Here is a 144,179-nt window from a genome sequence, read left to right on the forward strand (position 1 = left end):
AGGAGGAGTAATGGGGTGGGAAAAATTGTGGATGGAATGTAAAATGACATTAAAAATAAATTAAAATTACAGAAAAGAATTATTCTGAACTTTATTTTTGAATGAGATGTGAAGTATAACATGTATTTTTGTATACTGAATCACCTATTCATTCTTAGTACTTGCCTAGGCTCCAGGACCACATGTTAGATTGTTAATGTATTACTTGTTCAGTAACATGTACATTCCCAAATGTACTTTTATTGAATTCTAAGCTAAAGATCTAAAAGAAATACAGTGCTCCAGTACCTTTAAATCATTCTCTATTTCACAGGGCAATTTGAAAGCATTGAAGCATTTTGTAAGAGCTTCAGAATGTTCAGTGTTTAGGGATTATAAAGAGTTATTTAACTTTATTGCAATATTTTAGATTTATTAGTATCATTTTGAAAGAGGAGGATTTTAATGCTGTATAAATCTATCAACTAAACTGGAGAAAAATGTATTTAATCAATGAAAGTGCTGTATGTAGACATACCCTGAGTCAGAGAGAATAAAGAAGTAGAGAGCAAACATCATAGACAAATCTGAGATCAGAATTTCATGGGCAATAATGTCAATTAGAAATCATAAACATACTGTCCTCTCAAGATCTGTGAAGAATTTTGATGGGACCTTGATGGGGATTGCATTGAATCTATAGATTGCCTTTGGTAGAATTGCCATTTTTACTATGTTGATCCTCCCAATCCAAGAGCAAGGGAGATCCTTCCATTTTCTGGTATCCTCTTCAATTTCTTTCTTCAAAGACTTAAAGTTCTTGTCAAATAGATCTTTCACTTCCTTGGTTAGAGTTGCCCCAAGATATTTTATGCTATTTGTGGCTATAGTGAAAGGTGATACTTCCCTGATTCCCCTCTCTGCTTCTTTATCCCACCAAGGCCAGCTGGACTGGGACTGAAAAAGCACGGGACAAAACCAGACTCCCTGAACATGGCGGACAATGGGGGCTGCTGAGAAGCCAAGGACAATGGCACTGGATTTGGATCCTATTACACATACTGGCTTTGGGGGGGCCTAGCCTGTTTGGATGCTCACCTTCCTAGACCTGGATGGAGGGGGGAGGAACTTGGACTTCCCACATGGCAGGGAACCCTTACTGCTCTTCGGACAGGAGAGGGAGGGGGAGTGGAGGGGGGAGGGGGAAGTAAATGGGAGGCGGGGAGGAGGCAGAAATTTTTAATAAAAAAAGAAATCATAAACATACTATTCCATATATATATATATATATATATATATATATATATATATATATGGGCATATAAGTTAAAATAAATACCCAAGTCAATATTCCTTGAAATCTAGTAAAATAATTATTATTGTATTTAGAAAAACTTAATGTTAAATGCTAGTTGAAGATACAAGAGACTTGTAGTTCTGGAACTTATTATTTACACTAGACTAGCCTTGATATCCATAATAATATGTAGAAATTTATGCTATAGAATTATTTATCACTTCTTGTAACTAATGCTCACATGTAGAAAATAAAATAAAATTTAATAGGATAACTAGATATCAGTAGTGTTAACTATTGAAAACACATACAAAGCAAATAAAAAACTATTTCTTCTTCCTCATTCTTTATGATTCTTCAAACTTGTTCAAAAAGAATATTCTTTGAAGCAAGGACTTGCTATTTCTTTTCATTTTTAACATTTGACGTTATATGCAATAAAATGTAAATGACCTACCATTGTTCATTTCCTTTGCTCTTGATAATTTTGTATTTATTTTTTTTTCATGATACACTCAGTCTATAGTAATTAGAGTCTTTTGGAGGCTCTGAGGGAAGATTTTATTTTATTTTTTTTTTTTGCTGTACAAATTCAGAGTTCCACAAGTATCTGACAGTCTCTCTCTGTCTCTCTCTGTCTCTGTGTCTCTGTCTCTGTGTCTCTGTCTCTCTGTGTGTGTGTCTCTCTCTCTCTCTCTCTCTCTCTCTCTCTCTCTCTCTCTCACACACACACACACACACACACACACACACACACACTCACAGACAAACCCTGAAGTGATGAACAGCCTTTGCTGAAACAGTTTTAGAAATATTTACCCTCATTTCTCTCACATTTTCCTAGTTGAAGTAAATTAAACTCCCATATTGATGAGACATTGGAAAGGAGAATTTCAAAAGCTCCTGTGGGCCAAGCTATATTTTTGTATCCATCTACTATAAATATGACTTTTCCTATAAAACTTTTTTATTCTACCAATTTGCATTCCCTTACTTATAATGTGAAAACTTTCTTCCCATCACATCACAGAAAATTGTATTTGTTATGCTGTAAGTATGAATTCCAACTGTTTTTTTCTAAATTACAGACTAGAGTCTGGATATCCTATACTATAAGTTTTTTAAATCATTCAAAAGACTTTGGAACCGAAAGGATCAGTTCCTGTTCTCCACCCCTACTGCTGTAATGTGTAAATATTATGAGATATCCATGACAAATACCATTGCTATAATGTGGCAAAAGGGAAGTCACAATAGTGAGAGGCCAGTAAGGATCTGAAATCTAGCTAGCCTTAGGATTTTTGTTTTCATTGTATTTTATTGAGGTTTATGTTTTCCTTATGAATAGCAATGTTTCATAAGGAACTTTTGTGCCATCGTGTATGTGATATTTTTCATGATTGAAGTGGCCTTTTTGACTCTTAAATATTTTTATCATACTGCTGGCCTGCCGCAATAGTTTGAGGTTAAAAAGAAGTCCTACTTTTTCTTGTTCTTTTGAAGACCAAACTATAAATTCTTCTATGAAGAAAAAGGTAAAGAATTTATTTTAGAGGAATGGACAAATAACCTACTTAACACCGGGAGTGGGAGTGAGGGAAGTGGTCCTTCCAAAGGAAGAGTTCACCAAGTGCTTGTTTGGTGCCAAATAGTCAGCCCTGAAAATATAGAAACAAGTAACATATATGGGCTCAATAGGATACATTTAGAAAAGTATTAATATAGACATATACATGTATGTATTCAATAAAAAATAATTTAAAAAGAGACCAGGAATTTATTTATTTATTCATTTATTTATTTATTTTGGTTTTTCGAGACAGGGTTTCTCTGCAGCTTTAGAGCCTGTCCTGGAGCTAGCTCTTGTAGACCAGGCTGGTCTCGAACTCACAGAGATCCGCCTGCCTCTGCCTCCCGAGTGCTGGGATTAAAGGAGTGCGCCACCGCCGCCCGGCGAGACCAGGAATTTAAAGGAAAGTGATGATGGGTATAGGTGAAGGATTAGAGGAAGGAAAAAAAAGGGAGAATTGTTTTAATAAAATTACAATAAAAATTGAAAAAATGTATATTAAGGCATAGCATTACATATTATTACATATTACATATATATTGTAATACATAGAATTACAATACTATTTCATCAGCGATGAAAAGAGTTCTTCCCTATTTGTTTTAAAACTTGTGTTCATCCTCATTAACTAAAGGAAATGATGTCGAAGGTATGTGATTAAGGGCTCTGAAGAACTCATCCATTTAGTAATGTCTGAGTCACTTGTTTCAGTCTTTCTCAGAGTCTTTAACTAAGGACTTTATACCCGCACTCTGGCTATGATCTATCATTTGCAGTTCTTTCTTATTTTAAGATTCTTTGTTGCCTAAAAGCTTACTGAGCCTTCTTCATGCCCCCAAAATTCCACTTATCAATCAGAAGGCTGACTCATTCCTCAGTATCTCTCATTGCATCTGTTTTGTCGGTAAATTCATCTGGATAGTATTCTCAACATTTCCCAGTAATTCTCTTTTCTAAGATTCTCACGCTCTTGAACACATTATTCCCTCCATGTCAGCAAATGTAATAGTTTAGTGACATTTTGCCACACAATGTGGGTCTCCTTTCTATTATATTCTAACAGCATTTCTTATTCTCCTTTATTCTGTTAGTGACAATAGCCTCAAAGCTCTGTTACACCCACTGCTGCTCTAATCAGAGTCCTCCCTGCTTCTAATAGCGATCTTCTCAAGATCCTAACAAATTTGGGAACATTTGGTCCCAAAGCCACATAATGTTCATTATTAGTGGGGACATGCAAAAAAGTACTCTCTATATTATTGATTTAGAATGAGATGCAGTTTCTGCCAATGGGACAAAACTGGAAACATATTTCTGACTTTCTTCTTGAATTTTATTTTCTACTTAATTAAAGGGAAAAGGTAATTCATCAGATTAATTATATCGTCAATATGTTATTTCAAAAAATGAGCCAAAAACATCTTACTGCATGTTGAAAGACTATTGCATAAAAGGGAAGGAATCAGCTAATGTATGTGGCTTAGATAAGCTGATAAGCCCTGTGGCAAGCTTAATTTCTCATATTCTACACATTTCTGGATATATTCCGATCTCTTTTTTGTGTCTGTCAAGAAAATAATGTTTCCACACAAATGAGTTCTTTAAGTGTAATAAACAAGTGAATTTTATTAAAAAGTACTAGAAATGTTATTTGCTAAAATGAGGTTTGTTCTCTTATTTCCTCTTCTCAAAAGAAGATATATTGTAATTAAAGGTTAAAAGTACTTTGACCTATACATATAATTCTGATTTATGTTTCTATAGAATATTCTTGACTTTATGATTTATTTATATTTATTTAACAGTATCATTAATTATTAAAATGCTTTTTTGCATCATGCTATGTATCTTTCAATGGATTTAGAGTAATCTTAGGTTTACATTCATAAAATAATGTTGGAGCTAATGTTTGTAAAATCTCAAGGACTAGAGACTTTGACCATTTATCGAATTGAACCAAAAAGCTTCTGGGAAAAAATTAAAAAATATCAAATAACAAGATAGTTTCACAATAGGTCTCTTAATGTTATCTTGCTTCCTTTGTTTTCTAAAGAAGGAGAAAGGGCATCGAGTTTGTGATTGGGAAAGTGGGGGATCTGGTAGGAGACGAGGGAGGGTACACTTTGATCTGAAAATATTGTATCAACCCAAAATGTATTTCAAATAAAATGTGGGAGAAAAGGAGGTGAAGAACACAATAAAATTGGAATTAACTCAGTGTTGGTCATTGTTTATGCTTTGGAAAATATATATTAATTGGATTGACATTGAATTGTCATATTGTCTTCTGCTATTTCCTTTTATATCTTCTGTGGTGCTACTCACCTCACCTCACCATTTTCTTTCTCTAAAATTTTGTCTTTCTAAAACATGTATCAAATTACAATTTGAAGTTATCTTTTCAGTCCTTTCATGGTGCTTCTTGTGAATTTAAGATTTTCTCCACATCTTTTTTTTTTTTTTTTGGTTTGAAAAAGCACTTCTTAAAACATCTAAATAGGATTTCACCCTATGAATGCAACACAATTTGTTTCTACATTCATTTTTTTGAAGAACATCTTGCTTGCTTACACATTTAAATAATTTTGAATATAGCTGTTCTAAAAATCTGTGTTCATGTTTTCTTGGAAAAATACTACTCTTTTGAGTGCATCTGTCTGCTTTTAATTTTCTTCCAGATATCCATTTATCCATCAACCTCCATACTAGCTGTTTATTTCAAACGTGTACCTTCTTTTGTGAGTTCCTTTTCTAAAACAGCTGCCATCACCAAGGAAGCGTTTTTGTTTGTTTGTTTGTTTGTTTTTCTTTTCTTTTTAAACAGACTCTGGAATATGGACTTTATCAACAAATTCACGGGTCATGTTATTATTTGGTGGTGTATCGGGACAACATAATGCTGATATATTTCCTTATGACAGATCAACATGAGTTCCAGGATGAAAGACAATTAGAGAAAAAAGCATAGTATTTTCTAGACCACAGTGGCTATGAATTGGAAAGAGATTTGTGTGGAACATAAAGTTTTGGTTAGGTGTGAATGAACAGAACAGCATATTGCTAAATATACTAGAGATTTAATTGTCAATTATTAGCATGCTTTGAAAATAATATACTCCTATAGCATCATATAAAAATACATATATCACTTACAGACTCAGAACAGACATTCTTAACAATCAAGTTCCAGGTGAAGTTTTGAGATCACATTACTATAAATTGTTGTATGAACAATGTTAGCATGTCTCCTGTTTTCAATTAGAAACTTAATTGACCTACAGTGGATCCCTATGAAAATGGCACATTGGGTGCCTACACTGAGGCACTAAACCTTCAAAACATCTCTGAGATGTCTAGACCTAAAAAATGTCTTTCAGTCTTTTGCACTTTCACATCAAATATAATTTTTACATCACTTTTACATCGAATATCATTCTGATTGCAATTTCCAGCAAAATAAAAAGTAAATTTTTCTCATCTTTGATTAACTATTTACCTGTATCAAAGCTTGCGTAAACCTTAAGGATGGCCACTGTGAAACAAGCTGAGGACTAAAACAAACCAGATGAGAAACGTGAGGGATTTCACATCCTGTGAACAGCTTTTTACCAATGGCAGAAGGGATGCAATGAGGAAACTGGTTATATCTTTCTGGATTTCCTTCTGCATTCTTCCTCCCTTGGAAATAAAATATAATAAATTATTTTCTTCTTTCCCTTTTCCATCATTGCCCAAACATATTCCATATTCTCCCTCACCCCTCTCTCTGTCTCTCTCTCTCTGTCTCTCTCTGTCTCTGTCTCTCTCTCTCTCTCTCTCTCTCTCTCTCTCTCTCTCTCTCTTTTCTTTGCTTTTCCCTTAAAATATAATAATTGTAGTTTTCAGAATACTTCAGATGAGCACTGTATCTTCACCAATCCTGCTTCTTAATCATGCAGATGGAATAGAAAGTTTGGCACCTTCTTGCTAACACTCTGAAACTGAGTGTGGCCAACAGCGGGGGCTGACTGAGAAGCAAAGGACAATGGCTCTGGGCTCTGATTGTTCTTCATGGACGGGCGCTGTGGGAGCCTTCTCAGCTTGGTCGATCACCTTCCTGGACCTGGGGGGAGTTGGGAGGACCTTGGTCTTAGCATGGAGTGGGGAACCCTGATGGCTCCTTTGCCTTGAGAGGGAGGGAGGGGAGGTATGGGTGGAGGGGAGGGGAGGGAAGGGGGAGAAGGAGGGGAGAGAAGGGGGAGAAGGAGGGGAGGGAGGGGGAGGAGGAGGGAAGGAGATGGAAATTTTTAAATTAAAAAAAAATAAAAAAATAAAAAAAAATAAAATAAAATACCCACAAAAAAAAAAAAAAAAAAAAAAAGAAATTTTTAAAACCAAAAAATTTTTGTAGAAGATACACTAATTTTTAGTTTCTGAAATGGAAGTGAACCTATAACATAAAATACAAAACATATTTAATATTTATTGCATTCTATCACTAAAAATGTATTTACTTTCAAATTTAAAAATATTGAATTTTATTCAACAAATTTGAAACATGAAGTTTGGATATGCCAAATTCAAACAAATTTTCCAGTTTCTAGGTTAGTGAGTATTTTATCACCTAAATACTTCTATTCCTGTTTGCTCAGTTTTCAGTGTTTAGAAGCTGGTCCAAAGGAAAGTACTCAAAAATTTATTAATGTATGTTATAAATTGTTGTCCAAATTACAAGCATTTTTTCTATAGTAAAATACAATTTTAGTGTAGAAGTTATATATTTACATTATTCAGTAGAGATTAGTAATTATTATTACTAATTATTAGTAATTATAGTTTAAAAATGGAAAACAATTATTTTAGGAATTATGCATTATGTACACATTTCTATGAGGACAGATAATAAGGCATACTTTGTATAATTATTCAATTCATTTTTAAGTTGTTTATAAGTCAAGTGACTTTATTGACTTTTATTGGTAAGTAAATAGTATATGTTTAATAATAAAAGTATTTTTATTTTGAACTAGTATTTAAAATATCAGATATTCAAATTAACATAATATGAAACTAGCAGAAGAATCATATAATGATCAGAAAGACTAGTGTTGTTAAGATATGTTATTAAAGCAAAGCAAATAATAAGTTTACAACATTTACAATTTTAAAATATTGTGTGAATATATTAAAATTTACACATTTTCTTACTAAGAAGATATACTTCCCAGATATAAAATACTGTATTGTTCATCGAGCTGAAAAGACAGATTTATGGCAGAATAATTCTAAGAGATCTTAATTTGACTTTATCTTTTCCTATACTACTTAATTACATAAAACTCATATTTGATAATTGCACATAAGGTGAATTATTTTGAAGATGAAACATACTGTTAAGGGGATGGCTCAACAGTGAAGAATACTTGGTACTCTTGAAGAAGACCTAAGTTTAGTTCCCTGACCCATGCCACACAACTTACAAACATCTGTATCTCAAGTTCCAGAGGATATGATGCTCTCTTCTAGCCTCTGTGGGCAACTGCATGCATTTGGTACAAACACAGACATTCAGGCACAAACACAAACACACAGGTAAAAAAAATCATTTAACATGTAGTGATAAGACAGAATAATATTTCCTTATTTTTGAATAGTAATTCAAATATAAAATATGTAAGATTAAAGAAGATTAAAACAAAAAATCTACTAACATTATTTTAAATTAATGAAATTCTGAAATATATTTTGAGTCATTTATATATCAAATTAGTGTTTTAAAACAAGAGCTAATTGAAATGTATAATGAAACTGGTAAGTATAACAAATCTCTACAGCTCTTTGGGTCTAAGAGAATGCTATCATTTACATAATGTGGGTTTTAGCCAATGGTAAGGATCATTTTAATCTCAGAGAATATGATAGGAAATAAGGTAGGGGACGGGAAAACAGAAAACCAGAAAAGAAAGGTTCTATAAAATAGATTTTGCATTGGTCATGGGAATTTCAATTACTGGAAAACTGTCTTGCATAATAGCATTGGAATCAATAAACCTGAATGCATAGTCTTGGGAGGAATATTGGGTGATTTTCAAGCACTATTTGTTATAAAACAGCACAACAATGTAACAGCAGGATTGGCTATTAAGAACCCCATTGAACAAAATATTTCACTGTCAAATTCCCACAATATAGCAATCTGTGGCATTTATGCTATTCTTGGCTTCTACAAAAGTGCACAGTATTTTCTTTTTATTATAAAGTAAGTAAGCTAGCACAGACTTCCTTGTATTCTCTTACCCATTTTTTTCCAGAATGGTCTTTCTATGTATGTATTATAAAAATAAATAGAACTCAGTATTAATTACTTCATTCAATATGGTAATAAAATTTTAAATATGCAGAATTCACCATACTGGTCACAATAACCACATATTCATAAGCATGACTTACTTGACTTAAATGAAGCTCAGATTATATATTCTACCTTTACATGCTCATAATAAAACATTACTAATTATGCAGCATTAAAGAAAGAATAGCACTATATTTCTTTCATCTAAGACTCCTATCAATAGTGGAGAGGGTGCCTGAACTGGCTTTCCCCTATAATCAGATTAGTGGATAACCTAAATGTCATCGTAGAACCTACATCTAATAACTGACAGAAGCAGAGGCAGTGATCCACAGCCAAGCACTGGGCTACAAGGAGGGCTAAGTAGCCAAGGACAATGGCACTGGGTTTTGATCCTACTGCAGGTCCTGACTTTGTGGGAGCCTAGTCTGTTTGGATGCTCACCTTACTAAACCTAGATGGAGGGGGGAGGACCTTGAACTTCCCACAGGGCAGGGAACCCTGACTGCTCTTTGGAGTGGAGAGGAGGCGGGGTGGGGGGAGGGGACGGAAATGGGAGGAGGGGAGGAAGTGGAAATTTTTAATTAAAAATAAATTTTAAAAAAGAAGAAAAAAGGGAAAAAAAAAGAAAAGAAAGGGAGAAGAGATCATATGAGAGCAATGCCAGTCAAGATCATGACTGCAAAAACCACAAAGACAACTGACCCACGCTAGTGGGAGCTCATGGACTCTGGACTGACAGCTAGGGATCCTGCATGGGACAGAACTCGCTCTCTCAATGTGGGTGACAGGTGACTTGATCTGTTGCAGGGGAGAGCTTGTCAGTGGAACCAGAACTTATCCTGGATGCATTAACAGGCTTTTTGGAGACCATGCCCTGTGATGGGATACCTTTCTCAGTCTTGATAAAGGGAGAAGGGGCTTGGTCCTGCCTCGATTTAGTATACCAGACTTTGTTGACTCCCCAAGGGAGGCCTTACCTCATCTGAGGAGTGGGTGAGGGGTGGGACAGAGGGAGGTTGGAGAACGGGAAAAGGGGAGGGAGGAAGAACTAGTAAAGGAATTTCAATTAAGAGACATTATAAAAATATAAATAACAAAATAGTAACATTTGACTTTTATAGGCAATTAAGATTCATGAATCCTTAACAATAAAATCCTTATTATTTTAATACAACTGAGTTTTTTATATTACTTAATATGATTTTGATTAGGTTGTTGCTATTGTGCAAAATAATATATTAGTATGTAGTTTTAATTTTGGCCTTGATAGGATAATAGTTTCAGCTCTTGTATTAAACTTCTGTTAAAAAATACTCCATTTATAATAACATAGCTGATTAGTTTTGTCTTCCATAAAATATTTTTCTTTGTTAGAAATTTAATAGCATAAAAGCTTCTTTACATATACCTTCAATATATTTAGTATTTTTTTAAATCATCAAATTTTGATGTCTGATTTTACTATGCCAAATTTGGGGCTCCTATGTGACATTCTTTTCTGTATATTTTCCATCTAATGGAGCCTTTTGGACCTGATGTTTTTGAGGAAAAATGCAAAATTGCTGAATGTAAATTAAATAAAAATATTTGGCGGAGAAATGTGCTTGCTACATGGTGGAATTTTCCCTATTACTAAGAATACTGTGATGAATCTGAAAGTCCTATTTCCAATGTTTTTAAAAATAAAACTAACAGTGAAGCCGACTGAGGGCAATAAACTATTCAGCTACGCAAGTCATTCACAAAATGTCGATCCTTCCTTACTGTTTACAAATCTCAACTTAGACGCTCAGCTTTACATTACTGGATAGTAGCATGAAAGACTGACATATGTTGTAATGTGGGTTGTTTTCTGAGGCTCTGACTTCAATAGAGATAGTGATTAAACAATAATAAAAGATTTGTTGCTGACTACTCAACACTTCCAACTTCCAGCTTGTTTTTTTTTTTTTATTACAAATACTTAGAGAGAATTGATATCTAGATGAAACATTTTTAAAGATACTACTTTTGAAAAATAAAAGTGTCCAACTTTCAAAGGTTAAATTTTATTATTTTTGGAATTTCAAAAGGTTACATTTTGCCTTGGTGAAAAGTCATCTCCCCAGCTGATCAATACTCACTCAATAAGAATTGTAGCTGAAGTAGAATTGAGGCAAACTCAGCTACTCTTTCCTAAGTGATTCCCAATGTTATCCATGGCCTGTTACGATAGCAAATAGTGACTGCTTGAACTGACATAAAATAATAATTAAAAAATGCCTGTTATTAACAGTAACATAGACTAACTCTTGCTTGATTTGGTCCTTCTATGGTTTGCAGATATCTCTCACTTTCCTTCCTATAATGTTTCTAAAAGCACACAGAATGCTTCTATAAACAAGGAAAAAAGAAATAAAAGTTAGCTACAGAGAACAATTTAATTATTGGACTAACATATTCACATAATTTTAAATATAATTTCAAGAAAAATTCAGCATACAGATTTTAAATAGATCCTTATGAATTATAAAGCAAGCATTATTTGTTATTTATGCCAACCATTAATCAACTATCTCAACAAATATGTCTTAGTGTGTTGAACAGGTATTACAACAATTGAAAAAAACATTTTTCAAACAAATTGAAACAGCTTTCGCCACCAAAAATACATGCTAAGCAGTATAATTCTGTGAGTACACAGTGATTTTAATACCCATTTTCTATTTTTGTCAGTAAAAGATAGGAAAGAGTGAATATTCATTTCAGGTTAAATATGTTTGACATATTTGAAATAGTAGCCTTCTAGAATACAAAGTGTCATAAATTGGATTGTGTGAGAGAAAATGCTCATCTTTCTCAATTTAAATCAGCTGTTCCTAATTGGTTCTGTTTCTCTGGATCTCCACAACATAAAGACCCATGTTTGCTAACCAGAGAACTACAGAAAAAATATCTAGAAATGTATATGCAATTAAAACAGTGCATGAGTGGAAGTCCATAACACTTAACGTAACCATATGAAGCTAAATAAAACAAAATACATACTATCTATGTTAATACATTCTTAATTTTCTATGAGAAATTATTAAAGCTACTAAATTTTTCCTCTATGATATTGTAGTAATATTTTGTTTGGAATCTAAGAAATAAAGTTTGCCTGAATATAGGAGTGTAAAACTAAAATACTAGTTAGCCATAAAGGCCAGGCAGTGATGGCACACACTTTTAATTCCAACACTTGGGTGACAGAAGGTCTCTGTGACTTCAAGGCCATCTTGTGTTACACAAGATTCATCCAGTCTAAAGGAGAATAAAAGTCAGAGGGTGATGGCTCACACCTTTAATAGCAGTAGTTGGCAGTCACACTCTAATCCCAGCACCAGGGAGGTGGAAACAGGAAGGGCAAAGAGAGGACTATAAACTGGGAAGAGACAGGAGCTCAACTGCTCTCTGAGGTAAGGTGGAGACAGATGCAGTCTCACAATTCTGTCTGTGGATTCAATCTGGGGATTGGATGAGATCATTTTGTCCCTTCAGTCTGAGGATTTGGTAGAGGTTAGAGGTCTGTCTAATGTTTGGCTGCACTGGCTCGCTGATCTCTCGGTTTTCACCCTCTAATGTCTGATTCCAAGTTCTTATTTAATAAGACCAGTTAGAATTCATGCTGCATGTTATGACATTGAGCATATCCACAGACGGTCACTGGAATCTAAAATATTATGATCTCCATGAATGGACATTCATTAGAATCCACATTGTGAGAATTTTACCATAGAGAAGTTCCACGATTTTAGAAAATACAGAAATCCCAGCAGATCTTTCCTCATTTATACAAGTTGCACTGGCATATGGAACCTCCCTTGCATCATTATTAATTTTCAATTATAGAAGAGGGTCATTTGTAGCACTCCAATATTCATTAGTTATGATTAGTCAACTACACCGTACTAGCTTTGTGAATTTTTAATTAGAATTATTTGAGAGAAAACTAAATCTCTGATTAGTCATACTCATATTGAGGGAAATATGAGAAAAATCAACAATGATATTCATAGCTAAGAACAACTTATTCTTTCATTCATAAAATTTATGTATTAAATCCAATTTTTAAGTTTTTGTTTAAAAATTTTAGACAAATATATATTTAGTTTAACTGATACAAACACACACACTATATTCATATGTATATATATATACATACATATATATATATAATAATAATTCCTATAAGTAGCAGACTAAAACCATCTTTTTCATTGATATTAGAAATCAAAGTATTTGGTATTGGCACATAATTAATACTTTACTTACTCCTGCCTTAGTAACCCTGTACTAGGGAGAAAACTATGTGGAGGGCCAAAAATATGGGCCAATTTTTACCTTGTTAGAGAGTTTGGAGGTTTTTTAAATGATTGACGTCCCAACTTAGGATGTGATTGCTAGGTTTTTTTTTTTTTAACATTAAAATAGCCATTTAAGTGGGTCCATGCCATCCCAGCAAGTGATCAAAACATGGAAATCTACTTTTGCTCTTTTAGGTTAAACTATGACATCACCTGGGGGACGACCTTCAAGATATGTGTTCTAGAGTAGTTTTGCTACCTAGACAAGACAATGCTAATGATTTGATGTCTCAGAGTGATAAAGCAACTGACTGTGTTTATGATCCTTTCTATCATGTTAATAAAAATTTTCCGTTACCTTCTCCCCTCTGTGCACCCTTTTTACACTGGGTATAAAAGCTCTGGAAAAATAAACGCAGGTGATTTCAGTAATCACTAAAATACCCTCCCGGTATTATTTTTATGGTTTCTGTCTTATTATCTTTATGTGTCTTCATATTCTTACTTATACTTCTAAAATTCCCATGCCCCTACCCTGGCAAGAGGTATTTTTGTCAAGAAAAAAATTATTATAATTGTATAAAGAACCACAAGCAAAAGTTATGTAGGCAAGTGTTTTCCAAATCTGACCAATACAAATGATAAGAATTAAAATTAAACTGCATTTTTGGCTTATGAGAATTACTTGTGTTATATTAAGCAGTGGGTATTGAGAAAAAATATTAAATCAAAACATAGCATGATAAACACACAAATCTATATTATAATCACCTCTAAATGCTGATTTGGATTCAGGAAATGAGCAACATTCATTCATTTCTGGCAAGCATGTCAGCCAGTGAGACCATTAGGCAACTTGTTATGTGCATGGCTCAAAAAAATAAGCACAGAAATACCATATAGGACCTGCCACTCCTCAGTATGCGCTGGAAGGTATGTCCATCATCACAACACAGAGGGACTTGCACATCCGTATGTGTGGATGAAAAGGTTTATCAACCAAATTATGCATACATCTTATATATCTGCCAATTACTGAATGTATGGAAAAATGTTATATGCAAAACAGAATTGGAGCTATGAAACAAAGATAGGAATTATGGCATTCATAGGGAAAGAAGTAGAATTGTAAGTCATTTAGTGACGGTAAACAATCCTGACTCAGAAAGACAAACATTCCACTTTTCTCATAGGTAGAACTTATATTTAAAGTTTATATATAAATTGAAGCAAATATCTGATGAGCTATGTAGAGCACAAAAGTATACACTGTACAGGGCAAGGAAGAGAGGAAGGAGAAGGGTAGCACGAACAATGAGTATATGTGCCCGGAAAACGGGTAAGGATGCTGTTGGAGGAATCAAAACAGTGACTGTGGGTGATGAGACTAAGATAATGGGGAAAATATCACAACGAGGGCAGAAAGGATACTGCGTGTGTATTATCCTGCTTCTGGGAAGAAAGAAACAGGTAATTTCCTAGGAATGGAGGACCAAAGAGCCTAAGCCAAACCTAGCAAGCCCCATACAATAAGAAACTCTACCTCAAAAACAGGGTTGTGGCTAGTTAGAAGTAATACCTAAAATTAAGTCTGTCATACACATGCTTGTTAAATTACATACATACATATATACGTATATTCATACATAATACATATACATACACATGCAATAACAGCCAAGAAATCTTTTTATATAACTGTAGGATTAGTAGAAAAGAAAAATAACACACACAAGGTACACAAAATACTGAAAATATCAAAACATAAAGCAAGTTTATAAAAATCTGAAATTATTGTTTGAAATTATAGGTTATAACAAAAAATAATCTAACAATATTTAGAATGATAGATAAAACAATAATTCAGGCATTTTATCTTTTAAAAAGAATTTTATAAACAATTTCTGTCAACCTTTCTGATAAAGCATTAAATTTTGAATTGTGGTAGAACCACAACAATGAAAAGAAAATATGCAAATATGTATATTATATACATAAAATTTTAAATTAATACTAGATTTTACAGGTATGTTTTCAAGTTCTATTTTTTAAACAATATTTTCTCATTTTACATACCAATTCCTGTTTCTTCCTTCTTTCCCCCCTCCTTTTACTTCCTCCCACCCTCTCCCCATCCTACCCCCCATCCACTCCTCTGAGAGGGTAAGTTTTCCCATGTGGAGGCAACAAAGTCAGGAAAATCACTTTGAGGCAAGAAAAAGGCCCTCCCTTCTATATTTTGGCTGAGCAATGTATTCCTTCATAAAGAATGGGCTCAATCCTGGTCCCACTGTCAGTGGCCCCACAGACTAATCCAGTCACACACTGTCATCCACATTCAGAGGCTCTAGTTTATGCAGGTTTACCCACTGTCAATCTCAAGTCAGTGAGCTCCCATTAGCTCAGGTAAACTATTTCTGTGGATATCCCAATCATGGTCTTGACTACTTTGTTCTTATTATCGCTTTTTCCTCTCTTTGATTGGACTCTGGGAGCTCGGCCCAGTGCTAGCTGTGGATCTCTACATCGGCTTCCATCAGTTGCTGGATGAAGATTCTATGGTGACAATTAAGGTAGTCATCAATCTGACTACAGGAAAAGGCCTGTCCATGTACCCTCTCCTCTGTTTTTACAATGTTGCATACTAATACATACAATGAGAAATTCACGAAAGCAGCAAATTAAATAATGTATTACAATATGATTGTATGACACATTTTTCTTTTGTGTCTCTGCTTCACCTTCTTAATGAAGTCATTATGTCAAATACAGAAGGCATCTGAAAATAACGAACAAAATAATCCATATTTAAAGTAAACTTTTTTTTTTCACCAAAATAGCTGACTATGGAAAACACTTCTTCCTTTCAAATGTGTGAGCCTTAAATATGTAAGACTAAAATCACCCGTAGAAGTCCTGCCTCATCATGGATTCACTAGCATGAGTATATATCTCATGCTAATAAAAGTGATTCTGAACCCCATCTTGAAAATTGCTACTAGAAACCAAGATCCACCTCCGTAATTCACCTTTTCGTTATTGTGATGGTGGAAGGAGTGTCTGACACTTTATAATCTGATATTGTTTGTGTTTTATTGTTTAAAAGTTAGTTACTATGATTTTCTTCCATACCCTTCTACTCTGCCAACATAATAGACATGTTAATATATATATTAGATATATATATTATATACATTACAAGAGTTATCATAGAACATATTTTAGAACTTGGGATTCTGGACAGACTCCTGTGGGTCTGGACTTTGGATGATGATGTTTTTCCAGATACTTAGAGCTCTTCCAAATCACTCCACTGTGGTAACTTTCCAATACCATTTTGGCTCTGCCAAGTTATTATGATCTGATTTAATTTCTAAATATGTAGGATGGGCATATTTTCTGGCTATATTATGATTTTCAGTAACCTATGACTAGCCAGATATTCAGGCTGTGATGATATTTCCAAATACTTATAGGCATGCCAACATGGCATACTCTGATTTAATTCTCAAATAGTTAAGAATATGCCAGATTGTGGGAATATAAATTGACTGCCAAAATAGTGAATTTCTTGGGAGGGAAATAGCTCCTAAGAGCAGATCACTTTCAAATCTATAGACTTGCATGATAATTTATACACTTCTCTTTTTTCTCCAAGGAACTGGGAATTATAATTATTCTGACAAGCATTTTATCAGTTTTAAAACTCAGGATTTCAATAATAGGAGGTCACAGTTGTATAGGGTAATTATTAAGAACAATGTGAGTTCAAACTTTCAAAATTAATTTATTGCTTCCCTACCCCTTACCAAATTAGCTACACTTTGTCAATCTGCTCTTTAAATGGAAGCAATAGAATGTTACTCATTCTTCAGTTGGAAATGTTATCAACTATTCTTCCTTGTTCTGTGTCTATGCTTAAAATTTGGCAAATTCTTACAGATTCTGTTGTAATGTTAAACATAGACTCAGTGCTTGTGTTTGGTTTCCTATGGCAGTCATAAATCAGATTTGCATAAACTGTTTGCAAGTTCATAATAGCTTTTTAAATGTTATATGGATATTGGACAGCCTGTCTAAGTCATTAAATCCTTTTACGGTTATGATCAAGATATAGACCACTCTTTGTTGCATTTCAAGCCATAGGCAGACCTACTATTATCATAAGCATTCTTAAAATAGATATGTAAGGGCCTGCAATGACGACTCAGTGGTTAAGAACTTGTACTAACTCTAAGAAGGACCTTTTGGATGCCAGTATGGACCATGAATACATTACAAATGCCTTTAACTCCAGGTTCAGGTACATTTTCTTCTGAACTCCATAGTCATCTGTGTATGTACAAGTACATACAGTCATTCAAATAATGCAGAAGTTAAAATTATAAATCTTTTAAAATACACACATACATACACATACATAAGTACATACATACATACATACATACATACAAAAAACATTTATCATAGAATTTACTCACAGAATAACAAATGAAGTTTCCAATGCCAGGGAAGAGAAATCTCATATTTTGGACTTATATAAGTCCAAATTTACATATTATGGACTTATTTACAGGTGATAATGTAAAAGTGAATTGAGTTAATTTTTACTGTTGTCTTTAAGTAAGCTACAATTGCAGTTTGGAATTTTAACTTGATTTACTAATTAAAGTAGAACTTATATGGAAATAATTTTTTAAAATGCATTTTCAAACAAAATTAGTTGATGACTTGATTAAATACATTTCATTGTAATTTATCTTTTTGAAATCCATAATAAACCAATTTCATTATTAGGGGATTTGACATGTTTAAGTTCTATTATATTTTATTTTTTATTGATTTTTATTGAGCTCTACATTTTTCTTTGCCTCTCTCCCTGCCTCTCCCCTCTCCTTCAACCCTCTCCCAAGGTCCCCATGCTCCCGATTTACTCAGATCTTATCTTTTTCCACTTCACATGTAGATTAGATCTATGTATGTCTCTCTTAGGGTCCTCATTGTTGTCTAGATTCTCTGGGATTGTAATTTGTTTGTTGGTTTTCTTCGTTTATGTTTAAAAACCACTTATGACTGAGTACATGTGATAATTATAATAAATTTTATTTTTTTATTTGGCATTTATCTCAGCAATTCAAAGCAATGAGTGTAAATATAATACTATTATAGTCTGTGTGTCTGTTTCTCTGAAATGCTAAAATCTTTAAAATGAAAGTGAAGACATCAGAGAAGATCTCATTCTGGTTTTCGGTATCCAGGGTAAAGACCTCATGATTGCAGTCATTTTATGTCTCTGTCTGATAAGAAGGAAGTTTGAATTTCATGACATTGAGAGTGGGGTTATTTTCCACACTGTAACATGACATGGATCTTTTGCTTTCAACTGGATTCAGTCTAGATTTCAGATATTATAAATGGAAGAGTTAATGATATTTTGTTACTATAGCTTAAACAGATTTAGAAAACTTCATAGTAAATACAATTTATCTTTTTAAGCATTTATTTCCTTTTCTTTTTAAAAGAGACTGTTATTTAGATATAAAATTCTGGAACAAATAAGTGCAAAGTTTTCTTATCTCAGCCTTTTGGAAGCTGATATAGGCCTTCATATCAGTTACTTTTAACCTGTATAGATACTTAAATTTAAACTTATGGATGTCATTATAAAAGGTTTCTTTCTTTCAGTTTTTGGTTGTGACTTTGGATTAAGCATTTTGATTGGCTTATTAAATCATTTAATGTTCCTATGTAAAATGTAGTATCTACCTAGTCAAGAAATAAAGGAATAATTGTCTTTCTGAATATACTTATTCCATTCAGTGTAACAGTTTTCAGTTGTAATTGCTTCCAAGCCAAAATACAAATCTAAAAATTGTATAATTAAATAAACTCAATTGTATATATATTGAATTTTTTATTTATCCACTCTGTTGATAGACAACTAAGCTGATTTCTTAAATGGCACCTGCTAATATTTTGCAGTGAGTGTAGATTTGCAAACCTCTCTGTAATATGTTGATATGTACATTTGGGTACATTCCCAAGAGAGAAAAATGTAGGCTATATGTGAGGTTTACTTTTAGTGTTTGAGGTTCCTTCACACTGATTTTAAAATAGTAAAAATACTCATAGTATGTAAATGGTTTTCTCTACCCTTACTATCATTTCTTATTTTTTAGTACTGTTATTTATTTTCTTGAAAGCAGTCACTATTAGTATGGATTAAAAATATTTTCTGAGATTATATTAATTATATCATGTTCCCCTCCCCCGTTTTTCTTATAAACCCTCCCATAAACTTTTTGTTACTTTCTTTCAAATTCATGGCTTCTTATTTCATTTTGTCTTTACAAATGTATGTGTTTGTGTATGTGTGTGTGTATACATTCCTAAATACATGTAAAATCAGAAGACCTTTGTATAATTGCAATTTACATTTGCCTGGTGGTTAATGACTTTTAATATTTATTGACTATTTGTGATTCAATTTTTTCCATCTTACCATTCATTTTAGTAGCCCATGCTCTGATTGGATGTTTATGTTTGTTGAGTTGATATGTTTTTGTTCCATGTCTATTTTAGAGGTTCATCTTCTGTCATATGCATAGCTCCAAAGATTTGTATCCTGTTCTGTAGACCATGTCTTAATTAATTGTTGCTTGTTTTCCGCAGAATTCTTAAAATCATATGCAGTCACATTCATAGTGATACACGCCACTTTTTTGTTGCTGTTCATCATAGGGAAATGCTATTGGTCAGTCCCCCACAGGAAGTAGGTCAGGTGCTCTCACTCTTTCTGTCATGGTCTTTTCAATTCAACCATATAGCCCACCTGTGCTACACAAGTGATAAGCTTTTATACTATCTGAAAACAGCAAGCATATTACTACTTTATCTAGTTAGTACACCATCAACGGATGGTTCCAATGTTGTTTGTTAGTTCTTTAGGAGTGTGTGTGTGTGTGTGTGTGTGTGTGTTTGTGTGTGTGTGTGTGTGTGTGTGTGTGTGTGTATCTGTGTGTCTGGGTTAGGGTTAGGGTCTCCCTGTATACATCACAATCAGCAGGGAACAGAAGCTCAAAGAGATAAGAAGGGAGATTTGTTTTGGTCACACTTAGACTGGTTTAAAATCCAGAGTCTGATGCCAGGAAGTATATTGTAAAATATTTAAACATGGTGGTATTTGGGGCAAAGTTTGCAGGCAACAATAATTCTAATTCCAGGTATATAGTAAATGTTAAAGAATGACTACACAAAAACCGCTTTGCAAGGAAGATGTGATAATGAAGACAGGTTCTATAGCTTAAGGGCCTAGGATCTCTTGTGGTCTGTGACCAAGATAGCATAGAAGTCAGCAGGCTGTAAAGTACATGCGACATCTCTCCTAAGCATGGGTTCTATTCAAGGGGAACTAAAGATCAAGGGCTAGGAAGGGAGAGTACAGGATAAACTGGAGGATTTGGTTAACGTCTAGTTTTCAAGTAGCAAAGATCACCAAGTCATTAACAACATTCACTATCAGCTTTCTGGGTAGAAAGCAGGTTATTATATTTCCTTCACTGAGGAGACACTGTTGAGATTTAATAGTGCTAATTTTCCTAATGATTATCTGTGAGTACAAGAACCTCATGACCTCATGGCCTCTATGCGCAAATTTGTATTTGTTTGTGTGTGTGCGTGTGTGTGTGTGTGTGTGTGTGTGTGTGTGTGTGCATGTATATATACATATGTGTGCTTGTGCTAGTGAACTTCAGAGACTGATTTTAGGTATCCTTTCTCAATCACTTTCCACCTTAATTTATGAGACAAGTTCTATCATTGAACCAGAAGCTCAACAGTTTAGTTACACTCACGTGCCTCCAAGACCCAGAGATGTTCTGTCTTTACCTCCCCAGTAATGGAACTACAAGTATATGCCAATATAGGAGGGTTTTATGTGGCCTAGAGTGTTTGAACATGTATCCTCATTTTAATTCACCATACATAGTAGCCAGGCAGGAAGTATAGGTGGGACAACAGACAGAAAGTAGAGGCGGGGCATGGAGAACAGGAGAATTCTGGGAAGAAGGAAGCTCTCTGCATTTCAGCCCAGATACTGAAGAAGCAGGTTGTGACTTGCCCTGCTGAAAAAGGTACTGAGCTATATGGCTAACATATACTAGAATAATGGGTTAATATAAGTTATAAGTTAACAAGAAACATTAGCTAATGGGCCAACCAGTTTATAGCTAATGTAGACTCTCTGTGTGATTTTCTCTGGGACTAAATGGCTGTGGAACTGGGCAGACAGAAACAGCAACAAGCGGGCCCTCACGCAACAATACATTATACTGACTGAATCATATTACTAGTACACATTCTGTATCTTTTAATTATTTATTGCTCACAATCAAGACTGTTTTAAAACTGCCATCACATATTTTTGTTTCTACCAATGAACAATTTTTTATATAAAAGTCACATTTTATCACATATTTAAAGTAATAAATAATAGATATATTCATTGCAGATGTTATTACTATATTTGGAAATATTTTCCCTCTGTACTTCTTGAGATGTTGGTTGGTTATATTGAATTAGAATCCAGTTGCATGCTAATGCTTACTGTACATGTATCTGAAATATGGGAAATGGAAAGGAAAGAAGATACTTGAATGTATTTTTAGATAAGTGGTGAGTTTTTCTTAAATAAATATCTGTGTATACATGTATAGATATATATAATTTTCAGATTTACTATGTAAATGACAACATGATATTTTAATTTTTAATGTGAAAATTAGATTGCTGGTTTGATTTATTCTGATACACTAAGAGAGTAAATACTAGATTGTGCTAATGACATAAGTATTCTTCTGAAATATGTTGAGTTTTATGTGTTTATAAGACATTCAATTTCTCAGTCTGGTATGTACCTGAGATCAGAGAAGTGAAAAGGAGACATATTTGTGGAGAAATTAGCATTGTCAATGAATCTGGAGTCTTAAACAGGAACAAGTATCAGAGAAATAGGATACATAAAAAAGCAGTGTATATATCAATGCTGAAGCCGGTAGTAAATAATGGTTATCGACAAAGTGTGGTTACTTTGAAACGTGAAAACAATGGTCCCCCAAACAGTAAACTTTAAAGAGACAAATATAGGTGATCTGTGCTAAATGCCTGGCAATATATCTTCAAGATAATCAAGGAGAGGTGTTTTATTAGGACACTTCCATTCATATTTCAAATTGATAATATTCTTTCTATTTTTGATGAATAATGAGGAAAATATTGGCTTTATAGGAAATTGGAGAATTGTGTTGATAACTAAAATAGAATGTAGAGTTATACTGTAGGCTATGTTTGGTTTCTTTTTAAGGATCATTGAAATAGATATGGGCCAACAAATAAATTATATATACATACATATATATATGTATATATATTTCATTGATTAATGATCTGGATAGTTTGGTTTACAGAATAATGGTGATGAGTTATTGGGACCTTAAAATGATACCTGCATTTTGATAATCCACAGAAAGAAAACATTAATGTGTCAACGACCTTGTTAGTTCCTATAAATGTATGTTGATATAAAACACTGAGCCTGGTCCAAACCTGGCCCTTCTTGTTATCCCATCTTATCTCTTGTTGGATCTCTACTGTGTTTGACCTCATGCTATGCCTTGCTACAAAAGAGATTTTCATCACCACTATCAGAAAGGTAAGCACTCCCTAAATGTAACAAATCTTAGGCGATTTTGTAATTCATTAAACTGCAGGGAAACTAGCTTGAGGTGATTTCATAAACTGCAAATACTGACACATGCACTATTCACAGTGAAGCCACTGATGAAGCAATATCTGAGTTCATTGTGATAAAGAAATATGGAGAAAATAAACCAAATATTGGGAGGTTGGTGTACTATTGATTGAAAATGAACAAATTAACATTTTCTATAATACTTAAGTATTGAAAAATCAAACATCCATCATCTTCCGCTAACTCAGTGTATTCAGTGATTCAAGCTATAATGATGGGGGTTATTTGTTTGCTGATTACTGGCTAGTAAGTATTTTTTGTCATTGTATTATATTGCACAGTCAAGGAATGTCAGGTAAAAAAATGAGAGAAATACTGTGTAGAAATAGTAGGAGCTTGTTGTGGGGATTGAAGAATCAGCAAAACTGTGTGCAAAAGTCATGTTTGAGTCTTGACCTAGATAAACTGAGGAAGTCAACCATGATGAAGTGCAGATAGGAATATTCCTGTCAGAAAAAATATAAATGTTATATAAATGTTAACAGAATATCTGTCTTGAAAAAGTACCACATGTGACACATAACAAAAAAAAAGGAAAAATCACTATAATAAAATGGAGGGCTATAACAATTAAATTCTGCAACATATGGGAAATAAGCAAATATCCGAGATGTATAAACCTCAGCCAGTGAAAACTGTACGTTTCTAATCCATCAACTAACACAGATGCTCCAATATGACTAGGAAGCTAAAGCAAACACAATAAAATGTGGGTTTTCTTTACATTTTGCACATTTAGAGACTCTATGTTTACTCTGAAAAATAGTGTTATTGCTAAAAAAGGAAGCTGTTTTCAATTTAAAACCAAAGTTAGTTTATGAATCACCATTATGTTTATGCTATGGATAGTTTCTTTTGTAAAAAAAATTTCACTCCAGTTATATATGGAAATAGAGTACTTATCTTCCTTTCAAAAATGAGATTCCTCCATTACCTTTTTCTTTTTCATTATGAATATTTCTACTGAAATCTACTAAACTGCTACACTGCCCTCTGTTATCGTCCGACTCTGAAGCATATTGAGACAATTATATCTGCAGTGATTGTTTTCAGCATACTAAATAGGCAGAAAACTATGTTAGGAAGGTAATTGAAAGCTAATAATTGTAAATCTTATAATCTCACTGATTTCTTATTCAAACTTGCAAAGTCATTAATTAATATTTAACTGATTATAATCAGAATAGGGTAATAATAAGTACTACAAGCAACAACAGATAGCATTCATAGAATTTAAATTGCAAAAAAATGCTATTTAAGGTAAACTAATGTAAATTTTACTTTAGTTATATATAGTAAATAATAAATGAGATGAATATAAAACATATCTTCTTATACAAAAAACTATAAAAAAATAGCATTTCTAATGAACTGGAAAGGTGACTCGCTATTTAGAACACTTCCAGACTTCTGGAAGTTTCTGTATTCAGTTCACAGCACCCATATCAGATGACTTCCAACCATGTGTAACTCAAGTTCCAGAAGATTAAAAGCTCTTAGTCTCTGTATTTATCCGCAATCATGCATTTAGCTGTGTGTGTGTGTTAACACATGATTAAAAATAATAAAATAAATATTTTCTTTTAAAAGACACTTTTAGGCATATGGAAACACTGTGTAAAATTTGAAAAAAGCAAGAAAGAATGGACACAAGATTCTGAAGGCTCATTGGGAAGGAAAACCATGATGATTTATAATGTTTGTTCATTTTATATACCATGCATTTTAATAAATGAATTCTTATCATCATAGGAATATTTGTTTTGATCATGTGTTGTGATAAAAAAAAATGACTTGCTGCTTCCTGTTTGTTAAGGTCAGGGAACCAATATTTTGAAAACTAAACTTGCTTTTTTATTTTTTTTATTAAAAATTTCCATCTCCTCCCCTCCTCCCACTAACCTCTCCTCCCCTCCACCCACACCCCCACTCCCTCTCTCTCCAGGCCAAAGATCAGTCAGGGTTCCTTACTCTATGAGAAGTCCAAGGTCCTCCCAACTTGCCCTGTAGGGCCCGGGTCTGCCCTTGTTCCTGGGGCTCATCTTGAGGACAGTTTCTGGTCAGATGACTAAGCATCCTGTTTGTTCCTGTGCTCCCTCTGCCCTGCCTGGTGATTTGTTTGTAGGGCATTGTTGACTCTATTGTTGGTATGGTGCTTTCCCACCTGCCTAGGTGGAAGTCCTTGTGCAGCAGTTAGATATGGTAATTTCCCACCTGCCTGGGTGGAATTCCTTGGGCAGGAGTGGGGTATATAAGATTTTCCCCAAGGCTAAATAAACGGCATTCGGCTGATCTCCTTTCAAATGACCCAGGTCTCTTTGTGTGTTCTTTCAATCTCCAGGCCCTTGTCCGACTCGCGTAAGGTACAGTGGCGTGCGAACTATACCGAGGGGGTAACACAGAATTGGGTTACAATTGGAGGCCTCGCCGGGATCATCAGCAACTGCAGTCGGAGACCCATCTGTGAGATCGGGAAGTAGGGATTTCTGAGAGATCGCCCTCGAAAGTCTGGCCAGCAGGTAAGAAATTGAGTGGTGAGGAGGGTGTATTGGTTATGGGTGCAAGTAATTCTGTTCCAGTGTTAAGGGGCCGGTTAACAGGCCAGTTGTTAAGTCTTTTGGAGAAACAAGGCACCGGTATTAAAGTTGAGACAGCACAAGAGATCGTTAAGACGGTTTTAGAGTTTAGTCCCTGGTTTCTACATGCAGGGGGTTTTAATATTACTGATTGGGAGCAGGTAAAGGCTGACCTTCAAAATGCTCTAAATGAGCGAGGGCCAGAAGAATTCCCCTTAGCAATATTTTTGCTATGGTGCTTAGTCAGAGATGCTCTTCTCAGTGATGATGTTAAAGTAAAAGAGCAATTAGAGAATTTGAACAAAACCCTTGAGGAGATTCAGGAAGTAGAGAATCTGTGAGTTCTATTAAGAGTTTTGAGGAACAGGAAGTTAAGAGTATTAGAAGGGATATAGAACAGGAAGAAGAAATTTTAGAAAAGGAGATCGCACTGATAAAAAGAAGTTAGAAAAAGAGGAAAGGAAGGAAGCAAATAGAGATGTCTCCATGAGACCTCCGCCGCAAAATACATTTCTTGACACTTCAAATCCTTATACCAGTGCTTCCGCCCCTATAGACTTAGAGGCAGAAATTCGAGAGATCCAAAACAGATTAAATAATCTAAGTAGAGAGAGGCAGATTTACCCTGTTGTGGAAATTATTGATCCGCAAGGACAGAGGGTCAAGCAGCATAACCCCCTGGCCTTTAAGGATATTAAGCAGTTAAAAGAAGCAGTTATGGACTATGGAGCTCATGCTCCTTTCACTATAGCTTTTTTGGAATCCTTTGCAGAACTCAACCTTATACCCAATGACTGGATGCAGCTTTGCAGGGCTTGTCTTTCAGGGGGAGATTATTTGTTATGGAAAGGTGAAATGCAGGAAAATTGCAAAAAGACAGCACGGAAAAATGCCAGGCGGGTTTTCCCCAGCATAACCTTGACAAGTTAACTGGTGAAGGACAGTATGCTGGTTTAGCAGCACAGATTGCATATGATCCTTGTCTTATGATTTTTGTCAAGAGGTTTTACACCCCCATAGAAATGGAAATTTAAATGTCTTTATCTGGTTATGCAGGGACATTTATGGCACTCAAGTGATGGGTAGGGTAATTGTTTCTGCCCTTAAGGAAGGTCAAGGTGAAGCCAGGTTAAGGAATTGTTATCAATATGGAAGGTCAGGACACAGCAAAAGGAACTGCCCTGCAGGCAAAGGGACGGTTAATCAGCCCAGGAAAAAAGCCCAGTGTAGTGGCACGCGCCTTTAATCCCAGCAACTAGACCCAGCTACTAGAGACAGAGACTGGTGGAACTCTATGAGTTTAAGACCAGCCTGGTCTACAGAGTGAGTTCCTAGAACAGCTAGAGGCAGGATGCATAGTGACATCCACTTCTCCCTGGAATACTCTTATCTTTGTTATTAAGAAAAAGTCTAGTAAATGGAGGTTGCTGTAAGATCTTAGAGCAAAAAATGATTATGGACATTCTGCAGGGAAATCCAGACCCAACCTCCTTTCGTGAGTTGACACCTCAGGCAAGGAAATGTATTACTTTAATTGAGAAAAAGCTTGCCTCTGCTCATACTTATTATATTGTCTATAGTCAGCTGTTGCTATTGATAATTTTTCCCTCTCAGCATAGCCCTACTGGAGTTTTTTGGCAGCAAGGACCCATCCTATGGGTACATGAACACGTGTCACCTGTAAAAATTGTTATCTCTTACCCATCAGCTGTGCTACGTGTTATTCAGAAAGGGTATAAACATAGTTTGCAAACCTTTGGAATGTTACCTGATAAGGTTATTACGCCTTATACCCAGGCAGAAATAACTTGGTTACAAAATTTTGCTGAAGATTTGACCTTGTTTTTATGCACTAATCCCTGCCAGTTTGATAATCATTATCCTTCTGATAAGTTGGTCACCTTTTTCAAAAATTATCCGGTATGTTTCCCTAAAGTTATTTCTTTGCAGCCTCTGGCAGGGGCTCGGAATGTGTTTACTGATGGATCTTCCACAGGGAGAGCTGTGGTAGCCTCCCCTCCTGATTTTGATATTCAGCCTGTTGATACTAAATCTGCTCAGGTGGCTGAATTGATCGCTGTACAAATGGCCTTAGAGAAATATGCTGATATTCCATTTAACCTTTTTACTGATAGTCAATATATAAGCAAAATTCTTGCACCTTTGGAAACTGCAGCTTATATTGCCTCTGTATCCCGAGTCCAGACGCAGTTATTGGCTATTCAAACCCTGCTTTGGGCCCGGTCTGTTCCCATTTATGTAGGGCATTTACAGGCTCATACTGAACTCCCTGGTCCCTTGAGCGAGGGGAATGCATTGGCTGATCAGCTTACCCACCAAATTTGTGCGGTTAGTCTAGAATCTTATGAAGCCGCGGAAAAAGCTCATAACTGTTTCCCATTTGGGAGTTAATCCTCGTGGGCTTGCTCCTAATCATTTATGGCAAATGGATGTTACCCATGTTCCTTCTTTTGGGCGTTTGCAATATGTTCACGTAACCGTGGATACATATTCTCATCTTAACGAGCGCATCGTAAACTCAAAGCCTATCTGCATAAAACAAAAAAGGGGGAATATGGTTTCACCCCCAGAGACCATTTGTCTTTTACTTTATACATTTTAAATTTTTTGACTGTTGATGCTCAATCTCATACTGCTGCTGACTGGCACTGGCGGCCAGATTCTTCCGGGATGCCTCATGTTAAATGGAAGAATCTAGCAGATGGCACCTGGTATAGTCCAGATCCTGTACTGGTGTGGGGAAGAGGGGCTGTTTGTGTTTTCCCACAGGATGCTGACAATCCAATATGGGTACCTGAGCGTCTGGTGCGTGCTGTGGATTTTCCCGTCCAGAAGCCTGAAGACAGGACAGAGCCAAGAGATCAAGTAGATACTGGCTTGTCAACTGAAGAGTTGCTGGGATCCTGAGGAGCTAGCTGTGGTGGTCCTAGTGCTAAGGACCTATCTACCCATCCCGTGATAATGCAGCCATTGCTGAGGCTGCCAGAGCAGCTAGAGCTGCTGGATTTTCCATTAGTCAGTCAGTTGCTTCTGCTTGCACAATGGATACCCTCTCAGGGCAGGTTGCAAATGCCTTGGCCATGCAAATTGAGCTAAATTTACATATGAATATTGCAGTTAATTTTGCTATTGGTTGTGGTTAAAGTCCACTGCTAGGTTAAAGGCTTATTGCTGTTTTTCATGGACCCTGGATTATACAATTTACTAATTGGCTCTTGAGATTATTCTAGTTTACTATACCAGGGTTCCTTTCACCAGTGCTGAGACCTTACTTAAAGGACTCCAATTTGGGCAGACTTATTAAGCAGGCACAGTCTCCTAAGGAATGCTTATATGCACTGGAGCATCATCTTCATGGTTTCATGGTGCCAGAGCTAAAGGCAAACTCAGGTCAATGTTGCCACGTGGCAAGTCCTCTTAGCAATTGCCCCAGAGAATCTTTCAGCACAAATCTGGCTGAACTCAGTGATGGGTGACTAGTGAGCCAATGACGGGAAAGGTTTTGGGGGGGCTACCCCAACCTAAGACAGGAAATGTGTTTTGACCTGGATGCTTTCCCATGACGGGTAAGGGGTATTGCCTGACGTCCAATGCCACCCAAGACAGGCCTAGTCATAATTTATATAAAAGGGGGACCTGTAGGGCCCGGGTCTGCCCTTGTTTCTGGGGCTCATCTTGAGGACAGTTTCTGGTCAGATGACTAAGCATCCTGTTTGTTCCTGTGCTCCCTCTGCCCCGCCTGGTGATTTGTTTGTAGGGCATTGTTGACTCTATTGTTGGTATGGTGATTTCCCACCTGCCTAGGTGGAAGTCCTTGCGCAGCAGTTAGATATGGTAATTTCCCACCTGCCTGGGTGGAATTCCTTGGGCAGGAGTGGGGTTTATAAGATTTTCCCCAAGGCTAAATAAACGGCATTCGGCTGATCTCCTTTCAAATGACCCAGGTCTCTTTGTGTGTTCTTTCAATCTCCAGGCCCTTGTCCGACTCGCGTAAGGTACAGTGGCGTGCGAACTATACCGAGGGGGTAACACAGAATCGGGTGTTACATTGCCCCAAGTCCAGGAAGGTGAGCATGCAAACTGACAAGGCTCCCACAGAGCCCGTCCATGGAGTAGAATCAAAGCCCAGCGCCATTGTCCTTGACTTCTCAGTCAGCCTCCACCGTCAGCCACATTCAAAGAGTCCGGTTTGAACACATGCTCCATCAGTCCCATTCCAACTGGCCTTGGTGATCTTCCATTAGATCAGCCCCACCGTCTCCATGGGTGAATGCATCCCTCGCGGTCTTGACTTTCTTACTCAAGTTCTCCCTCCTTCTGTTCCTCATTTGGACCTTGGGAGCTCAGTCCAGTGCTCCAATGTGGGTCTCTGTCTCTGTCTCCATCCATCACCAGATGAAGGTTCTATGGTAATATGCAAGATAATCATCAGTGTGGCTATAGGACGAGACCAGTTCAGGCACCCTTTCCTCTGCTGCCCAAGGAACAAGCTGGGGACATCTCCTTGGACACCTGGGAACCCCTCTAGAGTCAAGTCTCTTGCCAAACCTAAAATGGCTCCCTTAATTAAGATATCTACTACCCTGCTCCCATATCCAACCCTCCTCCATCCCATCCAACCCATTCCCTCAAGCTCTCCCTATCCTCTCCTTCTCTCATCTCCCCTTATCCCCACCTCACTCCCACCCCCATGCTCCCAAACCCTGCCCAGAAATCAAAAATACCAATTATAGCCTATGCTGAAGAGGATGTGGAGTAGGGAAAACACTCATCCGTTGTTGGTGGGAATGCAAACTTGTGCAACAACTTTGGAAATCAGTGTGGCAGTTTCTCAGGAAACTGGGAGTCAACCTACCTCAGGACCCAGCAATTCCACTCTTGGAAATATACCCAAGAGATGCCCAATCATACTACAAAAGCATTTGTTTAACTATGTTCATAGCAGCACTATTTGTAATAGCCAGAACCTGGAAACAATAGAAGAATGGATAAAGGTGTGGCACATATACACTTTAGAGTTCTACTCAGCAGTAAAAAACAATAACATCTTGAATTTTGCATGCAAATGGATGGAAATAGAAAACACTTTACTGAGTGATGTAACCCAGACCCAAAAAGAGGAATATGGTATGTACTCACTCATAAGTGGATTCTAGCCATAAATAAAGGACATAAAGACTATAATTAGTGATCCTAGAAAAGCTAAATAAGAAGCTGAACCCAAAGAAAAACATATTGTTATTTTCCTGGATATTGGAAATTGACTAAACTTGCTTTTTTTCCAGCTTTTTTCACTTCCCTTTCTGTCTCTCATTAGAAAAGAACAGGCTTCTAAAAAATAACAATCTAGTATGACAAAATAAAAATAATAAGATAAAACTTCTAGGGCTTACATTTTTATTATCATTTATGGGATCACGTGTGTTAGCATGTTAATATTTGGTTATCATGTATTCCAGAACATAACAATGTTAAATGCTTAAATTTACTATATTTAAACAATCAGTAGGGATATGAGTCTTACTTACGTTGGAGCTATAACGAATTTAGGAATACCTCACAGTGATTCAGTGTGGTGATGCATGCCTTTAATCCCAGCACTTGGCAGGCAAAGGCAAGAGGAGCTCTGTCCATTCAAGGCCAGTCAGATCTATATTGCTAGTTTCTGGACAATCAGAACTACTCAATAGAGAATTTCTGTCTCAAAAACAGGAAGGAAGGAAGGAAGGAAGGAAGGAAGGAAGGAAGGAAGGAAGGAAGGAAGGAAGGAGAAAGAGAAAGAAGGAGGAAAGAAAGGGAGAGGTATAGTAGCATTTCAACTGTATTATAATAAATAATGACTGCCTGAAGATATGAGACTATAACAGTCCCACTGCTCAGCCTTACGGAACAGATTATGGTAACACACACCTTTTATCTCAGTAGCCATAATGGCATGCACGTTTAATCCCAGTAGCCACACTAGTTACCATAGACAATGGGTGGTGCATGACTTTAATGACAGTAAAGCTTGCCTTTAATCCAAGAGTCTAAAGAGGATTATAAAATGGGAAGAAACAATTGTCAATGGACAATCTCATTCTGAGATTCCTGGCCATTGTGATCTGAGGTCGAGGTAAGAGCCAGTGGCTGGCTCTTTTATTTTCAGATATTCAGGTTGAACCTCAAGTTTTTTCTCTTAGTTTTTATTAATCATGCTTCAGAGATGGGGGAGGGGGGAAGGAAGTAGAAAGGAAGGGAGAGAGATAGAACTATCAATGAGTCTCTGCTAACACTAATCCTCAAAATTTATCAATGAGGATTAAATGACTTTACTTAAAAGGCTGTTTTACAGTTTATAAAATAATTTTAACTGTTAATCTCTGTAGAGCAAATAGGCAATCCAATTTTGACTGAATTCAGTTTTGGTTTTGAGTTATAGTATTTGCTGAAATGAGACTCTAAGTTGTGTTGTGCAGAAGTGATGAGCCCTCCTTTAAACTGAAACTGGAAAGTTTAGGGAGTTGTTTATGTTAATCTCTTAAAAGTCTTAGATTCTCTAATTCATTGGAATATTTATTTATTTATTTATTTATTTATTTTGGCTTTTCAGGCCAGGGTTTCACAACCTGTCCTGGAACTAACTCTTGTAGACCAGGCTGGCCTCAAACTCACAGAAATCAGCCTGCCTCTGCTTCCCAAGAGCTGGGATTAAAGGCGTGCTCCACGGCCACCTGGCTTAGGTTATTAAATATTTTCAAAAGTTACTTGTCATCGTTCTTTATCCAAAAAATATACTTTAATATTTTATCATTCCCATCTAATTTATTATCTAGCTACATGATTCCCAGAAAACCCCAACCAACCACTGATTTCATGAGGATCATGGAATTTACCATGCAAGGTATAGACTTCCTGATTCTATCTCCTATGAATCATACACATAAACATAACAATTATATGCTTCATGTCAATATTCCCCATGCTGAGGTGATTTACTGTTTTGCAGATCTATCAACTATGAAGCTCAGAGAAACCACCTACTGTAAAATAAAAGGTTCATATTTCATATACCTGTTTTGTTGATGATTTTTATAGATTAGAAATTTGGGCTATTTTCAGATGGATAGTATTTTTCTTTTCTTTTTGACTTTCAGATGACTGTAGTACATGTAGTCTCATTTATTACTCTCAGCTAACTCATATGGAAAATTCCAAGGTTATCCAGACAGGGAGTCAAAGCACAGGTAATACTGGAATCTCTTCATTTTGGCTATTTAACAAAGTCCAGTGCAAGTATTCTAGCCAACTTTACTAAAGGAAATGAGGTTAAATCTTTGAAGACAATATTTATAAACTGAGGTTTCACACACACATACACGCACATGTGTGCACATAAACACAGCTGAATGCACATGCATGCACAGACGCGCGCGCGCACACACACACACACACACACACACACGTGTGTGCCCTTGAAAATAAATGTGCTCGAATTTCAGACTAATTGTTACAGTACAACTAGGCAACCAGATAAACACTTACGGGGAATTTTATCCCCATAGTAGCAGCATCCTTTGCCCTTGCATTTATTTAAATTCAGGACATAAAGAACATATTTTTTACCCCATAATGGGAATGGATTACTCTTTATGTCTTTGAGAATAAAACAAAGGACAAAGCAAAATACAACACAATAAAACAAAATTCTTATTTTTCTTTGTTGCCTGTAGAGTTTTGAGTATTACGTAGTAATAAAAGCACCACATTTGCTAAAATGTACAAATTTTCAGCATTATACTTTAATTGTTCTTTATTTAGATAGCATCATAAGCTCAAATTTCCTGTCTTAGTGCATTTCAATTTCATGATCCACTATTATGTCAAGATTTCTTTCCATAAAAAGATTGGAGTAATAGACTTCAAGGTCAGATAGAGCTTGGTCTAAATCATAATGTAATAAATTGCAGTTGCTTATGATTTTGTATTGTAATGATTATTATCTGATTTCTTACCATTTTGTCTTCTAATTTTATTATGAGTGATTATTTTAATAGTAGGAATATTTTGAGGATTAACTAAAACTGAAAAGTACTAATTGTGTCCGTATAGTTGAATGATCCTAACAGTTCTCGATGGTAAATGGTTTAGATGATAAGACTGTAAATAATGACTTTGTGGTATAGGCACAGGCAATGTAGAGGTGCTGGTCTGAAGAGTCTATCCAGTTAGCTTTTTATGAGTAATAGAGTCATTGATCATATACACGGCTTTGCTCACCCCATGCTTTCCATCCTTAGGACTGATCCTACTCACAATTTCTGAGCGGACAACAGTAAGGTACAACAAGAACAGTACTCATAACACTGTTGTGTGTGATTTTTAAATGTATTCTATGCTTTATGAATTTTCCTTGTGAGAAAGTTTCAGGAGTCAGAAGGAGAATCCAAATGCAAAAAGAATGATTAACTTGAGCCCTTCTCGCTCACTCCTCTTTGCCTCTACTACTGATTCCTTGTTATTTCTATTTGGAACTGATATCAATACAGCATTGATCTTAACTCAGAATAATCATAAGTCAGCAGACATATGCTATTGAATTTAGTATACAGGATATGCATACAGGTGTTAATAAATAATGTGACAGTGCTCATGTCACTGAATTTTAAGCAATTGAAATCAATTCAAATACTTCTATAAAAAAGTCTTTTAAATTACAGATTTTTAAATGTACCTTCGAGATTCATGTCACATATATTAAAGCTACATTGAGAGTATCAAAAGGATTTTAATTTTTTTTAAATTTCTCAACTTAAGAGCTCAGTCACAGTTTCTTTAACTCTTACCACATAAATCAATATTTTATTTTACAGCACAATATTGTAAGATGCTAAAATACTGTACTAGCATACTCAAGACATAAAATTATAGTAGGATTTTCTTGTTTACGAGGCCCTAAAATCAAGTACTTTATTAATGAACTAAACTGTCACAGGCATCATGTGCATTTTAATGAAGATAATAAATTTCTCACCAAATGATTTGTAATTTAAATTATAGCAAAAGAACTCATGATTATTCTTCATATTATGGTGGCTTTACCATAATTCCTGAAAATAAAACTAGCAATTTCTACATGTACAATTACCAAAAAAGCATTTTTCCTTATATTGAAAATAAAATATTTTCTCACCTAATACATCAGGATTATGATTTTTTCATCTCTTTCCTCCTCCCAGTTCCTCTCCACATCCCCATTCATATGTATATTCTCCTTTTTTGTCTCTCATTAGAAAAGAAAAGGCTCCTAGGGAATATATATATATATATATATATATATATATATATATATATATATGAGTTAAAAACTGTCACACTGAGCCGGGTGGTGATGGCACATGCCTTTAATCCCAGCACTTGGGATTCAGAGGTAGGCGGATCTCTCTGAGTTCTAGGCCAGCCTGGTCTACAAGGCTAGCTAGTTCCAGGACAGGCTCCAAAGCCACAGAGAAACGCTGTCTCAAGTAACCAAACAAACAAAGAAACAAACAAACAAACAAACAAAAAAAACCAAAAAACCTGTTACACTGAAGTTGAGTAACATAAATTAATGAAAGGAAAAAAGCCCAAATGAAGAGATCCACTAATTCACACACTAAGGAATCTAATAAAATTAATAAACTGGAAGTAAATCCAAAAAAAAAAAAAACCCACTTAAACAAATGGCTCTATTATAAGTCCTGGAACAACTTTTGCATTGTGCTCCAGTCACTGGGCAGTTGTATAAGATTTGTTCATGTTAATGCAGAGGGTGTTGTTTTCCCCATTTCCTCCATTCCAATCCCCTGATCATTACACTCTTTTATGTATCCACTTCTGCAGGTCTATTTTCTCATAAAATCTTTTCCCATTCTTTTACCAGGAAGTCATATCTACCACTGATGTTAAGTTTTGTTTCTTGAATGAAACAGAAGGATGTATCCCATTTTTACATTCATTCTGTTGTTCTGTTTTTCCATTGGGTAACTGAAACTATCAATTTGAGAGCTATCAATGACCAACTAATGAAGACCCAGAATTTTGTAGTCACTGAGGTGGTTTTGGTGTATGTGTCCTGCATGTGTGTGTCCTGCATGTGTGTGTCTGCGTGTGTGTGTGTCTGTATGTGTGCACATGTGTGTTTCTACTTTTGAGCTTGCTTTTCTGAGATTAATTTTCCTCATTTATTTCTATGTAGTTAACATTTTTAGGTTAGAGGTTTTTTTTTTTTTTTCTAACACCAATAATAGGACTTGATTTGTACACAGATACTGTTTAAATTTGATTTTATCGTGAAATGATTTATGTCATCCATATGGTGATTGGAGCTTTGCTGATTTGGTAGTCTTGACTGGCATCTGTGGTCTCTTAGAGACTGCCTCACATATGCCCAGATTCCTTGATTTTTAGATCTCTAGTGAGAAGTCATGTGTAATTCTAACAGTTACTTGATTTTTTTTTCCCCTGGAAGCTCTTAATGTTCTTTCATTGGTGTTTACAGTTAATGTCATGATTATTGTGTACTAAGGGTAACTTATTTTTCCGGCTTAGTCTATTTGGTGGTCTGTAAGCTTTTTGTTTTTATAGGCATGCTCTTCTATAGGTTTTGGCATTTTTCTTCTTTGGTTAGGTAAAAGATATTTTTGAGCCCTTTACCTGGCTATTTTTTCATTCCTTTATTCCAATAATTACTAGATTTGGTCTTTTCCTAGTGTTCCAGACATCTTGGATGTTTTTGTTAAGTTTAAATCCATGGTTGCTGGGAATCTGTTGCCTCTGATGTAATAAACCAGTCAAACTGAATCAATAAACATAGGATTATTCTGTGCAAAGCAATCCTTAGTGGCCCCAACGGAAGCTGAGGAGACCATGAGGGGAACCCACCTGGTGGGGGCTTTTAATGCTCTCAGGGGTGGAGCCACTGATGGCGGGTTTTCTCACAGGGTGTATTCCAGACTGAGGCAACTCCAGGGGAGGGGGCTTGGGGTGGAACCCCCACTCAAACATTCCAGACTCTTTATGTATATCGAAGCAATTGGCTGGAATGAAACTTCCACCCTAACCTTCCAGACTCTTTGGATATAGTGGCACCAGTTCAAGTCTGGCTACTTCCTGCAAGCATGGGATGATGTGGGAAGGGAAAGAGTTGGGCATTGGTGGGCTCACATTTAGCAGGAGGTACGGGTGGAAAAGCATCCAGTTAGCTGCCATCCTGGAGGCTTCAGGCAGTTGTTTCTAGAGAGATGTGAGAAGTCAGGTTGCTAGGAGAAAAATAGATTGTTATCATCAGTCCTATGAATGGGGCTGGCCATGGGAAGGTCGACACCTGCCAGAATGAAAGGGTCAGGGAAGTGCCGTAAGGGTGATTGAGTGAGACATGAGAACAGATATGCCCTTTAAAACCATATCTCAGTTGTTGGGTAGATGCCCACTTGAGCTTGGAAAGGCAATACCAGTAGTGAAGTCCTAAGAGCTGGTGCAGGTTTGTAGTGGCACTTCAATTGTATTTTAGAAAAAAAAAAAAAAGACTGCCTGAAGATCTGAGAGTAAAACAATCCCATTATTTAGCCTTACAGACCAGGTTATGGTAACACACACAGCAGCCACAATGACTCTTACCTAATACCAGTTGCCACACTAGTTGCCATAGAAATCGGGTGGTGCATGTCTTTAATCCCAGTGGTGCACCCCTTTAACCCCAGCCCTAAAGAAGAATATAAAATGGGGTGAGACAGCTCTCAGACAGTCTCATTCTGAATTCTTGGAGGCAGGATCGCCATTTTGGACTGAGGCCCAGGTAAGAGCCAATGACTGACTTTTTTGCTTTTCAGACCTTTAGGTTGAACCCCAATTTCTGACCCTAAGTTTTTATTAATCGTGCTTCACAGGTGTTAGCATGATCTGGAGAACACTCTCTGGTTGTTCTTGTCATGAGTCTGGGGGAAGGGTGACCTGTGCAGGAACTTGCAGGTATCTGTAGAACTGGAATAGATTTATATCTTTGTGTCATAGCAAAAGACAATTAGAGGAAATTGAAAACTTTTGAACCTCTGAAGTTATATCTGAAACCTGTTAATTCTGGACTACGAAGCCTGTGCAAGAGGCACACTAGTCTGTCCTTTTAGCAGGAAACTTAATGAAGTAATGAGTTACCAGTACCTAGTCATCAAGCACTATCCCGACAGGTCTGAGTGGGATAAGTAAATGAGCAGAACCGAAGCAGCTTTTCCAGCTACCCAGGAGAACCCAGGCTCTCTGTGGTCTTTGGCGAACACCAGTCTTAGCAGCAGTACTTGCCTTTAGCTGCTAAACCCAGGAGGTCTGACAGATTTTCCTCTGGGGGTAGGGTTTGGCCTGCCTGTCCTTGCAGGATGAGACAATTGAGTCCCCTAGTGACCATTCTAGGTGAGGTGCAGGCAGCTGATGAGGTGAAAGGCAGCTTTTTATTTTGTGGCTGGATTTGCCACATCCAAAGTGAGTCTGCAGAAGGAAATTCTTTTGTGGCCATGAATCTTCTTGGAAGAGCTAAGAATGCACAAGAACTGGCATGTCTCTCTATCATAATTTCTTTTTAATTCCATACTATCAGATCTGTAAAGGTACGTGAGGATCAGGGTACCATTAGCTGTCAGGTATATCTTATATAGACATATAAGTTAAATTTGCACATATAGTTTCCAATCAGTTATAGCTTACCAATATTAGTAGAGGAAAGAAGATTAGAAGGGATACTTTAGTCTCTAGCTTTTAAATATAGTCATGTGTTCTAGAATATAATCCTATTCTGCAGAAAGCAGAACCAAGTTTTAACATTGGGAACCCTGATGGCTCCTTGGCCAGGAGAGGGAAGGAGGGGGGGTATGGGTGGAGGGGAGGGGAGGGAAGGGGGAGGAGAAGGGGAGGAGATGGAAATTTTTAAATAAAAAAACATGAAAAAAAGCTAGTAAAAAAACAATTTAATGTTTTAAATCAATATCAAGGGATTTATTCTTAAATTACAAAGTCTGGTATTTAGGAACATTTATTCCTGTACATGAATGTGAAGGTCCACTTTTATTATCTCAGTAAATCAGCACTGTATCAAATCTTATTTTTTTTAGGACAGGACAGAAATTATCATATAGAAACATATTGTAAGTCAAAGTATATTGGAGAGAGATGTCTTCTCGGTTGGGTCATAGCACTTGGGTGTCCTTAGTAAAGATGGCACTGAGGTTTTTGTTTTGACTCTAAACAAAAGGGTGGTTATCCACATGTTTCTATTTTTCCAGAGCTGTTATAATATATAGATTTTAATCAAGCATACATGCACACATAGGCATAAAACAAGCATACTGCAGCTACATTACTTGCAAATTTTCATCTATACATAAGGAACAGATAAGACTTTTAGCAAAAACAAAACTTTGAAAGGATAAACAAAACTCTTCCCTAAAACCGTGTGAGATGACCAGCTAAAAATTCTTAAATTAAGAAAGAAAACTAAGAACAAAATGCATTTTATGGAGTTAAAGCAGCTCTTACCAGATTGGGGCACCCCTCTGCCTGGAACATGGAGAAGGTGCTGTGGAAAGAAACTGAGCATGGATGAACAAACCAGTAATGGCAGAGGGGCAGGAGCCATGCAGAGGAGATAGCCTGTTGCAGCAGCCATGTGCTGGACCTGAATCCCAGTGTGGCTGGGAAACACAGGAGAAGTTACAATGAGGATCCAAGAAAGGAACAAGTTGGGTAACTGGACAGAAGCTTGAAGCAGAAACAGGCAGAAAAGAAAGCAGGTTGCCTGCAAGAAAAAGCCAGGAGCATAGAGGAAGGCTAGGAACAGCAGAAGGAGATGGGGCCGTGATGAAGTGCTCAGGAAGCTAAACAAATCAACTTAGTTCCAGTTGGGATAAATTTTAAAGGGCGAGCGAGGAGTGAACTTGGATCTGGAAGCATCCATTTACAAGCCCTTAGCCAGAGACCCTGAAAATAAAACAGAGCATCCTCTGAAAAAGCCTGTTGTCAAAAATGTAGGAGGTTTGAGGTACCCCTTTCAAGTTGCTCCCCATACAAGGAGCCCCAAAAGGTAGAGACTGTCTCTACCCCAGAACAGACCAGCCACCTGGCACTGTAGTATCGTATTTACAGGCGGGTCGGAAGGGACACAGGGTTCTGGACCCCTTCAGAGGCTGTGGCTTGAAATTGGGTAACTCAATAGCAAGTCTGACCTATGGTGGGGAGGATATAGTGTTTTCCATGGCTACCTGGAAGTGGGAAAACTCAACTTTACTTGGATTCCTCACCAAATGTTGTTTAAATCCCTGGTTAATGGGAATCTGCCATCACTGGTGTAATAAGCCAATGTATCCAAATCAATAAGTCTGGGTTTATTCTGAGCAAAGAATTCCTGGGTGGTCCCAGGGGAAGTTTAGGAGACCACGTGGGGAACCCTTCAGGTGTGAGATTTTAATGCCCTTGGGATGGATGGTGGGCTTTCTCAGGGGCACAATCCAGACTGAGTTAACTTCAGGAGAGGGGATTTGAGAGTGGAGCCCCTGTGGGGCAGGTCACCCAAAGGAAGTTCTTTACTTCCAACCATTATCACCTGGGACTCTGGCCATCCATGAATTTAAATAGAAGCTGGTGTCTCAGTAGTTTACCCTGAGACAATGCCAGGCTGCAGGAAGAACCACAATCTGAGATCACCTGACCCCCACCCATTCAAAGGAAATTCCTGGCATTCCAAGCACTGTAGATAGAAACACCTGCCAGAGCCCAGTCACCAGAAAACCCTAGACGAATGTCAGCCAATCAGGGGTCTTAAAACCTAAGAAACCCTTTACCCCCACCTTTACTACTATAAAACTCTATTCTACTTGAGCTTGGGGCTCTCTGGTTATTCCAATATGTTGGACATGTGGAGAGACCGAGTTTGCAACCTTGATTAAAATAAAGGCTCTTTCTTTTTATATACACAACTCTTGGTTTCCTTGTCGGCTTGCGGGGATTGCGCAGATTTGGGCATAACAGCCCCCAACCTATTTTATGTCAGGAGTTTTTTAGACTTAACAATGTCTTTGACTTAGATATTCATTTCTTCTACTTTTGTTTTCAGAGCCAAAGTTTTTCTCTTCCATCTCCTGTAAACTGTTCCTGAAGCTTGCCTTACTGTTTCCTGTTTCAGTTCCTTAAATGTTCAAAGCCAGATTTTCCTCAATTTGTATATATTTTTTTATGAATTTTGTTTATACTTTCAAGTCTTGGGCAATTTTTTTTCATTTCATTGTATTTTTTGCTTATGTTTTCATAGACTTTTTAAGGAATTAATTTGTTCTTTAGGGAACTCTAGTATACTCATAAAGAATATTTTACTGTCTTTTTCTTGTCAATCAGCTCCAATGGCATTTTTAGGTCCTGCTATGGTAGGGTAACTAGTCTCTAAATGTTTCACTGGGAGATACTTGAGAATGAACTTAGCCTTTTGTTGCTATAGGGAACTCCAGACCCAATTTTCCTTCACCTAGGGCAATTTTTCCCTATATTTACACTTAGACAGTTGACTTTCATAAGTTCAAAACAACCTGAATGAAGATTCTAAAAATACATATCCAAGTGTGAATACCTTGCTATAGGAATTCCTACAGCCAGTAGCCTTTAATTACCCACCCAATTAGACATGGGCTCTTATATTATGTATTCTGTAAAGCATGCATCTGGCTTCTCTTTCGGCTGTGGGATTCGGTTACTGTTCCCTGTTCAAAAAGAGGATTGTAATCTGTGAGTCTACCCCTAAATAAATAACCCTCTATTATACATAATTCTGAACTAATATGAGATTGATTTCTTTTCTTCTTTCTTTCTTTCTTTCTTTCTTTCTTTTCTTTCTTTCTTTCTTTCCTTTTCTCTTTCTTTCTTTTATTTTATTTTTATTGAGCTCTACATTTTTCTCTGCTCCCTTCCTACCACTCACCTCCCCTTCAACCCTTTCCCAAAGTGTCAGTCTTCAATACCTGATTCAGGAGTTTTCCTAGTTGCCCTCGAACCAAGCTTTGCATAGACTCTGTATTCATGGGAAACTCTCAGACAAGATTCACACAAAGTGACAAAAGGTATTTGTAACACAAAGAATGGATATTAGCTGGTTGCTAACTCAGAACTAGACCAAGTGAGGGTAAGATTTGGGGGTAGTCGCTAACTCTCTGGCACCAGGCCAGCATAAATTCTGCTATGGATTTTGTTTTTACACTGTTATCTAGGCATCTGGAATTAGGAAGATAATAATTTATAAGTACTGATATTTGGTTGTGTCTTTGTTGGGTGAGTGTTTTGTTTTTTTTTTTTTTGTTTCTGTTGCTATCTCATTTAATTAGGGAAGTGTGATAGATGTGTAATATATATATATATATTGCAGCCCTGGTAATTATTGACTGATAAGTGTATCTAGCAACTGGGACTTGACCCTGAGTAAATGAAAAAGGGTTTGGGGGACTGAGGGGCTTTACAGGAAGGAGAAAAAAACAGGGTGTTCCACAAGAACCTACTTAATCAGTGCCCTAGGATTGGGAGGCAGCGAGTGGGAGGAGACAATTGAAAGGTTTGCTACAGAGCTGTCAATTATTGTACTGGATTTGGAGGGATGGAGGGGAGGTAAAGATCTGCAGTTAGTATACTTGCTTCCCTAGTCATAATATGTTAGTATTAAGTAAGAATATGTGTAATTGCTGATCATAATCAACAATTAAGATTAAATTTTTATTTTTTACCATTTTTTAAAATATAGTGAACTAAGGAATAAAAATTTTATTATTAAATTAGTTCTACCTATCACTTCTGTGTAATTCATACTATAAAATATGAATGACTTCTCTTTTAAATTCAACTTATCTCACTTAGAAGTGTACTTCTTAGGGCTACCGGGTAATTCATAAAGAAGTCAAACATCTTTGTGATGTTACTTTAAACATTGTGGGAATATGAATATCCATTAATGAGAACAGCAATGTAGGCAGAACTTACAGATGTTCCCCATCTTGTTAAAATGTGCAGATGGTAGGCAATCCCATCTTGATTGTTGTGGATGTGCCTGTCTTAATCGTGTTCTCTTGCTGTGAAGAGACACCAAGACCAAGTCAACCCTTTTAAAAGAAAGTATTTAATTAAGGGCTTGCTTACAGTGTCAGCGGCTTAGTCCATTATCATCTTGGATAACACAGTGGTATAAATGTCAGAATGTTGCTGGAGAAGTAGCCTAGAGCTACATATTGATCCACTATCCAAAAGAGAAACTTGGCATGGACTTTTGCAACCTCAAACTCACTCCTAATTACACACTTCCTAATTACTCACTCCTAATTACACACACCATAGTACCTATGGTGGGCCATTCTTGTTCAAACTACCACAGGCCTTTTATTCTGACTGTTTTGTGCTCCTTCATTTAGATTATACCATAGGACTGATGTTAGGGGAGAAAACCCAACAGTCATTATATATTGTACATGACAAGCTAGAGAGAAGTTTTCTTGTCCTTGGAGAAACTGCCATGAGGTTGAAAGAACCATATGGCAGGGAATGCTTAGATTTACTAATTGTGGAGAGCAGCCACAAACCGCCATGCAACAGGAAATGAAAACAGGTGTTCCAGTTTAGCAGAAACAAGGGACAAGTTTCAGCATTCCCATATCTGAGATCAGGTTTCTGTATCTCAGTTGTGATTGCCGCTCTGGAGGTTGTTGATTCCAGGCTAATTACACTTGAGCTGAGCAATCGTTAGCTGGGCACCCAAAGATAATGTGAGATGAAAAAACTGCCTTCTACATTGTTAAGTTTGTGATAATTTGGTATACAAGTGCAACTGAAAAAAAATATTAAACTTATTTCTTTCCTCATCTATATAATATGGAAACAATGTACAGAAGCTATTAAGAAAACCTAAAATTTATTTATCAAAATAATGTTTGGACTCAAAAATTAATTTTATTTGAATACACATTCATAACTTTATTCAATCTCTCATTTATTTACTTAAAAATATATTTTATTTCCACTGGATTCAGTTTGAATTCACCTTGAAAATGAATAATGAACACATTTCCCAGGTTTTGAAAAGTAGTCAAGCAAAGATTTGATAAAGTATTCCAGAATTAAGGAGAAATTCAAAACAATGTTCTATTAGTAATGGGCTAAACTTGTGTTTGCCTTTATCATCATGAGCTAACATTGATCATAATAGTTTAAACTATACCAAAATATTTATATTAAAGACAATTTCTAGCTATAAGTTATATATAGTCTTAATCAGTGCCTGTGGAATTTCAAAGTGCATAGGGATCATCTAGGGATCTCATTAAAATTTGGTATGTGATGCATTAAGCCAAAAGCAGGCCCAGGGTTCCACCTTTCTAACAAGCTCCTAAGCTGTGTTGATGCCATTGGTCATAGATCAGGCTATCAAGAGTAAGGCCATTCATGACCTCTAAAGGTTTATTCAAAGAGATATGAGGTACATGTGTATAATTTGTATCACAGTTTTATATCAGTGTTTCTGTTTTCACATAATGTTTATAGTCAAATCTTGCATTCAAATAAATATACATAGTAGCACCAAGCAATTAATTGAGTAACTTATTGTTATTCTTTAAAAATTAAAAACTTTGCATGTTTTACTGTGACCTATTGTGCATTCACAGAGATATTCTATCTTCACAGGGAGGAAGAAATGGTGACTGGATAAATTAAAGAACACAAATTTTACACACACACATATAGTACTTTATAGCAAAATATCAGTTGATACGATTTTCATCTATAACTAATGCATTTTGAAATAATTCAGAAGAATTGATAGATAAATAACAGCTTCATAAAAGGAAGAAAATGATACAAAACATTCAATTAGCACTTTTCTGCATGAGAAATCTAATACTTGCCTAGGTTTTGCCTGGGTTCTCTGAATAAAATGATACAACAAACACTGCATTAAATTTGACTGTTTCCAGTAAGAAACATAGTATGGTATCCAGTGCAGACTGTCGTTTAGTTTCTGCGATGGACAGTCTTGACTGTTCACTTAAGGGGATTTTGAGTCACCATTTGAAAAATCCCCTGGAATATCCAGAAAGGAGGATTACTTTAATGTGTTTACTTGAAAAGAGAAAGCAAACCTTAAGGGTGGCTGGCACCTCTTCTTAAATTGGAGTCCTTGATTGGATGAATTGGAGAATGCAAGCTGAGCTCTAGGAAGCTCCTCTAGGCTTCCTGACTATGGACACAATATTACTAGCTACCTCAATCTCCTGTTGTTCCATCTTCTTGTGCTGTGGGGCTGTATTTGCTGGAACTGTTAAGTCCACAACAGGCCCTTCCTGCTTTAGATTGCAATGAGAGGCATTTTATCTTTGTAAGGAGTGAATAAACATGTAAAGAAAATTCTACAGTTGATGCCGTGAAAAGCCTTATGAGAGGGACGTGAAGGAGTTTGAGGGTGCAGCTAGAAAAGACTTGCATATTCTAAACAGAGCATAAGGGATATTCAGACAGAGTCGTCGGAGACTGAGAGGAATGTGAACACTGCAGATCTGGTTCCTAAGGATTCAGAGGAGGACCGGCATTCTATCAGGAACTAAATTATGTATTTATGTGGTATGCTGGCAAAGAATCTAGTTGCATTCTGTCTGTCTCCTGAGAACTTGAGTGATGCGGAGAGTAAAACAGGTGAACTAAGTTCTTTGTCAGAGGAAATGTAAGCAAAGGATAGCATTATGATGCTTCCATCATTGCTGCTCAATGCCCTTTTCAAGGTCTCCTGTGGGAGAGGGCAAAATGTGGAAAAGAAAGATAATAAAAAATTAAAATGTGGTGAAGAAAGGTATGTGGATATATTTAATGTTTCAGACAAGGAGAGTACAGGAGAAAGTCATCTGTAATTGTTAAAGAGATTAGCATCATTAAATAGAATGTGGTGCGAAGCTCTGGGGCTACATGAAAGTTGTTCAAGGGCAAGCAAGACCCTAAGCTTTGAAACTGCTATCCTAGGAAGATAAAATTTTATTTTCAAGAGAGCCAAAACTGAGGATTTCATTTGTGATGGTCTCTTCTCAAAAAACAATCACTTACATAGTATACATATGACATATGTATTGAAATAATTCTTATTTTCAAAAAGAAATATCTTAGTGTTTTTACTGTGAGTGTGTTGTGTGTGTGTATGTGTGTGCATGCGCGTGAGCGCACACGCATGTGTAAGATCATGTGGAGCCCAGAGTTGTCAACTTCCCCTGGAACTGGAGATACAGGCAATTGTGAGTTACTAAATGTGGGTTTTGGGAATTGAACTCAGGTGCTCTGCAAGGGCATTGAATAATCTTAACCAGTTACGCATCACTCAAGTCCTAACAAAATTCCTTAATGTTGTTATATACACAAATATGTGGTTTATTTGATTCTCTTAACCAGATTCATATCAAGGCAAAGTCATTAGAAAGAAACAGAAAATTGCATACATACATAAGAAATAGTATTTATTTATTATAATCTCTTGATACACTAGATACCTACTTTCATTTGCACACATTTCCATTAAATTTATGAGATACGTACTCAGAAATAAATACTTTCAATATGGTATCATATAGAATATAGTAACTATTCTGTTGTTTTGACTGATTTTCAATTTATATGATATTTTACCTATAGGAGAACAACTTTATTTTATGATTAAATTTAACCATGAATAGTAATAATAATCTCTCTCTTCTCCAGAAATAGTGGAAGAAAAAAAAAACACTTGTATATTGACTTCTGTTGATCAGGAATCAGAAGACTGAGGATAAATCATTACCTGTCCAGTTATAGTAGTTAAAATTCTTTCTCCCTTCAATATTGATTTTAAATCTGAGATTCCCAAGAGATACTGAAAGTAACGCTTCATACCTATAAGCATAAGGTACATAATATAAATTAAATGTATTTGTTTCTTAAAAAACTTTAAGATATTTGTGTGCTTTTTTTTCCCTCTTATGATGAATTTTTAAAATTCTTTTCACCAGTGCTTCCTCTTCTCTACTCATTTTCATGGCAGATCAACCCTTTTCAAGAGACAATCATAATTTGAGTTAAGAAAGGATGAGTGCTACACAGAGGTGGCTATGCTGCCCTTTATTTGGAGCTTTCTTTGTGTGTAAATAATGACACACCACGTGGGTAGCAGAAACCGATATACATGCCGTACTGACTGTCTCTCACAAGCTGAACACATAGAGGCACTTTGGAAATTGCCATTGCTAAGTAAAGCAGCAACTCTTATATTGCGAATAGGAAATTTTTTTTTTCTCCCCACTGAAGCAGTCAGATGAATTTTTCAGATATTTTTTATGAAACTAGCATATCTGATGGTCATCTACATTGTAGACATATTTGTGTCTGAGTGTCTTTATGAATTAGAACCTAATATTCAAATACTAATAAAAATCTGTTTTTCAGTTTACAATGATTCTGTTGGCCAACCTGAGTCTCTATGTACTAGAAGGAAGTACTTCCTTATTCCCTTTATTTCTACCTCCTTTTTCCTATTCTTCTCTACCTTTCAGAACTCCTGAGGTCATTGAAGAAGTGTGCAATGAAGTGAGATAAGAAGGATGGATGGGTCTCCAGCTAGTGCTCTTGTTGCAGGATGAGGGCCGGCTTGTTTTTCCCGGCCACCTGACTAATTTAGCCCCAAAATAACCACACAGAAATTGCATTAATTAAAACACTGCTTGGTCCATTTCTCTAGCCTCTTATTGGCTATCTCTCACATCTTGATTTAACCCATTTCTATTAATCAGTATATCGCCATGTGGCCATGGCTTACTGGGAAAGATTCAGCATGTCTGACTCTGGTGGCTCCATGGCGGCTCTCTCTCCTCTGCTTTCTTCCTCCCAGCATTCAGTTTTGTTTTCCCCACCTACCTAAGTCCTGCTCTATTAAAAGCCCAAGGCAGTTTCTTTATTCATAAACCAATGAAAGCAGCACATAAACAGAAGGACCTCCTACACCATGCTCTAATGCTCTCTGCTATCTCCTGTCATCTGCAAGGCTGTTGTCATGCGACTCATATATTCCCTTTGTGGCTTTTATGGTGAGCTTTTCTTCTCATTCAAGTTTTCTTCCTTAGGTGGACTGTGCAGGCAGAAATCTGGCAACTTTTTTCCTCTTTCTCCTCTAGAGTGTAGAAGTTTTTTCACAATTATTCCTGGACAGCCCAGTGCAGGTTTTCTCTTTCATGTCCTAGGTCCTAGTACAAAGAGATTCACAGGTTTGAGTTTTCTCTCTCTCTCTCTCTCTCTCTCTCTCTCTCTCTCTCTCTCTCTCTCTGTCTCTCTCTCTGTCTGTCTCTCTCTCACACACACACATATACACACACAAACAAACACACACAAGCATGCTTGATAGTGAAAATGATAAGCACACAGAACAGTTCCATAGCTCTCTCAAACCATTCTGTTGCAATAAAACTGCTATTATTTCACTTTATTAAAAAGGAAAAAAACATTTATCTTTCAGTACCAGAAACTGCTGTTGATACATTATGATTCTTAAGCTATTCTTTTATGATTAAAGAGAGCTTCTGAAAAATATATAGATAACTAGCAAATCCTTCCATCTGGGAATATGATTCCAACCTCTTTTTCCTCAAGAAAATCTGTTTCTGTAGGAACTCTAAGAATTTATCACATTTTGGTCCTAGGGGACTGGATAGGTATCACTTCTACCCAAAACTTGAGACTGAGGAGCATCCTAGAATTGATAATTTCTCTTTAGTATCCTTCTTAGGTTAGTATGCATTTTTCTTAGATATTATGAAAAAACCTACAGTTAATAGGGTCATTTCTATCTACTAGAAATACAGTGTTCTATAGAGTAATAAAGTGCCTGATTAGAAAGATTTTAAGGGTATGTGACTTGAGTTTATATTATCACCTACAGGATGTCTGAAGTACTTAGAGAATAAACATCATAATCAAATCCTCTAAAAGTCTTTAGTTAAATTTAAGATACAATAATCCATTAAGAAGCGGTGATTTCATGGTCTGAAGTCTGGAAGAGTAATCATTTTCCAAAGTATTATGTTCAATAACTGTTTGTTTAAAATATTTAAGACTAGGTAATAATCTAATAAAAGAATATCAAAAACTATTGAAGAAAAATATGTGTATGCAATAATCTTTAATATAAAAGTAGAATATAAAAATAAATACATTCACTGAATGACCTGTGTGTACTTTTGATTCTTGCATTTTCCCTTTAAATATGAGAAGAGATAAAAGAAAATTTTCTACCTCTTAAAAATCGAAAAATGGGGAACATTTCACTGGCAGGTATCAAATAAAAACGTCAGAGGTTACGAAGTCAATAGTCACCTTAATTGTATCCCTGCAACATTTCTTATATATGGGTCATATTTGTGCCATTTAATATTTTTTAAGATATGATTCTCAATTGTTTTTATGTATAAATATTCAGAGGCATAAAATGGTGAGTCTTTGTGAAATCCATTACTCCTTTCCATAAAATTTGAAGTACTTTTTCCAGGCAGAAAAGAAAAGGTAGCATGTTATTATATAATGCAATATGAAGAGTCTTCAAACAGGCCGTTTTTTTTTTTTTTTTTTTTTTTTTTTTTCCTAACAAACCAGAAGCAAACTTTATTCCAGAAACCAGATCCTAGGAAAACCAGAAGTAAACTTAAAAATAAAAAGTAAAAATAAAACATTGCGGGGCACAGAAGCTTATCCGCTTGTTGAGACCACAGCCAGAGATGGCGTTTGTTAGGCTGTGGCGCAAGGCAGGTTTTTTTTTTTTTTTTTTCATGGTTTATTTTTTTATATTTAAAAATTTCCATCTCCTCCCCTCCTCCTCCCCCTTCCCTCCCCTCCTCCTTCCCCTTCCCTCCCCTCCTCCTCCCCCTTCCCTCCCCTCCTTCTCCCCCTTCCCTCCCCTCCCCTCCACCCATACCTCCCTTCCTTCCCTCTCAAGGCCAAGGAGCCATCAGGGTTCCCTACTCTATGCTAAGACCAAGGTCCTCCCAACTCCCCCCAGGTCCAGGAAGGTGATCGACCAAGCTGACAAGGCTCCCACAGAGCCCGTCCATGCAGAAGAATCAGAGCCCAGCGCCATTGTCCTTTGCTTCTCAGTCAGCCCCCACTGTTGGCCACATTCAGAGAGACGGGTTTGGTCGCATGATACATCAGTCCCATTTCAACTGGAGTTGGTGATCTCCCATTAGTTCTGTCCCACCGTCTCCATGAGTGAACGCATCCCTCACGTTCCTGACTTTCTTTCTCATGTTCTCTCTCCTTCTGCTCCTCATCAGGACCTTGGGAGCTCAGTCCAGTGCTCCAATGTGGGGCTCAGTCATTTTCTTCATTTATCGGCAGGTGGAGGTTCCCTCACGGTCCTGACTTTCTTTCTCATGTTCTCTCTCCTTCTGCTCCTCATCAGGACCTTGGGAGCTCAGTCCGGTGCTCCAATGTGGGGCTCTGTCATTTTCTTCATCTATCGCCAGGTGGAGGTTCTATGGTGATATGCAAGAAATTCATCAGTATGGCTATAGGAGCTTTTCAGGCTCCCTCTCCTCAGCTGCCCAAGGAACTAACTGGGGGCGTCTCCCTGGAAACCTGGAAACCCCTCTAGGGTCAAGTCTCTTGACAACCCTCAGGTGGCTCCCTAAATTAAGATATATGCTTCCCTTCTCCCATATCCACCCTTCCTGTGTCCCAAGCATCCCATTTCTCCGAGCTCCCCCCATTCTCCCCTTCACGCTTTTCTCTCCCCATCTTCCCTTGGCCGTGTCTTGCCCAACCCTCAAGTTCCCAATTTTTGCCTGGCGATCGTGTATACTTCCAATATCCAGGAGGATTACTATATCTTTTTTTGGGAGTTCACCTTATTATCTTCTCAAGGATCCCAAATTATAGGCTCGATGTCCTTTAATTATGGCTAGAAACCGATTATGAGTGAGTACATCCCATGTTCATCTTTTTGGGTCTGGGTTACCTCACTCAGAATAGTGTTTTCTATTTCCATCCATTTGCCTGCAAAATTCAAGATGTCATTGTTTTTTACCGCTGAGTAGTATTCTAGCATGTATATATTCCACACTTTCTTCATCCATTCTTCCACTGAAGGGCATCTAGGTTGTTTCCAGGATCTGGCTATTACAAATAATGCTGCTATGAACATAGATGAGCAAATGCTTTTGTGTATGATTGGGCATCTCTTGGGTAGATTCCCAATAGTGGAATTGCTGGGTCCTGGGGTAGGTTGATCCCGAATTTCCTGAGAAACCGCCACACTGCTTTCCAAAGTGGTTGCACAAGTGTGCATTCCCACCAGCAATGGATGAGTGTACCCCTTACCCCACAACCTCTCCAGCAAAGGTTATTATTGGTGTTTTGGATTTTAGCCAATCTGACAGGTGTAAGATGATATCTCAAAGTTGTTTTGATTTGCATTTCCCTGATAGCTAGGGAGGTTGAGCATGACCTTAAGTGTCTTTTGGCCATTTGAACTTCTTCTGTTGAGAATTCTCTGTTCAGTTCAGCGCCCCATTTTTTAATTGGGTTAATTGGCATTTCACCGTCTAGTCTCTTGAGTTCCTTATATATTTTAGAGATCAGACCTTTGTCAGTTGCAGGGTTGGTGAAGATCTTTTCCCAGTCAGTAGGCTGCCTTTGTGTCTTAGTGAAAATGTCCTTTGCTTTACAGAAGCTGCTCAGCTTCAGGAGGTCCCATTTATTCAATGTTGCCCTTAATGTCTGTGCAGCTGGGGTTATGCGTAGGAAACGGTTCCCTGTGCCCATTTGTTGTAGAGTACTCCCCACTTTCTCCTCTATCAAGCTCAATGTGTTCAGATTAATATTGAAGTCTTTAATCCATTTGGACTTGAGTTTTGTGCATGGTGATAGATATGGATCTACTTTCATTCTTCTACAGGTTGACATCCAGTTATGCCAGCACCATTTGTTGAAGATGCCCTCTTTCTTCCATTGTGTACTTTTGGCTCCTTTATCAAAAATCAGGTGTTCATAGGTTTGTGGTTTAAGATCCGGGTCTTCTATATGATTCCATTGGTCAACTTCTCTGTTTTTATGCCAATACCAAGCTGTTTTCAATACTGTAGCTCTGTAATAGAGTTGAAGTCAGGGATGGTAATGCCTCCAGAAGTACCTTTATTGTATAAGATTTTTTTGGCTATCCCGGGTTTCTTGTTTTTCCATATAAAGTTGATTATTGTCCTCTCAATCTCTGTGAAGAATTTTAATGGGACCTTGATTGGGATTGCATTGAATCTATAGATTGCTTTTGGTAGAATTGCCATTTTTACTAGGTTGATCCTCCCAATCCACGAGCAGGGGAGATCCTTCCATTTTCTGGTATCCTCTTCAATTTCTTTCTTCAAAGACTTAAAGTTCTTGTCAAATAAATCCTTCACTTCCTTGGTTAGAGATACTCCCAGATATCTTATGCTATTTGTGGCTATTGTGAAAGGTGATACTTCTCTGATTTACCTCTCTGCTTCCTTATCCTTTGCAAACAGGCCGTTTTAAGTGTGATGCTTCTGTGCTTGTTCTGTTGCTATTGCTCTTCCTAAAGGTTTCCCATTTACCTAAAAAATATTTTTTTTAAAATCCCAGGGGGATCTTTTTGATTTTATTACTCACTTTTTTCACAAAAACATAGATAATCAAAAATGAAAAGAGAGTTGAAAAATATTGCTGGGTATCACAATGTAGCAAGCACATGTCAGATTTTGCAAACTTGGCCTCATTCATTCGAATGGTCATTGAGATCAGTTCCGGTGCTATGACAGGAAGAAAGGGAAAGCAGAGAAGGGGAGGACTGGATGGGCAGAAATAGGGAGGAAACGAGAGAAGGAGGCAAGGATGCACAGATATGAATTGAGCTGTAATGTGATCTAATAACCACTAACAGTATCTTCTAACCCCAATTGGAAACTCTGGATCCACAATACCAGGTATCAATGAAATCTCAAGAATGAAGGTATACTATAATGTGTAGTCATTGATATAAAAGTTGATAGTATGAGTTGTTTTACTTGGGGCATCACTTCAGCTAGTCAGTGGGGTCATTAAGCCTTTTCTGTTAAAGATGACTTTGTTGAGTTTGCCCTTCATTTACTAAATCAAACTTAATTTGTGTTTTAATTACAGAACAACTTTTTGGAGATGACACTTTCCTCTGAGTCCACATTCACTCCTCATATTGGAGAATGACTAGGGCTGTTTGTTTTTGAGATTCAGTTCTTTCCTGTGCTTTTGTTGATTACAGATATGGCTTCCAGCTTCCTTTCAGATGTTTAATCCAAGAGTGTTTTCTTTCTTTACTGACAGGCACCATTTTGAGGGACTTAGGCTGATAGCACTGATTTTATTTTCCCCCACAAACCCTAGAGCCATTTCTGTACCATGAAAAATATTTTGCTTGAAATTCTAAGACTGTATTCAACAAAAGACACTTAACTCTGCCTCTAGGACACGATTTATTCCACATGGCAATTATGAGAGTGGAGTTCTCCCCTTGGACAAGGGGAGAGCTAAATTGACAGGTTCAGAGCAATGCCATTCTTAGCATCTCCTATAACTTCTCCTTGTGTGGATCCGTAAAAGTAAACTCAAAACTGATATCCCAACCTGTGTTTTACTTGTCATAAAATTCCTCTTGTCAGTTCTAAACATACATAGCTATATCTCTTATAGACAAATATTTGCTAAACTAGAATGATTGACCCACTTATTAGTGACAGCAATGAGTAAAGCAGAAAACTTTTTCATCTAAGTGCAACTTATATTTGAGTTCAAACAAACAAAACTACTCCTACATCTTAGACCAAAATGAAAAAAAAAGTTAAAAAATGTGTGAAGTTTATCTTCTAAAAGGCAACTAACTCCCTGCAAAATATATCAGAGGTTAATTTTGTTTAAGTTAGTTAAAATCTGAGTGATTCGGCTTCTCCTTGACTCTTCTCTTGGGGAGTTTCCTTTTCATCACTGAGACTGTTCACTGACAGCCTCTTCTATTAGTTGTGTCCAAAGTGTCCACTATGTTGAAAGTTTTCTTTTGTTCTTTAATTAGTTTCTTTATTTCACCAACTTTTGAGGAAAGCTCCTTTTAGTGACGAGTGAATTCCTCTAAGAAATGGGAGGTGTTCTGTACAAGAATCAGAATTCTGCATAAAACTCCAAATTACTAAATATTACTTTTAAACTATTTTCTTTGAATTATCACATCTTTGTGTACACCCAAATTTAAAGTGCCTCCTCCTTTCCTTTCCCACTATTAATGGTAGTGACTAATACTAATTCTGTCTCACCTGCAATGACATAACAGAGTCATCCCATTCTTTGTTCACACCTTTTCATACATGTCAAACGAGAATGCCACAATAGGAAAGTACTGTGTAGAAGCCTAACTCCCATATGATAGGCATGGAAAACAAAATTTGATAATAATTTTGCATGGATTGTTGGGTTAAACTTACTGCATGTAATGTGAAAACAATGTGGAATGTTGCTAATGAATTCAAACAAATAGATAATCAATAAAAGGGTGAATCTTGTGACTAAAAAAAAACCCAGTTATGTGTTTAGCCCAGTACTTTCCAGATGTGAACAGTGTCTATTTCTATTAGGGAGATATTTATTTGGTTCATTTATAATGACAGCTTAGTTTCTTTTCCACATTTCCTATTAAGACTGAATACCCTAAGGGGAAAGACTATATATCTTAATTTTCTTTACTTTTAAGCCACAGCATATTATATATTACCTGTTACACTATAGCCTTGTATTCACCTTTTTAAAAATCAAGAGATAAGAATATAATAGTCTGATTACCATCAGATGGACAGTAATTAAGATGTCATTTTTTTTATTTGATTTGAAGTAAAATTGTAAGCTGTAATTTACAGTACTTTTATCAAAAGGTACAATAAAAATTTCATGCTATAAGCTGTAATATAGCTTCTGGGTTGCAGGACATTGGCAGGTTAGGGCAGCAGGAAAGAAGTGGAAAAGCATCTTCTAGTCCCCCACACAAGTAGAGATGGTCATTCTGAAATGTAGTGTCAGACAAGTTTCTAACACAGATTTTTGCACATCTCCTGAAAATATCTTTTATGGATATTTCTCAAATAAGTAAACAAAAAGTAAATATAATTTATCTGCCTCTTTAAGAAACATTTGGCATAATTTAAAGTATATATGCTTTGGTAAGTTTTGGCCTTGGAGAGTAAAACATGCATTGCAAAGGACACAGAAAAGCATGATGACTATTATTTTAGAAACTCGTGTTCAAGCCGGGTGGTGGTGGCACACGACTTTAATCCCAGCACTCGGGAGGCAGAGGCAGGCGGATCTCTGTGAGTTCGAGGCCAGCCTGGTCTACAAGAGCTAGTTCCAGGACAGGCTCTAAAAAAAAAGCTGCAGAGAAACCCTGTCTCGAAAAACCAAAAAAAGAAAAGAAACTCGTGTTCAAATTTCAGAGAGGCTATCTGACTTTGATTGAACACTTCAGGTGCCACGGCAAAGCTTTAGTTTGTTCTTCCCTTTACCTGGAGAGTTTGGAACTGCAGGAGAGAGGAACAATATGTCCCAAACACTATTTGAATAACAAAGTGAATACAAATAGAAAGTACAGCCTTTGTCATTCCAACATGAAGAATTCACAAAGGCTTTGTGTCTTGCTTTTGCTAGAAAAACACCTATCCCAGTAGTATCAGTCTGAAGAGCTCTCCACCAGAGCTCAGCTCTTGTTTGTCACTAGAAGGAGAGACTCAAAAAGAAAAGAAAGTCATAGGAATCAAATGGCTTGCTTCTGCAAATCTGATCCTGCTGCAGGCTAGAGAATGCTGACATTCATGATGAAAGTCCAGTAAACAAAGGCTTCTACCAATGTGATTCATGGGAGCTGAGACTGTTATGGTGGCTGTCCTCATTCAGTCATGCAACCGACATTGCGAAGTCTCATTTTTCTTTTCTCTAAAGACTGTGCAGGGCTATCTGGCAGGGCATGTGTAAAGGTCTCAATGGTTTCTTTAGTTCAAAGAATGAATGTGGATGTCTAACAAATATTGGAAATATGTATCTGGGGAGAGCTCAGTGTTTTAACATAGTATTTTCTCTTGCAAGAGGACCTAGTTCAGTTCTCGGCATCCACGTGGAGACTCACAAATGCCTCTAATTAGAATTGAAAAGACTCTGAAACCTTCTTTTCTTCTGTGTGCATGCACCAGGAATGCAAGGTACACACCCCTCCACACACACATCCACCACTCCACACACAGATACGCTTATGTGCATATACATATAGGCTAAACATTCATCCACATAAAGTAAAATGAATAAATAAAAGTACCCAGATCCCTCTCAATCTGAAAAAGTGACAATATTTTGTGAAGTTTTGTCATTTCCCACTCATTTTGGGCTATATCAGCTGGCCTGGAGGAAGGTATACTTCTGTATCATCTTCTTCCTCCTTATACCACTGCTGATCATAGAAGCCAATTGTTTTATGCTTACCTGTATTTTTATAGTAGATAAGGAGGCAGGTAATGAGGAATTTGGAGGAAGAAAACTTGTTTGTAAGAAGCAAGCTGTTTCTTCATTCACAAATCAGGTCCTGCCCATAAGTTTTTCTCAAATTAGAGTTGACACATTGGATTACATTCTAATTTTAGTGTGTACGTTTATCTAGTGGTTGGAATTAAGACAATTCAAATATTTTCCAAAGATTACTGGGAGAGTATGTGAAATGTGAAGCTAATCAAAAATCACAAGTTAACTAAAACAATTCTGAACAAGAAGATATTTGCTGGTTCTCATTCCTCATGTCAAGTTTTGCTACTGAGCTTAAAAATAAAAACCATGTGGTTCTCGAAAATAATTTGGAAGTCTTTACTAGAAAAAATAAAGAATATTTATTTTCTATTTTGCATACGTTTATTATTTCAAATAATCTATATTTCAAAAAATTTAAAAAATAAAAAAATGATAATCAGTTATTTCACCACACACTTTTATTCCTAATACTACAACATAATTGTTGCTAAATCTGTAACATTATTTTAATCCTATTTACAATATACATGAACTTAACCTATTGCATATTTCTATTCCTCTCTATAAATAATAAGATGACTATGTGCATTATGGTATTTTTAATTCTAATGTAATCTCATTTCTGTTCAGAAAATTTTTTCTTTTACAAATGAGGCAGGCATATTCCCGCTTTGTCTCTTTCAGATTTAAACTACCAGGTTTCCTATTTGAGGTCATTGATCCATTTGGATTTGAGTTTGTACAAGGTAAACTACAGGAACCAAATCTCATTCTTCTACTTGTAGTTATCTAGTTAGACCAGCACCATTTCTTAATAATAATGTCCTTTTCCATGTGTTTTGCTGTCTCCTTTAAAAATATCAGATTGTTCTAAGAGTCCAGGCTCATATGAAGGTCGTCAATGTTCTTGGTACAATAAGTGTGTTTATTTTCATGTCAGTAGCATGTTGTTTTATTGCTATAGTTTTATAGTATTACTTGGAATCTGTGATGGTGAAACCTTGATTAGTATTTATATTTATTGTTCAGGATGATTTGGGCTATCCTAGACCTAGATCTTTTAATTATCATATGAAATTCAGGATTTTCTTTTCAGCTTTGTGAATAACCATGGGCATTTAAGACCAACATTTAATAATTGGGACAAGAAGAAACAGAAATGTTTCTTATGCAAAATAATGCCATTATTCTATTGAAAACTGCCCATAGAATATTAAAAAATGTTAGCTATATATTGAGAGAGGGTTATCATCTATAAAACACAAATGAAACAATAAACCAAAGATAAAGAAAACAACCCAAACTAAAATAATGGAGCATGGAACTGAACAGAAAGTTCTCAAAAAATGAAAAATACATTTCTGAGAAACATAATATTTTAATTCTCAACATCATTAACCATCAGATAAACAAAATTAAAGCCAACTTTAGATTTTATCCTTCTCCAATAAAAATGTTTAAGTTTAAAAAAATGATGACAAATGTATGAATGACTCTGGGAAGCAGGAGGCATTCATTGACAATGCATGTGTGACTGTGGGAATCAGGAGGCATTTGTTCACAATACATATGTGAGTGTAGGAATCAGGAGGCATTTGTTCACAATACATACATGACTGTGGGAATCAGGAGGAGTTCATTGACAATGCATTTGTGACTGTGGGAATCAGGAGGAATTCACTGACAATGCATGTGTGACTGTGGGAATCAGGAGGCATTCACTGACAATGCATGTGTGACTGTGGAAATCGGGAGGAGTTCACTGACAATGCATGTGTGACTGTGGGAATCGGGAGGTGTTCATTGACAATGCATGTGTGACTGTGGGAATCGGGAGGAGTTCATTGACAATGCATGTGTGACTGTGGGAATCGGGAGGTGTTCATTGACAATGCATGTGTGACTGTGGGAATCGGGAGGAGTTCACTTATGGTGATATGAACACTGATGCATCCATTATGGAAATCAGTGTGAGTTTCTTCAAAACGCAAGAACAGAAATACTCCATGATCTCCATATTCATTTGCCTGTCATTTGTGTGTATGTGTGTGTGTGTGTGTGTGTGTGTATATACATATATATACATATACATATATATATACCATATGAAATTTATATATATATATATTTTCCATATTTGTTGCTTCCTTATCAAGAATAGAGGGGGGAATGGATTAGTCTATCAGCCAATAAGTGAGAAAAGAAATTGTGCATAATTGCAAAATAGAGTAGCATTTATCTGAAAAGAAAAAATTAACATTTCAGCAAATATGTGGAACTGGAAAAAATTATTCTGAGTGAGGTAACACAGTTCCTGACAGAAAAACAGTGTTTTGTCTAATTTGTGTATGTTAAATTTGAATTTTCAGGTATTGTGCTTAATTTTGAATAACAACAAAAGATACGAAATTAGGTGTTTGGGGAACTAGGAACATTCAAGAGAATAGAAATAAAATGCAGTATATAAAATGCTAAATGAATACTGAAAGATACAGCTTCCATGTGAGATTTTTGTTTGTCTCTTTTTGCTTTTTTGTTTTTATCTTTTTTTATAAATTTTGTTTTGTTTGGGAGAGTTTCGACAGGGCAGAGGCTGTTGTAAGGGGATAGAGAGATGTATAGGATTGGGATGTATAGTGTAAAATTCACAAAGAATCAATTTTTAAAAAGGGTTTTTAAAAGAGAAAAAAACATAAATTGAGTTATAGAATGAAAGGCAATATAGAAAAGAAAACTTGAAGAGGAATAAATGAAACTATGTATTTGTAGCATAAAGAAAGCATAGCATCTCATCAAATATTTGGAGGCATATTCTTATTGCATATCTGTTAATGTAGCAAAATTTAGAACCCAAACAGCAACAGATGCTGGTTAGAAAGTGTAGCTGTACAATTAGATTGATTTTGAAGTACAAATGCGTGTATTTCCTATTTTTTTTTTTTTTTGAGAACATGTAACTTAGGACATAAAGTTGGGAATAAGATACCCTGCAGAATAAATAATGGAAATGGAAAAGGATTTTTTTAAAAAGGAAGGCAAAGATGAAAATAGACAACACACATGGATTAATATTAAAAACACATCTTTGTGGAATTCATGTATATCTATAAAATAACCGACAATGCAAAGAGTAACAATTTCCTAACTATAACATAGCAAGTATTTCTCAATTTAGAAGGGAAATTGTGTTAATTTAAGGGAGAATCACAGGTTTTGGTAAAATATTTCTTGAAAAATAATTGTATTGCTATGAATGTAAAAACAAAAACAAAAATGCATAGATGATATATAAGGAAAAATATATTTGATTTTTTTTTAAAGTACAGAGTTCCATGCCAAATTTAGGGGAATGCTCCAAATAGAAAAGTCCACTTTTCATCTGTAATTTCTTGTGAATGGAGTCCTATTTAGGCTGACATTGCACCTGTACTGACTTTTTTCTTTTTTTTTCTCTCTCTTTTTTTTTTTTTTTTTTTGTTTTTGTTTTTGTTTTTTGAGACAGGGTTTCCCTGTAGTTTCTAGAGCCTGTCCTGGAACTAGCTCTTGTAGACCAGGCTGGTCTCAAACTCACAGAGATCCGTCTGCCTCTGCCTCCTGAGTGCTGGGATTAAAGGCGTCGCCACCACCGCCCGGCTCTGTACTGACTTTTCTATCATCTATTTGGCTGTGATCTTTGGAACAAAATCATCTGTCTTTGGAATTCCACGTTGCCCATTTCTCATTTTACGTTCCAACCTTTAATGCAGCTTTGGAATTTGCCAATTCTAAGACAATTAGTCATCTCCTCCATATTAAAATACTGCCGAATTTTATACCTGTTTTATCTAAACACACGAAAATATAATTATTACATGTCCTAAATCCCATAAAATTCTCTTGACTCTTAGGTAGTTTTTTCAAAATCATATAGTATTTTCTTAAACTTCACAGAGCTCATTTTTATAAGTAAGGTAAGACGTTAGGCATGGAGGTAGTTTATGCTTGGTAGTATTTGTATATGCTAAAATTTCCATTAATACAAAATGTCATTTTCTAAAACTATCGTATAGTTAAATTCAATCCCCCCAATAGTAGAAGAGTAAATATCTGATTTTTATCTGTAATATAATCTGGTACATATATAATTAGACATTTACCATGTTGAATACAAATACAAAAATAGCTGACTAAATTAAAATATTTTAGGAAATCTGATTTGCATGCAGAGACACATATTGACTTTTCTTTGTCTTTGCAGTGTTATTCTACTTATTGGCTTGATTCTGCGGCTGGAAAGCAGCTGGAAATATTTCTCAGGCTTTTTTATACCAGTTTTCTGCTGAATACTGAGTTGGAGCCACAGTATTAAGGACTCCCACAAAGATAATAGTGTGAAAGATCAGACACAGATTTCAAAACATGTCCTGTACATAGCAGGAAAACACTCAGTAGTCCAGCTATCTGAATTTGGAGAGCCATCCACATTAATGCAAATAGAAAGGTGTCAGAATTTCTTAAAAAACATAGATTGCTAATATTTTCTTATTTCTGACCTGAAAATTTAAATGTGTAATTTTTCTGCATTTCAACTTTCAACATTGGAAAGTTTTCTAGTGCTGTTAATATCTTTCAAGGTATATATAGTATGCATTATTTAGACCATCCTTGAGCATTGATTTCTTAAATATCTGTGTTCTTCTGTGCTTGTATGCATATTCCTTCTTTTATGGAAATTTCCTTAATTTCAAAATAACATATATGTCCAATATTTAGCATATAAAATAGGGAGATAAAAACAGTAGTATATTTTCAATATATTATCATAAAATATATGCAAATCTGCTGCGGGAGCGCCTTCTGCTCCTTCAACACAATGGGCTCTGCTACACCAATCTATTAACAAGTAGAAAAAACTATATTTACCCAAAAGTCCAGTAGAGAGCAATTTCCAATCAGAAGAAATATAAATATGCTATATTTAATTATAGGTCCATAAAACTATCTCTATTACTCCTCTACCAAAATAATTTTGTAATCACATAGCTGTTTCTATAATCTCACCTCAGGTGTGGAGTAGCCCCTCGATGTTATCCATATCCACGTGACAGTTTTCATTCAGTTAGTTCCTTATGACCATAGAAAATAATATATCAAATATCTTATTTGTTTATCACCAGTTGAAGTACACAAAATAAGCATTATGTTTATAGTGCAGTGTACGAGTCAAGTCCTTTATAAGATTCAGTGAGTCATAATATAACACTAATAAGTTTGTGGGAATGTAAAAACTTATAAAATAAATAGGAATGGAAAGTGTACCTTAGAGAATCTGAGTTGCCCAACAGCTAAGACTGACTTAGCTAGCACCACTTCATAACAGCCACAGCTGTTAGCTACACTTCCCATCATTACATCCATGAGCATCAAGACCAGGACCCAGATGCTGTCTGCTATTATTCCAACCCTGCTGCCAGGGCTGTCAACATCAGGAATGGAAACAGACAGCAGCCAAGTGAGCTATGACTCCTGTGGCCTTGCACTGGCCAGGGGATCATTGCTATGACTGTATGAAGAGCATCATTTTCACTGCAAAATAACCTTTTTTACACTAACATAATTTACACTAAGGTCAACTCCAGAGAGTAGTTACAAGGTATACAAGATCAGGCAATTATAGAGTTTGGTGTTGACAAAAGAGAAGAGGCAGCAATTGACAAAACCAAAAAGTTTCGATATAGTTGCAGCTATATAAAGTAAATATGCCAAACCAAAGACATTTCAAATGCTCTTCATAAGACAAGAATCTTTCTCCACACCAATTTTCCGCAAGTCCAATTACCTAGAGAATTAACAGAATGGAAACAGTAAGTTACAGGATGAGAGACTGAATTCTTTGAGTCCCAGACTACTGTAAGCAGTCTTACTTCATGGAAAGTTTCTTGGCTTATCACATGTGGAAAACCTGTGAGCCTGGACAAGAGTTCTCTCACTCTGTCACACAGTGAACTGAGATGAAAGGAATTTATCTCAATAGTGAAGGAAATAAGGCAGACAAATTCAACAGTGCATGCCTATAGTTACTGATGACACTTGCACGCCAGTCTCCACAGAAACTAATCTTCAGAGGAAAACGAAGAGAGGGTGAGGAGTTAGATACCAGGCTGTACATTAACAGATACTTCATTGATATCACCACAATATCAAGTAATGACTCAGACATCAGGAACACACAAACCACAAGATGTTAATGAATCAAAAGTGGCTAATCCACAAAATAAGACTAGATATTTTCCAGTTTGAGCAGGACTGTTCTAAACATACATGAGTTAATCATCTCTAATAGCTTCAGATCTTCCACAAACAAAAATAAGTATTAAATCACTGCAGTGAATTATGAACAAATGTTTGGAGCTGAAGACCTTAAATACTTGTTAGTTGTCATGTGGGTACTGGGTATGGAATGTGTGTCCTTCAAAAAAACGTCATTGCTACAATGTTACAGAATACTCTCTTTAGTCCCAGGCAAACATAATTCAAGAATTATACCCTGATGTTTAATTATAGAAGAGCCATATAACAGTCATAGAAGAATAATTTATAATAATGTAATAACAATAATATATTTAAAATATATATAATATTTTTAAAGTTATTAAAATATTTTTCAAAATATTTTCTCAAGTAAAACATATATGTTCCACTTATTCAGTATTAATTTAGATTATTATATATAAACAGATAAAATTGAACATGATTCAGTTTTACTGAAGACAGAAGTCTAAAGAATGGATGTATGTATATGTTTTAACAACTGGTTATTTAACATTAGGTGGGACTATAATACAAAAACAAACATTTTAGGAGACAAAATATGACCCTTATATACAATCAATTTTTAAGAGCATATTTCTTGGATTTGCTCATTAATTTGCTTATATTCATCTCATGTTCTAAAACAATATCTAATGAATATAGGAGAACATGGTCCACTGAATCAACTAAGCAGTTCTCATATGCACTCACAGACACTGAAGAGACAATCACAGGACTACAAAGGTCTGCACAAAGTCTTTTGCTTATATGTTATGGTTGTTATCTTGGTGATTTAATAGGACCCCTAACAGTGAGAGAAGATGTATCTCTGACTCTTTTTGAAACTTTTTCCTCCTATTGGGTTGCCTTGTCCAGACTCAGTATGAGAACTTTTGCCTTGTCCTACTATATCTTATATTAAACTGTGTGGTTATCATCCCTCGGTGGCCTGCACTTTTCTGAAGTGGGAAAGGATAGGGACAGAATGCAGGGAAAAGTTGAGGGGATGGACTTGGAGGAGTGGAGGGAATGGTCATGATGTATTGTATGAGAGAAAACTCTGTTTTGAATAAAAATTAAAAACAGAGATTTAGAAAAAATATGCATACAAATTTTAAAATGTTCAAACTTAAAATTTAAAAATGTTCAAACTTAAAATTTTAAAACATCTATCTATTTCATTAATTTCAAAATATCAGGAATTAAGATGATAACTAAGGATTGACTTAGCAATTATTTTAACAGGAAATAAGATGTAGACTTTTAAAATTTATTAGCTCAGTCTCCTGAGTGTGTGTGTTTGTGTGTGTGTGTGTGTGTGTGTGTGTGTGTGTGTAGGCACTGAAGTGGAGGGATTAACAAAGTTAGTTATGTTTAAACAACCGAAGGTCATAACTTCAGGCTATCTGATTTAGGAAAGAAAAGTGTCTGTGAATGCCTTCATATTGTGTCTTGCTGGAAGGACATTGTCAGCATGAATGAGGAAAGGCAGCTTCACAACACCTGAGGAAAGTAAAACCAACAAAAAGGTTTCTAGACTTTCATTTTTCCATTTCTTTTCTAAGTAACAGTAATCTCTACACTGAACTTCAGATCTCTTATATGGGGAACAATAAGGCCACTAGCAACAGTAATCCTAAAAGTCTTTTCTAAGAAGCAGTAAGTATATTCACTTGCTATTTAAATGAACCAATTGAAAGACTACACTAAAACTAATGGGCTTGATGGATCACAAGTTGCATTAGACTGATGAATATTATCCTCAGATTTGTGAAGCTGGAGACTACTCATTCATTTCCCAGCCTCTAAGACCCAAATATTCACATAGGAACTATATTAATTACAACACTGCTTAATTTATTATCTCAGGCTTCTTATTAACTAACTATTATATCTTAAACTAACCATTTCTTTAATCTACTTATCACCATGAGAATGTGACCTACCAGTAATGTTCCAGCACCTGTCTCCTTGGGCAGCCACATGGCATCTCCCTGACTCTGCCTTTTTCCCTCTTCTGTCTCTGCTTAGATTTTCCATAGTGATATATTCCATGCTGCCATACACTGAAGCAGCTTCTTTATTAACCAATGGTAATAAAACATATTCACTGCATACAAAGAGGAATTCTAAATCAGATTTGCATGAATATAATTTTGTCATATTTCCTAGGCCTGAAAATGTGTCATAGTTGACTATCTTCCAAACTTGTTGGAATCACACATAATGTGCTATGACTAATAAGACAAATTAGCCAGTAATCTGTGGATTATCTCTCTTACAAAAATATGTAAATATGTGTGCAATAATTTCCTTTGAGGCTACCTGAAATGTAAAGATTTTGAAACAAATTCTTGTGTTTCTCAAAATGTTCATGAGACAATGAAATATCATTGCAATTGCTTTGCTGTGAGAGAAAATGAATGGGGGAAAAGGTGTATATTGATGAACGCATAAAATGTGCTGGGATATGTCTGTTTATGCATGGTGTCCAAAAGCTATATTGGTTTTCATTTCAGGAAAATCTGATGCTGATTACTATGTGCTGTGTATGCATGCTGTGCCATGCGGCAGCTCATGGAAATGATTCCTGCCTTCAGGGTTTACAGCTTGAACATTCGGAGCTATTGGAGCAGTTCAAGTCAGACATATGCAGCTTAGCAAGCTGACTGGTGAAAACCTGGCATTAAACTTCCATTACTGCCTGCATCAGCGTAAAGGGTACAGGCTCAAGCAAATGATCTGGTACGTTTGTGACGCACCCCTGAACTTGCAGTTAAAGAGAACTCACAGATTTCTGTGATGCTTTGGATATGAGACATTGATATGATGGGCAGATAGAGAATAACAACACAAGCGCATCCCTGTTCCTGTTTAAATGCTTTACATAGAATGAAAAGTATTTCTAGTTCATTAAAAATAACATTTGGTGGTTACTGAAAATGCTGGTGATATCATCTTTAGTCTTCATTTATATTCGCATTGTAATTTCATTATTTCTTCCTTTTAAAATGTAAAAGTGGGTACTGCAGAATTGGAAGTATGTTAAGTAAGAGTGAAGAATTCAAGGAGTATAGGTATTAGGTCTTCTTGGAAGTTCTGGTAGAATTCTGCATTGAAACCATCTGGTCCTGGGCTTTTTTTTGATAGGGAGGTTTCTGATAACAGTTTCTAATTCTTCGTGACTAACAGGACTATTTCGATTCCATTGGTCGACTTCTCTGTTTTTATGCCAGTACCAAGCTGTTTTCAATACTGTAGCTTCCTATTTGGAGTTCTGGCCAGAACACTGTAAAAATGTGCACCATTTCAGTTAACCAAGTTGGAACCATCTTGAGCAGCTGGTACCCAAAACAGTTCTTATAGTAGTGCTATCACCATCATGACATCATATCAAGCAGGTGTAGTTGTTATTGCGGGGCCCCATCTTCTTCTGGAAATTGTTAAAGATAACTGCAGGAAAATTCATTGATCATTTTGGAAAACCTAAACCTTATTTGTATAGACATATACAGACATATAGTCAATGAAAGAAAGGTATGGTAGAAACAAAAATAGGTATGAAGAAATGTAAAATGTTTTCTAAATTCTTTCTTCTTTCTGTTTCATACCAGACAGCTCTTGACATGAGACAGAAACTCTGAATTTTTTTTTCAATGATATGGTTGGATTTAAAGAAGGACAGAGCCATTGTACAACTACGAACCAGCTCTATATAATCATATATAAATGTATATGATTTGATTACTTGTACTTACAAGTCATATTCTTTTTTCTTGATGATCCTTATTGGATAGTTATTTTTCCTTTTGTCAGCATCGAAACTTCCAGGGTCTATTAAATTTTTGATGATGTGTATATTTTCCTGTAAGCACAAGAGCAGAACCCTACTCCATCACTTTTAAGGTTTTCTTAATACCTATATGATTGTTACCCCTATGGATGAGCTGTCATTTCTCTTTCTCAAGAGGTTTCTCTTTTTCAAACTGAATCTTTAATAATTTTGATGGTATCCATAGTTTTTCTTCCCTTTTGAAACAAGAAAAAAAAAAAAAAACTCTTGCCCAACACAGCACATCTCCTGGCCTCCATTGTGATGTCAACACATCCTTGAAATACACAGACTTATTTAATTCAGAAGACTTTTCTATTACCCAGTGTCTCTCTGTTACTGTTGTTCCCTTCTCATTAGCATTAAGAAAATTTGAGGTTAATAAATACGTAATCTATTTCTGGGGGTATTTTCCACACACTTCTGTTTGTTTAACATATACTTTACAATTCTATTTGATCTTTCTATAACTGCCTGACCTGTAGGATTGTGTGGTATACCTGTAATATGCTTTATATTATAATAAGCAAAAAAATGTTTCATTTTCTTACAGACATATGCTGGACTGTTATCTGTCTTTATTTGTGCAGGTATACCTATGATGGCCATAACTTCTCATAAATTTGGGATTACTGAATTAGCTTTTTCTGAGCTTAAAGCAGTTGTCCAATTAAAACCTGAATAAATGTCATTCATGTGGCATAAATATTTTAATTTTTCAAATTCTGCAATTCGGAGCACATCCATCATCCAGATTTTATTCATTTGAGTACCCTTTGGGTTAGTCCCTGAAGGTAGTGGTGTTTGGTTATAGAGAGAGCAAGTAAGACATCTCTTTATAATCACTTTAGCTTGTTGCCATGTCATAGAAAACTCTTTCTTTAAACCTTTGCTCTTGACATGTTTCTTATGGAATTCTCAGGCCATCTCTTACAACCACTGGTGATATTGAATCCTTTCATTGTGCCCTCTTTCCCTGTTCATCGGCTCCAACAATTTCCTCAATCATTTCAAATCTCTTTAATATTGTCATCTGTAAAGCCTAAATCTTCTGGCCTGTATGTATTTCTAGTGATTTCATTGAGGTGCCTAGCCTCTGGTCGTTAATCTGTACATGTGATTCCAAGGTCTGAAGTTTTTTTCTTTAAAGATAACACCTCATCCTTTGACATTATTTGGATAGCGTGTGGATTGCATTCCTGGAGAGATAATTGATCTGCTAACCTACCATAACTTTTTAACAAATTTTGTTTGTCAAATTCAACAGTATGAATTTCTTCAGATAATTTCTCAGTACCCTTAGACATGGATTCATTTTTTTCTGTCAAATTAATGTTACCCTTTTCAATAGTATTCATCTTTTCAGGTAACTTTTAGTTTTTGATGGTATTAGTCCTGTCAGCTAGCTGTTCATTATTAGTCTGTAAAGACTGAATTATTTCTAAAAGTGCCTCATTCTTGGCTCTGTTATCAAACCATTTTCATAATGATATAATATGAAGAAAAAGTGTGTCCCAATATCCAATAAATGGATGCCTCACCATAACCATATAAGCCTTGCAAAATACAATCCATAGTATTAGCAATATGTTACTCAAATTGTCAATGTTAATATAGTCTACCATTATAACTTTCAAGATTATTAATTTATTAATTATCTGTTATGAGATCCGGTATATTGTTTTAGGTGTAATAATCTTTATTGTCCAGGATGTGTCGTGGTTTCAGAGTCACGACCAGCAGCAATACAACCAGTGGCAACATGAATTATCCTGAGCCGCTTTAGTTTCCAGCCTTGGTACTGGTTAAATACTAAGAAACATGCTTTGCTTGACAAATTAAAAGAAATTTAATCAATTCCACACATGAAGCAAGAAGCCCAGAACTCATGTTCAGGTAGCACAAACCGGAAGCTACACAAGTCACCACACAACAAGGAATGCAGCAGTGGGAGAGGAGATGTTTGAGAGCTTGGGTGATTTTCAATTTGCCTCAGGCAGTTAGCTCTGCTGTGGTGGGTATTTTACTGCTTTAGTAAAAGGAAGCCAAGTGGGCAGGGTTGGGAGACTTTCTGGGCTGTGGACCAGTTAGGCCTTTAGACCATCCAGCCAGTAGATGTCAAGTCTGAATCTACATGCAGCGCCAGATGAAGAAGGACGCCTAAAAGAAATCTCACACTAGCTCAGAATTGAGTATAATAAAGGGTTATTTATTTATTTAGGGGTAGACTCACAGTTCACAATCCTCTGCTGCAACTGGGATCAGCAACTAGCCAGAAAAGAGGCCTGTTGGGAGCAGTGAGATCCCAGATCCTGAATTTCTTGTAATCCCCTGATCTGAGTGCCTACAGCTGCTCTGAATACGAGACACTCAGGAGTTCCTGATGGCAGGAGAATGGTTTCTGGTGGGTTTGGCTGGGGCGTGGCTATCTCTATATAATCTGCCCCTGAACACAATAAAGGGGGCATTCTTGGGAAGTTCAAGGATGACCCGTGTCACTGTCTTTCTGTCTGTATGTGTCTTGTGTATTTTAACCTCCTGCCTCTTGCCCGAAGCTCGGTAACTGGGTAAAAGTGCACCGAACGCAGACACAGGGGCACAGTGCGTGGCAGAGGCCAGACATGGACTTTATATCAGCATAAATAGTATGAGGCCACGCCCAAGTGGGCGGGTAATTTAAAGGCTACTGGCTGTAGGAATTCCTACAGCAGCCATTCAATTCAAAGACAACACAATAAAATACAGTATCCAGATTCTCTGTGTTATTTTCTCGCTTTTTGTGACATTTTTCCCTTTTTTAAATTTTTGGTTTTTAATTTTTGCTATTTGAAACAGGATTTCTTTGTGTGTTTTTAGCTATCCTGGAACTCATTCTGTAGAATGGGATGGCCTTGAACTCACAGTTACCTGCCTGCCTGTGCCTCCCAAGTTTTGGTATTAAAGGCCTCCCAAGTGCTGAGGTTAAAGGTGTGTCTCACCACACCCAAATGCTCTATATACTTTCATGAAAGACTTTCTTTATCCTTTTCCTTTTATCTTCAAGCCTACATTTATTTTTAAGCACACTGTAAACCATTTCAGGGTTTTTTTTTTTTTTCCCCATCTGAATCTTTATATCTCTATCTTTTGCTCAGCGCATGAGTCTTAAATCTGCTAAACAACATGGCTAGGCTTAATGCTGTAGTTTTGGTGGCTGAATCCATCTCATCCCTTGGCTTCCTGAGTATCTAGCTTCATGTTAGAAGTACTGGAAAGAGCCATGTTAATTGCCATAACTCTGAAGTTATAACTTGAAGAGTTTCTAGTTCCATATTACCACCTAGAAGCCTGCCACTGGCTGTTCACACAAACACCATTTAAGTGTTCGGTGGCAGAGCCTCTTGAAAGAGCTGCCATGCAGTTTTAGCCACTAATTCTGAGTCAGTAAGCCTCTTAAAGGAGGTGTGCCTCTGCTGGCTGCCAGAATACAGAGTAGACTAGAGTAAAGGTGGTTACCAAGACGCTGTACTTGACTCTGTTCTTATCTGTCGAGAATCCCCCTCCCTTTTTTGTTTCTCTGATGACATTTCCTGAAAACAGGCTAGTGGCGGAACTGGGACACCAGCCAAGCCACATAACTTCTGACCTACAGTTTTTCCTGAATACAAGATGTGCTGCAGTATGCATGTTACCAAAATTATGAGAGTGGCCAACCAATGACTAATGGAGCCTGAGACCCATACTATGAGAGGAAGTACACCACTCACATTGTTTGGATCACAAGGATCCAGAAACTGGACAGTCCGGAGACGTAGGACAGAAGCAAACAAGGTTGGAAAAATAATGCCAGTGTAATCATGCTAATGATATTCGGCTCTACTGTGAGATGATGCCTAGACCAAGTGTCATCAGAAAAGTTCTGCCTTTTTACTCAAGGACTTAAAATAATTATTTTAGTTTCTCAAGTTTATGTCATTCAGTGTTGTCTGAGTAAATCAAACTATGTTCTCTAACATTATTCTTGAGGAATTTTCTGAGAGTATAAAAACATTTAGAGGTATATTGTCTGGTAAACAGGTGATATTTTTATTTTATTTTCTTAATATCCCCTGATTTTGAAGTTATTAACTTTTAGAACACAATTTCATCAGAATTTCAGTGTAAAGTTATCATCAGTCATCCTTTCCCTTTGAACTTAAAATACCTTTCTATGGCTTATATATTTTATGAAAATGATATTCATCAAGCATACTTTTGCATATATGCAACGTACATAAATTTGAATTAAAATGCTACTTCCTAGTCAATAGCATACCTGATTACTTAAATTCCATGTTTACTTTTAAGCCATCTGTTGCTTTTTACTCTTTTGTAGTAGTTAAATTTGCATATAGAATAATTTGCATTTAGACAATTTATCACATATTTTTAAAGAATCAAGCCTTTTACTTAAGCTTACTTTTACCAAAGGCACCAATCACATATGGTTTCATCATTAGGAATTATTTGGTATGGCATAAAGCCTAAATAGCCAATAAATGCATGTTTGAAATTATAATTTTGCAGTTGGGCAGCATAGTTCACACCACTTGGGAGACAGAAGCAAGAGGTTCTCTGTAAGTTTGTTGCTCACTTGGTCTACAGTGACTTCGAGGTTAGATAGGATGGTTATAGAAAGTAACCCTGTCTAGAAACACAGACACACAGACACACACACAATTTTATATTTAGCTGCTTGTAAAAATATTAATTGCAATTTCCTTTATTTCTCACAAGAAAATCTATTCTAAAGTAGTTTCTTACTAATTCTTTTCTGATTTACAGTTTACTTATGATTTATAATATGATCAATTAATTTTGTGGATGTATAAGAGAACAGATATAGTAGATTAAAAATAATAAAAGATGATACCTCCATCTTTATTATTTCCATCAAGCATAAAACACTCCGTAATTGCCGGGCGGTGGTGGCACACGCCTTTAATCCCAGCACTTGGGAGGCAGAGGCAGGCGGATCTCTGAGTTCGAGACCAGCCTGGTCTACAAGAGCTAGTTCCAGGACAGGCTCTAGAAACTACAGGGAAACCCTGTCTCGAAAAAACAAAACAAAACAAAACAACAACAAAAAAAAAAACTCCGTAATTTTCATACTAAAGCAAAATTGCATACTTGTCACATGAACACCTAAAACACACATATTTTATGAAGGAATTTATTAGTCTAACTCTGACACCCATTATATTACTGGAAAATACTTCATCTTCATAAGTGGCCATTCAGATTTCAGATATCTACATGGAAAGTAGCCTTGACACTTCGGTTTTATGTTTCTTCTTATTCACACCCTTTGTTTTCATCACAAACTGGGTTTTTGCACAGCCTATTTCTCTTAGTACTCTTGACTTGAAACTATCTTTCAGTCATGCTTCAAATAATCTTGAAAGTAGGAATATAGAAAGATAATCAAAACCTAATTTCAACAGCCTCCACAAAACAAGAAAATATATAAGAAAAATAAGAACTATGTTATATTTGAAAATATTTTCAGTTTTTAAGATATTTAGAAAGAGCTCAAAGAAATGGTAGTCAAAGTAAATAGGAAACACATTCCTGAAAGATGTTAGATAATCTTTATGGCATAGATCACAATGATAAAGTGAACTCGGAGAATTGAACATGATTAAAAAATGCTAAATTCACACTGTTGTCACCTTTTTATGGAGAATTAATATGAAAATATATCAGAAGAAACTTACAAAAATTAAAAAGTTAAAATAAGTTTTATCATATTTGTATATATATTACCAATTTAAAAAATTCTCAATTATTCAAATGTGTGTTGTTAATTATTATAGCTTAACTTTATATGTATCTATATCATTATCTAATCATTCTCATCATATAGCTAAATTCTAAGGAAGGAAAGATTGAATCTCATATGTGTATTGTGAAAATGAGAGACACATTTATAACAAATGAATTTTTAATATGACCTCCTTTTCACCTACTTAGAAAATTGATTATTTAATATGATCATATCAAAGTTTTATGACATACAAGAAAATGAGTTTAATATGATTGAAAAGTATCTTTGTATTAGACATTATTCTAAGTAAAGAAAGTATTTACTACCTTTAAATTACTATACATTGAATAAGGAAAAATAAGCAAATATATCTAAAACAATAAATGTAAACATGTAAGCACAAAGTATGGAATGTATTAATTTTAATATAATAATTAATAAGGTTGGCCTATATATCACCAAACTCTAGAGAGAGAGATATTGACTGCAGTTGTTTTAGAAAAGCAATAATCCTCAGATGAGATCAGTCTATGCAAAAAAAATCCTGCTGTGATAGCTGAAGTACAATCTCATCTTTCCTCTCTGGAATTTTTAAGATGTTTATGTTTAGCTAAGCAGAAAACTACAGAATAATGAACATAATTGGTATAGGCTATATATGCCAATTTTTCAAAACATAGGAGGAAAGCATATTGAAATAAATGCAGTCTCAGATATATATGCTGAAATTGTAAATTCCAGTCTTTTAATCTCAAACACAAAAAACACTGCATATATAATTCTAATAATAATACACAAATTTATCTTTCATATTAAACTTTTTAATAAAATAGGAATATATGTTTCAGATAAAGAAAAATCAGTGTATTTTCTGGATCACAAACAGAATCAAAGTGGAATATAAATTTCTAGCACATTATTTTTTTGCAACGATTTCTAACTAGTGCAAGAAAAGACAGTTCTAATTCTTATTTATTGAGTTGTAAATCTCAATTTCTATTTGTATTTATTTATTTCCTTTGAGAATAATTAAAGATAATACATGATAAATTTTGTAATAAGTAGGAAAATTCTACATATTAAATATAATTTATGTATAACTCATATACTTACAAAGAATATACCGAATTTATATATAATATGCCTATAAAATAAATTAAAATTGGATGTAGGAGCTTTTATACTGAGGAGAAATAGCGGTAATGATGTGGGATTTCCCTTTGTATGCTGTGATTACCATTGATATATGAAGGAACTGCTTTGGGCCTATAGCAGAGCTATAGTGGAACAGAGCTAGGTAGTGGAGTGTAGAGGGGGAATTAAACTGAATATTGGGAGAAAGGAGGTGGAGTCAGAGAGAAGCCATGGAGACAGATGCTGTTTGGAATCTTGTTGGTAAGCCATACCCATGTGGCCATATACAGATTAATAGAAATGGGTTAAATTAAGATGTAAGAATTAGCCAATAAGAAGCTAAAGCAAATGAGCCAAGCAATGATTTACTTAATACAGTTTTTGTGTGATTATTTTGGGGGTCTGGGTGTCCAGGAAATCGACAAGTGGCCAAGCAAAGTCCTTTAACTAATTGGTACTCCAATGTAAACTAGCTAAATATGTGTAAAACGTGAGAGATCTTGAAAAGGAATTCTAGACATAAAAGAACAGAGTTTATCACAGTTTCTTAGTAGCCACATTTTTTTTCTAGATCGGCTTGCAGTGAGCACAGGACCCTGGAGCACAGTAAAATCTGTGTGGCTTCTTTATAAAAAGCTGCAGCTTCTTGGTTTGCCAGCACAAATGGCTTTGGCTCTTTTGGGAGGTTCAGCTATTAAGCATTTAAATGGGGTTTGTGGACGGCATACTACAGGTTACTTGGTGGCAGCACAGGCCAACTGATTATCAAAGCTGAGATGGTGAGGATAGCTCCCACCTGACAGTCTCAGGCACTAATGGATTTCCACCATGTTGATTGTGTGGAGCAAGTAGAAAGCACCATATATATGCTAGTAATGCCACAGCTTAAGTTTTTAAGAAGCATTTAGCATTTTAAGAAGTGCTCGGGGACTGTAAAGAATTACAGATACATAAAAGGACAGATTCAGATATAAAGGACCTCTAAATGAGTCACATTGTTGAATAAATGTACATAGGCTTGGGAGAGAAGAAATAGAGTCATAAAAGGAAATAAATGGTTTATAAAAAAAAAATCTGTCTTTAAAGAGACAGAGTACAGACATTCATAAGTTAAAAGGAGTAAAGAAAAATAAGCCATGTAAAGATGGAAAATTCGCCGAAACTCTGAATTATGTATATTATTTATTATGTTTTCTTTGAATTTTTTGACTGTGACAGAGCTAATTACAGAGAGACATTTTATTTTATGGATTGATGAGCTAAATTAAGATATACTTTAATGGTTACTTGATTTTAAAATATGTATCTAAGGGTATTTTGCTTCCTTTGTTTCCATAGAGGATGAGAACATGTGAAATCGAATCCAAGGGTTCGATGGATCAAGAGCCCCTGAAAGATTGACTTGAACACCCCTCAAAAATTTCTATGCTCATCAAACAGCGGAAAGAAATTGGAACAGATCTATGTCCACATTCTTAAATATTGTCTATAAATTTTTCTTTAAATTTAAAAGGAGATATGCTATATAGAGTTTCAAAGATATGGATCTTGGTTATTTGATACAAATTTAAGGTCAATTCTGTTATATGTATATTTCTGCTTTTAATTAAGATATTGTTTGTCCAGCTCACTTAAAAATATAATGTATAATTAAGAAATATTAGTTAATAGATAATCATCCATAATAGTCAAGCTTGTAGTCATGTTAGGTTTTCTGGATATATAGAGATATATTTCAGTTAGATGGGTATTCTTCAAATCTTTCAGAAACCTTCAGAATATGGCATTTAAAATGTTTTAAGAACTTAGAACTTTTCCTGACAGTAAGACACATCTGCTCTTGGAAGGACAAGCTACTTCAAGAGGAATATGGGCATCAAAGAGGCTTCTTACAATGTTTTAGTCACTGAGGCAAGAAACTACTCTTGCCTGAACTACTTAATTGGACATTCAGGACCCACAGAAATATGACTGCTGAACTTGCCTAAAGGTGAGATGGTCCTTCAAAGTTCCTGCTTCATGAAATAGTCTGATAGACTTATATAAATTTTAGAATTGTTTTGTATTATTTTGCTTTATTTTCTAAAGCATTCTATCCTAAGGAAATTATACAATTTATTGGGATCTTTATGGTGATTTTAAGTATGACAGAAAATAAAGATTGCCTGTCAGCCATGAAGGAAAGAGAACAGTAGACCCAAATGATCTGCATACTACAAATAAAAAATTCCAACATTAGTAGTATTGAAAGTAGAAGAAGCATAAATTTACTTCTGTATAGTTATTACAATAAATATTATTATTTTTAACTAAAATAGTACTTTGTGTTTTGAAAGAAATAAACAGGACCTCACACTATGCTGGACAGAGTTAAAAGGAATGCTCTATAGATCACTATACAACATTTTCTGCTGAATATCAGGGGAAACATTTCAACATTTATTTTTATCTGCAAAGAAAGATTAATTGATATGGAAATTCTCAATATGAAGGCTTCATTTTGTTAAATCTCTAGAGACCGACTTGTTTAGTAGTAACAAATGTGAAGCAAAATGACTGTTAGATAAGATTATTCTTTATGTGTACGAAAACTTTTTAACATTATGCCTCATTGTGCATATGGTCATCCTTTACCTTCTGTGATAAACTGAACAGTCCTCAGATTCTAAAACACCTATTTTTATATTCAACTTTACTTTCCTATCTCTGCGCTATCAATTTCCTTATCACCAATCAAACATAGTCTCAATAACTCCTGACTCAAGCAAACAAAAAGATCTAGTAAAAAAAATACAAAGAAAATATTTATGGTCATACGATTTTCTGTATATTTCAAACTGTCACTTGGTTTCTTCTTTTCTGATACCTGTGAAGATTATAGCATATTTATTTTCTGGCACGAACATGAAGTGGGAACTTTTTCTGTTGAGATATCTGAACTAGATTGTTAACCACAGGAAACAATATAACTGATCCTTTCTGGTACAGAAATTCACTACTAGGATTAAAATCATATAAAAATATTTTAAATATTGAAGCCTACCTCCAGTAATAAAAACTAGAATACTCCATAGCAGGTCATTTAGATTTGACATTAATGTGTGTGTGTGTGTGTGTGTGTGTGTGTGTGAGAGAGAGAGAGAGAGAGAGAGAGATAGCCTTCTAAGCAAGAGTTGAACACTTATAAACATCCATAATATGAGTCTAGTAAAACTGAAAAAAGTATAAGTTTCAAAATGAAATTACATTTTATGTCAGAATTCTGAATGGATTTGAAGTTGAATGGGGTTGCCTAAAATTCACAAGATTTTCTTTTATATTTTTAAAATCATGAAGATATCTTGAATTTCTTTAATTAGGAAATGTAATAAAAAGTTACAGTGATGTGAACTTAAACTTCAAGATCATTGTAGAAATAAGTGTTTAAAGGTTAATGCCCACCTCTTCAATATTTTTAAGATACCAAGAACATGGCACATTTTAAATAATCATCAATGTAAAAATTAATATATGTTAAATAATATTTTATTAAGGTCATTACATTTTATGTTTTCCCATCAAAACCAGGCAAGTAAAAAGAACAAATTCATCACTATTACACTGGAATGAAGGATGTAAAATAGTGAATAACATATATATTACTTTAAATATATATATATATTTAAATAAATATATATTATTGCTGCAGAGCCGCACTACTGAACACTATGTCACTATAGTTATTTATGGTGCATGGTATTTGTGGAAAGTGTTAAGGATTCTCTCACTCAAAATGATATTAGCTGGCTGCATGCTGCTGCTCTACAATGTATGCTCACATGCACTAACACAATGCTACACATAAGAAATTCATGTAAATCCACATCATTATAGTAACTTAATGCAACTTGTCCTTAAAAACTAAAATAAAAGTAGTCTCTTCTCTTTTCCTAAGTATACTATATTTCTTGTAATAATACAGTTTCATACATTTAGTGAAGAAAAGTCAAGTACAAACATGTGACATAAAGTACAAATGACCATAAGAAAATTAAACAGCTCCATTTCCCACATAGCCATTTCAGAAGTCACTGTATAATTATTAATTGTTAATTTTTACAAAATGACATAAAATTATCATTTTTCAGGCTTAAAATAGAAATAAAACAGGCTAACTGGTTTGTGATTTGAAAGTATAAGGATATATTCTTAGAGAATGAGAGGTGCCATAGAGAAAGACTTCTGTTTTTCTGATTTATTTTTTTAACAGAAGTTTCAGTGCTAATGCTGACAACTTCAAAAGAATGGTGAACTTGACATAATTTGCAGCAAATGTGTTATGAAATTTTGCATCGCTGAAGACTGCTATCTATAGCACACTTGGCCTTTATAACTTCTTCTCATCTTTCCCTTAACAACCAGCTTTGCTCTTTGACCATTTGTCATTACATGCTTTCTTTAATACAAATAGAATAAAGGATCTCTTTTGTTGTTCAAGGTTTCACTAGATTATATTTTTTTCTGAAGAGTGTACAATAAATGTTTATCTCATTATTATATATGATTAGAAGAGGTTTAGGAACTGACTTCTTACAATTTTAAATCTAACAAATGATATTACAACAAACTATAAGATTTTTCATTTTCTTTAACTATTATTTTTCCTTCAAGGATACTGGAAACTTTCAAGATTAAGGACTTGAAATGGTTATAAAAATCAATTTTAATATCATGTGATGTTCTCCGTCTGATTGTGGTAACGGTTGCTTGTTCTTACACTGAATTTTTGAATCAAATATCTTTATAAGTGAATTGTATAATATGTGAATGATAGTTTGGTCAATAGGAGCTGATTGTAATAAATTCCAGGGAAAAGATTATCTAATTTAAAATTTGTTTGAATTACATGGACAGCAGTATGCTTACTATGATGAATGAATAAAACTGAAGATGTTGGAAACAAGTCAAGGTTTCCTTACTAAATGGCCCTCCAAATGGCTATATTTTAACCTCATGTCTCCAGGAAATCTAATTTCCATTTCTACTTCTACCTGACCTTAATTAGATAGAATCATTAGTATCATTAAATTGTTATATGGTTAACTGTATTTTAAAATCATGTGAACTGGAAAAGAGAAACATCCAGTTATGGTGTCCCTTACCTGTAATTCCAGAATTCAGGACGCTGAAGTAGGATTCACGATTATAAGGGCAGTGTCCTTGACAGTGAATTCCATATTGGCCTGAGCTACAGAGTGAAACATTGTCTCAGACATAAGGAGAGAAACAACGTCAACAGCCAGGGATGATGGTAAATACATGGTGAATACATATGAAGCATGAAGAACATAAATTCAATGTCATTTTTGGTTACACAGAATTTTTAATAGTTGATTGAGCCAAATGTCATTCTATCACCCATTTGATATCCAAACTTAAGTATTTTTAATAACAATTTTATCGAGTTTTTTATCTTTAAAACATGATATATGTTGTCAATTATATTTTTCTGACTAAAAACAAATTAGATATATATATGTATACATAATTTGTTTTTATATTTATATATTGTATCTTTATATATAAACACACACATATAAATATACATATATATATAATTTTAGGACAATTTGTGCATTTTAAATATCAATTTGTTTGTATTAAGCAATTCTTTAATATCTTGAATGATTCTTATTTAATAATGTTGAACTTCTTTTTTAATGTTCTGGTGAACTTGTTTTGCAGCCTTTTGCTTCTGTGTGTTTCTGAAATTTTGGCATGTAGTTGTCTGTTTTATTTTTGTGTGTGTGTGTCCTTGTCTGATTTTGTAATTGGTTTAGAGCTGGATCCAAAATGAGTTTGGTAGTGTATTAACTTCGGCAGTAGGTATTTTTTTTAAAAGGATTTTCAGTGGATTTTTATTAGTTGTTTATAAATGTTTGGTAGAGTTGTGAAGCTACATTGTCTTATAGATTAACAGACATCAAATATAGTATATCCCTCCACATCCTCATGTTGTTTAAAGAAAACTAGGAGACAGAGACCCTCATCAGAGCAACGGACTGAGCTCCCAAGGTCCAGTTGAAGAGCAGAAGGAGGGAGAAGACCAGCAAGAAAGTCAGGACCGCGAGGGGTTGGTCCACCTACTGAGACAGTGTGCCTGTTCTAGTGGGAGCTCACAAAATCTAGCTGAACCGGGTCTGAACGAGAATGTCATCAAACCGGGCTCTCTGAATGTGGCCTACGATGGGGACTGACTGAGAAGTCTTTGATAAAGGCACTGGGACTTGTTTCTACTGCATGTACCGGCTTTTTGGGACCGTAGACTATTTGGATGCACAGCATCCTAGGCCTGGATGTAGGGGGAAAGGCCTTGGACTTCCCACAAAGCAGGGCTCCCTGTCCTTTCTTAAGGAGGGAAGGGGAGGGAGGAGGGTGAGTAGGGCAGCGGGAGGGGAATAGTAGGAGGGGAGGAAGTGTAAATTTTTGAATGGAAAATTAAAAAAAAAAGAAAACTAGCAGGCAAAAGAAAATTAGGTAGACAAAACTTGAACCAGGGAAAGAATGCTATGTGATAATTGTACGTTTGGTGTATTATTGCTTTAATATTTTGGTGTATTTTTCATCTCATTTGCATATGAGTTGATGAGTATCTGGGTTTCTATTGGTAGGTGAGAGTGATGGCAGTGGCTTGGTTGTGCATCCTGGTTATTAAAGAAAGGTGGTGAAACTTTCAGAGAATTTGAATTGAAAAACGTGGAAACATTGCTCGTGTGGTATATAACTAATTCAGTTGAAAGAAGCAGGAGGACAAAGGGCAAGAAGCCAATGAGGACCTGTATAAGCGACTCATGTTCTTCCTGGTAAATGGAGACCTAGTAGAATGACTTGATGAGAAACAGTATATGATTTTTTGCAGGACATACATGGATACATGTTTCTTTATACCCATATGTTAAAGAGATTATATATTGATATACTAAAACTCTTACAATTGAAATTGTCAGGAAGCCTAGCATGCTCATAAACACAAACACAGGCACACATAAAAGACTTTTTTAATTGTTTATGTCATCAATGGGATTGCCTTATCTGGTGGGATTTACATTCAAAATAATTGAAAATTCTTTTACAAGTTTTACATTTTTATCATTCTGTGTGACTGTTTTAGTGAGCATCATGTTTGTCATGGTAGTTTCTATAACATTGAGTATTTTCAAGTAGTATTTTGACAAGAGAGCAAATAAACATGGGCTTTATTACTAGGTAACATACCAAAACGTTAGAGGATCTTATTTATACCATATCAGAGTATACACATCCTATATATTACCTAAAGAAAAAGATTGTCGTTAATTTTTCACCTGCAGCCATTTATTATAAATGTATGCTTATTAGAAGGATTTTATACACAATAACTCTGACTTATTTTTATTATGCTCAGTAGTTGAGGACATGTTTCACATGCATCATTTTTAAATCTATAAATGCTGAAAGGCAGACAGCCCAAATATTATTATCACCATGCTGTTAATGGGGAACCTGACAGCAAGACATGTTATTTATAGGCCATTATTGCTAAGTCTAGCCCCAAGTAATATTGAAGATTATGATTAAAAAACAACATGGTTCCTCTCTACCAGTGAGATCATCAGAAATATCATCAGCATACTATAAATGCATCTCAGGGGTATGGTGACTCACAAAGCTGCCTAGAAGATCAGTCTTCTGAAATTGATTTAGAGTGAGGTACAAAGTTAAAAAATGAAAATAAGAGAATTGTAGGGTTGCTCTATTACAAGGCATGACACTGCCAAACATGCCGTGAATGAGGAGACTGCATTGGTGATCATAGAAGCATGATACAGAGCTGAACAGGTTCAGGTGTAAATACAGTGTTCAGAGTTCTTGACTTTGTGAATATAATTGGGAAGTTCATACAGTGAATATGTTATATTGATAACGTAGTAAAAGCATGCTGGTAAACAGCATTTATATTTTATTAGAAGAATAAAATACAGAGATTGTGAAATAAAAATTTTTAGTAAGTCATGAAAGTTATACCATCCTCATAATCCTAGATGTTAGAGATTTTTATGAGGATAAATAAGGTTAAAATACAACAAAATATATAAATAATTCCTGAATTACTAATAAAAAAAGAAAGTCAATTATAATTAGAATGATATTGAGGAAGGGCAAGTTATTCAGGTATGGGGAAAAAAAAGGATTTTAGATCATGAATATTTACTTCTTACTCTTTTTTAAAAAAAATATAAAGTCTTACATAGAAAAGCACCACAATCTGGGTTCATTTAAATCATTTTGCAAAGCTATTATATTGACTATAGAATACTCTGAACAAAAATCAGTTATAATAAGAGGTATAATGAAGCTGGGTAAGAGAGGCTAGTAACTCAATTGAAAGTAACAGTAAATAAACTAAAAATAGGCCAGGTGGTGGTGGCACACACCTTTAATCCCAGAAGAGGCAGCCTGATCTCTATGAGTTCAAGGCCAGCCTGGTTTACAAGAGCTAGTTCCAGAACAGGCTCCAAAGTCACAGAAAAACCCTGTCTCAAATAAATAAATAAACAAACAAACAAACAGTAAAAAGAAGAATAAATGAATTCCACTTATATTTAAAACATGCACAGCACTTCATTAAAAGTTTAATATATGATGGGTGGTGGTAAGGAGATATTTTAAAGTTTATTCAAATAACTTCATTCTCAACAGCTTGTAACTTAGTACCAACACTGAATGCACTAAACAAGTTGTGCAGGTAAAGATTTAAGAGCTCCAATTTATGATATTTATTACATGTGCAAGGAGTGATCTTCATTGAGCGTTTACAATATATAGCATTTGAATACAGCTATAAATCTTGGTTATAGATACTTTTAAGATCAGGTAATCATCCTGAGAACAGAAAAGCAAAGAACTTAGTCAATAAAAGGGCACTGAATAGAAGATCCAAAGAGATTAAACATAAGCAACACAAGAAAAGTAAAAGAAACTAAGAAAGAACCGAATCTTCCGATTAAACAAAATGAACCAAGAAAATAACAGCAACAATGATAAGGAAATCCACTGTCAAACTAGACAGTTAATGAAGAATAATCATAGTTTTTGGCAACAGATCAACACCTCCAAAATTGGTGTGAACTGTTAGTTAATGGTTGGAGATTCAGGGACCGTAAAGAGACGGGCACAATAGGAAACTTCAAGGAACAGGGCAGGAGGATGACAAAACGTTTAGAGGACTTTAATGCAGTGAATAGCAAAAAAAAAAAAAAAATGTGTAGGTCATTAGGCTGAATTGCTTTCATCAGGGAAATGTAGCTTATTTTCCAACCATGAATTTTCCTTGAAAAGAAGTATGTTCTGCAGGAAGCCATAATAGAACTTCATAATCAAGGTCAGTAGAAAATATCTATTCCCTTTAAAAAGTAAAAAGTTAGACATTGTAGAGTAGTACATATGTCAACCACATGATCTATACAAGGGCAAAATATACAGGAGAGTCTACTATTCTACATGAGTACTGCAAATACCTCATACAAAAGACATCTGCAGCAAGTTTTATGTCAGACATGGAATCTTCAGGATCTTTCAAATAATGAACTGATCTTTTTCTGTAAAATATTAATAAAATAACCTGAGAAGTATATATTCAACATTTCAAGATTCAACATTTCTATTACCCACAATTCAATTTAAAGGAAAAATTGGGTAGTCATTGGTTCAAAATTGATCACAATTTATAGCAGATCAAGTGCTCATACTTTGTTAGAGATAAATTATATGTTCTATTTGGAAAGTTATCTGTTTATAAAAGTGTAAACATATGTTATAAGAAATATTGTTGATAATACAATATGATTATAAGACTTACATTGTAAAAAACAAATTCTGTATTAATTATAAATAACTCATAATGTTTTGTATAGTATATATAACCATAAGTACATCTATAAAAGGATTTATGAAGTTATATCCATTCAAATCAAATAAATATGTTCAAATTGACTATTAAAAAATTACCAAACATGAATTGTTCCAGTAAAGCAGAAAAAAATGAAGCAAAAAAGAATGTCAAACTTGTAGGCCTCAAACAAACTCATCCAGAGTACTTTAAACAGATAAATCAACATTATTAATTTAGATATTTTTTAGAATACCTTTAGAAAAATAAGAAATGAGGTAGTTCTTGTAAGAAACAAAATATATTAACACAACAGAAAGGTAATAAAGTGCATATTCTAAAGGATGATCTATGTAAGACAGAGTCCATGTGTATACAAATACGTTATTTTTAAGCAGTACCAGAGAAACACAGACACAACTGAAAAGTATAAGAAAAGGAAACCCAATATCAATATTGGTAAATGTTCTGTTAAATAAGAGATATTTAGCATGTGAACAACACCAGCAATGAGAAAAGATGTAAAACTCTTAACCAAAGCGAGGGCACTGATGATTAATTTAGTATTTGATGTAACTTGACAACAGTTTACTTGGTATATAGAGAATTTGAATCATGTGTAACAGAGAGCTGGATCCTGTTGGCTAACTGCAGATTTACACATTTCCTCCGTAGTACTTTGGGAAGCAACACTAAAATGGAATAGGTATCACTCTTATACATATAAGCATATAATATCATTTTTTCTTTTTATTGGAAATAGATTTTTTCTCACTTATTATATGTTGATTGTGGTTTTCTATCCTTCTAAAGCTCCCAGGTTTTTCCCATCTTACCTCATATCCAGATCAACTTCCTTTTTTTGCCTCTCATTAGAAAATAAACAGGCTTCTAAGGAATAATATTAAATTAAAATATAATACTATAAAATAATAAATATAGTGAGACAATCCAAAAACTAACACATCACAAGACAAAATAAGCAGCAGAAGAAAATCCCAAGAGGAGGCATAAGAAACACTGCCCACTTGTTTCCACACTCAGGAATACTATAAAATCATAACATAGAAAACCATAAAGTATACACAAAGTACTTTTGACTGACCCGTGCAGGCCCTGTGTGTGCTGCCTGGGTCTCTGTGAGTTTATGTGAGCTTTGCTCATGTTGGTTTAGAGGGCATTGTTTACTTGGTGTCTCTCATCCCCTGTGCTTCTTATACTTTATTACTCCTCTTCCACATAGGCTCCTTAACTCAGAGTGGAGGATTTACTGGAGACAAGATTTAGGGATGAATGTTCCAAGGTCCCTGTATAATGTTTGACTATGTGTGTCTCTGTATTTGTTCCCAACTGTTGTAGAAGGAAGCTTCTCAGATGATAGTTAAGAAGGCACTGATCTGAGTATAGCAGCATGTCAATTGGAGTCATTTCATTGCCCCCCCCTCTCAGAAATAATTTGTTTTGCCCTAGATCTCTGGGATATCTAGTCTCAGATTTTTGATCAGTAAAGCAGTATTGAGTATGTCTTCCATCTCCTGGAGTGACCCAAATCAGATATTACAGATATTACTTGGTTACTGCCACAAGCTTTGTGCCACCATTGTACTAGCATATCTTGTAAACTGAAGAATGTCATTAATCAAAAGGGTGTGTGATTGATTGGTATTTACATTTCTCTTTTGTAAACATTCAGAAACCTTCCATATATATATATATATATGAAAATGCTACAATCTTTAAAATATAAGAGAAAAAAAAGAAATCCCCAAAGCATAATTTTCAGTAACATGAATGTTATGCTGCTTTGCAACCAGAAATTTATAATTTAGCATTTAATTAAAAATAGCTGATATTTGTATTGAGTTCCGTAATTATATTTCCATATTATTGCTTTTACAGACCAAGCACTGATAATAGTAAAATTATAGAGATTATTAATCCTTAAGGGCATTGCAGTGAGTCAGAGGCAATCTGGGAAAGAATTATTTTGACTGGGATGGCCTAATTTAATCAGTTCAAGATATGCTAAGCAGATGCAAAATTTAGAATGGATACACAGGAATGGATAAGACATGTGACCTCTCATATAGATGTACTTACTGATTATACAAGAGCTGTGCTCTAATAACACAAATTCTGAAACAGAGATTATATATTAAATGGTCTTTCCCAAAATATAAGACATATTCATAATTAAATGTGTTTCATTATCAAGTCCGCCCTTTACAGCATAAATGCTCAAGTTTGTAAGAGAAAGAAAACTTTTTGCTATGATTTTAAAAAGTTAAATATTTAGGTGAAGTTATCCATATCTTCTAAATGACACATTAATATGAGCAAATTAATTGGATGTATATTCATGAAGACAATGTGAGATATTTTAATGAAAATAATTGAAATTCACAGTTTTAATGTTTATATTATTACAAAAAAATTTAATATGTGTTTCTATGATGTGCATTTGAGTTGAGAGAACTGGACTGTCCCAGACAAGACTGTGGTTGTCAGTTGGCAATCCTGGGTGCTGATTTCCCATTCAACCTTGCTTTAGACAATTTCTTTTTATCTCCAGCCTTTAATCAATTTATTTGAGGTTTGATGATCTGTTGTAGGAACTCTTTATGTATTTGCAATATGAAACATCATGGGATTTGCTGGCACACCCTTCTCATTCTGTATCTTAACCACTATCAGTTGTTTCATTTCTGCATAAGTCAAATTTTTGATAACCTCATGTTTCAAATTTTGTTTTTCTCCTATGTGTTTTCAGTGTTCTTTCAAATAATTTATTTATACATACTGTCAGGAAACTGTTCTACTGGTTTCTCCAAATATTTTAAAACTGGGAGTATTTGCTTATAACTGTAACTCAATTGGGCATCATTTCTATATGGGGTGAGGTAGGGAACTAAGTACACTCCATTGCATATGAATTTATTTGAACCCTTGTTATCCTTATTAAAGATTATTTCATCAAGAAAGCATGAATTTAATGTCTCTATTACCTTCTGTTCATCTAATCTATGTCTTAGGCTTACTATACAACTGTAGTCTGAATAAGAAACCAAGACACTTCAATCTTGGTTTATCTTTGTTAAAACTGTTGGTTTACATTAAAATATCTAGTGATTCTATATCAGCTTCAATGTTTATTCTATGGGATTGTATGTACAAATTCCCTTGGGTGACATAGATATTGTAACAGTATTAAGTTCTCTAGTACTTAGATGTGTACCTTCCAAACATCTTTAATTATATTCAATTTTAGATAATTATAAGTATAAATATATATTATTTCCTTGGCTATGTGTGCTCATAAATTTAAGAATTTTAGTGAAGACAATTGGAATGAAATTTTTAAATTTTATATTTAATTACCCACTGAATAGAAACACAACAAAATTCTATTTTGATATTTTTTAAACTGAAAGTTTCCTGAATTAAATTTGTTGCAAGCACTTTTATACTTAATATTAATTTCTTATCAAGTAAATTTATAAATTTATTTAGAGTAATTTTTAGTTTAGATGTAAAGAGATTATTGCATTTCTTTATGACATTATTCCTTCTATTCAAATTAGTTACCTCTCACAGAGCATCATTTTATATTCTCTACATCCTATTCTTGAGTCTCTTTCTTCCGTAAGAAAGTTTCTATTCAGCTTTATTGTCTCATGTATTACTTCTGTTTTACTACCCCACCTCCTCAATATCTATTCTATCTATTTCATTATCCTGTTCCTAATTTCTCCAGAGATAAGACACACACAGTGTCTTGGTTAGAGCTACGATTGCTTCAACAAAACTTCATGAACTAAAAGTAAGTTTGGGAGGAAAGGCTTTATTTGGCTTACACTTCCATATTTTTGTTGATCACTCAAAGAAGTCATGACAGAAAATCAAACAGGGCAGAATCCTGGGGAGACCACATAGGGGTATTGCTAACTGCTTTGATTCACATCGCTTTATCAGACTACTTTTTAAGAACCCTGGACTACCAACCCATATATTGCACTACCCACAGTGGGCTGGGCCTTTCCTCATTGATTATCAAGTGAGAAATGTTTACAGCTGAATCTCATTGAGGCATTTCCTCAACTGATACTGCCTTCCTATTTGATTAATAGCCTGTGCCACACACAACAAGTCAGTACACACGCACACATACACACAATCTTTCATATTATATAATATTATTAAATTATATTATATGCAATTTTAACTCTAGGTTTTTCATATAAGAGGTACTCGTGATTATATATTCCTTAGATTTTATATTTCACTACAGAGACAATTTCATCTTCATGCTCATTATTGTTTTATTTACAATACCTAAAACATGGGATCAGAGTTGATGCCTATCAGGAAATGAGTGAATATTAAAAAGGAGGTATGCATACACAATGGAATATTATACAGAGGTAAAGCAAAATGAAAGCATGAATATGCAGAGAGACAGTTGAAAGCGAATAAAATTATACCAAATGTGATAACTCAGATACAGGGAGATAAATGCCATGTATGCTCTCTTGTATCTAGAATTTAGTTTCAAATATTTTGTTTTGTGTGCTTAACTTAGAGAAAAATTGGAAGCCAGGGAACTAGAAAGTTGCCTTTTGAGGAGGGAGAAGTTAATGAAGGAGGAAGAAGGTCAACTACTACAAAAATGAGGGACACTGAAGAATAGAGGCGAATGAGTAAAGAATGAGGAGAAGTGTGAGAGAAATGCTGTCTTCCAGAGATGCCATGGCTATTGCCGTCAGTTCACGTCGCTGTAGTTGTTCATACCTACACAAGACCCACAGAAAACCAAGCCATCTTAAAGTTCCTGCATATACGGGAGAAGGGATCTCCAAGCCCAACCCACTCCTGAGGCAGTATTAACAGCTGGCATTTGCTTGGTGGGTTCTTTTTTAAGATTTGGCTTCTGGTTAGTTTCCATAATTCCGGTGGATGTACCTACATCAATAGGCATAATAGCAGCAGTAGCTAGATGTACTGAGTTATAAAAATTAAGGAAGACTAAAGCTGGAAGGGAAGCATGTTGAATTGCTTTGAGGTAAGTCAGAGAAGCAAATGCCAAGTAGTTACTAATATATTTCATTTGATTATGTATGAAATTATGTAAAATAATGAAAACAAATGTAAAAGAGAGAATAAACTATTGTTTTTTCTGACTTGTATTTTATATATAACACAATAATCTTAATAATGTCCACTCACCAGGAAGTGTCATGAATTTATTTTTATGACTGCACAATATTCAATTTTCTATATATACCATATTTTTCTTACTTATCAATCTGTTGATGAACACAAGGCTACTTGCATTTCTGGGCTACTAGGAATACTGGAACAATTAACATGATTCTGTTAAGTATCTACATAGACTTACAGTATTTTTGATATGTAACTAATGAATGATATAGATAGGTATTATGATTGTTCAAGTTTTAGTTTTCTTTAGAGACCATCATAGTGATATCCACAGTGAGTGACTGCAGCCAGTTAGATTTCCATGAGCAGTGAATAATGACACACATCTTCACTAGAGTGTTTTGTCCCCCTCTTTCTTTCGTGATTACAGCCATTCTGATTAGGATGAGATGAATTCTGAAAGCTATTTAATTTCTATTCTTATGATCATCAGGGCTTTTTAATACTATTAAAAATATCAGTGGCAATTTGTATTTCTCTTTTTATAACTTTTTAACAGCTAATTAGCTCAATAATTGTTTAAATTTTGCAGTTCATTGTCTTGCCTTCACCTCAAAACTCACCCCCTGATTGAAGCAGAACTAGCAATGCTATTTTTTCTATACATTGCCTCTTCAATGACATGAATGCTTCTATTCCTGTAGCAAGTGAGTTTTTTTGTTATTTGTTTTTTTAACTTCATTTAATCTCATTAGACTATTTTGTAGCACATCTAATTGGTCTTAAGAATGAAAACCCAGTGTCAGATATTAGCGGGTGAATGCTGAAAAATCAGAGAAGCAGGGCAGCTAATCACTTGTTCTTCCCTCTACAAAATCCTTGAACTGAATGGGATATCCCATCTCCACAAATCCTCAGACTGAATGCAGTCTCTATGAAACCTCAGACAGAATTGCTGGGATTTAAATGTGTGAGCCACCATCACCTGGCTTTGATTCCCAGGGTGGCCTTGAACTCAAGAGATCCATCTGCCTCTCTCTTCTGAGTTCTGGGATTAAAGGTGTGTGCCACCACTGCCTGTCCTTTATGACTAACTAGCTCTGCACTCTAATCTTCAGCCAAGCTTTATTTGTTCAAGCCAAACAAAGTATGACCACACAACAGTTTTGGATTGGACATGGTAGGGCCTAAGCAGATAGGAGGGGATGGGGGGATAGGAACATGAGTGCTTAGGATGACAGAGTTGAGTATGGGAAGGAGAAGAAGAGTAATGAAAGACATATCTGAATAGAGGCAGCCATTGTGGGGTTAGGGAGAAACATGGTGCCAGGGACAGTCCCAGGAATCCACAAAGATGACCTCAGCTAGAACTCCTAGCAATAGTGGAAAGGATGCCTCAACAGGCCTTCCCCTGTAATCAGAGTTGTGACTACCCTAATTGTCATCATGGAACTTTGTCCTGTCCCTATGGTGGGATGCTTTGTTTAGCTTTGATCCACTGTGGAGGTGCTTGGTCCTGCCTCAACTTGATATTGTTGATTCTCATCGGAGGCTTACCCCATTTGAATGGAATGGAGGAGAAGTGAATTGGGGGAGGGGAATAAAAGGAAGGCCCAGGAGGGAAGAGAACAGGAGGAGTAGAAGGAGGGGAAACTGTAGTTGGTATGCAAAATAATTTTAAAGAATAATAATAAAGTTGTGTTTAAAGTTGTAATTCTCTTTACTATATCAAACAAATTACTGAGTAGCACAATTGCTGACATAAAAAGATTTAAGAGATTGTGGGGGCTGGAGAGATGACTCAGTGGTTAAGAGCATTGCCTGCCCTTGCAAAGGTCCTGGGTTCAATTTCCGGCAATCACATGGTGGCTCGCAACCATCTGTAATGAGAACTGGTGCCCTCTTCTGGCCTGCAGACACACACACAGACAGAATATTGTATACATAATAAATAAATAAATAGCCGGGCGGTGGTGGCACACGCCTTTAATCCCAGCACTCGGGAGGCAGAGGCACGCGGATCTCTGTGAGTTCGAGACCAGCCTGGTCTACAAGAGCTAGCTCCAGGACAGGCTCTAAAGCTGCAGAGAAACCCTGTCTCGAAAAACCAAAATAAATAAATAAATAAATAAACAAACAAACAAACAAATAAATAAATAAATAAATAAATTTTAAAAAAGAAATTGTGAAGTAAGGCATTTGTTTCTTGGTAAAAGTTAATTAAAAGTGTTTAGCTTCCATTTTGAAGAAGAAATTACCTAGCTTATTTTTGTATTATTTTCCTATGGTTCTCTATAAGATGTTTCAAAATTCTAGATCTTAACAAAAGCATCGATGAAACAGAAATTGATTGATTTGTAGTGTGAGAGCTATAGGTCTAGTTTCATACTTCTGTATGTAGAAATGTAGTTTTACAGCATTATTTGTTAAGGAAGCTGGACATCTCTGAAAATGAATATAAAAATAAAATTATGCAGACTGAACAGATTATAATTAGGAATATCTATAGATATACATCTCTCTATATATGATTACAATAAATGTTTAAAGAATGAAGAGGTCTCAAATTTGAAAAAGAAAAAGTAGGGTATATGGGAGGATTTAGATGGAGTTAAAGTTGTAATTAAATTACAACCCCCAAAATAAAAAAGAACCTGTCTTTTTCAGAACATGTTTTACATAACTTTGCTTATATTAGATAATGTAGCTATGGATGGAGGTTTATTTATGGATGCTCTTCACTGTTCCACTGGATTTCATAAGTGTTTTTTTTTTTTTTTTTTTTTTTTTTTTTTTTTTTTTTTTTTTTTTTTTTTTTGTCTGCCCATGATCGTTTTGTTACTGTGATTTGTAATCAACTTGAAGGCAGCAGTTGTGATACCTCTGATTTCCTCATTCTGTTAGAGGTTATCTTGGCTCCTCTAGTACTTTTGTGTTTTCATAAAAAGTTTTATTTGTTTCATTTTTAAGCAGAATATCTTTTGGATTTTTATAAAAAATTATTAATTTGTAGTCTGATTTTGGTACTACAACTATTTTTTAACAGTATTACTCCAGTTAATTCCATCTTGTAATAAATTTCTTTAGTGTAATAATGTTTTCATGGTACAAGACTCTCCTTGGTTAGAGTTATTCCTAGATAATTTCAATTTCTTTTGAATGGGATTTCCTCATTCTCAAAATCTTTCTAGACATTGATAATTTTTACCCATAAAACTAATGATTTTTGTGAGTTAGTTTTGTATCCTGCTGCTGCGTTGAAAGTGATTCTCTATTCAAAAATATTATCTAATGGACTTTTCGGGGTTGTAAAATAAGTCAAATTAAAACGATTTATTTCAAAATGTACACCCAATTTTACTTTTTCTATTGTTTTAACCTCAGCATTACAAAATCACTTTTGGAGATTTGTAGTCTTATTTGCAAAATAATTCAGTAATATATTTAAAAGAGAACACTTATTGGAATTAAGGGGAAACAACAAAACGGGAAACAAGATCTTAAGGCTCTTGGGGATGGGAGGAAGAAATGAGTTATGCCTCCATATGTTAGAGTAAAAAGATTCAGTTTCAGAGGCAGGGTGGGCACATAATGATAAAGAAAGAGAAACACTGGGCATTTCTCAGGGACTTTGTTCCTTGCTACTTTTTGGAGGATCTTCAAATTGTTCTTCTCTGAAGATGATGTGTGACCCATGCTCAATAAAAATATCCAGCCATTGGGAACCAACAGGAAAGAATATTTAACTTTAAAGTATTTGGTTTAAGCTATCAGTCAGCAAGACTCATAACTTTGTGTTTCAAAACTTGGGATATAGCTTAAAATTCAGGTAAGAATGCTGCTACTTATTGTTATCACTTGTAATTTGGTTTTGGGGCCAAAAAGAACAGCTATTACACTTATTGTCTGCTTTATCCTGCAGCATTTTCTTCCCTTGTTATTGTCACAGCTTACCTGAAAAAGAAACTTGAAATTTATTTTGGCTCAGTGTAAAGATTCAGGCCACCACAGAAGGGAAGTCATGGCAGCAGAAGTGTGAGACATATGGCCATATTGCATATGCAGTTAGAAGACTGACAGAGAAGCATGCTGTTCTCAGTTCATTTTCTCCTTTTAATTCAGTCCAGGACTCCACCCCATGGAATGGTGCACCCACAGTTATGGTGGTCTTCTCAGCTCAATTATTTTAACCTAAAATACCCCACAGAGTTAGGCCCAAAGTTTTGTTTTTAGGTGATTCATTGTTAAGTGAGAATCAGTATTAACATCACAATCCTTAAGCTTTATGGCAACATGAAAGCACCGCTACTGTTCATCTATAGCGTGGCAAGTAGTTAAAGCATCCTGTGCATCTTGATCACTTACCGAAAGTCCACAGAAGTTATAAATCACTGGTAAGCAGCTTGAGTATTAAAAGTATTAAAAGCTATAATGTTTGGAATTTGCTTATATTTTCGTTTTAAAAATTCTCTGTCTTCCAGTGTCTATTAACCGTGAGTTATGTGCTATGAAACAGAGAATGTAACAAATTTGTATATTTGGAAGGGTAGTAAAGTAGTGGAAGATTATATGCAAATTCTTCAAAAGACTTTGGACTTCAGCTACTACTAACAAAGAGGAAATAAACAGGAAAAAGCACCAAGCACATATGATCAAAAATTATGAAAACATGTTTTAAATGAAGGGAAAAAGGAAATTCAAGCATAACAAACATGATTTAAAAGAAAATAATAATAATCTAACCTGTAAACCTTTATTGATGTCTTAAAAATAGGGACTTCAAGAAGAGTGTGAACCAAGACTGCTACAGCCTAGAGGAGTAACGTTAGACTCCTTCAAATGGCTGCTAGTCGCTGAGTGTATGCGTTGTTCCAGAAAGTTCCCTAGTTAATGTAGTTGTGAATAGTACAAAGTCCCTGATCTAGAAGACAGCAAATTTGAGGGAAATGGCCTTTAATATTGATATGAAGCGAATGACATTTTACCAGGTATGTTTATAATACTGGAATTTTGTGGGTCTCACATTAGAGCTGTAGATCATTTTCAGTATGAGGGCTGCATGAGTGTCATCACCTCCTTCTTTGCCTCCTCAATGCCCCTGTCCACTGCTTCATTAGGAACTGTGCATACCTAAGGAAGGCAGTGTGGAGTTCTGTACACTGCCCACCACACCACAGCAACAGTGGAGGGTCACAGGACAAGGCAAATGAGCAAAGGTCAGTTTGAGACAGGAAGCAGATGCTCATAATCTCCTCCCAATGTATAACCGTATCTTTCTTTACAAGATACTTATTCTCATTTGTTGTTCTGCCTTATGCTTTAGACACATATTTTTAAAGAATTTATTAAATATGTAGATGGGAAAGAGGAGGAAGAAAGGGGAGCAGAGAAAAATGTTTAGCTCAATAAAAGCAATAAAAATAATATAAATAAATAAAAAAAAACAGGGACTTCAAATGAAGATCTACAGAAATAGCTATTCCAAACCATGGAATTGCATATTGGTTTCTTTTGATCAAGTACACAATGTCCCAGTTAGAGGAAAGAATGAGTTAGATTTTCTTCACTTCCGAGTTTTTTTTCATATTAATAGAGGACTTAGGCAGATTATATGTACCTATAAGTATATCCTTTATTCGCTAGAAGTTTTAGAGTTTGGATGCTAACATTGAAATCTCTGACCCACCTGCAAATTGATTTGTGTACCGATGAGAACGATTACCAGTTGTGAGAGAAAAATTGCTTTTCATTTCTCCATGTTTACTAGCCAGTTTTCCCACCACCATTTGGTAAAGATGTTGTGTTTTCTGCAACATATGTTTTTGAAAGCTTTGTCAAAAATCGCAGGAACTTCTGCCTAAGACTTCGATTCCATTCCATTGGTAAATATGTCTGCTCTTGTACTTGTGCCATGCTGTTTTTTCTTTTTCTTAAGCTATGGATCTTAAGCTATGATGAAATCAGATATAATGACACCTCAGGCAGTGTTTAAATTTTCAAGGTCGTTTAGACTACACAGAGACTATGTGTTTTCATATAAAAGTATTTTTTCTCCATTTTTTTGTGTTGGAATTTTGAGGATTGTCATTGAATCTCTGTACATTGCCTGGTCTTTGTAGGTTGGTTCAGGGTATTGATCTTACCAATCCACACACATGGGCGGTCCTCACATATTCTAGAATTTTCTTCACTATTTTGTATAGTGTCTTAAAGTTTGCTTTGCTTAATTCTTGCAGGTTGTTTGTTATATTGACTCCAAGATATATTTTTTGAAGCTATTGTGAATGAAATAACGCTATTTCCATTTCAAATTGAAAACTATGTTCTTCTAGAGTGTTCTGTTAAGTCACGGGATATTTCACAGCTATAACGGTGGAAACAACTTGGAAATGTGAACAGTGTGCTGTCCTTGGCCCAAGGGAATCAATCCACTGTCCTGTAAAGTGAACAAGGGAAAAGTGAATTGAGCATTGCTGGCACCATTTCAGGATTTATCCCTGAAGCATCTTTAGAAATTTAAATTAATTTCCACCTGCAGAGAGAGTGTTTACTCTCATATCACCTTGGGCTACAAGAGCCCTAGGCTTTCACCTCCTTTTCCCAGTACAGAATGTGTGAGATCAAGGGTTACACTTACTCATGTATGCATTTTTTAAAGAATATTTTTGTTGATTATTTAGAAATTTCCCATACTGTATCCTGATCACATTAATATAATATCACCCATTACCTTAGAGATAAATTAAACGAGACTTATGTTACTGGTGTTAACTAGTGATGCTAGTGTTGTTTCAAAAGAAATCACCTTTTTATGGATTTATTTTTAAACTCTTTGAAATACAAAGTATTAGTGAGTAACTAAAGCCTTCATATGCCTTTTGCCATCCCCTGCTTACTATTTACCCTTGAAATGTCATCAGATAAATTATACAGGCTAGGAGGAAGGGCATCAAAGGATAGAGAGAGCCATTCAGACACAGTAAGAAAACCATCCCACTCAGAGAAATTATGTTGGGGAATAAAAGCCATTGAACATTTTATTCTGAAGTCAACACTTCTACCAAATCCACACATACTTAAAAACTCAAGCTGACTTTTAATGCTATCACGGCAAAGCAGGTAATGAAGTTGTTAGTTTTGGCCATGAGCAAAAAATATCCAGCGGGCATTCTATAATATTTCCTAATACTTACAAAATGATCAAGTGGCTGCCCCATTGAGAATGAGATTGAATATGGGTGTATTTAGGTACAATGTTTTCCTTGTTATAGAAAAGTTCTTATTGAATCTTTCCTTTAACCATTTCATTCCACTTGAATTTAAATTTCCATTGTAAGTTTCTAATATAATTAGTCAGATTTCTTTTATTCTTTTGTTGATTTTGTTCGCACTTCACACATCATTTTTATAACTGTATACTAAGAAGTCAGAAATTATTTTGATTACAGTAGTAAAATATCTTAAATACTTGAGGAACCCATTATGTATAAATTTTTATATGCTATTAAAATATATTTTCTCATAATTATGGTTAGGTAATACCTCACTTTTTAATATAAAGTAAAAATCTAGAATGCTGATGAAATATTTTGTACATTTTTATTAACATAATATTCTTATTGGCTATTTGGAAATTTCACATTTTACATCCTGACCACATTTACTTCCCAGTCCTGAACATGCTAGATCTCATCTATTTTACCAATTTTTAAATGTCAAAGCCAATATTCTAGACAAGTATATCTGCAAACTCAAATTTCTTATAAACTCCACTACAGTTCAAGTCAATTTGCTTCTCTGCTTAACTTTTAATCAGGCTCTACAACAGCTTCTGTCCAATTGGCCAGTTCGATAGTAAAATCATATTCAGTATTTGTGAAATATACACAATATCTCTTTGTAGAGCACCAACTTTTTCCATGTTGTATTTCCTGTGAAGCCTGGTGTAAACTATGAGTGAAACCATTTTACAAAACAAATAAACACACAAACAGAACCAAAATGTCAGATAAATGTGCACATTTACTCTAATCCACCCCACCACCATATTCATGTCAAGATGAATAAACTCTTAAAAGAGGGGGTTAGGCTTTGTTAAAGTGGCAAAATTTTATTTTTCAGATACATACTGAATCTTTAAAATACTTCCCAAATGATTAAGTATTATCCAAATTCTGACGTAAAATGTTTGACTGATTGAAAACAAATTTAGGATTGTGGGAAAGGCCATATCCATTGATTCTTTCCAGCAGACTCCCTGCATGGTGAGAGATGGATGATTAAAAACAACTTTGCACTGACTAACAGATGGGAACTGCAACAGATGGAAACTGTTGACGTTTGCCAAAGACAGAAGTCCGACACAAGACCTCCAAGTAAATTTGGAGAATATGGAATAATCTTTGTGGACGGCTACATAAGAGCAAGAAAGAAGACTGTTTGTTGTTGTTTGTAGCCACGTAAGTAGTACTTAGGACAGTTTTCCTATGAGCATAAAAATATCACTTTAACCAAGTTTACTTTTTAAAAGACCGAAACAAAGGAACAAGTTAAACACAAGACATTCAGTAACTGTTAGGGATTTAAATGAGAAAGAATTAAAACACAAATTCGACTATTTATTACTAATTTAGTAATTAGATTTCATAAAAAGTTGATATTTTACTTTTTTATTTTATTTATTATTATTAAATAGAAAATAATTTTTCTATTTAGTTTGTATAACAACTATTATTAACATTATATCTCAAATATTGGAATACAAATGGGTATAAAAACAAATAAGAAAATATGCTGTATTTGTATTTCAAAAAATAATAAATATTGATACTTAAGAAAGCCATATTCTAAATATATGTTTATAATTACTAAAAAGAATGTGTATATAACCACAATTATGACTAAATAAGACCCAAATGAATGTTCTTTATAAACAATTACTTAGTGGTATTTTTTAATAAATACAATTATTCTGTAACTCAGCCTGTTGTAAGTGTAGCTGAAATTGAGTATTTACTTGTTACTCATACAGTGTACAATTGTGTGCTAACTGAAACTTTGCTCTAGGTAGTGCCTGGATTTCAGGATAGGATGGTTATAACATGTTGTAGTTTGCTCCATTGCTGGCGTAATCTTTATTTCAGAACACAAGGCAGAAGGAGAGCACTTGTGACTTATATGAAGCATTGCAACAAGGCAGAGTTGGTATACAAACAAATACTTAGAGTCTTTATTGAGATACTATGCAGCAATTTCCACTCACAATGGGCAAAACTTGCCACATGGAAAATATAAAACCCAGAGAAATGAGAATTAATTTGGTGAAGATTTTACATCAGATTTGAAATTTATAATTATTGCCAATTTTGCCTGCACAATAGTCATCTTTTAAATCCTTACTTTCAGTGAATAAAATATTATTTCTTCAAGCCTCTCTAAAGAACATCTGGTAATATTTTCCATTGTGTAATAAACTCTAAGTGGAAAATTATTCTCTTCTGAATTGTATCAGGTATTAACCTAACTACATCTTATATGATTATAAGCAATTTAAATGTTTTCTTCTGTAATTTTTGGGTTCATCTTTTAACATATTGTTTTACCTTCTCCCTTGCTCAGAAACTCATTATAAATAAGGAAGCCATTCATTTGTGATATACAAATTTGGACATCCTGTGTGAGAAACTGAGTTTTTGTTGGACTTGAGAAAGAGTTCCCAAGACAGCAGGAAGTTGGCTCCATTTATTTAGTTATAGTTCTTAATTTGCCTGCTGAAATTTTGTTGTGAATTTTCAAAAGATTTCGCCATATGTCGTTGTTGTTATGCTGTGGGTATGTCCTAGCACAGTGGTGCATTTATACATCTTCAATCTCTGACCTACATTACATACACTTCTATCATCGTCTTTCCTGGAGCCCCATTCAGTTGTGTATACAAGCATGTGTCATAGGGTTTCTTTTTCTAGCTTATTTTCTTTTAATTGAAAATAGATATTCTCTCATATACTACATCTACATCCTGACCACATTTTTCCTGCCTCCATTCTTCTCACCTTCCACCCCCACCCCATCTCCCCCTCCTTTTCCTCTTCAGAAAAGGTCAGACCTACAGGAGACAACAGCCAAATACAAAAAATAAAATGCAGTAAGTCAAGACAAGAGCCTTCACACCCAAGCAGAACATGACAACCTAACATGTGGAAAAGAGTCTCAAGTGCAGGCAAGAGTAAAGGACACACCCACCCTGATAGTTAGGAGTCCCACAAAAACATCAGTTTAAGAGCCACAACGTATATACAAAGGCCCTGGTGCAGACCAATGCAGACAGGCCCCTTGTCATTTCTAATCTGTATAGCATTTGTCTCTGCATGATATATTGCCTTCAATATAAATCGTTAGGAGCTTGGGAGATGATTCTCAGCAGTTAAGAGAATTGACTGTTCTTCCAGAGGACCCTGGTTCAATCCAAGCATTTACATGGTAGCTAACAACTATCTAAACTACAGGACTTGATACCTTGACACAGACATGCATGTAGACAAAACACAAAAGCAAAAAAAAATGATGAAATTTTTCTAAAAATAAATAAATCTTTAAGTATTTTACTGTCCCTCTGTCTTAAATTACACTTTGATCTACTCTTTGACACAGGTGTTAATTTTCTGATCAGTTGTTTTTATAGCCTCTTTACTTAGAGTAAGACTTTGCTCTTACTAATCAAAGTTTTATTTGATGAATTATCTTACCACAATGCATTTGGGGATTCCTGAACACCAGTGGTAGGAGAGATACACAGTAGTTCTTGAAGTTTATGAGGTGAAATGTTTTCCTTCTATCAAAGACACAAAAATGTAGGATTTTCCTTAAAAATCGCCTCATATTACCAGGTTTCCTTTAAATTTCAACATTTGCCTTTGTATGTAAAAGTTCTGTTTCCTGAAACTCCTCTAGTCTTGCACCTCTAGAATGTAGAACATTCCATCTTAAATATAAAATCATACTTGTGTCCTTTTTTTGCCTAAACATTCTGCTCTGCTTGCTATTGGTTGTAATAGTCATCACATTCTCTTTTTAGAGACTCTTCTAAAAGGCAGTGCACAGAAGCTTTGCACTGGTGGAAACTGCCAATGCAAATTTTATTATAACGGTAGATAAACTAATCTGTTCCTAAGTGACATAACATCTTTACCTCGTGGAAGAAGGAACGTGAATGTGGATGATGAATGACATTTCCTTGTGCAGTGACATCAGTCACGAGAAGACTGTAGGTAAGTGTGCCACCACTTTTGCTCCTATGGTTTTCTCTAACTGAGATATGCAAATAGATGTCTGTTACCCACAGAGACTTATAAAAATATCAGAACCATTGCACTTTCTCCATTGGTATTTAAACTGGGAAAGACAAGTGCTTGAATGTGCTTTGAACAATTAGTTGTATCAGATCATGATGAAGAGTTTTAAACAGGAACTTATTAGTATCAGCTCTAAAATCTTGATCTCATAGTACCAAAATTCAACAATATGGATGATGTATTTCATGTCAATTTACTGTTTATTATTCTGCATCTAGTATTTTGAGATTGATTTCTACCTCATTTTCATAAATCCATATATATATATACATATATATATACATATATATGTATATATATATATCTTTATGGAATACCATATACTGTCCATTTAAGGCTAGCTCTGGGCATTGGTATATGACATCATTTGAACATAATTAATTCCTTGTAAATTTTTTACTCGATTGTAGATTTTCTGAATATAAATTATCATCACTGTAATTATTCATCTTCTTATCATTTTATATTATTTCTACATTTCCTATTTCAACTGAAGTTTTGCTATAAGATTTTGAGAAACATGCTTGAAAATCTCTTAGAATGCTGCATTACCTCTACAATTAGAAAGCAGAAGTCACAGAAAATACAATTTAAATTTCACTCACTCTGTCATAAGTTTCAGTACTGGAAGCAATTCACCTAATTTATTTTTATTCATTTTACATCCTAACTTTCAAAGGAATAGTAATTTAAAAAATGTATCTCTCCAAAGTTCAACAGTGGAATAGATATTAAAAATTATATCTGGCCTGGTTTCAAGAAAGCACGAACCATGTAACCTTTGACCTTCTCAATAATGAAGCCGTACATATAGCAAGCACTTATCTTGAAATTCTCAATGTAGTTTCATTTATGCTCTCAGTAGAATATTATCCAAGTATCAAATAAAGCTACTTTACAATATGTGAAAATGATTGCATTTTGTCTTTGAAGGAAGATATAATGATTTTATCAAATGCTGCATTGATTTCAAGCTCTTTCCCCAAGATCAGAGGCTTTTGTTCTCTTTTTGTTCATACTCATCTCTTCTCAAGTTAAACCTAATTTTACTTGTCAGGATTCATGAGTTTCTCATCTACTGTACCCGTTTTCATCAGATATGCAGAGGTCAAGTGCATATTTGACTCTATTGATTCAGAGTTATAAAACTCAAAACCACACAGAATCTGTGCAGGTTAGGATAAAAATGGAGTTAGGGACTCCTGATGTGAGGCAGAGGGCAGATATAGGAAAAAAGAGAAACAAAAAGAAGAAATAACCCATATTAGGAAACAAGAATCAGCAAGGATATGGTCTTATAATCTCTGTTTTATTAGAGGAAAAAATAATATTACATAAATTTATATGATATAAAATGATGTATGCATGTAAGTGAACCTCCTAATGATAGCATATAAGTCACATATTTGTACTGATTTTGTGATATTGATACTTAATAGCTAAGCAATTAATGACATTTAAATTACTACTTTTTTAATATATTTTTTTGATTAGCTGCTAATCACACTCCCTTCCCAGAGATCCCAAGTCTGCCTTCTCACTCTTGTGACACCCCCACATAAAAGAAAGAATAAAAATAAGAAAAAAATCTAATTTTTGTTATTTATATATTCTCTGGAGTATGAACAAACTCTCAATGTCTGAGCCTTAAAAAGAAGCGAGTCCTTCCCCTCCCAAACCACTGACAGAAGCCAGCAATTATGGAGATCTACAGTTCTGATTTCCCATCACACTTTTAAGAGTTCTCTTCAATGGCTTCCTGTCTAGGCTGTTATTTTGGGGGTGCTGGGTGGGAGCTTAGGGGTTGTCGCAGTCTTCTATGTCCCCTTCTCCCTCCCAGCTATGTGTCTGCAGTCATCAGCATTACAGGAAAAGGAGCTTCCTATCTCTTTGCAGTCAGCAAGCACCTGTCATCGGCCTATACACAGGTTTTGGTGACAGCATAGACCATAAACACTGCTACCAGCTGCATTCATGCTACAGACTCAGACAAGGCCCTGTGACACCAAGGTGGTCTCAGGCTTCAGCACCTACCATAGACATTCATAACATGGACCAGGAACATCACACAGACTCTGTCTGCTGTAGGACTTCAGACGTAGTCATGGCCCTTGGTTGCACCACAGACCTTGGGACTCCAACTTAGTCTCAGAAAGCTACGCAGGCCAGTCACACCAACAAGGTCCCCTGAGCAAACAAATCCCAAGGAAATAACCAAGTCTTCATTCAGCCACACAGACTGTTAAGTGCACACATAACTCGGGCTTTATCAGCACCAGGGGCAGCAGTATGAACCATATATACCAACATGATCTCCAGTGGCATCCCGGACCATGCTGGTCCTTTAAAGAAGTGCAATCCAGAAAGGGAACTGTTCCTTATCTCAGACTTCCATCATTGCTGAGAACTAGTGTGACCTTAGGCCGGGCAGAGTGTTTGGGGGCCAAGTCAATATCTGCATAATCTCCAGGATGCTGCACAGCAGTGGACGATGCCATATCCCACTGTAGACCTCAGCACTCTCTCACACATATCACCTCCATCTTGTGTCCTGTTCTGCCTCTCTCCAGAGTGCACTAATTGCTCTATTTTTCTTTTTTCTCCATCTCTATAGCACATGTTTGTTCATCACAGTGGCACCTGGCTGGCTTCCTCCGTGTTCACCCAATTAAATTATTATTGACTGTAGTTATCATGTCTACTTTCAGAATGTGTTCATTCTATCAAGTCGTATCTCTGTGTCTTTAAAAGTGTCTAAAGATTGCATTTTAGAATGCATATTCATGGGGAAAATGGAGAGTAATTATGTAAGAGATGAAGAAACAATATAAACACAGAAAACAAGTTTACTCAAAAGGAATAAGATACTGTTAACTTGATATTACTGCAAAAATGGTTTTTAAAATTAGCATGCTGAAAGAAGAAAATTATACAAGTCTATAAAGAAATTGCCATGAAAGCATTTAGTCCTGTGCTCAGATCCCTCACCCATGAATAAACACTGGATGTTCCCTGCAATAACAGCATTCAAGTTGCAAAGACATATTGTGATAACTAGTCTTGGTTTTCAGCTTGACGATATTTGTAGCTAACTAAAATCCAAAGAGCTACGTATATTCCTGAGGGATTTATCTTAAATACATCATTTGAAACCAGAAGATTTACAATTGATCTTTATTGCTTAAGGTGGGAAAATCTACCTAAACCTGGGCCACACCTTCTGGTGGCAGCCTGTATGAAGAGCATGGAAGAAGGAACTTCTTGCAACTTTCTTGCTTGCCCTTGATATCAATGGCAATTTCATTCTTCTACTGGTATTAGAGTCTGATTCTTTGGGATTCTGGTATATAATGGAGAACATCCAGCCTAATGGACTGAATAACTTCTGGATTCCCATGTTTTGTGTTGGGAGACAGCCATTGTTGGACAAACTAGACCACAGATTATAAATCACTCTAATTTATAAGTATCTTCCTTCATAGAATAATAAATAATGCAGAGATCCTCAGTACAAGCTATCTGGAAAGGGTATATGGAGTTGGTGGTCTCGAGGTTCAGCAACAAAACCTGAGACTATTAGAGAAGTAGAGTGTGGTCTAGGAAAACAGCCTAGATCAATTATGCCCCCAACACACGTGTATCTCTATTCATGCAAACATGCAGACATGCACATGCACATAATGAAAGAGAGATAAAGAGAAACAGGGAAAGGACAGGTGGAATATTACGTACAAGAAAAGAATAGACAATAACAGTGGCAATCAGAAACAGGATAAAGCTCAAATTATTTTATCTTAATATATTTCACACTTTGCACCAACACAGTCCATTATGTGTTTTTCTTGTTCTCGAGAAATTTCTCTTATGAGTTCTGAGTGCCTGGGGTTAACTTGATGTTCAACTAAAGGGATACATATGAACCACCAACTGAATTAAATACAAATCCAGGTGTTACTGTGAGATTTATTTATTTAATTAAACTATATGAATTTTAAACTTAAATAAAGGTAACTATGTATGGAATAATCAGTTGTGAAGCCATACAATTAGACCTGAGTCTCACATATGAAAGAGGGAAGCTGGCCCTTATGCAGCCCTCTTTCCCCATGTGTTTGAGTTTGCACATGTCCCTACCATCTGTTGTATAGATATTGTACTAATCCCTATTTCTCACTGTCATGTATGTGAAGTCCTCATAGTTTAACATGGTACAGTTTGGTTTCTTCAGTACCAGTGTTTAACAATAAACTGATAACAAATTTTTAACTAAATATGACATACTCTTGTGATGAACACTGTAAAATTATGGCATGTGCTTTAGTATAGCCTAAAAGCAGAGCCTTTAGAGGTTTGGCAAAGTATGACTGAAAGGGGCTAGACTGTCTTTAACAGACTCTGAGTACAATGTGGATCCCAATTGTTTTACTTCTCAGCATTTAGGAGAAGAAACAGAGAATCCTACAGCACCATTGACAGTGGCCAAATACAGTAATTAGAGTATTAATAGATATGTGGTACTAGCGTCCAACAATCAGAGAATGAAAGATTATTTTTCTCAATTTTGAAAGAAAATGGAATCATTGTGATATGAAGACTGTTCCTCTTAACTAAACTGTATTATACATTCATGACTAAATCACCTGCTGAAAAAGTTGAACTGACTGTTATTTAAGGAAGTTGCCAAAGTGTTGAAAGATGGGCTTGTTTTTATTTTATTTTATTTTATTTTTTGGTTTCAGCTATACACTGGAAGAATAACTGTAATGATTTGTAAAATGTGATGCCTAACTATGTGGAAGTTCCCCAGATTATACAGATTGGAAAAACCTGCTAAAACGAGCAATCTGACTATAAGAATAGTAGGTAAAACCCAGAAAGCTTGACTATCAATACATAATAAGTGGCACTTCGGAATATTGACAGTTCAGGTGTCTAGATATATAAAAACATAATTGAAAGTTCAAACATATTATACGTTTGTCCAATACACTAAAGCAGAAGATTCTGGATTATATAGGATCAACTCGTGTATATGCTTCCATATACATACAGGATTTACCTGCATGAGTGTGTTTGCATGACGCTACAGAATATAGAAAAGCATGGAAAGATAAACATAGAATAATCATATGTTTCTCCTGATTATATGATACCAAAGTATAACTATCCTATGTTAAAGAGGGTTAAGATCAGAGGATACCAAAGAAGAAGGTGTAGAAAGATTATAAATACCTAAGTCTTGGGGGTATGACTATCAAACACTGCTTTCTGAACCAGAAGGACTATTACAATCATGAAAACACAGCAACTATGACTGTCTCCATAAAAATGCATAAGATCAGCTCTTGATTTCCATCATGGGTGGGAGAAGTATAAATGAGGCCTCTCCTCTCCCAAAGAAGTACTATATAATTAATAATTGCTAGAGGAAGTTAGGTAGTTTTTTTTTCTCTCCCAGTTTGTAGCCAGTGATAAATTATCCAATGATCTAGTAAACAGCCCCTCCCCATCACAAATAAAGTAACCCTAACAAAGTTCAGTGATTCAATGCACATACAGAAAGCAATAGAAGTAGGAGGCAGAGCAGTTGAGAAGGAGGAGGGCATCAACAGGAGTGAGAAGGGAGAGAGGAGAAGAAATAAGGGAAAAGGAGAAAAGATGGGGGAAAGGGAGAGGAGAGAGGGTGTAAGAGTTCAACAGGGGTGAATATGATCACAAAATATTGCCTATGCATCTAAGATGTCAAAATAGAAAAGGGAGCAAAGAAAGAACAAAAGAGAAACAAGCTATAATACTCACAAATTGTATATGCAAGAAACACACCGGATACAATAATTCAACTGCAAGAACATGCTGTCACTGCTAAAAGGAAGAATTACTCAGAAGGGAGAGCTAAGAATCAAAGAGGATTATCCCCAGGCCTGGAAAGCTTGAAACCAAACAGATTTTGCGCAGCTAGATTCTGAAATAGTTGGTGACTAATGTTGCCATTGCCTTTCATTTTTCCTCATTTTAAACAAGAAGTCTGAAACTCTTATCCTATGCTTAATGCTACTGAAAATATTTTCATTGCAAGTAAACAGTGTTCAGAGAAGTTCACAAATATAGACTAGACATATAGTGTATTGACTGTCTAAGGCCATGACTAATGCTAAAAGGATAAAATACATTTAACAGTAGGAAATTTTAAACTTTGTGTTCCTATTTTAATGGAGTTAGTATTTGAGGTATATAATTTATACTTCTTCCAAAAAAGAATTTTAAACTTGGACCAAAGCATTGTAAAGAGGAATTTGACTGAATCTGGTAACAGAGCAAATGAAGGATAAAGTTACAAGCCAATAAACTAAACAACATTTTAAATTTAAAAAGCACAACAAATGATGGGATGGGGGAAAGATGACATATTCACTTTGTCCTAAAGGTCAACTTTGGCCTAATCTTTTGCTAAATTATTGTATGTTTTGTATGTTTTTAGGTCAGCACCTGTGGACAATTTTAAAAGTCGTAAAAACCACATACACAGATACATGTATTTATCTTGGTGTGTGATCAGGATTAGTTATACCCTGGTGGCTTTTATGTGCAGATGAAATAGCTTGCTACAAGTTGAAATCAAGCAATCTAACGAAAAATTGTCTTCCAATATTACAAAGTACAACATGTGCAGGTTTCCAGAGATTATGGTCATCCTAGAAGCATCTTATATAGGGAATAGAGTTTCAGAGATTTAGAGCCCAATTCGCTGTCTCCTTGAAGATTTCTTCACCTGCATATACCCTTTAGGCATCTTATCAACACTAATTAATATATGCTTGGTTAATGTATCTTGACTGGTGTAAAATTTACCTAGATAAAGCCTCATTCAAGTTATAGAAAAGAAACTGTAGTTTAGGATTTGTGTGGGAAAAGTTAAGGAATTGATGAAACAGGGTAGAGAGCACTTTGTTTAATAATCTGTGCCCTTCTGTTATTAACTCCTGAGACTTGGAGAGAACAAGACCACTGTTGCAATGAATGAACCAGGACCTTTATATCCTCCAGGGGCAAATGAAATGCTAATTATATTGGGGCCTTAAATTCAAGCAGCTTATTCTTTCATTCACATTCAGAAAGAGAAAAAAGTGCAATTGCATGAAGGAAAATTCTCAATGGCTTACAAGAAGACAAAGCATTGAATGCTATTTTTTACATGAGGAAAACAGAACGCATTATTTCCACTTAAATGTTTATATTTACAACATTCATCTTTACAACATATTTCTTGGGCACATTCTCTTTCATTAACATGAAGTACATGTAATTTGATAAACATAATAAACTGTTGAGAGATGTCTTGTATGTTGTAGTTGTTTCAACTGAGACTATCATTTTCAGTGCTGTCCAAATCCATGAGCCACAGCGAGATACAATGAACATATTTAGCGTCATATCTTATTCTTCATTTCCATATATATATATATATATATATATATATTTAAAATTTTCCACCTCCTCCCCTCCTCCCACTTCCTTTCCCTTCCCTCCTCCCCCTCCCTCTCCAGGCCAAAGAGCAGTCGGGGTTCCCTATTCTGTTCAAAGTCCAAGGTCTTCCCCGCTCCCCCCAGGTCCAGGAAGGTAGCATGCAAACAGACAAGGCTCCCACAAAGCCCATCCACACAGTAGAATCAAAACCCAGTGCCATTGTCCTTGGCTTCTCAGTCAGCCTCCACCATCAGCCACATTCAGAGAGTCCGGTTTGATCATATGCTCCATCAGTCTCATTCCAACTGGCCTTTGTGATTTCCCATTAGATTAGTCCCACCATTTCAGTGGGTGGAGGCACCCCTTGAAGTCCTAACTTCTTTGCTCATGTTTTCCCTCCTTCTTTCTGCTCCTCATTTGGACCTTGGGAGCTCAGTCCAGTGCTCTAATGTGGGTCTCTTTCTCATCTCCATCCATCGCCAGATGAAGGTTCTATGGTAATATGCAAGATATTCATCAGTGTGGCTATAGGACAAGACCAGTTCAGGCACCCTCTCCTCTGCTGCCCAAGGAACAATCTGGGGACATTGCCTTGGACACCTGGGAACCCGTCTAGAGTAAAGTCTCTTGCCTACCTTCAAATGGCTCCCTTAATTAAGATATCTACTACCCTGCTCCCATATCCAACCCTCCTCTATCCCAACCATCCCATTCCCTCAAGCTCTCCCCATCCTCCCCTTCTCCCTTCTCTCTCCCCATCTCCCCTTATCCCCTCTCACTCCCCCACCCGCTCCCAACCTCTGCCCGGCAATCTTGTCCACTTCCAATATCCAGGAGGATAACTCTATGTTTTTCTTTGGGTTCACTTTCTTATTTAGCTTCTCTAGGATCACGAATTATAGGCTCAATGTCCTTTATTTATGGCTAGAATCCACTTATGAGTGAGTACATACCATATTCATCTTTTTGGGTCTGGTTTACCTCACTCAGTAAAGTGTTTTCTCTTTCCATCCATCCCAATAACCCATTTCAAAATTTATAGTACCAAACTGACCAGGCTACATCTCTGTATTTCCTCTAAAAAACTAAAATTTATCATAAATTTCCCAAGTGCATGCAAGCCGCTCCCCACCCCACTCCCTGCCCCCACTGCCTTGTTCCCTGGTGTAGTTCCCTTGCATGGTTCCTTGCTGTGTGTTGACATGTGCAGCTTCCGGTTTGTGCTCCCTGCCCGTGAGTTCTGGGTTTCTTGTTTCTGTGTTCGGAATTGATTTAATTGCTTTTAATTCGTCAAGCAAAGCATATTTCTCAGTATTTAACCAGTACCAAGGCAGGATGCTAAAGTGGCTCAGGAGTTCTCCTGGTGCCAGAGATGGCATCACTGCTAGTTGTGACTCTGCAATCACAACACCTGCTAGACAATAAAGATTATTACATTTAAAAAAAAACTTACTGGATCTCATAATAGGTAATAAATAAATAAATATTTAATAAATAAATAAATATTACTATTGAAACTTTTAGTAATGTTTAGCTAATACTATAAATTTGTATTCTGCAAAGCTTATATGGTTATCGTGATACATATATTGGATATTAGGACTCAGTTTTTTCATCATATTATATCATTAAATAAGAATGTGGCACTTTTAGAAATGGTACAGTCTTTACGGACTAATAATGAACACCTAGATGACAGGATTAATACCATCGAAAATCAAACGTTACCTTAAAATTAATACCATTGAAAGGGGTAACATTAATTTGACAGACAAAATTGAGTTCATATCTAAGGGTGAGCATTTATATGAAAGAATTCATACTGTTGAATTTGACAATCAAAATTTGTTAAAAAGTTATGTTATATTAGCAGACAATCTCTCCAGGATGGCAATCTACACACTATCCAAATAATGTCCAAAGATGAGGTGTTATTTTTAAAGAAGAAACTTTAGACCTTGGAATCACATGTGCAGAATGAGGGCCAGAGGCTAGGTGCCTCAATAAAATAACTAGAAATGTATACAGGCCAGGAGATTCAGGCTTTACAAAACACAATAGTAAAAAGATTTGAAATGATTGAGGAAATTATTGGAGTTGATGAATAGAGAACGAAGGCACAAGGACAGAATTTAACATCACCAGTAGCTGTCAGAGATGACTTACCCAGGGTTTTAGCTTCCTACCCTGTAATCTACTCTGACAAAGCATCAAGTTTTAAAGGCACAAAAGGATCCAAAGAAAGTAGATGGATACCTATAGGAATGAATGATATAATGGAAATTAAGCAAGCAGTCATAAATTATGATTTGCATTCCACATTTGTTAAGGAGATGATAAAAACATGGGCTTCTAGCATCAAGGCAATGCCTTGAAACTAACTGCTTCAGTTAGTTTCAGCAGTCCTGAATGATGGTCCCCAGCTAGTGTTTAGATGTTATTTCAAGAAAGATAAAAAAAACAACCAAAAAACAAAAAACAAAACAAAATAAAACAAACAAACAAAAAAAACCAGGGAAAATCAAAAGGAATTGAGATTTCCCAAGAAATCAATTGTTGGTGAGGGTAATTAAGCTAACCCACAGGTTCAAGCACTTTAAGATGAACACATCTGGTCCCTATGACACAAAGCAGCCTTAAATGCTTGGGACATAATTCAAGAACTAGGAAAATGAGTTGAATTATATACCAGGGTTAAACAGGGCCAGGGAGAACCCTTTAGTGACTTCTTTCAAAAATTAACTAAGGCTGTAAAAATAGTAGTAACAGACCCAGATGCTAGATGAGTACTTATTGAATATCTGGCTTTTTTAAAATGCAACTTAGAATGCAAAACGATACTTAAGTCTTTAAAGAATGATGTTGGAACTAATGAGTCCTGGCCTTCAGCTGCTCTTCCCTGTCTAGAGCCTTCTAATTGAAGTTATTAAAAGCTGTGCTTTACCTAGAGGATCAGAGGATAGGATTTTCACCTGTTGGCCATTGACTCCAGTGTTTTTAAGCCTCCATGGTTCTATTAAAGAGAGTCTTTTTGGTACCAGTGATTGAGGTCCGTGTATTGGTCTATCTGTGTGTGTTTCCTCAACCTCCAGCCCCTTGCCCGAAGATTGCGAACTGGGTTCTAGAGCATAGAGTACAGACAGGAGGTGCAGTGTGCGGCAGGTTAGATCAGCTCCTATGAATGGATGGATCCTGCATACAATGAACATTGAGACATTTGACTATAATACTGAATCTTGGGTAGGAAAAACAACTTCCAAAGGAATGAGGAGACATCAAAGTACCAAATGTTTTATTTGTGGTAGAATAGGATATCTGAGAAGGGACTGCAGACAAGGAATTTGATGTGGGAGGGTCTTCTGTTTGAGTTGATTTCATTGGTTAATAAAGAAACTGCCTGGCTCATCTGATAGGCCGGCCCTTAGGTGGGTGGAATAGACAGAACAGAATGCTGGGAAGTTAGTCAGACCGCCGGGCCTCTCCTCAGGGAGACAGATGCAATGGAGCTCCAGCCCAAGATGAACTTACGCTAGAATCTTCCTGGTAAGGCACCACTTTGTGTTGCTACACAGATGATTAGATATGGGTTAATCAAGAGTAAGAGTAAGTGAGTAAGAGGCTGGAACTAATGGGCCAGGCAGTGTTTAAATTAATGCAGTTTCTGTGTTGTTATTTTGGGGCATAAGCTAGCAGGCAGCCAGGAGCCAGGAGGCAGGAACGCAGCCCGTCTGCCCCTCACTACAGGAATTCTTAGGAATAAGATATCAAGAAAACAAAAAGCTCAGTTAAAAAATGGAGTACAGATCTAGACAAAGAATTCTCAGTAGAAGAAAATCAAAGGATTAAGGAACACTTAAAGCAATGTAACATCATTTACCTTAGGGAAATGAAATCTAAAACTATTCCAAGACTCTTCAGAACCATTAAGATCAATAAAGCCAAAGATAGCTCATGCTTTCAAAGATTGGGAGTAAGTACAATACTCACCCAGTGTTAGGGTGAGTGAAAATTATGGAAATCAGAGCGGTAGTTCCTCAGGAAGGCAAGAATTGAACTACATCCAGATCCTGCAATCTTTTTCTTGGGTATAAAGCAAAAGGATGCTTCATTCCTCTGAAGGAACACTTGCTCAGCCAATACTGCTCTATTCATAATTACTGGAAATTAGAATCAACCTAGATGTCTCTCAACTGAAGAATTGGCAAAGAGAGCATGATACCATTACAAAAATAAAGTATTCATATTACCAAAAATAGTGACATCATGAAATTTGTAGACTAATGGATTGAAGTAGAAAACATCATCCTGAGTTGAGTAACCCAAGCATGAAATATAAATATGAATTTTCTTATATATTTATATTAGCCATTATTTCATTTTTATTTCATTCAGTTATTTATACCACTTTGTTTTTCTCCCTCTTTTATCTCCACAGTTTCTTCCATCTAAAAATATGTTTCAATTTTGTGTTTTTATGGCATTCTTATGTAGAATTATGAGTAGGTCTTTCTGTGTCATTCCTTGGGTTTCTTTTTATTATTTATTTATTTTAGCCTAATCTACAATGTTAGTTTTTGTTTTTTTTATTGTACTATTTTTTATTATACTTTGTTTTATTTTATTATTATCTCTTAAAACCTGTTGTTTTCTACTTAGAGAGGTAATAGTTGTGGATCTATAAGGGACCAGAGGTATAGAGGAACTTAGAGGAGTACAGGGAGGCTAAACCATAATGAGGACATATTATGTGAGGGCAAAGAAAAATCTATGTTTAGTAAAAGAAAAAATGAGCTTCAGAACCACAAGTGAAAGCATCTATAATTAGCCACAATAAAAAGTACTAAAAGTTTTATTTTTGTCTGTTTATTAAAGGAAGTACATATTGCTGGTACTCAAATTAAAAATAGTTTATGGGGCTGATTTTTTTCTATCAAATCTGCTAGTATTTCCCTTGTAATAATACATTTAATTATATATATTGAGCATTTGTTTTACAGTGTTCTAGAAAGATCTAAAAAATTGAAATTTTAGTGTTGACAGAGTCCTGCCCCGTCCTGCAGAGATTAAGTCCCAAAGAATCACACAAAAGTCTACATTGGTTAAAAACAGATTATTGTAGTAGCTCAGACTTCTTATTAATTCTTATATCTTATATTAGCTCATTATTCTTGGCTATGTTAGCCACGTGGCTCAGGACCTTATTCAGTGAGGCAGTCACATCTCACTTCTTCTTTGGCTAGGTCACAACTACAGAAAGCTTTCCTCTTTCCAGAATTCTCCTTTTCTCATTGACCTACCACTACTTCCTGTCTGGTCATCCTGCCTATACTTCCTGCCTGGCTACTGGCCAATCAGCATTTATTTAAAATATAATTGACAGAATACAAACCATTGTCCCACAGCACTTTAGAATGAATTTTAAGAGAACTAGTGCATATTTATACTTAGTGTTAATGCACATGTTTCTTATCCACTTTGTGATAAAACAAAACTATTCCATATTAACATATTAAATTTTAAACAGTGTTAATTTTTATTTACCATCTCATAGGTGAGAGTACTAGAAAAAGGAAAAATAAAAATTTGAGACATTATACTTTTTTCTTTCTGTCCAAATAGTAACACATGATTGGTCTAATATGTTTTAAGTTCAAAATAACAAAATAATGGAGAAAATGAAAAAAAAAATAAAGAATAAACTTTATTAGACTGTTATCACATGACATTAATGAAACAGAAGAGGTCTTTCTGTTTCTAAAAGTACACTGTACACTGAGAAAGAATATCCCCTGGGATGGAGAATGTACTTTGTGTACCAATTTATAAAGTCTTATTATGTTTTGAAATATTGCATATGAAAGACAAAAAATACAGAAATGGTGTTCCTGGTCTTGGCCCATGAATTTTCCAATAAAATTCACTGTTTTCTAGTTGCTCATTTGTTACAGTTAATACTCCACTGGTTTATTTTTTAATGTCATTTAATGTCATTCCAATCACAATTCTCCCTCCCTCCTCCCCGCCATCACTGTCTCCCAGCCCACCCTCTATCCACTCCTCCCAATGGTGTGCATTGGTTTATATTTTGTGGATATTATGAAACAATTAACAGTTGGTTTGGCCATTATTACTTGGGTTTTGACCGCAGTCTGTCTGAGGTACTATCAAAAAGATTGTAGACTAAGTAGTGATTTAAATAATAATTTCTCGTTTTTATTCCTCCACCCCAGTATTTTCATATATAGATCCAAGGACTGAAAATTTCACAACGATGGTGCCAAAAACTTCCATAAGTGGCAATGGACTATAACCTGGTTCTATTATGGTATTTTTTAAAAATTATATCCTAATATATGGCAGAGAAAAGCTCAATCCCCGGGTTTATTTATAAAAGGTCACTAATTTGAAGACCTCTCAACAGCATCATCTCCCAATGGACCCCATCCTAATGCCAGAGTATTTTATAATAGCCATGCAAACAGGATGTGATGAATACAATAAAAGTTCACTTAACATAATGAGAGAATACTTCTATTTCTAAATTAGCAATGAAATATAAATATAATGTGCATTATATGATAATTTATAGCACACATATACAGAAGCTTTAAGTTACTCATGTTTTCAATTTCATTTTATTGTTTGGCACTTGAAAGCATAGAAGGGATTGCATAATCTGCAATTGAAAGAATGCATAAAGCTAAATTCTGAGTAATTATGCTTTTTCATTTGGATGCTGTTGAATCCATATTTAATTTGAACATGAGATGTAATAAAGCATAAATAAGCTTCCTAAGTATATAAAAATTTATACATTACTGTTCAAGCAGTGAAAAAGTAGTAAGTACACTGTTTACATTAAAATTACTTCATGCTATAATTTATCACTAATTAAATACAAAAGTCGTTTGTTTAAATTTTATATTTTAGGCTTTCTCTTATGGAAATGAGATAGTTGAGTAAGGTATACGAAGAATTTTGTAATATATACTATGGATTCGTAAACATCATGATAATGTTATAAATGTTAGTGGTGTGCTGTAATATAAATAAAATTATTACATTTTGGTATTGTTTTGTCTCTTTGTCTGTCTGTCTGTTTGTTGTTATCAAAATGAGGCTATTTGAAATCCTAAGAACTTATGCCTTATATAAATATTAAAATTGGAAAAGTAATGTATTGGAAAAGTACAGAGATCAATAATAAAACTTGTAAGTGATATATGCATTATCACTTTTCTTTATGCATATGTAAGTTACAAGTTATTTATATGTTTTATATAGTATATTTCACAACACATAAGGCCATAATCAGAACTATTTTTCTAAAATTTTCATTTAAGAATAAAAAATAACTATTTGAAATGAAGGCAAATATATTCATAGTGTTATTAATTAAATCTTAGGAAAATGTGTACAATAAAAATGTAGACATCAGCAAAATTTATTTCAGTTATCTTAATTTTCTCTAAAAGTAACATATACTACTCTTCACTAGAAATATCTTTGTTGATTCTTTTCTTATGCTATAAATATTGAACATTATTTAGAATTTCATTTTAGGAGAAAATTTACAGGTTTATTATAAAATAGAATCATATAAAATAAACCATTACAGATATATTTCTGAATGCTATTAATAGATATTTTGTGCTCATACATATTTCTTCCTCATTCAAAAATAAATAAAATTTTTGGGTAAGTAATTTTTCCTCATTCAAAAATGAATACAAATTCCAGTAACTTAACTAAATCCATGATTTGTAAGCAGAAAAAGTCATGCAGAGGACATGTGCTCCAAGGTCAGTTCAGTTAAAGAGAGAAGCATATTATTGCAAAACTCAATATATTAGAGCATTCACTTGTCTTAATAATGAGGGATGATTTCATTAATCTTCCCATTAGTGTAAGCTAAAATTTCAATTATATATTCTACATGGTTTGTTTGGAGATTTTGTAGAAAATATGATTTCCTGTGTCTTACTTTTTTATGAGTTTAATTTTCAAACTCAGAAGGGAGGACAAATACAGGATCTGGTAGCTGTGTTATTTTGTTAGTGTTAATGTTTTATTATTTTTATTTCCTTTTAACTCAAGATTTAATAGTTCCTGGTTATAAATTTGAAACTCAAATGAAAAGCAAAACTGGCTTATAACTCCCAAAATAAGTGTAGCTACCAGGAGCCCACTGATGATGCCAGTGTGCCATCATAAAAGTTCCATTAAGAACTTACAGATCTGATCAATTATTACACCACTACACATGTAACTCTGGGTAAAATTTTCTATAGTTAAAAGTGTATAATAATAGATTGAGAATTGATTTGATTATCAACAATGATCTTTATGTTCAAGTTTTGGTTCTCAGGTTGACTAATTTAGCATTTAGGAGTTAGAAACAATTCTGATGTACTTTAATCTATGGAAACATGCCCCTGAAGAAGAATGTGCTTCTTTCATCTTCTCGTTTTTCTCTGCCGGATACAAGTGGCCTCTCAGTCTGCCCCAACTGTAAACCCCCTTCAGAGGAGCCTGGTTGTATCTCATGTTGTCTTACAGCTTTTATACACCAACAAAATCTTCCAGTCAGACAATAATATTAACACAGCAATAAAGGAACTAACAGATGTTATGCCTCAAATGAATGTTAACAGACATATTTCTAATATTCCATCCCAACAAAAAGAAATAAACTAACCCATGAGAACTAGATTGCAGGAAATAATCATATTGAGAGCTGAAATCAAGAAAATAAAAACAAAAGAAACAGTACAAAGAATCAATGAGACAAAGATTTTCTTTGAGAAAATCAACAAACTCAAAAATAGAAATTAATTTTCACGTTTGTGTAGGAGCCAGCCAAAATAAGCTAAATAGAAACAGACCACCTAAAGGAAGTTCTTTAATTCTAACCATTATCACCTGCCAGAGTAGGACTCAGCCTCCAAGTTTAATGGAGGCCTGAGTCTTAGTAGTTTGCCCTGAAGCAATACCTGACTGCAGGAAGGACCACAAACTGAGATTATCAGTGTGCCACTCAAGAACAGACCATCCAAAGGAAATGCTTACATTCCTACCATTGTATGTAGGATCACCTTCCAGCACACTAACCAGGATACCCCTAGACAAATGTCAGCCAATCAGTGGTTCTATGGGTTAGAAATCCCATAGAACCCCCACATTTACTAATACTAAAACCCAATTCTATCTGAGCTCAGAACTCTCAATTATTCCAACATGTTGGACACAAGAAGAGACCAAGCTTGCAAACTTGTATAAAATAAAGGCTCTTTGCTTTTACATACAGCCCTTGGTCTCCTTATTGGTTTGGGGGGACTTCTTGTATCTGGCATAACACTTTAGTCATCAAATAAACCTAGCAAGGAGAATATGTCAGTCAGTAGTAATTAGGATGCTTTGTTCATGTCCCCTGACCTTAAAGAGTTCTGCATTCAACCATGTGCTTTTCTAAAACTTTAGATTGTCTTCTTGGGTTTTTCTCCTTAAAGTTATTTAACAAAAACATCTTAATCTAACTTTGTTATTTTTAAAGCTTTGTTTCAACTGTGATACACTCTGAGACCTGTGAACACCTCACCCAATAATAAGGTTAAAAAGAGTTTAAATTAGCTGGGCTATTGGGACTCAATCTTTAGCCATTAACTTGAGCTACAATCCATGTAGTTGTTTAGGTAAGACTCACAGACCTTGATTGTGAAGCATATCCTTGCATTTATTTTTATTCATCAAAACTCTCTATAATCTATCATCATTATTATCAAATTAGATAATATAGCTTAAGGAGGGTTCATCTTCTTGACAATTCACAGAAAGAAATGCCCAGTAGAACAGGATGTTTCCAAGAGATACACACATTATATCATAGACAGTGGAGGTCTCCTGACACCCACTCACAGCATGATAGATATAAGAGAAATAGAGCTGCCTAAACATGTAAAATTGCAGCAGAAGCTGTCGCGACCACCTCGACCAGCAAGGAAGACACGACACAGACTCTTCTTTTTTTTTTTTTTTTTTTTTTTTTTTTTTTTTCTCATGGTTTATTTTTTTTTATATTTAAAAATTTCCATCTCCTTCCCTCCTCCTCCCCCCTCCCTCCCCTCCTTCTCCCCTTTCTCTCCCCTCCTTCTCCTCCTTCCCTCCCCTCCCCTCCACCCATACCTCCCCTCCCTCCCTCTCAAGGCCAAGGAGCCATCAGGGTTCCCCACTCTATGCTAAGACCAAGGTCCTCCCAACTCCCCCCAGGTCCAGGAAGGTGATCGACCAAGCTGAGAAGGCTCCCACAGAGCCCGTCCATGAAGAACAATCAGAGCCCAGAGCCATTGTCCTTTGCTTCTCAGTCAGCCCCCGCTGTTGGCCACACTCAGAGAGACGGGTTTGGTGGCATGATCCATCAGTCCCATTCCAAGCAGTTTATTCGTGAACCTTGAACAATCTTCTGAACCTCGGGAAAAGCCAGCCCAAGCTAAAATAGCCTCTGAATAGCCAGCCCCAGCAAGCCATGTGGGAAAAGCAGATAGGTCCAGGTTCATGAAAGCAAGCCACATTCTCAACCTAAACCATATATGGAAAAATATATGACTGAGAGCACATACTCAACTTAAGCCATATATGGGGATAGTACGTGACTGAGAGCACATTCTCAGACTAGGCCATATATGGGGATAGTACGTGACTGAGAGCACTCACCCACGAGGGGGGTGGAGGGCAGAAACCAGCGCCAGCTTCAAAGCGCAGCACAGCACAGCTCTCTACAAGAAGCAAAAGACATTCCAGGGTCTGCAGTCCCGCAACCTTTGCCTAAACAAGATTGACCCATCATAGGATTGCCTTCTGGAGGGTTGACACCCAGAATTTAAATTGCAGCTCCCAGATCCTCTGGCATGGCCCACGGCAAGGATAATCTCCATTTCAGCTAATTTCCCTAGGCATTTGGTTACTGGGAGGGAGAACTGATATTGGTGTCCAGAATGTGACTATTTCTGTAACAACATAATTTTGGATCATAATTGATTGTATTGTTACAATATAACTTTTCAATTAGGATGTGACAGGAATTTAGAAGAAATCTGGAGATCAGGTTCAACTAAGCTCTATTGTCGAAATTATTGGAAAAAATTCAAGTGATAAGAATACAGATAGAAATGTAGACTTGAAAATAAAGTTTCCAAATGAAGTGACAACACTATTAGAATTTGGAGTAAATGTTCTCCTTGTTAAATGCTAACAATAATTTTATGAATTTTCTCAATGCCTTAATACTTGGAGAAACAATATTAACAGTGAAATTATTACTAGTTTCTAGTATTTCTTCACTTCTGCCAAGTTGCAGCTCCAAATAAACCATGACATATATATTGTAACACACACAAAAATTGTTATTAATCTGACAGACCCTTTATAATCAGACTAAGGGTAAAATCAGAAAGTTTCTATGTATTTATCAAAACACATGCTCATCACATAAAGTATATGCTCTCAAGTGACTTGGTCCTTTGTGAAGAATCCATTCCTACTATGATAACAATATGGATGAAGATGAATTTAAGTCTTTTAAATATATTCAGTGCTTTCCTTTCTCGCTAATCTCTGCACACACAATTTAGGAAATTTCACTGTCAATTTTTTTAGGCATTTGCTTAGAACTATATTGGTAATGTAGTCATATCAGTGTTTTTATCTTTATAATTCTGCTCCAAAATTACGGAGATAAAATTAGAAGTCTCCCCATTGCCCCATTTTTCACCCTTAACTTACCCCATTTTCTAAGTCAATATGTTGTTGGCTTTTTGTTTAGTAATTAAGTTTTCTATTTTTCTCTTGTTCATCTCTTCTTCATTGTTTTTCAGTTGTGACAAATAATTTATACATTTCCAGTCATCTAAATGAATGCTATATATTTTTCAAATCATTCCTGGATGTTATTCCTCTCTGATTGTCCTTTATTTTTTCTGGGCAAACATATCTGTAGTTGTTCTAAGCTACATAGGAAATAAAAGGTTATTACCACTACAAGGTTATTATTAGTTCAGCATGGCTGGTTAATAACGTGAAACCTCAGAACATTGTATTTAATTCATTGAATTCCACAGAGTCCAAGAGTCGACCTTGTAGGTTTAAAACACAAACTTACAGTATCTCACAGTTAATTGAAATCAGACACTCGCTCCCAGGCCATCAGAGTGAATAGCAATGGAATTATATACCCCCTCAAAAGCAGCAGTTTAATTTACTGTGTGAAATGCAGTTGTTAAGTAGACCGAATATTTATTTTGTGTGTGCCGTGTATTCTAACTATAACCCATGACATATGAAGGCAAATGTTTGGAAGGTACCTGTTGAGCATGTAATGCAAGTAAAGCAAGTAACATTGCTTGACTATTTAATCTTAACAGCTTGGTGCAAACACCCACATTCTTTACCCTAAGAGGCATTTGTGTGAGAACATTAAGTATGCAGAGCCTGGCCACTCATGGCTGCATTTGCTGCTTAGATTGGGCTGTCATGTTGCTCACTGTAGCATTTCGCCTTTGTTTTGCTTAGTAGCAGTTTGTTATGAATGCAGCATTTTGTCAGAGAGCTTAAAGCAGGGTCTCTGAGCCTTGTGGTGCAAATCATCTGCATCACAGTGACATCAATGGGGTGTTAAAACTTTACCCTGGACTCCATTCCATTGACAGAATCTAACTGGGGAACTGGAAATGTGTTTAAGTGAACCACGTAAGCAATAGTCCAACCACTAAAGCTGGAAAACATAGGTTCTTTAAATTGCTACCTAGCATTGTACATTTTCACATATGTCTTATGTAAGTTATACTAACAAAACTGATGGAAAATAAATGAATACTATTACAAATCTTCTTATTTCAACTTACTAAAGAACCATGTTATGTGTTGTTTGTTTAGTATTTGCAGAATTGAAATTACTGAACCTTTCAGTAACTGAATAACAATCATATATAAATTTCAACTTCCACATTGTTTGAACTCAGGTTATTTAATAAGAAAAAAAATAGTTAAATCTGAGCTAACAAAAACATTAATCACATTTTCAAAACGAAAAATTCAGGAATATATACTTTCATCCTCAAATTTTAATGTTTCACTGTAGCATAAGTTGAAGACAAGAAAATATCAATAAAATAATTTAAGAAATGAATTAATTATTGAGTATTTATATCATACTAGAATATCTTATTAATAATGTGTCAAATATTGCATTTAAACATATCTGGTCATATTGAAGCATAGTGCAATTTTTAAAACTTCTGTATGTTGAAGAGTAAAATTTAAATTGAACTGAAATTTTATACATTATATAAAGTCATTTCAATTTCCATTAAACACCTAATTCCACAAATAAGATAGTTATGTAAAATAATACAGTATTTGTATTACAATAGATGTTTGGTAAATAAGGTTATAGTTTCTGTTTAGGATTATTCATGACATCATTCACAGAATTCTCTTAGATATGGTTAAGTCAGGCAATTTCCACATGAGGTTTGGTGACTTAAATATCATGTTTTTCTTTTGATGAACTTATTAGATACAAGCCAATATAATTCAGTTCTTCTTTAGGAGAAAAAATATTTTATTCATTAGTACAATATTAAAAAGATGTTTCACTGCATGGTAACTTGTAGGTGAAGGTCACTTGTTTGTCTTGCTTGCCCACCTAGAACTAAAATAACCACACAGAAACTATATTATTTAAATCAATGCTTGACCCATTTGTTCTAAATCATTATTGGCTGACTCTTACATCTTAATTTAATGCAATTTTAGCAATCTGTGTATCACCATGTGGCTGTAGCTTATGGGATAAAGTTTTGGATGGTTTCAGTAGGCTACATGACTACTCTATGACTTTGCCCTTCTTTCTCCCAGCATTCAGTTTAGTTTCCCCACCTACCTCTATTCCCTGTGCTAGCCCAAGACAGTCTCTTTATTCACTAATGATATTCACAACATACAGAGGAGATTCTCACATCAGTATCTGATAATCTTTACTAAACTATAATACTTACTCATTATTCTATCTTAATTTTTTGATTCTTTCATATGTGACTATGATAAACGATATTTTAAAAGTACATATTGTTCTTTTATTTATATTCTGATGCATAGACTGATCAAATTCCCAGTAACCTGCATGAGAAACTGACATTTGAATTGTCAAGAAAACAAAAACAAATGGTGTCTTTTAGAAATGGTTGCATAAACAAGAGAGGAACAATGGCAATAATAGCACACATGTTCATATGGAAGGAGGAAAATTTCATTAAATCCCACTCCTATACAAAGATTTACAGATAACTAATGACTTCTGGAAGAAAGAATATTAGTCTCTTCTAGGAACAAGTCCTTTTATTGGTTGTCCAATGAAGATTGGTCAGCCTTGAAGCCATTTACATACAATCAAAATGAACTCAACAGATTTTATATATACAAGTACTTGTGCATATGCAAATGCACACAGCCATAATTAATATGACAATAATAAATAAAGAAATAAAATATGAAAGAGTAGTGTTGAGTTGAGCATGGTATTGGATATCTGTTAAAATTCTTTTTTTTTGGTGGAACTATGTGATATTTTAGGGCATGGAAACAAGGATGCAAAAAGAACAGATGAACTATAAGCACCAAATAAGCCATGCTGCCCGTCATTATCTCACTACTCCCTTAATATAGCATACATATTGCAGGTCAAGAAAATAACCATTTATTTTAGTCTTACGTGTTTTTAAACACATTCTGAGAATGGCAGACACTTTAATTTGATTTCAGTCTTCTTCATGTCTAGTCTGCTACTTCTTTCTTTCTTAAAGGAGTCACAAAGGAAACAAACTGATTTGCTATAATTTTTCTTAATTTCACATTTGAGCTAACTATAGTTTTGCATTAATGTAAAATAAATAATATGCAAAATCAATAAAAATTTATTTATAAATTTCAATAGTTCCTGGCTTCCTTAAGTTATTCATTCAAGCATTAATTTTCCTGCAATAATTTGTCCTAACAATATTATTGTTTAGAGTGTTAGTTTATGAAAGATTATTTAATCCTTATTAAAGTGTTCTAATATAGACTCTATAATAATCCAGTATCCTTTGTGACTTTTATCTTATTTATGAATAACCTTTTCCTTATTCCCATTAAAGAAAGTTATGAAAATAGAACCAATTTAAACTGTAATGATAGGTGGGCACTTTCCCCTTGAATTTGTAGACTGATGACTATTATATTCAACAAATAAACATAACAGAAAAGAACTGAACACTGGTGTTCATGTAGGTAGAGCTGCCTTTTTTGGCATTATTAATTTTGTTTTCCATTGTACTGTGCTAATAATAGTTCTTATTGTTCTCTAAATGATCCGGGATTGGAAATATAAGAATACACTGAAATGGGTCATGTTTATGACCAATCTGTTTTTTTTGCATTTAAACATTATGTGACTTGTTCCATGGTACGAATGTTTATTTATAAATATTTTTATTTTCTTTGAATATACAATTATTGTTATTATTATTACTACTATTATTGTGTCATTCTCCCAAGTACTTTAATGTGCTTTCCTGCTTTACACATAATCATTTGTAAAATAATCTTTTATTTTACCATTCTATATTTCAATTTATTTATTTCTTTATTTATTTGTTGTGCCACAATGATCTCAGGGCCTGTACTTTGAGGTCTATAAGACAGAAAAAAGCCTGGCTCAAGTTTAGGGCCTAGACTTTGGGGCCTGTAGGACAGAGAAAAGCCTGGCTCGATTTTGAGTGAGGATGAAATAGCAGAAACCAGGTAGATGCCCCTCTAGCCAGAGGGAGGTTTTGGCTGCTTCTCATTGGCTCAAGGTACCCTCACATCATAGGATGTGGCTTACTCTTTATAAGTGGATGCTCACAATAATAAACTGAGTTCCTGCTTTGACTCGACTCCCTATCACGTCTGATTGTCCTGCATAGTGGGGTTGTGGGAATGGGCAGATAGAGAACTCACCTTTCCCTGGGGAATGAGGAGGCTCAAGAAGCCTAGCATTTGTTCATTCATTCATTCATTCATTCATTCATTCATTTCAAAAACTATCTTTTCCCATTTTAGATACCAATCCCGGTTCCCTTTCCTTCCCCTTCTCCTGTTCCTTCCACCTTCCTCAGCACCCCACCCCCATCTATTCTTCAGAGAGAAAAAGGCTTCCCATGAAATGTCTACAAAATATAGCACATTGTTTTGAGGCAGGACCTAGGCCCTGCCTACTACATCTAGCCTGAGCAAGGTATCCCTTCCAAAGAGAATGGTTTCCAGTACAAGCAGTAGGGATAAACCTCACTGCAAATGGTCCCACAGTTTACCCCAGTAGTACAACTGTCACCCATATTCAGAGGGTCTTTTTTGGTCCTATGCTGGTTCCTTATCTGTCAGGTCAGCATTGGTGGTATACCTATAGCTCTGGTAAGCTATTTCAGTTTCAGTGAGCATTCCCACAATGGTCTTAACCTTTTTGCCCATATTCTCCTTCAATTCTTCTACTGGATTTTGGGAGCTCATCCCACTGCTCCACTATGGATCTCTTCCTCTGCTTCTATCTGTTACTGGATTCAGATTCTATGATGACATTTAAGATAGTCATCAGTCTGACTACAGGGCAAGGCCATTTCAGGCAACCTCTCCACTATTACCTAGGGTCTTCGCTGAAATCATTCTTTGTGGATTTTTGCAAATTTCTCTAGTACCAGGTTTCTTGCTAGTCCCATAAATGCTCCCTCAATCAAGATTTCTTTTTCCTTACTTTTTATCTCTGTCCTCCCATCTCAATCATCCAGCTCCCTCAAGTTCTCCTTCCCTTTCCCCTTCTTCTCTCTTCCTCTGCTTCCTTATCCCTATGCCCCCACTTTTCTCAAGAGATCTTGTTTTTTTCCCTTCCCAGGGGGATCTTTTTTTTTTTTTTTTTTTTTTTTGGTTTTTCAAGACAGGGTTTCTCTGCAGCTTTTTTAGAGCCTGTCCTGGACCTAGCTCTTGTAGACCAGGCTAGCCTCGAACTCACAAGAGATCCGCCTGCCTCTGCCTCCCGAGTGCTGGGATTAAAAGCGTGCGCCACCACCGCCCGGCCCCAGGGGGATCTTATGAATCAGTACATACCATGTTCATCTTTCTGGGTCTGGGTTGCATCACTCAGGGTGTTATTTTCTAGTTCCATTCATATGCATATAAATTTCAAGACATCATTGTTTTTTGACCACTGAGGAGTACTCCATTGTGAAGATGTACTACATTTTCTCTATTCCACTCTTGGCTAACGGGCTTCTAGGCTGTTTCCAGATTCTGGCTATTACAAATAATGCTGCTATGAACATAGTTGAACAACTGTCCTTGTGCTACCATGACTTTCACATAAGTCATTTGTAAAATAATATTAAAGGCCTGCCTGATTACTTCTGAATAGTGGCTACAAATACGACACAAATAATCATTCAATTGCTGCTAAATATTAGATTAAGTAATAGTAGGGTAAGTAAAGATTGAGTGAAGTCATTATTAGTGAAACCATCAGCACTAACTTCCCTCAGAAAAAAAGTTAAACATTTTTTCATTATGTATATTTGTAGTGACACATAAACCTCTGAGGAATTACAGAGATATATAAGCATAGCTTGAAGATTTCTCTGATGTGGGAGTCCCCTCTGTGTCCTGTGATTACCATAAATGAATAAAGGAACTGCCTTGGCCTGTTGATAGGGCAGAACTTAGGTAGGCAGGGAAGAAAGAACTGAATGCTGAAAGAAAGAATGGCAGAGTCAGAGAGATGCTATAGACCCACCTGAGAGAGACCCTGGGAATTTTACCCAGTAAAACACTGCCACATGGTGATACACTTAATAGTAATGGGTTAAATTAAGATGTAAAAATTAGCCAATAAGAAACTAGAACTAATGGGCCAAGCAGTGATTTAATTAATATAGTTTCTGTGTGGTTATTTCAGGGCTAAGCTAGCAGGGCAGCCGAGACAAACGAGTGGGCCCTACTCCAACATCTCTCCATGAGGCTACAGGTTTTAAACTTTGATAATGCTATCTCATTAAATGTAGCACCGATATAATTCCTTGTTTAAGGATGCTGTTCCTTTTGCCCTTCAGTTGCTATAAACTGGATACTTTACAGAAAGTGTTAATCAAATTTTAATTACGTTTATTTAATTAAACTTCCACTCATTTTAATAATTGAGTATGTAATGGAAGTCAGAGTGGAAGAGAATCAAATCATATATGTGACACATAGTTTTTAATTGGAAATGATATAATATTTCTAAAGTAAGTTATTGTTAGAGAGTCGACAGCAAATGCAGCATTGCCTTCATTAGATGAGATACCCAGACCTTTTCTTCTTAATTTTGAAGACTAAACTGTGTGTTCTTGAGGAAAAATTAATTTTACTAGAGTACTTATTCATGATCTATACTTATTTTTTTTTAAGAAAGGCACTGAAGAATACAGGTAAGAAAGAAACAAAAAGAGATGGATTAAAAATAAAGAAATGATAATTACAAGAGACATGTTAATAGTTTGAATGAGATAAGAGCTAACAAATCAGGTAAACTTGTCTGAAAATATACTTCATTTTCTAAGTTTAGTATAAGTGTGTGTATGTGTCTGTACATGTGCAAGCATTTCTATGTATTCCCATCACTAAAGACCAACTACAAACTTATCTCATCATGCTGCTTCTCTGTAATGAAGCAAAATTGTAGATACCAGATTAGACATATAATTATTTTAGGCTCCTGGAGAGATAACATTTTGTTTGATATAGAGTATGTTCTAATAATTTGAAGTTGAAAATACACATAGTTAATGAAATGTTCAAGAGGAAATGAGATATTTTTCAAATAAGTCCTTTTCTTTTTTTTTTTTCTTTTAAGGAAATAAGAGATGGTTTATTGTGCGGTCAAATTTTAATGACAATGGCCAGGAAATGATGATTTAGGGTTATTCCAAATTCATTGTTCCTGCATGGAATAATTCTCATACATTTTATAGTTTTTTTTTCCTGATTAAAGTTTCCCCTCTTTATATTTCTTCCAGTTTCTTCCAATATTCCTTTCCATCCACATTTTCTCCCTCTCTTCCATATCTCATTAGAAAACAAGTAGGCTTCTTGTTCTAGACTTAAAAATGTAAGAAATTGAACCAGGAGATGGCCTTCTTACTGGCTCAGAACACTCAATTATAAAATGTGACTTTAGTGCATTTGTTCTGTTCTCTTTCCCTCTTCTTATAAATATGCCAGCTTCCATTTTGAAGTTCTTGGCTTTGATGACTTTATATGTCTACAGTAACTTTACAGAGATATAATTTGTCACAGTCGTAGTACTTTAAAATGAGGAATCAGTCTGAAAACATGGAGACCATGCAGCAACCAAATCATCACAATATTCTTTTTTCTTTTTTTTTTTTTTTGGTTTTTCGAGGCAGGGTTTCCCTGTAGTTTCTAGAGCTGTCCTGGAGCTAGCTCTTGTAGACCAGGCTGGCCTCGAACTGAGAGATCCGCCTGCCTCTGCCTCCCGAGTGCTGGGATTAAAGGCGTGCGCCACCACCGCCCGGCTTCAAGTCTGGGTTTCTGTGTGTAGCTTTGGATCCCATCCTGGAACATGCTCTGTAGACCAGCTTGGCCTTGAACTTATAGAGATTGCCTGCCTTGGCCTCCTGAGTGCTGGGATTAAAGACATGTGCTACCACCATCTGGTTTATATTCTTAATTTTTAAATTGGGAACATCAGGAGCTAGTTGTTCAAGAGTATTTATAAATAAAGAAATAAATTTCCTTTTTATTATTATAAATTTAGCCTAATCAAGTTGTTTATATGAATATGAGAGAAATCTCCACACACTAATTCATAATACATTTAAGATAAACATTCCTTGTTTTAGAATCTTTTTATTTTATTTTATTTTATTTTATTTTATGTATGTGTTAGTGCATGTTTGGACATATGTGTGTGCACCATGGGTGAGAAGGGTGCTTAGAGGACCCAAGTTTCTATTGCCAGATCTCCCATAACTGAAGTGCTTCACTGTGATGACATGAACTCAAACTGTGTCCTCTACCTCAACAGCAAGTGCCCTTCCTTCCCGATCCATCTCTCCGCTTCAGAATGATGATTTTTTTCCTATCCAAAATATCAAAAGTATTTTCTTCTTAATTATAAATACTCTTCAATTCTCAGAGAATATGCTTTATAATTATTTTTTAGGCAGCTCATCAAAATCGAAACATTCTTCTCTTCTATCGACACTTTGCCTCCAAGTCTCTTCTAAAGTGTAGGTACTTGAGATATTGGGGCCCATGAAGAAAGGTATAAGAATAATTGAGTTAATTAAAAGGGGAATTCCAGGCTGCAACATATCATGGGGTACTCTAGGCATAAAATCTTGACTATCGTGTAGGCACAATATGCCATACAATGGACTACAAATCACAGATTTAAATCAACATATTTCCTTGTGTAAATACAGAAAGTAAAACAAGCATGACTTGTCCTAAATTTTTTATGAATACAATATCTTACAACCATCATGAAACACATATATTCTAGCACTTTTATGGTATTTTTACTATAACAACATATACTAAAATTAAGTGGAAAAAAGTTTACTTAGAATATTAGTATTATATCTTGGACTATTTGCTTCAGTTTCAAGTCTGTGGAAGAGCTACCTCCTGAAGAAATACATTAGAATTAATTTAATTACTTCAAAAATATAAGCTTGATAATTCTAAAGATTTTCATTTATCTGTTATTCCTTAGGTAGAATTAAATGTTCTCCTATATGGAAAAAAACTATTCATATATCTTGAACTTGTAAAATATCCATACATTTTAAAGGAAAATCATAGAAATATTTTCAGTTTTTGCAGAAATTATTACCTATTAGCTTTAAGTGTATGAAATTCATTTCATTTCATTTTATATTATCTAAGTAATATATTAGTATCTTAGTATAAAATACGCATACAAATTATACTTCATGAATTATTTGGAGTAGGCTCTCTATTATCAAAATTAGTGATAACTCCTAGTACATTTTATAAATATTTTATTTTTGATGTTGTGATATAATCTTTTCCTTCATATACAGATTTCTAGTTCAAACGGACCTGGATGAAAAAGTATCAGGATGTGCCAATCTGGCACAAAAATGGTAGTCAGTCAATCATTCAACCATCTGGGTCCAGCACAGCCCTGATGGAGTTTTTATACTTTGAACCAAAGGGGACTAGCTCAAAGACTATAATTAACAGTGTGATGAGAAGCCACTGTTCCCACTCTGTTCCTGTTATGGGATATTGGCCACCAACCTAAAACACTGTTTGCTTCAACTCATTTTAAGTATAACAATAACAGTTCAGCATAAGGAAATTGTACTCTTGGCTGTTTTTCGGTATCCTTCAATTATAAACTCCCAATCTTAGTGTCTTTGACTTTATTTCTTTAAAAAGTGAAGTCTGTAGATTCTGGCAGTCACACTGAAACACTTAATAATAAAGATGTCCCACAAAAAATGACTTCTTATTTTCCAGAGATGCCTCTGGCAGTGAGGTGTCCATTTCATCCTGCCATCTGTGTGTATTTCAATCCTCTTATGGTTTGACTTCTCCATTTTATTTCTAATATTATTCAAGCATGTATCTTGTCCAGTTTTTATATTGAACATTATATTTATAACCAAGCTCAAAAACTCTTTTCAAATTTATTTTGCATTTAGCTGCTTTGAGAAATAAAATGATTTCTCAAATATTGAATGATATAGATTTTGTGAATGTTAGAATATTCTAGAAGTGGTGATACTGTGACCCTTGGGAGGTTAATTGAGATTATTGATCCACGATAATGTCTATTTTATTATGAATTTTATGATTTGTTTTAAATAAATTAATAACTAATTAATATTTGAATTTAAATAATCAATTGGTATCCAAATATTAACTCACACAATACCGATTTTTAAAGAAATGAATGCTGACAGGAGATATATATAAATTTTTAAAGCTCTTATTCCTCATATATATAAGGACTTCTAGACCTGACATAAATTTGGAGCACAATAGAACATGCTGGAGATCAAAGACAAAAGGATCTTAGAGGCTTCCTGGTTAAGCAGTCAATCTAATCTCTGAGCTTAAACTATGTGATAAACTCAGTTTCAAAATTCAATGAAAATTAATGCAGAAAAAAAGCTGAAGATGAACACTAAGTTGATCTCTAATCATGGTTTTATATCCGAAGTGAAACAAGTGTATCAGTCAAGATGTTTTCTAGAGAACATAACCTGTAGGAGATAGAAACAGTATATTTAGAATTACATCTAAATAAACCCTCATAAGTTATAAATATTGAAATTGAAAATTCAAATGATAAATATAGCTTACCATACCTCAGAGTGTAGTATTGTGGGGCACAAAAATGACACTCACAAACACACACACTCTCACACACATACTCACTCACACAGACACACAGACACACAGACATACACACACGCACACACTCCATACAAACAGACACACACATAAACACACATACACACTCACACACACATGGAGATGATCAGAGGAAGAGCAGAGAGATTCCTTAGCAGTTGCTTCATGACTTCATGCTTCAGTAGTGTTGACATTATCCCCAGGACTATCTTGTATCTAAATTTTCTGCTGACACCAGTGTGTACTAAATAATGAAAACAAAAAGTCTGCTTTTCCACCTTAAAGTATTATTTTAGTTTAGTTTAATTTTCTAAGTATTTGCATTATAGTACTTTCATACATGGACTTATTTTGGTACATTGATCTAAAAAAGCAACACAAATACCAATTTTCAAATTTTAATATGTTGAGAACATACAAGTTATTTTCCCATTTTTGAAATATTTGAGAGTGACAATAATCGTGTTATAATAAATGGTAAAAATGTTAGTTTACTTTGAACTCGCTGAGCATCTTTGTAATTGGTAGATATTTTGTTCAGTAGCATGCACAGGTTTTCATTACTTCTAATATTAGCTGATGGAAAAGATGCTTTAGTATTTGCTGAGTACACATTTCTCCTGATTTACATTTCCCAAAGTAAAATAAAACAAATCGTTATTTTCATGCAGAGATCCAACCTATGCTGTTAAGTACTTTTATGTGAAAGGGGCTGTTCTGCTGTTCTGTTTTATGTCCTTTCAGTGACTGCAAGGAAATGAACTTGAGGTGGTGCCAAGATCTTACTGGTATTATGTTTAAAAGGCAATACTTTTGAGTAATGGGCACATGGCCAGGAAACTAAACCCAATTAAAGACTTGTCAGTTACAACAAGCTCTGGCTTGATCTGCAGAGTCAGATAATACCGGATTCACAGCCCTGAACAAAGTTAAGCAGGTGTTAAACCCTGACAGTATAGACAAAGATTGACTGAGCGCTAAGTCACCAACTCTGAGGTGCTTATTTATTTCCTCATTGCTTGAAAATTACTATTACTTTAAGAAATTATGCTCTCTATCATATGGCTTAAAATTTAGATGCCATGTCTATTAAATAAACTAAAGCTAGAGGCTGGGGATGTACTTCAACTTTAAATAAATTGTAAGTAACTAATGGAATCCAAAGTTTATCTACAAGGGTTAGTGTTAGAAAAAGATAGGTTTTTGTTTATTAAGTTTAAAATCGTCACAATTTAAATTAAATTCCCTATAGATTGTTTGAGAATTTATTTGTAAAGTTAAAGTTCACCTTAACATTTATTTTAAAAGTTATTTGCGTTCAAGTCTTTTAAATATTTAAACTTCCTTACATTTTTCATAGAAGACACATTGTCTTGCTAAATAATATAAATATAAAATACTTTAAAATACCACACACACACACACACACACACACACACACACACACATCAATGTGATCACAAGTTCTTTAGCATAAGGATAAACAAGGCCTGGTCCATCCTCCACATTGGTCATTCTGAGGTTATTGAAAATTCCATAATTAACAGCAAGATAATACGTAATAGCCAAGAAGCCTCTTCATTTTCACTGTAATGCTTAATTTGATTGTTTGTATTTGTTTAGTTACTCTCTCTCTCTCTCTCTTTCTCTGTGTATGTGTACGTGTGTGTGTGTGTGTGTGTGTGCGTGAAATGAGTCTTTCTTTGTCCCACCAACTAGCTTGAAAACCATGATAGAGAGACTTATTTTTATGAAAGATTGGTCTCAAGCTTGGGTTTATTTCTAAGTAGTTATTATAACTTAAATTAACCCATTTCTATCAATCTAGGCCCTACTACATAGCTCGTGGATGTTATCCCACCTCCTTCAAGTCCTCCTTCCTCTGCATCTGACTGGTGACGTTGCCTTTTTTCTTCACAGAGTTCTGTCTGTCCCCAGAAGTCCCACCTAACCTCTTCCTATCTAGCTGCTGACCATTCAGCTGTTTGTTAAACCAATCAGAAGGCACCTTGGCAAAGATGCATCTTTACCACATAAACATATATTGGGCAACATGTGTATGGGTGTGTGTGAGTGTTTGTATATGTGATGCTTAGCAATTTCATGTTTATACTCATGTGCTTTGAGTCCAGTGTTGATGTTGGGAATATTCCTTGATAACCTTATTCACTAAAGAAGACTCTTGGTAGAATTCAAATATCACATATACACTTACTCTAAGTAAGCAGAATGTTTCAGGAGTTCATGTGCCTTGTTCTGAGCAAATAATTAAAGCTGCACCCAAGTCCTCCAATATTGTCCTTGTTTCCTTGAATCTGAACTCACATCCTTTTAAGAAATTTTTAATTATTTACTTTTGATATTGTATATATTTTACTATGATTACATTCAACCAAACATTCTCCTTACTCACCTTTCTTCCGTTCCAGCCAACCTTATTCTTTCCAACTAGTTCTAGTCTTTCTTCTCTCTCTCTCTCTCTTTCTTTCTCTCTCTCTTTCTTTCTTTCTTTCTTTCTTTCTTTCTTTCTTTCTTTCTTTTATTTCTTTCTCTTTTTTTCTCTTCCTTCCTTCCTTCTTTATTCTTATAATTTTTAAGATAATGAAGCTTTTTTTTTTAGGCAGAAAACCAAAGTATGAAATCACTCACATGTGTAGTCTAAACAGTTGACATAATAGAAGCCAGAAAATGGTGATTGCAAAAACAAGTGGCTAGAAAATGTATGGTAAAATGTATTTTATAGTTGAAGGTATTTGTTACCATAATATATTTTTGAGACCAGTAATCTATTTATGTAGTCAACATCTAGCATGGCTCATAAAGAAATTTGTTTTCAGTTACTCATGTGGTATGGAAGATCCTTCTCTATATGTGTTGCTTTTATTGGTTAATGAATAAAGAAATTTTCTTAGCCTGTGATAGGGCAACAGAGTAGAGCTAGGCCGGGAAAACTAAACTGAATCCTGGGAGAGGGAAGGCAGAGTATAGAGGTGCCATGGAGCTGCCAGAGGGGAAAGACATGAGCCACCAGCTGGAACCTTGCTTGTAGGACATGAGCCTCATGGTAAAATATAAAAGAATGGAAATGGATTAATTCTAGATGTAAAAACTAGCTAGCAATATGATTAAGTGATTGACCATGCAGTGATTTAAATAATATTTTTTTCTGTGTGATTATTTCAAGAGACTGGGAGGCTGGGAATTGAACAAGCAGACTCTCTACAACTCTCATGTGTCTAGATCAATCTACAGTTAGTTTTTTTTCCTCATTTTTTATTAAAGATTTCCATCTCCTTCCCTCCTCCTCCCCCTTCCCTCCCCTCCCTTCCACCCATACCCCCACTCCACCCCTCTCCAAGACAAAGAGCCATCAGGGTTCCCTTCACTATGTTAAGTCCAAGGTCCTCCCAGCTCCCCCTAAGTCCAGGAAGGTGAGCAACCAAACTGACAAGGCTCACAGTGAGCCCGTCCATGCTGTAGAGTTCACGTTCATTGCCGTTGTCCTTGGTTTCTCAGTCCTCCTCCACCAATATACATGTTATCTCATTTATAATGAAAGAGGGTGTTAACAAAGCAAAAGTTCATCTCTAAGACTAAGATATATATATATTTAGAACTAACCAGGCAAGGCTTCCACTGCTGTGACTAGAATATCAACCCAAACACAACTAGAAAAACAAAAGGAAAAAGGAAAAGTCAGTGAAATGGTTTCTAAGCATATTCTGCTGCTCTCATAAGTTCATGCCTGGCCGAATCGTCAACAGAGCTTCCTCCATCCTCCACTGGTGCCTGATGGGAGCAGATGCAGAATCTCACAGCCAGAGGCGCTAGAGAAGCCAGAGGAAAAGGGTGGAAGGAATGTAGAATTCAAAAAGTCAAGACACTAAGAGAATAATGCCCACCGAATCAACTAAGCACGGCTCATAGGGGCTCACAGAGACTGAAGCAGCAATCACAGAGCCTGCCTGGATCAGATCTAGGTCTTCTATAAATAGGTTATACTTAGCTTGGAATTTTAGGGTCTCCCAATAGAGAGGTTAGAGGTGACTCTGACTTTTTCCCTGCTTTTAGAACTTTCTCCCTCTATTGGGTTGCCCCCTTCAGCCCTGATATGAGACTTTTTGCCTAGTCATTTTGCATCTTATTATACAGTGTTCAGTTGATATACCTGGGAATCCTTTTTTTTTTGAAAGGAAAGAAGAAGTAGTTCTGGGAAAAAAGGAGGATTGGGAGGATGGGAGGAGTGGGGGGATGGGAGTATTGGGGGGATGGGAGGATTTGGGGAATGGGAGGACTGGGGGAATGGGAGGAGTGGAGGGAGGGGAGGTTGTGATGGGCGTATATGGCTGTATTGTATGAGAAAACACTAAATAAAAAATCTCTGTGTATATATTTGTGTGTGTGTATGTGTGTGTGTATGTATGTATGTATGTATGTATGTATGTATGTATGTATCTCTCCCTTCTTTCCTGTGCTTTGGAAAGGAAATCCCCCAAACACTTCTGTGGAGAGTAGAGACACCTACACTAAAACACCAATGTCTACACTTAACACATAGTCAATTCTAGTGGCCAACATCTCAGCTAAATTATTTCTTGGTACCATGGTAGCACCATGGAAACATTATGCAATGGTATATTTTAAGTTACTATTTTCAGTTTGTTTTTCTTCTCATTTTTACTGTTGCAGTCCCACTTTTTGTAAGTTCTGTGCTTTCCCTTTGAAATTTTAAATGGCACTGATTTGAGAATTTTATACTTTCTGGTGCAGATGTTTAAGATTTAAACATTTTAGAAATTATTGTTAATTTCTTATTTAAAATATCAAAATTGATTGTTTAAATTACTCTCAGTTAAATGATTTCTATCATTTCTACTATTTTTCTTTAGTCATTATATACTATATAAATTTTTGAGGATTTTCCAAATAGCTTGTTTTCAAATATATTACTGTAAACATATAGGCACATTATACGAAACAAACAGTCTACATTAGTACATAGTCTAACTCATTGAATAAAGAAGAAATAAGGGGTGTTTACAGATACAAAGTAATATGATAAAGTCCTCAAAGGGGTTAGTTGAAATGTTTCTTAAAACTGTATTTTCATCAAATTTTCTATGCAATGATGAAAGTAATTGCTACTTATGTTATATAAATGGAAATGACTAATTCAACACTTTGGTTTATTCAAACGTTGGTTAATAGAATTTACAACTTTATTAATTAGTAGCTATGCTGAGGCTGAAGTCATGCTCAAGAATTGAACATGCTTTTATGCTTGGAGTCTCTATTCTATTTCTTTTTCTTTTTAATTTTTTAATATATATTTTTTATTAAAAATTTCCACCTCCTCCCACTTCCCTCCCCTCCCCTTACTCCCCCTCATCCTCCCTCTGCCAAAGAGCAGTCAGGGTTCCCTACCCTATGAGAAGTCCAAGGTCCTTCCCGCTCCCCCCAGGTCTAGGAAGGTGAGCATGCAAACAGACAAGGCTCCCACAAAGCCCATCTATGCAGTAGAATCAAAACCCAGTGCCATTGTCCTTGGCTTCTCAGTCAGCCCTCATTGTCAGCCCCATTCAGAGAGTCCGGTTTGGTCACATTCTCCATAAGTCTCATTCCAACTGGCCTTTGTGATCTCCCATTAGATCAGTCCCACTGTCTCAGTGGGTGGACGCACCCCTCGCGGTCCTGACTTCTTTGCTCATGTTCTCTCTCCTTCTGCTTCTCATTTGGACCTTGGAAGCTCAATCCAGTGCTCCAATGTGGGTCTCTGTCTCTATCTCCATCCATCACCAGATGAAGGTTCTATGGTAATATGCAAACTATTCATCAGTGCTATCGGACAAGACCAGTTCAGACACCCTTGGAGTCTCTATTTCTCTGATAATACTTTTATTTAAGAAGCAATGTTTTTTTTGTTTTTATTAGAATAATTGCTTCTTTTTTATTGTCAATATTTGCTGTCACATTTCCAAAGTTCTTTTGCAATGTCTTTGCATTCATAGCTACTTTCTGTAGACAACAGTGTTCTCTCATAATTTTTAATCTCATTTAAGTAATTTTGCATGTTAAAGCATCCAAGTACTGTGTTTGGAATTGAATTGTTTTTAGATTTTATGTACTTCTATTTTATGTGTATTAGTGTTTGCCTAGGTGGATGTGTATAATGCAGTGTCCACAGAGGACAGAAAATGTCATTGTTTACCCAGGATCTAGACTTATAAATGATTGCTTGCTACCATGAGGGAGCCCCATTAATCTGGAAGAGTAGCCAGTACTTCTGACTGCTGTGCTGTCTCTGCAGCATTGGATTCAAATTGTATCCACTTTTGTAGATTCCTTTTATTTGTGGCTTTTATTTGTTTGATGATTTTTTTTTGTTTGTTTGTTTGCTTTTGTGATTGTGTTGTAGGAAGGCCACTTGTTCATCTACCAGCTGTCAAGACTCCGGAAATAACCACATAGAAACTGTATTAATTAAATCATTGCTTGGCTCATTAGCTCTAGCTTCTTATTGGCTAACTCTTACATATTATTTTAACCCATTAATCTGCATTTTACCATGTGGCAGTGGCTTACTTGTTAAGTTTTAGCATGTCTATCTCTGGCAGCAGCACCTTGGCTTCTCTCCTGACTCCACCTTTCTTTTCCCAGCATTCAGTTTAGTTTTCCCCATCTAGCTCTGTTTTACCTTATCAGGCCAAGTCAGCTTCTTTATTAACCAATGGCATCACTGTATACAGAGGAAAATCTCACATCAGAATTTTTTTAGATATTTTTAGTTCTGTGATTTTACTCTAAACTTTCTTGACACTTCATAATGTGTTACTATCATCATAAAAATATAGTAAATTCATATGTCTCTATGATTGCACCCTATATTGTATACAAGTTTTGACAACCTATTAATTCTTGATCATTTCCCAATATTAGGTAATTTCTATAATTTTGTTTGTTCATTCCTGTGAGCTTTCAGATAGGATTTGGTCTTGTATTTGATCAAAACATTCAGCTACAATCTATGAAAGAATCTGACTTCCAATAAAATATTTTTACAATTATAATTAGAAGTGGTAATTTTTAAAATAATTATTAATTATTCTTAAATAATAGCCTAATGAATTTAGTGTGGTTTTCTAAAATACTCTCTTCTATTTAGCTATCTACAAATACTTTAAAAGATACGGTCTTAGTTTCCCATTGCTGTGAAGAGACACCATGATCTTAACAACTCATATTGAATTGAGGCTTGTTTACATCTTCACAGAGTTAGTTCATTATACTCATGGCGAGGAGCAAGACGTCACACAGGTAGACAGAGTAGTTGAGAAGTCTATATTCAGATCTGTTGGCAGAATTAAAATAAGGACAGCAAGTCTGGATTGATCTTATAAAACCGCTAATCCTAAACCCAATGATATGTGTCTTCCAACAAGGCCATACTTCTAATACTTGTAAATTAAACCACTCCCTAATGGCCAAATATCAAATACATGAGTGTATGGGGGCCATTCTATTGAAACCAGCACAGATTCCAATAACAAACATAATTAAATATAACACAACATGTGGCTTACTACCTTATAAAACAACTTCTTTTCTCTTAAATTTTCTTTAGCTGTACTGAAAAGCCCTTTGTTAAATAGCTAAATACTCATCCAAACTTTCCAGACAAGCAGAAACCTTAGCAAGAGATATACATGACATATACTGTGTTCAAATTCGGTGTGAAAAATCGCCAGTTCTTTTGAAAGTAAACTGGTTTGTCTAAGAATAAATTGACTCATGTACTTTCCAATAATTTTATTTCCTGACCAAAGGCATTGCTAAATCTTTAAATAATATATTCAAGTTACAAACTACTATATAGAAAATATTTCCATTAATGCTTTGTGTGCACTTTGAACACAAAATATTTCAAGATGAACAGTTCCGCATATTTGCTCACTGCTAAAGGTACTAAGATGTAATGTCAAAAGCATTAGGTAGTTAGTTGATGAAACATGTCAAATAATTCCTCATACTTAAACATGAACAGTTTGTGTAATAGTCTAATAATGTTTCAACATGAGGGAAACACATATGTCCTACACATATTTTCTAATTTATTTTAGTTTTGTTTTTATAGATAGAATATTACAGATATCATGCATCCTTATTCTTATAAAATGAAAACAAAGAAAAAAACAAAAGAAAAAGTGTAGCCGGGCGGTGGTGGCGCACGCCTTTAATCCCAGCACTCGGGAGGCAGAGGCAGGCGGATCTCTGTGAGTTCGAGACCAGCCTGGTCTACAAGAGCTAGTTCCAGGACAGGCTCCAAAGCCACAGAGAAACCCTGTCTCGAAAAACCAAAAAAATAAAAATGAAAACAAAATGCCTTTAATCTAATGTATAAAAAACATATAGACTAAGAGAATAATAAAGAACTGACAAACGTCATCAAAAATTTATAATCTATGTCCCTTTAGTAAGATAGCATGACACTTTTTTAATTTTTCTTTCATATATTTCATCCTGACTGCAATTTTTTCTCTCTTCTCCACTAATCCCTACACACCTCCTCCTCTTCCCCTGATCCAACCTACCTCCAATCTCCCATCAGAGACATCTCAGGGATGTCAACCATACATGGTATAACATGCTACAATAAGACCAGGCACATGTTGTCACATCATAGCTGGATGAGGCTACCCAGCAGAAGTGTCAAACATATAAGCAAGAGTCAGAGACACCTCTGCTGCTACTGTTAGGCATTCTACAAGAACACCGAATACTCAGCCATAATATATATGCAGAAGACCTAGGTCAAACCCTTGAAGGCTTCCTGAGTCCTGCAATACTAAGTGATTCTCTGGGCCATATTTACCTGGTGTCCCTGACCACTCTGATTCTTCTGATCCATCCTCTCTAACCTTCACAGGACACTCTGAGCTATGCCTAATATTTGGCTGGTTCTGTTCCCATCAGTTACTGGATGAAGTCTCTCTGGTCTCTTTGATGATGATTCCCCTAGACTGCAGTTACAGAACACTCTGCAAGCAGGACAAACTGTAAGTCGAAGGTTTTGTAGCTGGTTTGGTATTCCTATTCCTCCATGTGAGGCCTTGCTTGGTTATAAGGTTTTGAGAAAAGAAAATTCGTGATATATTCAGCTGAATTTTACAAATAAGAGTAACTGGTTGTTTTACACTTTTAGCTTTAATTATTTCAAAATGAGTTTGTACTTTTCTTCCCTATCCCAGAAACTCTCTGTTTATTCAGTTTTCTATCCTGGGACACACCTGTCCTAAGCCTCTAGTTCATGAGTTTCCAAGTAGATCATGGAAGATAAACATTGAAGATTTTTTTGTTTGTTGTCCTTGTCTAATTTCCTATATTCTCCTGTTGATGTCTTCTCTGTCTTTGAGATGACCAAATATATATTATATCAAGTCAAGCCCTAATGATTTAGTATGCGTTTATATTAGCATAATATGTCTTTTCTAAGAATCTTGTTTACTGAAGACTTACCCTATTTAGTATTTAGCTACAACTAAAATACCCCCTTTATTTTCTATGGATATAGGTGAAACTTTGTGTCTTTGAATGAATACTAATAAAAAAGAATAAGGGGAAGAAATCAATGGGCTAGGAGGATCCTGGTAAAGAGCCTGATATGCAAGCACTGAGATTTATATTTAGACTCCATGTAAACAGACAGTAATGGTTATACTCAGGTAACCCTAGCACAAGGAAAAGGATTGGGTGCAGTTAAGTGGTGTTTTATTCAGGGGTCTAGCTTCCCCCAATCAATGTTACAAATTTTCTTCAAATTCCATGTGTTTTTGGTTAGTTACAACTGAAGACAATGCCATTATATCTTGGTACTTCATTTTCATAATCCATTCATCTTTTTATACTTCCTGGATATTGTAAATGCAGCATAGTGGAAGTGGGTGTGCAGCTCTTTCAGAAGGTAAAATGTCTTTGGAGTGTATGCACACTGTTGGGTCCGGTGCTAGCCCGGACCCTATATTAAGTCTCTTGACCAGACCCCAACATAAACTATCTCTGGACTGGCGTGGAGGCATAGGGATAAAGACACAAGTCACATAGCTTTGTCCGGAGGGAGATTCTCAGAGATCCCTCATGAAATCCTGAGTTCACATCCTGAAGAATTCCTCTTGCTTTATTCTCCAAATAGCTTTTGTACCAAGACATAAACTGAAGGGCAAATACATTAGCATTCTGTCTCCTAGGTAACAAGGTGAGTTACTTGTAGTCAGGTACACATCTACCTGTCTGCTCCGCATGCTAGCTGTCACATAGGCTAGAATCAGCATCTCTATCAGGCATCCTCCAAATTACAAAGAAAGGAGCAAAACAACTTCTTGACCTTTCGTTAGGTAGCAACAGCCTGTCCAGAAGGTTATGTGACCATCTCAGTTGTGGCCTATGGCTTTAGAGCCTGGCTGCCATACCATATAGAAATATGGGCCTACACACACCAGTGATATAGATTGGTCACATGTATTCTGATTATAACACTATGCTTATTTCTATAGTGAATATACCTGTGTGCACTCACAACAGTAAATAAGGGTAATTCTGGTTGCACATTCTCACTCGAATTTCTTTTCATTTGTTTTCTTGATAAAAACCATTCTGATGTTAGACAAATATCACTATTTCCCCATATATAGTTTTGATTAGAATGACTTTTTTTCCAGTGTATATTTTTGGCATATTTATTTACATAAGGGACAAGGCTATATCTATTTTATTTCTGGTTTCCTCACTCAGTTTCATCAATTTAGATTTCGGGTTTTGTAACAATGGTAGACTGTCTTAATTACTATAGTTTGATGGTATTATTTTTGGTCAAGTATAATGACACTTCCTGTATTGTACTTTCCACTAAGTATTATTGTTTTGACTCTCCATAGTCACTTGTTTTTCATGTAAATTTGGAATTCTTTCTAGTTCAGATTGTCACTAAATTTTTACAGGAATGTACTATAATCTGTAGATTAGTTTTGGTCAGATTCTCATTCTAGTAATATTAATTTTTCCTACCCAGGACCTTTGAATATCTTTCTATCAGACAGTAATAAAATTTAAGAAGAAAATGGAGCCCTTAAGCAGATTCCAATGGGATAAAGAAGCCACTAGGAAATACTCTAAAAACATGTTTCCCAAAAGACTGCAAAATGAAAAAGAAGGGAAAAATTACTAAATTCATACGCTTTAAGAAAATCAACTCAAGGGTTAGGTAATAATTTAATAATTTAAACATTTCAAATAATTTAACCAATGAGTAATGAAGTTAAGGCTATAACTAAATATTCCAAATCAATCAATCAATCAATCAATCAATCAATCAATCAATCATCAATCCAGAACCAGATAGCTCCTCTGCTGAAGTATAGGGATTCAGGGCAATCTGAAAGAAATAGCTACAACCTTTTTTAGAGACCCAGGAAAGAATTCTAAACTTCTCATTGTCTCCAAAAAGACCTCTGGTAACCAAATATAATCCTGAACTTCTAGCTACAGATGCTGGATATTTAATGATACCTATTGTAATTATTTTATAGTTTTTATATTATAATGTAATTATATATTATTCCCTTTTCCTTTCCTGCCCTCACCCCAATATATTTCTATTTGCTCTCTTTAATAATGAACTTTTTCAATAATTTTTATTACATTTGAGAAACTACAACCAATCCAATTGCAGAGACCCTGGGCCAATTCAGAACCGATATTTACATTATGACCCATGCAGTTAGGGCTCAGGTAACATGAAGGAAGAGGAGTCAAAAGATTGTAAGAGCAATAGAAACATGAGGTTTTCTGTGTAATTGTGTCTTTTCAGAATACCAAAAGCTATGTCCATATAATCTTATCAAATTATAAAATAATATGTTATTTTCTTTTTCTGTGGATGGCTTTATCTGTACCAAAAATGCTATAGATATTTACTTTCATGGCTGTGATTATATTATTTTAAAATATTTAAGAGTTTCAAATATTTCTGGGGAATTTGAACTTCAATATTCTTTCTGTTTTATGATATTGGTTGAATCATCATTGTAAGGTTTTGGGAATTCCAATATTTCTTTTCTCTACACATCAGTGTAAAAATTGGATTATTCACAATAAAATGGTTGACTGTCCCTGAAATGAATTTGAAGTTGCTATGAAAGTCAGGCCAGCAAGGCTGTTGCATTTGAATGAAAGCCAAAGGCAGGAATGTTCTACTACCAGCATTACCTCACTGGTTTGATTACAGTGATTTGACTGAGAAAAGTAGGGCAAAGTACTTACATTGATAGCATCTAAACAAAACTGCAGAGGAATACACTATAGTGTCAGTTCATAAATGTCCTCCTAGGAGGTAAAGTCTAATGTACAAAAATGGTTTTCTGGCTATTGTCATAGCAAGTTAACTCCTGTTGTAGTTATAGTTACAGATTGTTTCTGGCAGTATTACAGGGGAAGTATTTTGTACATATTTCAGTTCTTCCTAAAGGAATGCCAAAGAAAAATTGCTAAAATATTTCATTTTCAGAATTTGGCTTGATGATAAAAGTTCTCCTATGGCTGAGTTTCCAGAGAAGCTACACTGGTAATGGGCAAAATCAAAATTGTTGTCAATTTATAAGAACTTTTAAATTAGTAAACAGCAATTGTCTATTGACCTTGGTTAAATCTTGTTTCTTTATTTTTATTTTTGACAAAAAGAAATAACATCCTTAGAGAAAATACTAAGTGAAAAAATTTTGTGTAAAATGTTTGTTGAAAACAAGTTAGTCATTCAGGCATGTGTTTTCCTATTTATTCAATATGTGTAAGGTTCAATTTTTCAGTTTTCTCACTTTCTAAAATTAAAATATGTATATTAGAATGTGACATCAAATCAGATAAGGTAATATAATCTTCAAGTGTCTTTTTGGATGATTGTCTTCTCTGTCAAGGTCAGTCTACTTAAATTTTAGATTAATTAAAGGGTACATTTCTTCTGCATATCATTTGGATATATTGTGTTCATGATAAAACTATATTTCTTTTTGGCTTTTAAACAATAAAGCAGAACACAGGCATCATTTCAGGGACCATCTCTATTAAAACTCACTAAAAGCATCTGTACTGCATGTGGCAAAAGGATGAGAGATCTGGAGAATCATAGATATCTTTTAAACATTTTTATGACTTTAATTTTAGTTGTGAATATTACATAAAACAAAACAAGGTAAACCAATAATGGAGCGTTTACTTCCTTTAATAAAAGTTACTTATTTGAAAAGGAAAACTTTTCATCTCATTTCTGTTTATCTTAATACATGCAAACATTCATATGTGAGCCAGTAACTTATAGTCCTATGTACTATCACCAGTCTCTTAAGCCCTCATTAAGGACATACCTCTCTGAAAATCCTTCTTCCCAAAAGTCATTATCAACTAATAAATATTTTTCTATGTGAATAATAACAAAGACCATGGTTTTTAATATTGAAGAAAGGATGCTAGGTGAGAAATATTCCCTCCTATTATTAGAACACCCACCAATTTAATAGATGACAGTCACATGCAAGTCAACCTGAACATCAATTGAAAAAAAATACCCCCAAAAGACTGACCTGTAGGCTAAGCTGTAGTAAATTGTTTTACTCTATGATCGAAGTGGGAGGGCCCAGTTCATGGTGGACAGTGCCACTCTCGGCTGATGGTTCTGGATGCTATAAGGAACGAGGCTAAGAACCCATCAAAATCAAGCCAGTAAGTGGCACCCCCTCACTGCCCTCTGAATCTGTTTGGGCTGCTGCATTTAGTTCCTACTATGCTTTTCTTTTATGATGGCCTGTGATGTGGAGCTGTAAGCCTCTAATAAACCCTTTCTCACTAAGAACTTTTGGTCATGGCATTTTCTCATTGCAATAGAATTCCTAAGACAGAAATTGTTACCCGGATGGAGTATGTGACAGGCATGACTAGGTGTTTGCAAGAGTAGTGTGATAGAATTTGAAATGGAGAAGTCATTGAATATTTAATGGCTGCTTAATAATGCTGTGGGAACTTAGAAGATAATACTGAGAGAAGCACAGAAGATTAGATCCTCTCTTGTGAAGTTATAGAGGGAAAAATGTGGGTCCCTCAAAGGCACCCTCAGGGTCATTTGTATGAAATTGTTCTTAAGAATCTGTGATGTATGGTCAGAGGGAGCTAAAGACCTGAC

The sequence above is a fragment of the Arvicola amphibius genome, chromosome 13 (assembly GCF_903992535.2).
Source record: "Arvicola amphibius chromosome 13, mArvAmp1.2, whole genome shotgun sequence".
Lineage (NCBI taxonomy): Eukaryota > Metazoa > Chordata > Mammalia > Rodentia > Cricetidae > Arvicola > Arvicola amphibius.